This window comes from Nipponia nippon, unplaced genomic scaffold, assembly GCF_047370975.1.
Source record: "Nipponia nippon isolate SJK-2023a ecotype South Korea unplaced genomic scaffold, ASM4737097v1 scaffold_27, whole genome shotgun sequence".
NCBI lineage: Eukaryota > Metazoa > Chordata > Aves > Pelecaniformes > Threskiornithidae > Nipponia > Nipponia nippon.
In genome coordinates, this window is record NW_028262344.1 from 5,816,699 (window position 1) to 5,960,877 (window position 144,179).

General features: G+C 44.5%; 2 protein-coding genes and 3 pseudogenes across 7 annotated transcripts; 2 read left to right on the forward strand and 3 right to left on the reverse strand.

The window, feature by feature from the left end:
* Positions 1 to 1,362: 1,362 nt before the first annotated feature.
* LOC104010611 (zinc finger protein 462) lies at positions 1,363 to 115,476 on the forward strand. Of its 6 annotated transcripts, none has more exons than XM_087762878.1 (13): positions 1,364 to 1,839; positions 30,540 to 30,791; positions 31,283 to 36,747; positions 38,281 to 38,445; positions 39,698 to 39,969; positions 44,982 to 45,100; positions 56,282 to 56,473; positions 69,555 to 69,816; positions 73,053 to 73,189; positions 80,563 to 80,786; positions 84,416 to 84,542; positions 113,974 to 114,088; positions 115,253 to 115,476. In XM_087762878.1, exons 2-13 carry the CDS (start codon positions 30,572 to 30,574, stop codon positions 115,455 to 115,457), a joined length of 7,503 nt encoding a protein of 2,500 aa, XP_087619004.1. In that variant the 5' UTR covers positions 1,364 to 1,839; positions 30,540 to 30,571; the 3' UTR covers positions 115,458 to 115,476. The 6 variants fall into 6 exon arrangements, with proteins under 6 accessions (XP_087619008.1, XP_087619009.1, XP_087619004.1 ...); XM_087762880.1 differs by having other exon boundaries at positions 39,701 to 39,969; XM_087762881.1 differs by having other exon boundaries at positions 39,866 to 39,969.
* On the reverse strand, positions 94,040 to 95,989 carry LOC148055095 (uncharacterized; annotated as a pseudogene).
* Positions 115,477 to 124,727: 9,251 nt separating the features above from the next.
* Positions 124,728 to 125,856, forward strand: LOC148055096 (uncharacterized; annotated as a pseudogene).
* Positions 125,857 to 126,884: 1,028 nt separating this feature from the next.
* On the reverse strand, positions 126,885 to 128,016 carry LOC148055097 (uncharacterized; annotated as a pseudogene).
* Positions 128,017 to 136,606: 8,590 nt separating this feature from the next.
* On the reverse strand, positions 136,607 to 138,932 carry LOC148055098 (zinc finger protein 462-like). The gene is made up of 2 exons (XM_087763024.1): positions 138,670 to 138,932; positions 136,607 to 137,505 (listed from the first exon to the last, which is right to left on the reverse strand). Exons 1-2 carry the CDS (start codon positions 138,777 to 138,779, stop codon positions 137,301 to 137,303), a joined length of 315 nt encoding a protein of 104 aa, XP_087619150.1. The 5' UTR covers positions 138,780 to 138,932; the 3' UTR covers positions 136,607 to 137,300.
* Positions 138,933 to 144,179: the final 5,247 nt, after the last annotated feature.

A 144,179-nucleotide genomic window follows, 5' to 3' on the forward strand; every position in this document is an offset into this window, starting at 1 on the left:
AACCATTCGTTGAAGGGAGAGAGGAAGGACAGAAAGGGAAAGAGGGATAAGAATTTGGTCCTGTTTAGTAATCAACTTGTATGGCTCAAAGAAAAATTTAATGGGAGAGACCTTATTTGTGTGTTTTGTACTCGCTACAATTTGGTGTGTAACTGAGTTGGGATAGTTTTAAGAATAAAGTTCTAATGTACACGATCTCTTCTGTGGCCAATAAAATCTGGGCTCCTTTAAGAAGATTATCTCAGCTTCACCACTCAGATAAAACTTCCTCAGACCAGAGGAGGGATCTTCCCCTTCACTGTGACAGAAGCTTTATGGTTCTACTCTCTTCCATCCATATAAATTGTAGTGCTTTAGGGCTCAAGAAATCCCAGCAATGTTCCGATAGTAGTCATGCCCTTGTGCTCAAATTGTTTTTTGCCTCGCTCCCATACATCGTTTTGGTGAGTATGCATATAACCTCTAATCTCCCCCCACACGCACATGCTTTCCAGTGCTAGATGTAAAACTGGAAAGAATTTGATGGTGCTGTAGGAAGAAGTGTGTGTGTGTGGGAAGATGTGCAGAAGAGGTACCTCGGGACAATGATTATTATTAATGCAAGCAACACTAAATAAAAATTCAGACTAAGGCAGCTTTGTCTTTGCTTTTTTACCTCCATCACAATGACACCATTTCATTACGAACCTTGATTGTTACTTTCCACGGTTTTAAATGATCAGTCACAAAAGTGCAGAAACTTGGGGTTGGACGGTCTGTTTTAAATAGGATTACTTATTTTATTTTGCAGCCAAAACATTTCACAAATCTAGGAAATATTTTTGGTGCTTGGTAGTATTCTTCTACATGCTTGAGACAAAAAAAAATAGAGATGACCCTGTCTTTATTTCTGGGAGAAGACTTCAAAATACATGCTGGAAATGGACAATTTGAGTTTCTTTTCTCTACATCAGATGTAAGTTGGAAGGGGAATTTGAAACTGGCCACATGGTAGATCCGGTTTTATATTTTGCAACCTCCAACACCCATTATGCCTCCACCCCATTTTATAGGGTAAAAAACCTTGCTTAGGGAAGATTAGCTTCTAGATGGATGTGTCTGAGGGATCACCTCAGGGGCAGATCTGCATGCAGAAACCATTTTTTGCCATGGCTGGAAGAGAGCTATGAGCTAGCATAGTGCTCCTCCCGAGCAGCTCCCCCAGCACTGCAGGAGCTGCTGAGCGCCCCTGTGCAGGAAGCTTTTAGAATGCAATGGCTTGGAAGGTGCTCTTCAGATCTTTCCCCCTTCTTCTCCTTCCTGGCCTGTGGGTGACTCAGTGCCCCAAACCTTAACTTTTTGTTACCATCTTCCTCCTTTTAATCTCCTTCATTTTCAACACCTCCCATCTCTACCATCTTCTCTTACGTCTGTTCTGCCTCATAGATCTCTTCCTTGTTTTCTTTCTTTCTTCCCTCCTCTCCCATCTCCTTCCTCCTTTTTATTCTTGCTCTTTCCTTTTCTGTTTTCTTTCTTTTTCCTCCTCTTCCCTTACACGTTGTTGTTAGAAAGGATTCTTGCACCCCCTGGTGCTCTTGCATTTTGTGTGGTAGGAGAGGAGATTGTCGTCTTTCTTTCCCCCTGGTAGATCATTATTCAGAGACACAGAATGTGAGAGAGAGACGGATATCTCAGGTCATCCGCAGCAAAACAGTGAAAGAAGGAGGGGGGGGATCAGGGAAAAGATGGCGATCCTCCATTGCCTGCCAAGGAGCACGAGACTCGCAAAGCAACTTCCACAGCAATAACAAGAAGAGCTAGGCAGAGAGAAGGAGGTGGCAGTGGCGCCGGGACGCTCCTGTAAGTTCTTGCAAGTAAAATCCATCTCTGGTTTGGCATGAGAGAGATTCTCTCATTCGTGTGTGCATGCCGTTTTATCCACCATGTTTCTGTGAAATCCATTCATTCGGCCAGGGGAGGAAAGAGGAAGGGGAAAAAAAAAAAGCAAAGAAAAAAAAAAAGCGGCGTGTTTTGTTTGAGAGAGGTCTCTTGCATGAAGGAGGAGGTGCTGGTAGTGGGAGGAGGAAAGCGGCTAATTAATTTTTGTTGTTACATTAAAGGGGGATATGGAGAGATAAGTGAGATACGAGCAGAGCTTTTGGGGTGGGGGTGTTTGCGCGCGCTCGTGTGTGTGTGTGTGCGTGCGCGCGCTATGTCTGGATGGTGCTGTGTGTGAACTTGGATCAGAGACGGGAGAGCCACAGAGGAGAGAAAAGCTCCGTGCTGGCACGACTCAGGCAATCGGGTGACCTTCTTTCTGTCTTTGTCCCCTTCCCCCCCCTTCTCTTCCCCTCTTGCAAAGCTGGTCCCTCACACAGATATTTATGCTCCCTCCCCCGCTCTCCTGACATTGGGATGTGAGGGCTTCTGGCTCCGTCTTGGATGTGCGTGCGCGTGTGTGTGTGGGGGGGCGGTGGTTTCTTTGAAGGACATTGTTTGGAGGAGGACGACAGCGTTCAGCTGGAGAGCAGAAGCCATTACACATGCTTTTGCTCCCTTTTCGAGAAAGAGAAGGGAAGGGAGGAAAGGAAGAAGCCCACTTCTTGTTCGGTCCCCCGATGTCTCTATCTCTTAAGTCAGACAAGGAAGGAGTTTTCTCCCGCGCCTTTCTCCATCATCCAGAGCAGCTTTCTCTCTGTCTCTCTCCCTCTTTCGATTTCTTTATCTCCCTGTCCTCCATTTGTAAGCTGTTTGCTTTGGTTTCAGTTTAGACTCCACAACACAAAGCTTCTCTCCCATACACGCATGCAGTCTACGGTCTTTTTATGTCTTTTGGATTAAACTCCCCCTCCCCACCACCACCATTGTGGTTTCTATCCTACACACGAATCATCCTGGAGTTTCCTATAGATGTGATCTGTTAAAATTCCCCCCCTGGCCGCCGCCAAGGAGGGGGGGGGGGGGGGGGGGGGGGGGGGCTTTGCATTCGTTTTCTAATGTTTGGAAACAAAGACCTTCAAGTTTGAGTGCTTTCTACTGCTGCTTTTGTGTGACTGCGTGTGTGTGTGTCTGGTGAAGCTGCTTGCTTGTATAAGAGGAAGTGACTAATTTGGCAGAGCTGTGATCTGAGTCAGGTAAGCCATGTCGTGTTCTCTAGCTCCACCAGAAAATGGAGGAGAGCAAGCGGGCTTCCAGTAGACAAAACTGAGATGGGAAGTGCTCCTAACATTATGGACCTCTCAATTTTTTTTTTTTTTTAAGCTTTGCTGGCAATTCCCCCCCCCCCCCCCCCCCCGGATTTCTTCAGTTTTTCAATGTACAAGACTGTGATGGGTATTCTTTCTGATTTCATGCTATCAGGAAATGAGAACTGGAGGAAATTGCCTGGATTGTCCTTCACATAGAGGAAAAACTTTTATTTTGTTTTTAACTTTTATGCTTTCATGTTGAGGTCACTTTTCTATATATTTTTCTTTTGTTAAAGTTAATAGGATTTAAAGGTTTGATCAGTTAGCTAAAGAAATAGCGTGTGTGTGTAATACATGTAATATTTGGAGGCAAGTGCTTGTAGCCCGAGGCTGCTCAGGTTCTTCCAGAGAACATCGTGAAATCTCATTCTTTCTGTGTGGTGACGATGGCCTGAGTTTTGGCATTTTACCTTCTGATGCTCAAAAGCATTCTTTTTGTGTGCTTTAATATGGAACATTTTCCATCAATCACTAGGTTGCATATTTATAATGCTAGGAAGCTTCTCGGTACTATAAAATGCATAATTCCTTGCGGGGAGGGGAATGGCAACTTTCATGGTGTTCTTTTTTGGTGTCTTACAATATGCTTTTTTGAAAAACATAACAAGGGTGTTGCTGTAAACTTTTATGTCATGGCAGTTGAACAGGAAGTGATTTTTTTTTTTTTTAAACCTACCTTTTCATCTGGAATAGTTTAGGGTGGTCTCACACGTGGCCTTACTTTTTTTCCCCACCAACATCAATTTGCACATCGGTTGCATAGTAGATACAGTTCCTCAAAATTTCAAATTAAATGTTTTAGTGTCTGAGCATCTTAAAGTGCAAGTCCATGGGGAAAGTATCAGATGGAATGCTCAGAAGAGCTTGAGAGGAAATGTGAAATATAGATGTATGTATGGTAGAAATGATAGGATGAGAGACCAGCTAATGAATACAAGTAACCATGCTTGCATGCATGCACCAAGAATAGGAAGATGGTAGTTGTTAGTGATGAACTTTGTAATTCCATCTGCTGCAAGGTTAAAATTAATGCTCATTTTATTTTGTCTATCAAGAAATTGTTCTGTATATAATATAACATACTTTGAAAATATATTGCATTATCAGTTATGTATTTCTTAAGTTCTGGTTGCAGATGTGTCACCCAAATTGCTGAGATACTATAGTTATCTCCATATCTTTGAAATAAAGTCCTTTGCAAGGTGGGCCGTGGAACATACAATTTCAAATCTGTTTAATGTTACAGTGTGACTGAGTGAAGAGGGGAAAATTAACTGTTTTTTTTCCTGATGTGATGGTGATGGATGCGATTTGCCAATCTTAGTATGGGCCTAAATCAGCACCCATTGAAGGAAATTAAAAAGTTCCTCACTGAACTGTGTTGGTTTGGGTCAGATTCTAAATGCCCATCCTCTCTGTTATGTATAGAGTATTCTTAGATATTTATTTTGTATTGTGAATAGCCTCATCTTTTGAGAGATCAACTCAGTGCTAGTGCTATAATGTGACATACAGATGCATTGCACTTGAACATGAAGCGTGCTATCCAAGAGAAAATGAGATTTAAGATTAAGATCTTTATGGGAGGGCCTATATATTCCTCGCATCTGGTGACAGACACCCTAGAAAACCAAAGGTTATCACAACAGATATAATGTTTGAGTTGTGGTGAATGTGGTTTCATTTCCATGAGGGTATTCTTCCTTGTTCTCTAAAGAGGTTTCAGTCAGCCTCATAATTTCTGCTAATGATGTTGCTTGCTGTAATTATACCCAGACTGAAATTGAAGTTTACCTTGCTGTCAGAAGACTAGCTAAGAGACTTTTTTTTAATTTTGCAAACCAGTGAGCTAAAGGAACTTTGGAAAGATGGTATTGAAAAATGCTAGTCACCATTAGTTCATGAATTTTGCAATTGAACATTAATTTTTTGGTTCAAACCAATGGTTTGTAATAGCTTTTGATTTGTGGGCATTCAGAAACTTTCTACAGTGCTAGCCCTTTTAGAAAATTTGCATTCATAATTTATAGTATATGAACTTGATTTTCTTGATTACTTTTTTTAGGACCATTAGAAATAGTCCACAGATCACCACTTAAAAACAGTACTTTAAACAATTGATTTCCTTATATGTTATCATTAAACTTGTAATTAATTAAATTGTTGAGAAATGTCAGATTTAAAAGGTCGCACTTAGCATTTATTTCTTCCATCAATTTGAAATTATATTTTGATACGCGGGGGGGAAGTAAAAAATGTTGTGTATGGGTGATTAGGATATGAAGAGTGCGAGTACATAATTGGATGACAGATGGAAAGTAGAGCTACTGAAAGCAGGAGTGTTGGGGGTTGTTTGGGGTTTTTTTGAATTATTATTATAATTCACTAAAGATAGAACCAAATTTAATAGTGTTGTGGCCTTTGATTTAAAGGAAGATTGATTGTTGGAAGCCATGAGTGGATTGTAAGAGAGCTAGCTAAGAAACATTGGATGGGAACTGTAACATCTGACAGATGTCCAAACATATATGTAGAGTACATTTGGCCGTAAGGAATGGACAAGTAGAATTTTTAGGCTTACAAAGGAAATTGGAAGCACTACAATTTTATTATAGTACAAGCTACAGTCTGAGGAAGGTTACTTAAAAGAACCCCAGGTATTTCTTAAAGTTTGGAACTCTCAGGAACAAATATAAATACTCTATTCCTCTGATGGTTTTTGGTTTACAAATAAAACCTGTAGGATTACAATATTATTTGAGATTGTTCTAATTTGCAGTAACACTTTCTCTGCATGTTCTGGCAGATAACTTCTCAAATAAGCAAAGCACTGCTTTGTAGTATGAAACTGTGGGGGAAAAGAACTTAAATCTGTGAAATTGGTGAATAGCTATGTAATATTCATTAGCTAGCTTTGTGCTATTATGAAACAATCACTAACCAAATGTACAGACAAAAATATGGATGTATAATTTAAAAAACCCAACCCACTGAAATATTGGAAAAGAATAATTTGAAATATTGTAGAGGAAGGAGATCCTCTTTTGACAGATCAGGAACAGTCTACAAAGAATGTTAAGTTGTAAAATGTTTTTGTTATGTGTGTTATTTTGTTATAAATGTGTGTTATTTTGTTATATGTATGTTATACATTTGTTATATGTATATATATGTTGTATGTTTGTGTTTTGTTATAAATGTGTGTTATTTTGTTGTTCTAGATGTTGTTTTGTATTTACAGTGCATCATAGTAGGAAGTCATAAACATTTTAATGGGAGATTCTCTCTATTGGACTGAAATAGTTCATTTTGTAAACTTGTTCAGATAAAAACTATTCTGCTAGTGACAGAACTGAATGGTTTGCTTAACACTTTATTGTGGGTTAGCCTTGGCTAAGGGCCAAACACCACACCCACCCAGCTGCTCACTCACTCCCCCTCCTCAGTGGGACAGGGACGGGATGGGGGGGGGGGGGCGAGGATAGGATGAGAAGGCTTGTGGGTCAAGATAAAGACAAGGAGATTGCCCATGACAGCAATTGATAAGAAAAACAGAATCAACTTGGGGAAAATTAAGTTATTGCCAATTAAAATAGATTTGGGTAGTGAGAAACAAAGACAAACATTAAAACAACACTTTTCCTCCTCCCCTTTCCCATGCCTAGCTTCACTCCTTCATTCCAGACTCCTCTACTCCCCATGAGCAGCACAAGGGGGAGTATGGTCAGTATATAACATTTCCTCTCTGCTGTTCCTTTTCTTTCACACTTTTCTCCTGCTCCAGTGTGGGCTCTCCCACAGGATGCAGTTCTTTCACGAAGTATCCATCTGTTCTGGCATGGATCCTCTACGGGCTGCAGTGAATATCTACTCTAGTGCCATGGAGATGACTCCTCCTCCTTCTCACACAGAGGTGCTATAAATTCTTTAATCAAGGAGGTGGAGAAGGTGGCGTGATGCTGCTGGCAGATGCAGTTAACCTTATAAACAGTTGAATGTCAGCATAGTACTTCTCCAAACTTGTTGAAAATAAAATGTTTCAGAAGACCTAGGAGAACAGAAAGAGATAAAATAGCATGGTTTGTATGCCAGTACTGAAAGAAGAAAAGGGGGAGGAAGTGAGATGATTATCATAAGTTGAGCTATGTTGTTAGTAGTAGTGAAAAGGCTTTAATAGAAGTTTCTGAATGAGGGGATTTGATTTATAAGCATAATTCAGTCTTCATTTGTCCTGAGCTTTGGAAGTATTATTCTGCCTGTTAAGCTTGTGTTTGAGAAGCTGAATACATGAGTAAATAAAGAGTCAACTGAGATTATTTTGCGGTTTGTACTGTTTTGTTTTTTTAACTTTAGAAGTGGTAGCAAAGACTCCAAGTCTGCTACTCATATCTTTAGTTTTATGAAGCTATCCCAGATGTCGCAGTACAAACTCAACTCTGAAGGGGTTTGAAAGAGGGGTTTTGAGATGAAGAAAGGAGAATCTTTGTTTCTAGTTTAATCTATTTGAAACACTCAGGCTTATGTGATTTTATTTTTTAGCAAGTATGCTTTATTGTTTGTACAGTAGCTTGTTCAACTTGAGATGGTAGTGTCTTAATTATTGCAGTATCCTTTAAAATATTCTTGCCTAATCACTTATCAAAGAAACTTTTCTTTAAGTACTATTTTGAAAAAATAAAAAAAAATTTCCTCCCACCATGGGAGGTCGTGTTTGCTCTGTATTCATTTTTGAGATGTGATGGTTAACTGAACATCAGTCCAAGATACAGCAATAAAATCCATGCCTTCTGTTTCCCTTTGATTTAGAAACCTCTTCATTTTTGAGTAGTCTTCATGATATAATCATGGACAGTTGGTTTCTAGAAGAAATATATTAAGTGATTGACTGGGGCTAAAAGTTTATTCTGTGAAGAGGAGGGAAAGGTCCTTCAAGGAAGACAAGCAGTTTGGGTCACCATTAGTAGAAATAACAAATAGGCCAAACTATTCAGCAAAAAGAAGACTAGGATAAGGCATGCCATAACTACATGTAGTGGAAACTTGCTGTTAATAGAGTGATTCCATGGGACAGAGAGGCAGGAGAATGATTTTGCAAGAGAAAACAAAGCGGATATTGCAAAGCTTGATAAAGACAGACAGAATTTAATGTGATCCTGAAAATATGAAAGAGAAGATTTTTGTATTGAAAGATACTGAAAATGGAATCTGGTGTTAACTGTTTCCATGGTCTTGTGGACAATAGGGGCTTCATTGCACTGGTTCAATGAACAAAGTCTTTACTGATGATAATAGTTCTTAGGGTTCCAGTAGTTTTGCTTTGGGATGATACCAGTAATCATGGGAAGAAAGCATCATAGGGTAGTAGCACTTGCTGGGAAGTAAATGGGTCATACTGCTGGAATGCAATAAATCACACAATAAATCAGTTGCCATGATTAAAAATGTGTCTTTGGGCCTCCTGTGATAATTAACAACTATGTTTCTTCTGCAAATTGTTCCCTGATCTCTGATTGTTGGCAAAAGAAAGAGGAGGATGGGGGAAGGAAATAGCAAAAAATGTATATTACAGCAGCAAGTACATGTTTTTTCTGTAGCTTATTTATTAAATAAATGAAAATGCTAAAGGAAGGCTGTATGTACTTGTAGATTCAGGTCAAGAGCGACTGCTGTTTGACATGCAGGGTGGTGTATTTACCTTTTAATTACTTCAAAGATGGTTGGTCTGCTGAAGATTTTAATTTAATGTCAAGCTGAGAAAGGAATCATTAATAACAGGCTCACTGCAGTCTGGATGCCATTTCAGTTGTCTGGTGATGAAGCTAAAGAAAAAGCAAGTATTTTTTTTCTGCCTTCTTCCTCTTGTTAATTTAATTCCATATTTTCCAACTCAGATTAGGCAGAAGTTCTAGAGTGACTGGTAAAGTTGATTAACTCACTTGGTGGTTGGCTAACAGTTTCTTCCTTCTTCCAGGAAAACTATGACATAGTCGCAATCACGGAATCATGACTGGAGTGCCACAATGGATGGCTATAAGCTCTTCAGAAGGGATAGGCAAGGAAGGAGAGGTGGTGGGGTAGCCCTGTATGTTAGGGAGTGTTTAGATTGTATAGAGCTCAATGATGGTAATGATAAGGTTGAGTGCTTATGGATAAAGATCAGGGGGAAGGCCAACAAGGCAGATATCATGGTGGGAGTCTGTTATAGACCACCCAACCAAGATGAAGAAGCAGATGAAGCATTCTACAAGTGGCTGGGAGAAGTTTCACGATTGCTAGCCCTTGTTCTCGTGGGAGACCTCAACTTACCAGATATCTGCTGGAAATACAACACAGCAGAGAGGTAACGGTCTAGGAGGTTCCTGGAGTGTGTGGCAGATAACTTCCTGACACAGCTGGTGAGTGAGCCAACTAGGGAAGGCACCCCGCTGGACCTGTTGTTTGCAAACAGAGAAGGCCTGGTGGGCGATGTGGTGGTTGGAGGCCATCTTGGGCACAGCGACCATGAAATTATAGGGTTTTTGATTCTTGGAGAAGTAAGGAGGGGGGTTAGCAGAACTGCTACCTTGGACTTCCAGAGGGCAGACTTTGGCCTGTTTAGGAGTCTGGTTGAGGGAGTCCCTTGGGAGGCAGTCCTGAAGGGCAAAGGAGTCCAGGAAGGCTGGATGTTTTTCAAGAAGGAAGCCTTAAAGGCATAGGAGCAGGCTGTCCCCATATGCCGAAAGACAAGCAGGCGGGGGAGAAGACTGGCCTGGCTGAACGGAGAGGTTTTGCTGGGACTCGGGGGGGGGAAGAGAGTTTATGACCTTTGGAAGAAGGGGCAGGTAACTCAGGAAGACTACAAGGATGTTGTAAGATTATGCAGGGAGAAAATTAAAAAAAGGCAAGGGCCCAGCTAGAACTTAAACTGGCCACTGCCGTTAAAGATAACAAAAAATGTTTTTACAAATATATCGGCGACAAAAGGAGGGCCAGGGAGAATCTCCATCCTTTGTTGGATGTGGGGGGAAACACCACCACAAAGGCTGAGGAAAAGGCTGAGGTACTTAATGCCTTCTTTGCCTCAGTCTTTAATAGTCAGTCTAGTTGTTCTCGGGGTACCCAGCCCCCTGAGCTGAGAGGTGGAGATGGGAAGCAGAATGAAGCCCCAATAATCAAAGAGGTAACAGTTAGTGACCTGCTACTCCACCTGGATGCCCACAAGTCCATGGGGCCAGATGGGATCCACCCGAGGATACTGAGGGAGCTGGCGGAAGAGATCGCCAAGCCACTCTCCATCATTTACCAGCAGTCCTGGTCAACCAGGGAGGTCCCAGATGACTGGAGGTTAGCAAACGTGACACCCATCTACAAGAAGGGTCGGAAGGAGGATCCGGGGAACTACAGGCCTGTCAGCCTGACCTCGGTGCCGGGAAAGGTCATGGAGCAGATCATCTTGAGTGCCATTACGTAGCACGTGCGGGACAACCAGGGGATCAGGCCCAGCCAGCATGGGTTTATGAAGGGAAGGTCCTGCTTGACCAACCTGATCTCCTTCTATGACAAGGTGACCTGCTTAGTGGATGAGGGGAAGGCTGTGGATGTTGTCTACCTGGACTTTAGTAAGGCCTTTGACACTGTCTCCCACAGCATTCTCCTGGAGAAGCTGGCTGCTCATGGCTTGGATGGGTGCACTCTCTGCTGGGTTAAAAACTGGCTGGACGGCCGAGCCCAGAGAGTGGTGGTGAATGGAGTCAAATCCAGTTGGTGGCCGGTCACAAGTGGTGTTCCCCGGGGCTCAGTACTGGGGCCATTTCTGTTTAACATCTTTATCACTGATCTGGATGAGGGGATCGAGTGCACCCTCAGTAAGTTTGCAGACGATGCTAAGTTGGGTGGAAGTGTTGATCTGCCTGAAGGTAGGAAGGCTCTGCAGGGGGTTCTGGACAGGCTGGATCGATGGGCCGAGGCCAACTGTATGAGGTTCAACAAGGCTCAGTGCCGAGTCCTGCACTCGGGTCACAACAACCCCATGCAACGCTACAGGCCTGGGGAGGAGTGGCTGGAGAGCTGCTGGGCAGAAAAGGACCTGAGGGTGTTGGTTGACAGCTGCCTGAACATGAGCCAGCAGTGTGCTCAGGTGGCCAAGAAGGCCAACAGCATCCTGGCCTGTATCGGGAATAGTGTGGCCAGCAGGACCAGGGAAGTGATCGTCCCTTTTTACTTGGCACTGGTGAGGCCGCACCTCGAGTACTGTGTTCAGTTTTGGGCCCCTCACTACAAGAAGGACATGGAGGTGCTGGAGCGTGTCCAGAGAAGGGCAATGAAGCTGGTGAAGGGTCTAGAGCACAAGTCTTATGAGGAGTGGCTGAGGGAGCTGGGGTTGTTTAGCCTGGAGAAGAGGAGGCTGAAGGGAGACCTTATTGCTCTCTACAACTGCCTGAAAGGAGGCTGTAGCGAGGTGGGGGTTGGTCTCTTCTCCCAGGTAGCAAGCAACAGGACAAGACGAAATGGCCTCAAGTTTAGATTGGATATTAGGAAAAATTTCTTCATGGAGAGTGGTTAGGCATTGGAACAGACTGCCCAGGGAAGTGGTGCGATCACAGTCCCTGGAAGTGGTCAAAAATTTGTGTGCTTGAGGACATGGTTTAGAGGTGGACCTGGCAGTTAGGTTAACGGTTGGGCTTGATGATCTCAGAGGTCTTTTCCAACCTTAATGATTCTATGATTCTTTATTTGAACAAAGTGGATGTTCCAGTCCAGGCTAGACTTGTGAGGCTACTTAGAGTGATGATCTTGTGGTCTGTGCTGTAAATCAGATATGAATGTTTCTTTATCATTTCCAAAGATGAGTTATGTTGTGTTTGGCAGATTGCTTCTGTCCAGAACTTGATCCTGGAGATCTGGGAATGGAGAAAACTGTCACTTTTTCACTGTGTCACTTTGGTCATTCTGACTGATTATCAGTTCTCAGATACATTGTTGACTATGGTGTGTATGGAAGAGGAGACTAATTGTATACAATATCTAAGTAGTTTAGTTGGTAATGTGGTAAAGTCTAGGAGGGAAATAACCATAAAGAGTGTCTCATCCTACTGGGATCTATTTTTGTGTGTTGTATGATGAGCATTAGTTGGAAAATAAATAAATGGCAATGTAAATAAATAAGAGATAGTTTGTCTTGCCTAGGTTAATTAGAAGCTTTTATCTCACAGTCTAGTTTTTTCCTTGCTTTTCTACATTTGAGTGGCTTTGGCTATAGGGTATATAACTTCGAGTGCTGATGTGCTCTGAAATCCATTCTTCTATTATATCCAGTTAAAGAACTTGACAAGTGTAAAAATGTTAACAAATGGCTGATAGAAAATTGGGAGTAGCCAGACAGCTCTCAGTCTAGTTAATTAGCTCTCAACTGCTGAATTGTTACTCTCCTCTCATACAGTTGTAAAAGCCAACAGTGCAAGAAAGGGTTTGAGTTCTTGGCCAGGAGTGCATTTCAAAAGTTAAATTAATGTAATTTGAAGTCGGTATGGACCAATTCCTTTTGGTCTATTGACCTTTTATCTTTGGTGGGAGGAGTAGGGAGGCAGTGTGTTGCCTTTCAGGTCATATAGAGGTTAAGTTTCTTTGCCTATGATCAAGCATAGGGTGTAAAACAGCACTGTCCAATAGTACAGTGACCTAAGGAGAGGAGAGTAGGACTTTATCAGACCTTCAAGAAGTAAATGTAATGGAAAGCCAGTATGTGAATCTGCATATCTGACGCCTCTTGACTTGGGGATTGTTGGAATCATGTATTTAACCCCTCAAAAGTGGTAGCTACCTATGTAAGCTATTAGTTTCCTGAGCCTCATTCTGTTAGGTCAAGAAGAAGCTGTTGTTTCTCAAGAGCATGAGGGTTCTGCCATCAGAGTTACTGCTCTCACATAAGACACTTTGGATTCTCTTACTCTAAGGGCATAACCTTATTACTCAGTAGAGCTGCTGAAAGTGTGAGCCAATACATTTGAGTCTCCCAGCTGCATGAATAAACCTGAATTATTTTTAAATGATCAGATTACAGATGTTATAATGTACTACAATGAATTTTCCATTTCACACCCTCTCTGCAAATTTTCTGCATCATTTCCACCCTGGAGGGGGGATACAAGATTTTCTATGTGCTGTGCTTCTAAGGAATCATGTTAAAACTGCTGATGTCATAACCGGAAAAATGTCATTCAAGACAAAGCTTTGAGTCAGAAGTTGCTTGGTGTAGGATGTTGGTCAAACATTGGAAGAGGTTGCCCAGAGAGAGGTTGTGGAGTCTCCATCTTTGGAGATATTCAAAATCTGACTGGACATGGCCCTGAGCAACCTGCTTTAGCTGACCCTGCTTCGAGTAGAGGGTTTGGACTAGATGATCTCCAGAGGTCACTTCCAACCTCAACCATTCTATGATTCTATGACAGGTAGATTGACCAAACCTTGCATGTGGTGTTTTCTTGCAAATGAATATGAAATGCTGGTTGTCCTCCATGATTCTTCAGTGCTTCCAGAAGTTCACCAATATCACTTCAGTGGTTTATGTGAGTATAATTTACTTGCTGGTGTTCTGGTTGTATCTGTGTTTATTTTAAGAATTCATGTCTACTTAGGTTTGCTAATGTACTGTAAGATCAGATGAGCTGCTAAGATCTCAAGGGGGTGAACAATCTATTTTTAATGTGTTTGAAGGAGAGATGATGTTACCATATAGTGAATTTTTTCTGTCTTGTGGCAGTGAAGTCCAGTCATATGATGAGGTAGTAACTTAGATGGGATGTTAACATTTTCTCAGAGTAGGGTGTGTTTTTTAAGATGGATGGAGGTAAAATGCCGCGCTGTCTATTTCTATACTTGCTACCTCAACATGCAGCAGACTAATCCTCTTTACAGGTGAAATAAGCAGCCTGTTTATGGGCTGATGGCAATGCCTGCTGATCTGTTGACATCCAAATTGGAGAGAAATTCATGTCCAAGTGATGTTTCTAATAATGATTAAATTAAAAAAGGATATATTTTTTTCTTGAAATTGCCTAAGGGATGCTAAGAGGTTGATTTGTGACCTCTTTTCATGTCAGAACTTAGCTGTGTGGGTGTTGTGGTTTAGGTCAGGACAGACTAAATGCATGCATTAATTTCTACTCAACAATTGGATCTGTGTGAAGGAGTTTGGATATTTATTGCCTCTGTGAAAGAATGATTAAGAATGCAAAGAACACTTCAGAGCTACAGAAAAGTGGTTATCTCTACTTCCTCTTTCCTTGCTGACAGGAGCGGCAATTGTCAGTAGGTGGAAAGAGCAGGGTGCTGAGCATGTCGGTTATGGCCGCATGAGCTTGGTCCTGAGCATCACTGGAGGGCCTCCACAGTCAGGCATCCCTGAAGGTAGAGATGTACTGCTCCCCTTTAGGTTGAGGTAGATGAGTTTTATGAGATGGACAGCATCTTCCAGATCATCTGATTTTTATTGGTTGGTGGGTCACTCTGAGCTGTTGCTTGTTGATTGGTGTAACAAGTCATTGGGCAAATATTCTTGTATAAGTTTAATTTTCCTATTTCTGCCAATTATGCTTTTTTTTTTCTTTTTCATAACCTATTTAATTGTGCTTAATTACATCTCTAACAACTAGAGAGAAAGATACTGAAGGTCAAACTGTGAGCCTCTGACATTGGCTTAACTACTTGAGTGATGTCAGCTCAGTAGGCCAAAACAGCAGAGGAAACTGGATAGTAGTAGTGCTCTAATGCTTGTTTGAACGTGTTTGAGATCCCAGTTCTGCAGAGATTGGGAGCTTTAGGATGAGGAAACCTTGTTTAACAAATGTGTGCTTGCAACAAACTGAACAGTGAATCCAGCACTGCTTTGGAGACACTGCAGGGTAGTGGTAGCCATGAGGAACAGATTTTTATGATTTTTATTATGATTAGATTTTATATGAATTGGCTTCCTATTTTCTTTGGAAGGCAGTGAAACTGCAACCTCTACAGGACTCTTCTTACATTTCTGGGATTTTGTTTTGTGGGCAAGTGCATATGCTTTATTAAATTCTTACTGCCACTTAGGATCCTAAACAAAGACTTTTTATTAGGTCAGATCTCGGCTACCATTGTATACTCTTGTTACCATAGTACGTTTGGCAGATAATAAAGACAGGGGCCTGAAGCCCTTATCCTGCAAAACCTTATTTCTGTGAATAGTCCCTGTGATTTAATTTTGAGTTTTACTGCAATTAATCATGTGAGTAAACATTCAGAGGATCAAGTTATTAGCTACATGGACTGATTATCTTGAAGCTTTCAGTGAGACATTTGGAAATAATCTTATGTATGAGATGTCCTTGGTTTTTAACAACAACCACTTCATGTAAGTGAGGTGCTAGTTTGTGGTTGTGTGAGGGCATGGTTGTAGTTCATTTGTAAGAGACAATGGGTGCTAATGCACTAGATAATTCTTTCACTTCCAAATCTTTAACTCTCCAAATCTGGAGAAATAAGTGTTCAGTCATGTGGAAGTCCCAAGCTTCAGATGAAGTTTCATTGTAGAGCCTTTTGGATTTAGCGTAGAGATAGTTTGCTCAATAGCTGTAATCATTTAAGAGCATTGCACTGCAGTTGTGAAACAAAGAATAGTATGAAATTCCACAAGTGATGCTGCATAGACTTATAATTATGTAACTACTAAGAAACCATATAAACATGTTGCGGTTGCTTCTGCTTTCTTCTTAGCAGGAATGTCCTATTTAGAATGTCTTTTTTTTTTTTTTTTTTTTTTTTCTATTTGATTAAAGCTAAATTAACCATGGCACCAGTTTTTATGAGACAAATACTGTTATTGGAGTGTCTAAATCTGCAGAGGAAGAGTTCATAAATAAACTTTCCAGGTGTTCTGTGAACTCTTTAAGTCTTAAAAATCCAGTGATTGGTCTTTTGTCAACTTGGTGGGAGATGGTGGTGGCAGGTGGGGTTGTTTTTTCCCCCAAGTTCAGGGACATCTTCCTATACTTGAAGCTTGGGAAGCTCTAGTATACTAGAACTTACTCCGTGACAGGCATGCCAGAGCTGGACTTCCTAACTCCTGCAATTTGTTGCCTATTTGGCAGGATTTTAAAAGAATAATATTATAGTTCCCCTTGAATGAATCCTCATCTTAAATGCTATTCTGTGATAGCTCTGCAAAAGTATGACTGTCTTCATATGCTCCTAAGAGCTGAATGACTGGATTAAGCAACCCACAGGTGTTTTTTCCCTGTAACAATTTGGTGATGGGAAGAGGGAATGTATATAAACCATGTTTTGTCTATGAAGACTGTTCAGACCTGCAGTAACTTCATCCCTATGCTTTCCTACTTCCTCCACTGACCCCATTCAGGAGATTTTTGGTTGAAGCTTTCTAAGTCTAGCACTTGTGCATATGATGCATTTGCAGTTGTTTTTGAAATTTGCAAAGAAATAGCACTGATGAGTTGTGTGGAATTTGAACACCATTTCCCAAGGTAGGACTTTTTCTTGGTTACATAGCTACAAGAATATGGAGTTAATCTATTTCAGCATTAGAAAGTATCAAGGGTATCATCAAGATATATAACTTTTTTTTAATGTATGGTTGGTCTGTTGTGTCTATATAATTTTCCTCGCAGGTTTCATTTTCTAGTAGTTGGTAACTTTGAGGGGTTTTTTTGTTTGGTGGTTTTGGTTTGTTTTTTGGTTTTGGCTTGGGGTTTTTTCAATAGCAGTGTTGGACAATTTTTAGAGGGCACTGGGTTGAACTTTCATCAGAAGTGTTTCTTCATATGTAATGCTTCCAGAATTTGTCTGCACCTTTTCCCCCACACAGAGCCTAACACAAGTGTGGGCTCAACCTATGTCATTCAAATAAGTGGGTATCAACTGCACAGAATATAAGTGGAATATTAGATGTGCTACTTTAGAATATATAATTCTGCCTTTTTGTTTCTCACGTACTACCAACAGGTTATGAGTCTTCAGATTATGTTCAGTAATTCGAAGCTGTTTGAAAACCAACTTTTGTCTTTTGTCTCTGTGAGATAGTAATTTCTGTTGTTTTACTGTATTTTAAATGGTTTATTTGTAGTACATGAGTGGAAACCTGAGTTGCATCATATTGTCTTGTTTCCCTTTGGTATTCCATAAACAATTCCCTCTTCCTGCCTCTCTCCTTCCTTCTGTCTCCTGTGGGCTCCCTTTCTCCCTCCCCCTCCCTCCCTCTTGCTCTCCTGCTCTGTCTGACTTTCCCCCTCTGCCCCCCCCCCCCCCATCCCTCCCTCTGTTTCTGTCAATCCAAATAAAGGCATGACTCTAACAAGGCAGTGGAGATTGAGAACTACTGCTTAGTCTGCTTTCCAGGTATTGATGAACCTCTGGTGGTGGTGAACAGCATTGACAGCAAAGACTTTATGTCCAGCAGCACTGTATCTTCTACTACATGTTTGGAGTTGCAGTAAAATAAGGGACTTTCTCAGGCCAAAGCTTAAGAAGGCTTTTTCTTGACATTTTATATAGTGCCTCCCCTTAGACTTCACTATATTGCTTCTTCATAAATATATATGAAAACAAAATCCTGGTCAAGTTTAGGGTTTTCCTGCCTTTGGACCCTTTGATTTTTCTTGAATTTATCTAAATACCTTGATGTATTTTGGGGGGCATTTTTTTTCCTTCGTTTGAGAAGTTCCCATTGTCAAGTAAGCATATTCATGTGAGCTTTCCAAAAAGTCCTTCTTCCTGGGACTCATTCTTTCAGCCTCTCTTCTTAGGCCTGGAAAGCTGAAAATCTCTTCCTGTATTTACCTTGCTTTAAGACTAAGTGCTCTCTGGGGAACTGTGTTGGATTCTTTACTTTTTCTGCCTTAAAAATATCAAGGTTTTGGGGTTAGTCTCCAGATTACACATTTCCTAAGGTTAAGGAAACTTAATCCAAGGCCTTTCTCTGAAGTTCACTGTCCCCTGATTTTCCATAATGATGTGCCTTTCTCCTTCAGAGAATTTAAATAAAACATATGAGGGCCAGGTTTGAAGTTGGTGAGGGCCTGAGGTGGCTAAGATCATTAATGATTCATTTGTAAATTACAAGAAGCTATTTGTTTAGTTCATAGGGTTAAGTAGAAAGTAAGAACAATATATTCTGAATTGGAGGGTGAGGGTACTTCTCTCTTGATAAACTAGTCTTGATCTTAACCTTCCTTGTGACAAGAAAGGTAATTTTCCTCATATGTAGTTTGATTATTTATACACATTGCCAGGAATAAAGTTTTTGGGAAACTGCCATTAATTTTCTCTTTCCCAACTTTTACCCATATTTTGAGGATGAAACCAATGTAGTCCCGCTATTCTCAAAGTGAAAGTAAGCCTAAGTCAGTAGAAAGCCATTTCTTAATTTTAAATTTATTTTTTCTTACTACTTTGGTTCAAATGCTTGAAATTCTGAAGTATTTATAATGGCAGGAAAAATAAGATGTTATACAATGAATTTGTAAAAAGGGGAAAATAGCCACAATATATTTCTGATGTCTACATGTAGGGACTGTAGCTTTTTTTAAGCTATACAATTGGTTATAATTTTTGTCACCCTAGTTATGGGCCTCATTTGCATGATGAAAGTCTTAGTTGTCTTTTTTCTTTTTTTTTTTTTTTTTCCCCTTCTTTGTGATCCATTTCCTGTTTGGTATTTCTCAGGAGGAAGAAAAAGAAAATGGATCTTGGTGATTAACCCTCAAAGAGCTTATTTAAGGCAAGAAGTAATGAACTGGGACGGAAGAACACCATTAGAGGCTTTAACATCTTGCCACTTTTGATATAACTCAGCTTTAATAATAGATCTCTCCTTAATTTGGATGCTGGAATAGGGGAAAGAGCAGCATCCACAAGTTTAGTATGTGTCATGGTTTAACCCCAGCTGGCAACTAAGCACCACACAGCCGCTCGCTCACTCCCCCCCGGTGGGATGGGGGAGAGAATCAGAAGAGTAAAAATGAGAAAACTCATGGGTTGAGATAAAGACCGTTTAATAGGGAAAGCAAAAGCTGCGCGCACAAGCAAAGCAAAGCAAGGAATTCATTCACTCCTTCCCATTGGCAGGCAGGTGCTCAGCCATTCCCAGGAAAGCAGGGCTCCATCACGCGTAACGGTTACTTGGGAAGACAAATGCCATCACTCCGAACGTCCCCCCTTCCTTCTTCTTCCCCCAGTTTATATACTGAGCATGACGCCATACGGTATGGAATAGCCCTTGGGCCAGTCTGGGTCAGCTGTCCTGGCTGTGCCCCCTCCCACCTTCTTGTGCACCTGGCAGAGCATGGGAAACTGAAAAGTCCTTGACTGGTGTAAACTCTGCTCAGCAAGAACCAAAACATCAGTGTGTTATCAACATTATTCTCATCCTAAATCCCAAACACAGCACCATACCAGCTACTAAGAAGAAAATTAACTCTATCCCAGCTGAAACCAGGACAGTATGCTAACTATTTGAGAGATGAGATGCACGGTTAACAGAGAATTTGTTTGTTTCCTGTATTAAAAAAAAAATGCTTCTTTTATAGACAAGACTTTTTCTTTAAGTGGATGTTCCATTTAGTTTCTGCTAGATACGAATATCTGTGTATTGCATAAATGATGATGGTTGAGCCAATATACTTACCTTATTTTAAATATTTTATATCTAGGCTTGTTAAAAATTACAGAAAATAGTGTTTCTTGAAAGGAGCAACTGGGTGGAGACAGAAGTTGAGGTGGGGGAGAAAGAAGCAAGGTTCTTACAATACATTTCTTTACAATACATTTCTTCCCAATGTATTGTATTTCAGTGTGTGTATATATGAAATTAAAATTTGGTACAAAGTGTTTTGGACAACATGTAAATGTTTGTGTCAAAGTGCTGTTCCTTCCATTCAGGGATGTCATTGTTCAGCAAAGCTGTGACCAGCAGATTTCTATCACTGTCCCAAATGGATAGAGGCCTTGCACTTGCACAGAGGGAGAGGATCTTTTGGGAGTGAGGAGTTTTTTTTGCAATCCTAGTGATAATCACTGGTGTGAGATAACTGTTAAAGGCAATTTGTCAAATACTGCAGAAGTGTATATTCTCATACCTGGGGTAAAGATGCTGGCTGCTGTTCGACCAGTGAGTCAGTGGGCAAATAACAGAATAATAGAATGATTTGGGTTGGAAGGGACCTTTAAAGATCATCTAGTCCAACCACCTTGCCGTAGGCAGGGACATTTTTCACTAGACCAGGTTGCTCAAAGCCCCATCCAACCTTACTTTGAACACTTCTAAGGGTGGGACATCCACAGCTTCTCTGGACAACATGTTCCAGTGTTCCACCACCCCACGCCACTTCCAATCTTCCCCCAAATTTTGCTGTTAGTACTATTTGGAAATTACATTGATTAGGGAATGCAAGTTTTATTTAAGTAACTGAAATGTACAAATAGCATGACCGTAGCACATCTCAGTGCACAAATGTGCAAATCTTTGTCTCCTTTATTTGCTGTGTCTTGACACAGAATCACAGAATGGTTGAGGGTGGAAGGGACCTCTGGAGGTCATCTGGTCCAAACCCCCTGCTCAAGTGGAGCCACCTAGAGCCAGTTGTCCAGGACTCTGTCCAAATGGCTTTTGAATATCTCCAAGGAGGAAACCTCGACAATCTCTCTAGGCAACTCTTTCCAGTGCTTAGTCACCCTCATAGTTAAAAAAGAGTTTCTTTAAGTTCAGATGCAACCTCCTGTGTTTCCATTTGTGCCCATTGTCTCTGGTCCTGTCACTGGGCACCACTGAAAAGAGCCTGGCACCCCCTTCTTTGCACCCCCCCTTCAGGTATTTATATACATTGAAGAGATCCTCCCTGAGCCTTTTCTTCTCTAGGCTGAACAGTCCCAGCTCTCTCAGCCTTTCCTCATAGGAGAGATGCTCCAGTCCCTTAATCATCTTTGTGGCCCTTCACTGGACTGTCTCCAGTAGTTCCATCTCTTTCTTGTACTGGGGAGCCCAGAACTGGACACAGTACTTCATGTGTGGCCTCACCAGTGCTGAGTAGAGGGGAAGGATCACCTCCCTTGACCTGCTGGCAACACTTCTCCTGATGCAGCCCAGGATATCATTAGCCCTCTTTGCAGCAAGGGCACGTTGCTGGCTCACGTGCAACTTGGTGTCCACTAGGACCCTCGGGTCCCTTTCTGCCAAGCTGCTTTCCAGCTGGGTGGCCCCCAGCATGTACTGGTGCCTGGGGTTGTTCCTCCCCAGGTGCAGGACTTGGCACTTCCCCTTGTTGAACTGTATGAGGTTCCTCTCAGCCCATTTGTCCAGCCTGTTGAGGTCCCTCTGGATGGCAGCACAACCCACTGGCGTATCAGCCACTTCTCGCAGTTTTGTATCATCAGCAAACTTGCTGAGGGTACATTCTGCCCCATCATCCAGATCATTAATGAAGATGTTGAACAGGACTGGACCCAGTATTGACCCCTGGGGTACACTGCTAGTGACTGGCCTCCAACTAGACTTTGTGCCATTGATCACCACCCTCTGGGCCTGGCCGTTCAGACAGTTTTCAATCCCACTCACTGTCTGCTCATCCAGCCCATACTTCATCATCTTCTTTATGAGGATCTTATGGAAGACAGTGTCAAAGGCCTTCCTGAAGTCCAGGCAGACAATATCCACTGCTGACTATGCCAGGGAAGAAGAAGGAAGGTGGGGATATTCATCTACCAGGCCAGTCCCTTCATCGTAGAAGGTTATCAAGTTGGTCAAGCATAACTTCCTCCTGGTGAATCCATGCTGGCTACTCCTGATCACCTTCTTGTTCTTAATGTGCCTGGAAATGGTTTCCAGGATTAGCTGATCCATCACTTTCCCAGGGATCAAGGTGAGGCTGACCATCCTGTAGGTCCTTGGATCCTCCTTCTTACCCTTCTTGAAGACAGGAGTGACATTTGCTTTCCTCCAGTCTTCAGGCTCTTCTCCCAATCACCACGATCGATCAAATACTATTGAGAGTGGCCTTGCAATGACATCAGCCAGCCCCCTCAGCACTCATGGGTGCATCCCATCAGGGCCCATGGACTTATGTATGTCCAGTTTGCTTAAGTATTCTCTGACCTGATCCTCTTCCAGGAAGCGTACATCTTTCTCCACATTTTCCCCTTGGTCTCTGGGACCTGGGATTTCCGAAGGTTGGTCTTGCTAGTAAAGCCTGAGGCAAAGGCGACATTCAGTACCTCAGATTTTTCCATGTCCTGTGTCACCAGGTCCCCTGTCTCATTCAGTAAGGGGCCCACATTTTCCCTAGCCTTCCTTTTGTCACCTGTATTCTTAGAGAAGCCCTTCTTGTCTTTGACATCCCTGGCCAGATTCAATTAGATTTGAATTTTAGTTTTCCTAACTTCGTCCCTGGATGCTCGGACAGTGTTTCTGTATTCCTCCCTGGTTACCCATTCTTGCTTCCACCCTCTGTATGCTTCCTTATTGTGTTTGAGTTTGGCCAGGAGCTCCTTGTTCATCTATGCAGGCCTCCTGGCATTTTTGCCTGACTTCCTACTCCTTGGAATGGAGCTCTCTTGAGCTTGAAGGAAGTGATCCTTGAATATTAACCAGCTTTCTTGGACCCCTCTTCCCTCCAGGGACTTATCCCCCAGGACTCTTCCAAGTAGAACCTTGAAGAGGCCTAAGTCTGCTCTCCTCAAGTCCAGGTCTCATGGTCACTGCAGCCAAGGCTGCCTTTGACCTTCACATCCCCAACAAGCCCCTCCTTGTTGGTATGAGGTCCAGCAGAGCACCTCTCCGCGTTGGCTCCTCTGTCACTTGGAGGAGGCAGTTATCATCAGTGCACTCCAGGAACCTCCTGGATTGCTTATGTCCTGCTGTGTTGTTCCTCCAGCAGATATCGGGGTGGTTGAAGTCCCCCATGAGGACCAGGGCCTGTGAAAGTGAGGCTGCTTCTAGGTGTCTGTAGAAGGCCTCATCTACTTGTTCTTCCTGGTCAGGTGACCTGTAGCAGACCACCACTATGAGCTAGCCAGGTCCTTCGATCTGCCATCTCAATGGAGGCAGGGGATGGAGATCCATGTGGCAGCAAAGATGCAAGGGCTATGGATGTGTTAGAAACCATGGAAGTGCCTGAGAATGGTCACATAGGAATTAGGGCTTCTCCCCCCAAAAAGGTGGCAGGATCAATAGCCCAACTGAAGGGCATCTACACCAATGCACACAGCATGGGCAACAAACAGGAGGAGTTGGAAGCCATTGTGCAGCAGGAAAACTATGACATAGTTGCCATCATGGAAACATAGTGGGATGACTTCCACAACTGGAGTGCCACAATCGATGGCTATAAACTCTTCAGAAGGGATAGGCAAGGAAGCAGAGGTGGTGGGGTAGCCCTGTATGTTAGGGAGTGTTTTGATTGTCTGGAGCTTGATGATGGTGACGGTAGGGTTAAGTGTTTAAGTTATAGATCACCCAACCAGGATGAAGAAGCAGATAAAATATTCTATAAGCAGCTGGGAGAAGTCTCACGATCGCTAGCCCTTGTTCTCATGGGGGACTTCAACTTACCAGATGCCTGCTGGAAATGCAATACAGGAGAGAGGAAACAGTGGAGTGTGTGGCAGATAACTTCCTGACACAGCTGGTGAGTGAGCCAACTAGGGAAGGCACCCCGCTGGACCTGTTGTTTGCGAACAGAGAAGGCCTGGTGGGTGATGTGATGGTTGGAGGCTGTCTTGGGCATAGTTATCATGAAACGACAGAGTTTTTGATTCTTGGAGAAGTAAGGAGGGGGGTTAGCAGAACTGCTGCCTTGGACTTCCGGAGGGCAGACTTTGGCCTGTTTAGGAGTCTGGTTGAGAGAGTCCCTTGGGAGGCAGTCCTGAAGGGCAAAGGAGTCCAGGAAGGCTGGATGTTTTTCAAGAAGGAAGCCTTAAAGGCATAGGAGCAGGCTGTCCCCATGTGCCGAAAGACGAGCCGTCGGGGGAGAAGACCGTCCTGGCTGAACAGAGAGCTTTGGCTGGAACTCAGGAGAAAAAAAAAAAGAGAGTTTATGACCTTTGGAAGAATGGGCAGGCAACTCAGGAAGACTACAAAGATGTCGTGAGGTTATGCAGGGAGAAAATTAGAAGGGCCAAAGCCCAACTAGAACTTAATCTGGCTACTGCAGTAAAAGACAATAAAAAAAGTTTCTATAAATTAGCAAGCTGGTTGGTGGCCGGTCACAAGTGGTGTTCCCCGGGGCTCAGTACTGGGGCCAGTTCTGTTTAATATCTTTATGACTGATCTGGACGAGGGGATCAAGTGCACCCTCAGTAAGTTTGCAGAAGACACCAAGTTGGGAGGGAGTGTCGATCTGCTGGAGGGTAGGAAGGCTCTACAGAGGGATCTGGACAGACTGGATCAATGTGCCGAGGCCAACTGTACGAGGTTCAACAAGGCTCAGTGCCGGGTCCTGCACTTGGGTCACAACACCCCCATGCAACGCTACAGGCTTGGGGAGGAGTGGCTGGAGAGCTGCCCTGAGGGAAAAGGACCTGGGGGTGTTGGTCGACAGCCGGCTGAATATGAGCCAGCAGTGTGCCCAGGTGGCCAAAAGGGCCAATGGCATCCTGGCTTACATCAGGAATAGCGTGGCCAGCAGGACCAGGGAGGTGATAGTGCCCCTGTACTCGGCACTGGTGAGGCCGCACCTCGAATGCTGTGTTCAGTTTTGGGCCCCTCACTACAAGAAGGACATGGAGGTGCCGGCGGACCTCCAGCCGACCCGGGCTGGGGAAGGAACAGTCAGCACACACAGTGTGGGTGTTCAGCTTCAATGTTTATTGCACAGTAGTTTACCTTTATACCCCCAGCAGTAGGCGTGTCATGTTATAAGGGGCGGAGACAAGGGAGGATCGACCCTTAACTCTTTCTGTACAGCGCGTGATCTTCCGGTCGCCAGCCCTTATCTTTACTACAAGTACCAAGTGATAGGACAAGAGGAAATGGCGTCAAGTTGCACCAGGGGAGGTTTAGATTGGATATTAGGAAAAACTTCTTCACCGAAAGGGTAGTTAGGCACTGGAACAGGCTGCCCAGGTAAGTGGTTGAGTCCCCATCCCCGGAGGTATTTAAAAGATGGGTAGCTGTGGTGCTTAGGGACATGGTTTAGTGGTGGACTTGGCAGTGTTAGGTTTACGGTTGGACTCGATCTTCAAGGTCTTTTCCAACCTAAATGATCATATGATTCTATAATGTTACCCTTACCTGTCTTTTCTTTAGTCCTAACCCATAAACTCTGAGTTGGCTCCTCATCCGTCCCCAGGCAGAGCTCCATGCACTTCAGCTGCTCTCTCACAGAAAGAGGAACTCTGCCTCCTCATTTTCCCAGCCTGTCCTTCCTAAAGAGCCTCCATTGCAACACTCCAGTCATGGGAACCATCCCACCACGTCTCCATAATCCCAACAAGATCATAGCCCTGTAACTACACACAAATCTCTAACTCATCATGTTTATTCCCCATACTGCATGCATTAGTGTACAGGCACTTCAGAGAGGCATGTTGACTTCCTAGAAAAGGTTTGGGGGACTTCTCTTTAATGGTGCCTTGTAGGCAGTTCCTTGCTTGCATGCAATTGCTGGAGGTAATCCTGTTTAAGCCCCATTTTGTTGATTTTGTGTTCCATTCCTGTCACATCACCCTAGGCCCTTTGCTTGTGGACCTTGTCCGTCACTCCCTCACAGGGCTGCTGGTTACTCTCTCCTTCTCCCGTCATTCTTAGTTTAAAGCCCTCCTTCTGAGGTCAGCCTTTTTCTTGACAAAAATAGCTTTGCCCTGCTTAGTGAGGTAGATCCCATCTGTCTCAAGCAGGCATTGATCTGCAAACAGGGTTCCATGGACATAGAACCCAAAACCGTGTTGCCAACACCAGTTCTGCAGCCAGTTGTTGACATGCATTATCAGGGGCCCCCCATGCCCTTAACTACTGTCCCTAGAGCTCTGTAGTCACTTCTGATACTGATAGTGTAGCTCGAACTAAGTTTCTGTGTTTGTTTCTCCTTTGAGCAGTATCTGAATGTTACAGAAAAATGTGCAAATATTAAAATAGAATTCCTTACAAAATGCTTCATCCTGACTTCAACGTGGTGCTTGGTAAAAATATGAAATTGAAGGCTATTCAGATGTACCTAATATTTGTTGCTCTTAGCTGCTGTACGATTAACCTCTTCTATGATTCTGCGCTGCTTTTGTGAGAGATTGTTGTGACATTAAAGCTAGAACTCATTAGAAAGGTTCTTTTTTTATAATCAGTAGCTATTACTGATCTCTCAAGTCTTTATTTTACTTTGTAGCAGAAGGGTTAGAGATTTTTCTGAAGTTATCCTCGAGGTTGCTGGCTGTTGTCTCGACAGTGTCAGAATATTAAAGAATGTTAACAGTATACACTAGCGATGGTTGGTTTTTACCTCTTATTGTACCAGGCTGAAGCGGTTATGTTTATCCTTTTAAAAACCTCAGTTCCTTTTTTTCCCTTCCCCCTTCTGGTTCTTATTTTGTAAAGTGGCTTAAAGTTTCCCTAAAGACACACAGAAAGGTTTTTGTGTTGTTTCTAAAGGGGCCGAAGTTTAAAAAGAGGAGAGATTCCCCCCCTCTTCTACATAATAGAGCTTTCAGGGAACCTCTTTTAAAGGCGTGGTTGCAGCCTTTGTGTTGAAAGGTGTATCTGCTGCCGGGGTTTGCTGATGCAGACAGGCTGGCTGGTGATTAAAAAAGGTCATTAGACTTTGGAATCTGGCAGGGGGAGTGGGGTGTCTTCTGTGCGAAGAAAGACGACTCCTAAAGGGACGAGGACAGGGCAGTCTGAAGGGTGTCCTCCTTTCTGCTTCCCCATCCTCCTGCTGGGAGGTTACTGTGTTTTGATTAAGTCCGTAGAACTGTGTAAGACTGTGTTGCTGGAATTAATAAACACATTTATCATTCATGAGTTAAAAGAACTTTTGGAGATCTTTGCAAATGATTGTTCAGGAAGAAAAGGTGCTGTTTTGACAGCACATGAAAACAGATACTATTTGGGGGGGGGGAAGGTAAATCATACAAAAGAGGGAGAGTCCTGTTCTTAGATGATGGTGTTTTTATTTTGTTTTGGCTTGGTTTTTTGTATCATCCAAGGGGAAAAAAAAATTGTATAGAGGTAAGTGAGGCCATGTTGTGCACAGGCAAGAAGCTATGAGCCACTGAGTGCAGTTGTCTGAGCTAAAATGGCTGCTCCCAAAGCTCAGAGGAGTGGGGCAGCTTAGGGAGTCTTAAAGCTTCAGTGGTACGGGGGCTCACACCTCTTGAAAGTGAGATAAACACATTCAGCAGAGTTGTGGCTTGTTTTGTCACCGAAGTCGGGAATAAACCTCTTAACACCAACGTAGCATTAAGAAGCAGGCATTCTCTTTATCGCAGCGCTGGATGCACGGGGGATAGTTCCACCTAACATGCATGCCGTATGTTACATCAGTCAAAGCTTATATCCCCGTTACATACATATGCATTGGATTTCCTGGAATTATTATACATATACATTCTATTTCCTGGAACTAATTATCATATTTGCATAGTCTTTACACATGTGGCCTGAGTCTCCCAGGGCTTCCATGGGGGCATCTTCGATGGTCCCTGGTGGTTCCTAGTGGTTATTGAAGAGGTGTCTCAGTGTTCTTTTCATGAACTCTGAGTCTTTTCTTCCAGAAGTGGTTTTGTCTTCTCAGGTTCTTTGTCTTGGTTTCAATGGGTTTATCTGCACTCCCCCAGGATATGCCAGTCACAGTTGGAAAGTCACAGTCCTTGGGTGCGTTCTTGTCTGAGGCCCCTGATAACAATCTGCATTCTTGTCTGAGGCTCCTGATAACAGTTTGGTTGAGATGAGAAGACTAAGCTTGGGGAACAGGTAGTGAAAAATGGATTATCTGCTTTTCTGTGAAGTGCTCTAAATGCAGGAGTCATTTGCTCCATGGAAAAAAAAAAGTTTTCAGGTCTAATGGACTGTGCTAAAGGACACATGGAGTGGGGGTTCACTCACTACCGTAATTTGGTTCCAGAACAGATAGTAACCTCTTCCACAGTGTTTGATCTGGTGCTTGCAAATAAAAGCTCGAGTATCTTAATCATTGCAGCTTTGCTAGCTGAAAAGAAGCTGGTGCACCGTTTCTGCTTTTTTTGGTTATTTTTTTTGTTGTTGTTGGAGGTGGTGGGGGACACATATTGCAGTGAGCACAGTAATGTAGATTAAACATGTGGAGTGTCTCTGTGCTCGCTGTCCAGAAATAGACTTGCCAGAAGTTTATTTTAGCAGGCTATAAGACAAAGCATTGTTTTATGCAGTGTCCTCTCTTTGTGCCCTAGTGTTTTTGGGTTTTATATTGGGCGTAAATGGCTGGGTTTTGGTAGCAAGGGGCTGCAGTGTGGGAGGAGGCCATGAACAGCCAGTTCCAGCCAGTTCTGAAACAAATGGAAAGAACCCATTGTGAGCCAAACTTTCAAAGAATCAGAGGAGCATATGGTGCCTCTGCTCAAACATATTTAAGAAAGGGCAGTTGCCAATAGGGGTAGGAGGCACACTCTTGGAAGGAGGTGCTCCAGGAGTGGTGACACCCTCAAAAGGGATTGTGGCCCATGGTGGAACCCACACTGGAGCAGAGCAGTAAGAAGAAAGGAGCAGTGGAAGAAGATGAGTAAGAAATAAGGAGGGGCAGAAAGAAACCATTATGTGCTGACCCCAACCTCCTGTGCTGCCTGTTACCTTGCTGAAGGAATTGGAACTGATTGGGTGTAACGTGTGGCAAAAACAAGGGGAGTTGAGACTAAGGGGGTGGTGGATGATAAGTGTCTGGCTTATAGTTGACCCTGGGAAAGGGGGAGGAAAGGTGTTTCCCTAATTGTTTGTTTCACTGTTTTCTTTCTTTCTCGATATCCAAATCAGTAATTAAAAGTTCATGTTAGTTGACAATAAACTAAATGAAGTAAAATTCCCTGAGTCGAGACTGTTTTGCCTGCGGCAGGTTTTCATCTTGCTATAGAAGTAGTTTTACGTTCTACAGTAAATACACGGAATTTTCACAGTAAAATGTTTTTGTCTGCTATTGCATCTTGGACCTCTGGAACTCCTAGGTTATCTTGGCCCAGTGCAATGTGTGGGAAACTTAATAAATGAGTTATTACTTTAAAATAATAGTTTGCTTTTGTGCCCAATTGCTGTACAGGGCAGGAGGGTCTCAGCCTTTTGCATTTCTTGTATTTTGTGTGTCCTCTTGTTTATGGCAGTACATAAGCTAAGAGTCTAGTGATAAATTCCTCCCCAGTGTTCTGTGATGCGGGATTAATTGGTCACATACTGAACTCGATCTTACCAAATTTTGTTACTTTGTACATTACAATATACAGAGGTTTGGGATTAATCAATGAAGTCATGAAGTGTTTAGGGAAGATCGCTGTTACTTATGTTTTCATTGTACTTTTGCAGTATTCCTATTCTTCTTACTGCCCATTGCTTCCTCAAACTCCTGTCCCACCAAAGATATGTCCCCAATGACAGACCATAATGGAACTCTGTAAGAGTTATAACAAAGAGTGGAGATGTTCTCGGTGTTTGGTGGAATTAATTCCAATGCACAGCATTCTATTCTGAATATACATATTTAGATCTCACTTTGCAATTATGCTTATGTTTTCCAGTGAAGTCAGGAATTCTAGGATTTTGAAAATAAAGACAAGTGTTTCCATTTTAAGGTTTTTTTTAATCACTGGTAATGAAACTGGCAGGACTTTCTCAGCTTCCAAGAAGGTTAAAGTGGGTCTTATAGAAGCAGAAACCACTGTCATCTGTTTGTAAGTTTCAGTGCATGAATGTTTGGGAGTAATGTGGTGGTTCTTCTAGCATATAGCCGCTAGTCTCTGAATGAGACAAACTTCCTAACAACAGCTCTTTCCTGAGTAATGGAAAAGCCTAGAGGACAAAGTCCATTGAAACAGTAGTCATTTGTCAGAAGGTTGACTGTAGCACTGATAACAGCAACCTGCAAGTTACCTAGATAGGGCTTTCTTTGAATCAAAATTGCCTTGATACCTCTTAAATGTTGAGTTTTAGGCTGCAGTAATTATGGAATTTCTGGAAATCATTAAGTCATGTGATAGGAAGCCTGGTGTTAATATATTTTCAGAATTCACTGAATGACATTTCTGCAAAAACAAAACAAAAAAACTCCCAAAACCAACCAAACAGAGAAAAACAAACCAAAACAAACCCCTGCCTCTTTCCTTCTCCTTTCCTTGTTTTTCTTGCAGAATTTTCTAATGCAAAAGATCATTCCTGAACCATGGAGGTGCTGCAGTGTGATGGCTGTGATTTCCGAGCTCCATCCTATGAAGACCTAAAAGCTCACATTCAGGATGTTCATACTGCTTTTCTGCAGCCAACAGATGTCTCTGAGGAAAACCCTAGCCAGCCAAGGTCTGGCTCCATGAATGCTAGCAACCAGACTGAGACTGAATTTTCTTCTGTAAAGGATGAATTTACAGTTGCAGATGAAATAACAGGTAAACCTCAACCCTAAGCCCCTATCTCACATGTGACTTATTTCAGTGCATTGGTATGTTTCAGTGTGATTTTTAAAAACTGTTATCTTTATCACTATGGTAGTGAAGTGAATGGTGTTTAGTTACAGCCATATTGTTTCTGTAAATGCAAATGCGTGGATTTGTCATCTTGCTATTTTTCACATGCTTCTTCATATTGCTTCTTTTCCTTGCTTTACACCACCATGAGCTCTAGAAGAGTTTTGAACTTTATTAGTGTACCTTTTTATTTCAAGAAGCTTATTTTGGAAATTGTCTATCCCAAATTATGTACCATCTGTTAGTTTTCTGACCATTCTCATATGCACAGGTCTAATCATAAATAAGTGAGGGAATCCTGGTGTGATTAATGTGTTTGGGATGTGTGTGTATTCATATGCATACAGGGTAGATGGGGGGGAAACTGTCTAATTGTACTTATTTACATATTTACTTTTTCATTCTTATTTTAGGGCAAAATACAACAACTCAGATGGGGACTGGAAGTTATTATAGCCAGAGCCAAAGTTTTTATGGTCAACATATGGCTCCAAATCCTAAACCAACCAACAAGTTTTTCCAGTGCAAATTCTGTGTGCGTTACTTTCGATCTAAAAACCTCCTCATAGAGCACACTCGCAAGGTTCATGGAGCACAAGTTGGGGGGAGCTCAGTAGGGTCACACACTGCTGGATCCTTAAATTACAACATCATGATGCACGAGGGGTTTGGTAAAGTTTTCTCTTGCCAGTTCTGCACCTACAAATCACCAAGGCGCGCAAGGATTATTAAGCACCAGAAAATGTATCACAAAAACAATCTGAAGGAGAGTTTAACTCTTACTGCTACCTCTGCTGTATCTGAATTGACATCTGCCTCTGAGCCAGTGCAGGAACCCTGCAAGGAATTGCCCGCAGAGGTGGTAGAACGGAGCATTTTGGAGTCCATGGTCAAGCCTCTAACAAAGTCCAGAGGCAACTTTTGCTGTGAATGGTGCAGTTACCAGACACCTCGAAGGGAGCGCTGGTGTGACCATATGATGAAGAAGCACCGCAGCATGGTAAAAATACTGTCAAGTTTGAGGCAGGAACAAGACAGAACCAGTGGGCCTGATGTGCAAAGTAAGAGTGCCCAGAATGCCTCCCAAAACTCTAATTGTATCTCTATGAATATGACAGAACGTGATATGTTGAATGCTGATGTCTCAAACTTCAGAAGCTCTACAGGCAATTCCCTTATCAGGCCCAACTCTTCTATATCCTCTAAGTTTTCTTCTGTGTCTTATCCTCAAATGAAGTCTAAATTACCTCACAACTCGAGCATAGTTAATTTGTCTGACAGATCCCGCTGTGGAGTTGCTGACATGACAAATTCTTCTGCTGACTTGGAAACAAACAGTATGCTAAATGACTCCAGCTCAGACGAAGAACTAAATGAAGTGGACAACGAGAATGACTTGAACTCAGTGGACCACCAGACTTCAGGAATATCTGCAGAGCAACTGATGGGATCTGATGGCAACAAGCTGTTGGAAACAAAAGGGATTCCCTTTAGAAGATACATGAACAGGTTCCAATGTCCCTTTTGCCCTTTCCTCACAATGCACCGCCGAAGCATCTCCCGTCACATTGAGAATATCCACCTGTCTGGGAAGACAGCTGTATACAAATGCGATGAATGCCCTTTCACCTGTAAGAGTTCGTTAAAGTTTGGAGCTCATAGGCAATGTCATGCAGGTACAACATCAGACTGGGACACTGTGAATTCTCAGAGTGAAAACATTGTCTCCTCTTTGAATGACAACACGGTTTCTTATGAAAGTGGAAATATAAATGGAAGGAAGTCATCTGGGATGACGGAAACAGTGCAGCAGCAACAGCAGCAGTTGCCTCAACCCCATTCACAGCATCCTTATAAGTGCACAATGTGTAACTATTCTACCACTACTTTGAAAGGCCTCAGAGTTCATCAGCAGCACAAGCACTCATTTTGTGACAACTTACCAAAATATGACGGACTGCCATCCAGCATGCCACAAGAGAGCGAGGCAGATACTCTCACCTCTGTCAGCACAGTGAAGAAAAGCCAGACCTCAATTCTTGGTCTCTCGTCTAAAAATAACTTTGTTGCTAAGGTCACTCGGAAGGTGTCAAATGACTCCCCTTTGGATCTCTCACCAGTGAAGAAAAGAACTAGAATTGATGAAATAGCAAGCAACCTGCAGAGCAAAATAAACCAAAACAAACAGCAAGAAGATGCTGTGATTAATGTAGAGGATGATGAGGAAGAGGAGGAAGACAATGAGGTGGAGATAGAAGTGGAATTGGACAGAGAAGAAGAACAAACGGAACCAATGGTGGAGGTTTCTAGTTCTTATGCACTCCAGCAAATGTGGGGGAGAGAGACTAATGATTCTCAGAAGGATGCAAACTTCAGAAACATGCATCATGATTATAATTCCACCAATGGAGCAGAGATCGAGCTTACTTTATCTGAAGATGAGGAAGATTATTTTTCTGCCATTAACATGAAAGACCAACAGAGCCCTAATGCCTCTGTTCTGGGAAGCCAGCCAAATATGTATGGCTCTGATCAGAACAACGAAAATGTGGAGATTAACGATTCTGGCAGGCTTTACTATTGTAAACACTGTGATTTTAGCAACAAATCTGCCAGGAGTGTTAGCACCCACTACCAACGGATGCACCCCTACATAAAATTCAGCTTTAGGTATATCTTGGATCCCAATGATCACAGTGCAGTATACAGATGCCTTGAGTGTTATATTGACTATACGAACTTTGAAGACCTGCAGCAACACTATGGAGAGCATCACCCTGAAGCTATGAATGTATTGAACTTTGATCACTCTGATCTGATCTACCGCTGTCGCTTCTGTTCTTACACTAGCCCAAATGTTAGAAGCCTGATGCCGCATTACCAAAGAATGCATCCAACAGTGAAAATTAACAATGCAATGATATTTTCAAGCTATGTTGTTGAGCAGCAAGAGGGGCTAAACACAGAGTCTCAGACACTGAGAGAGATCTTGAATTCTGCTCCAAAAACTATGGCAACCTCCACCCCTGTGGCTCATGGGACTACTGTGCCAGCAAGTTTTAACAAAAGTGCCACAAAGAGTTTTAGTCCTGAATGTGAAAATCAGAAGGCGCCTTCGGTCAATTCTGTGGTTGTTTATGACTGTGATGTGTGCTCATTTGCAAGCCCTAACATGCATTCAGTTCTGGTGCATTACCAGAAAAAACACCCTGAAGAAAAAGCATCATATTTCAGAATTCAGAAGACCATGCATATAGCTTCTGTTGACAGGGGCTCTGCCTTGGCTCAAATGTCTTTTGAGATGGGGGTGTCTGTCTCCTCAAAACTGTCCAACTTGGCTTCTCAACCTCCACCTCCCCCACCACTGCCCCCAGACCTTGCTCCTGAACTCTACTATTGCAAACACTGTTCATACAACAACCGTTCAGTTGTGGGAGTGCTTGTCCACTACCAGAAAAGGCATCCGGAAATAAAGGTCACTGCCAAGTACATCAGGCAGGCACCCCCTACTGCAGCAATGATGAAGGCTGGTGAGCTGCCACCTGGGATTCAGAAACTGCCAGTGTCAGTGCAGCAGTTGAGCCGGGGCAGTTCTGAAAGCTCTGTGAATCCCCTTGAGAATGAAATGTTCTTTTGCCAGCACTGCGATTATGGAAACCGGACCGTGAAAGGTGTGCTCATTCATTATCAAAAGAAACATCGTGATTTCAAAGCCAACGCAGATGTGATTAGGCAGCATACAGCCACCATTAGAAGCCTTTGTGATCATAACCAGAAGAAATCATCTGGCAGCATGCCTGCTCACACCTCCAGCACTGAACAGGACAAGACAAAGCTGAGAGCCCTCAAATGCAGGCAGTGTAGCTACACATCACCTTACTTCTATGCGTTGAGGAAGCATATTAAGAAAGACCACCCGAATCTGAAGGCCACGGTCACATCCATTCTGAGATGGGCATTTTTGGATGGCTTGATAGAAGCTGGTTATCACTGTGAATGGTGCATTTATTCACATACGGAACCAAGTGGTTTGCTTGTGCATTACCAAAGAAGACATCCTGAACATTATGTTGACTATACATATATGGCAACTAAACTCTGGGCAGGTCCAGATCCTTCCCCTCCTACCCTAGTGATGTCAACAGAGGCAAAGACCTATAAATGCAGAGACTGCATTTTTGAAGCATCTTCCATTTGGGATATTACTAATCACTACCAGGCTTTTCACCCTTGGGCTATGAATGGGGATGAATCTGTATTGTTAGATATCATTAAGGAGAAAGATGCTGCTGAGAAAATTGGCACACAGCTTGATGAAGTTAGGGTCAGGATTAATTCTGAAAACCAGGTAACATCACAGATGGACCAGGATGTGGAGGACCCCAGCCTTTCCCAGGAAAAAACTATTCAGCTGGCTTCTGCAAACCCTGCCATCTCCTCCACTCCATATCAGTGTACAGTTTGCCAGTCTGAGTACAATAACTTGCATGGCCTCCTGACACATTACGGCAAAAAGCATCCTGGCATGAAAGTGAAAGCTGCTGACTTTGCACAGGACATAGACATAAACCCAGGGGCTGTGTACAAGTGCAGACATTGCCCATACATTAATACACGCATTCATGGTGTCCTCACACATTACCAGAAACGGCACCCATCAGTAAAGGTCACTGCTGAAGACTTTGTGCATGATGTGGAACAGTCGAATGACATTGCCCAAAATGACATAGAAGAGACCAGTAGGATTTTCAAACAAGGCTATGGTGCGTACCGGTGCAAACTATGCCCTTATACCCATGGCACACTGGAGAAGCTCAAAATTCACTATGAGAAATACCATAATCAGCCTGAATTTGATGTTTTTGCTCAGTCACCTCCAAAGGTATCTGCCTCAGTGGAGCCAGACACGGTAACTGAAATCAGGACCTCCCCAGAAATTGCTGCTGATGGTGTTGGAGAAGTCTCTATCTCAGCACCTCATTTCTCCAGTTCTCACTTAGTGTCTCACACAGTGTTCCGGTGTCAGCTCTGCAAATACTTCTGTTCTACCCGGAAGGGGATAGCCAGGCATTACCGCATTAAACATAATAATGTTCGGGCACAACCAGAAGGCAAGAACAACCTCTTCAAGTGTGCTTTGTGTTCCTACACCAACCCTATCCGCAAAGGGCTCGCAGCACACTACCAGAAAAGGCATGACATTGATGCTTACTACACTCATTGTTTAGCAGCCTCCAGGACAGTAAGCGACAAACCCAATAAAGTGATCATTCCATCACCTCCCAAAGATGACACTCCTCAGTTAAGTGAGGAGCTGAGGAGGGCTGTGGAAAAGAAGAAATGCTCACTTTGTTCCTTTCAATCTTTTAGCAAAAAAGGTATTGTGTCCCACTACATGAAGCGTCACCCTGGTGTTTTCCCTAAGAAACAACATGCAAGCAAGCTGGGGGGCTACTTCACTGCTGTGTATGCTGATGAACATGAAAAGTCAACTCCAGCTGAGGAAAGGAATGACATTGAAAAGCCTGAGGTGGAGAGCAAGGCTCAGGAAACTGAGTGGCTTCCCTTCAGATGCATAAAATGTTTCAAGCTATCCTTCAGCACAGCAGAGCTGCTGTGCATGCATTACACTGACCACCACAGCAAGGATTTGAAGAGAGACTTTACCATACTGGGAAGTGGCATCCGCTCTCATAATGCTGTCTACCAGTGCAAGCACTGTGATACTAAATTGCATAGCACGGCAGAGCTGACCTCACACTTGAATAGTCACAATGAAGAATTCCAGAAGCGTGCCAAACGTCAGGAGAGGAGGAAACAGCTTTTGAGCAAGCAGAAATATGCAGATGGTGCTTTTACAGATTTCAAACAAGAGAGGGTAAGGATCTGTGTGTCTGGTCTCCTTCTCTGCTTCGTCTCCCCGGGGAGAAAAACAAACCAAAAGCTGTTCTTCTATACCCCAAGAGGCTCCTTATTACTAATACCCACTTGCATGTTCTCTTTGACAGCCAAATGAACACAGATTAATGAGTGACTCAGCATGTCAATGGGGTCTATAAGTCGGTTACATATCCTGCTTTAATTTCCTTCATTCTTCACCTATTCCTAGGCTCCATGGGAAACTCTGTTCCCTCCAACTGTTTCCTTCAGGATTTTCCCTATCTTTCTTCCTTCCTCCCTCCCTTATGGATGGCTATCTGTATCTGACAGTTATTTATTCTTCTATTGCAAGGCTGCTGTTTGCTTTCTCATAGATTCTTTAGCAAATGTCCCATTCTAGTGCTCATCAATATACCTTGAAATAACACACCAATTTCCTTCTCAAGCTTATCTATTTCAGTACATTTTCTGATAAAGAACCTGATGTTTATGTGCATCTATCCAATAACTTCAAGCTTTGGGCAAGTGTTCCTGTGAACAGAAAACCAAATTCTGCTACTCTTTTCTGTACCCTTCTCATCTGGATTAACTCTACTTGCTGTAGAAAAGCATATAATTGGGCGGGGGGGGAACCGTGAAAGAGCATGGTTTGGTCTTGTAAGTTAAGTTGAATGGTCTTATAGGGGACTACTATTATGCAGAAACTCAAGGTTTTTCCTGTGTACATGTCCTGTCCACCCATTTTGAGGGCTTTAATAGAAGTCAGCACAAATTGATGTTGAAGTTTTTCACAATAGCATGTTGTAGTGGGTTGACCTTGGCTGGATGCTAGGAGCCCACCAAGCCACTCTATCATTCCCTCTCCTCAGCAGGACGGGGGGGGAAGAAAATAAGATGGAAAAGAACTCGTAGGTCAAGATAAAGACAGTTTAATAAAGCAAAAGCAAAGACCACGTGCGGAAGCAAAGGAAAACAAGATTTATTCTCTACTTCCCATCAGCAGGTGATGTCCAGCCACTTCCCAGGAAGTAGGGCTTCAGTACGCATAGCAGTTGCTCCGGAAGACAAATGTAATAACGAATGTGTGTGTGTGTGTGTCCCCTTTCTCTTAGCTTTTATTTCTGAGCAGACTTCATATGGTATGGAATATCCCTTTGGTCAATTTGAGTCAGCTGTCCTGGCTATGTCCCCTCCCAAGATCTTACCCACTCTCAGCCTACTGGCCTTTGGGGATGAGGGGGGGAATGTTGGAGAGACAGCCTTGATGCTGTGCCAGCACTTCTCAGCAGTAGCCAAAACACTGGCGTGTTATCAATATCTTTCTAGCTACAAATACAAAGCACAGCACTATGAGGGCTGCTATGGGGAAAATTAACTCCATCTCAGCCAGACCCAATACACATGTGTACACTAAATGCAATTTCCCTTAAGGTGCAAAATCTGGTCTGGGTATATTCCTAAAAGTGAGATATCAGAAGCATGTTTCAGTATTACATTAGTATAACTGATTAATACTCATATGCTTCAATAGGCTTTTGGACACTTAGAAGATGCTTCAAAACTTAAGGAGAGGAAAGTAGTTGGCTACAAATGTAAATTTTGTGTGGAAGTTCATCCAACGCTTCGAGCCATCTGTAATCATCTCCGCAAGCATGTCCAGTATGGGAATGTTTCTTCTGTGTCAGCTACAGTAAAGGTGAGAATTCTGTGAATTGACAGCATTTTTTTGTTTGATATTAAGGCCTAACTGAAAGCCTGTAGAGGGCTCCCATGGAGTCAAATGGGTTTTGGATTGGATATTCTGAACAGTTAAGCATGACATTCTAATCTAATTCTTCAGGTTTCTGCAGCACATTTTGTTTACTTTAAGATGTTTTGACTTTCTTCTGCTCTCCATCTGGGGCACAAAAACTATTTAATTCTCATTTCTTCTTTGCCACAAAGGAGTTGATATCATGGATGATTGAAAGGCTTGATTTATGAGCAGGAGCTTCTCCCTCAGCTGTTCTGGGCTACTTTTCTGCTTTCTTAGATCCTTAAAGTGTGGGGTTTTTTTCTATTTTTTTTTTCCTCCAACCCATATGCAAAAGTGAAATTATAGTGCTGCAAACACATATTCAAATAGCCAGCTGAACCAGGGGTCCAATTCAAGTAGTTAATTGTAAATGTACTGCTGTTTCCTACCTATGCAAGTGAAGACCACCTAGAATGTCTCTGAGGATGGACTGTGCTCCACAGCCAGCTTTACAGGATATCAGCAGGGGGAGTTCAGGTGCAGTAAGGTTGCAGGAACTGGTTAATCAGTTCTCCTCCTTTTCTTGCTGTAGTGAGTACTCAGCAAAATCTCATTCTGCAGTCCTTAGAATGTGACCTAAAGCATGCCTATTTCATGACATCAACTGTGTGCTGTGTAAAGTAGCTGAGTCTTTCAGAGTTTAAACAGTTCTACCTAAGAGCTTTCATTGTCCTTCCACTGACCTTCCTTTAGTTTATCCAATACAGATAGAAGACACAATGGGATGCTTCCCTTCTATCAAATGATTCCTGCTCTTTCCCTGCTTCTCAAGTAAAGCTTATGTGGGGTCAATACCATCTTTTGAGCAAGTAGATACTAAACAGCAGGGAACAAAAACTAAAATCAAAGACCCAAAAAACATGATATAAATTTACTTTTCAGTTTTAATGTTGCTGCAAAATGCGTGCTATGCTAATTAACACTTAGGAAAGGGACCAAGAGATGGTTTGTTTGTTTTTTAATGTGTGTGTGTGTGTGTATATAATTAAAGACTAGACTCTTTATACAGAAAGTCATTAGTGTAGTATGGTAGAGATACCTTTAGAAAGTAAATGCAGTGGGAAACCTAGATATTAAAATTAATACATAGGAGAGACTGAGGGGCAGAAGGGAGAGAGAATTGATGGCTTTGGGGGGGATATGTGTTTTTTAGCAGGAAGCTGAAGATTCTTCAAGCACAACTTTGGAGGGTTTTGAGGGAGCCAAAGACCCTGGCACTGTGGAATTTACAGAAGTTGAATCTGGAGCATCCTTGGAAGATGAAACCAGGCCTGGGGGCTACCACTGCAGCCAGTGTGACCGGGTTTTGATGTCTATGCAGGGTCTGCGATCTCATGAGAGGAGTCACTTGGCTCTGGCCATGTTTACCCGGGAAGACAAGTACAGCTGCCAGTATTGCTCCTTTGTCTCTGCTTTCAGACACAAGTAAGTTATGGTTTGTTTTCAACAGAAGCACAGACTAGCATGACTGTTTTTTATGTTGGTTGACATTGAAGGAGAGCACACTCAATTTGATTTCAAGCCACATTTTTCTCTTTCTCAGGATTTAGGTATTTTCTATGCCCCCAAACTTTTTGCCATTGCCCGTGACTATAAAAAGTCCCATTATTATATCTTCTTGAATTCAAGTTCTCTTTTTGTTGTGTGTAGGGGAAATGCACACCAAGCAAAAGATGTCTACCACTTATGCAGTCCTGTGAAATGCATGAAATTAAAAAAGCCATAAAGAAGAAAAAGTATTTTTCATTAGCCTTCCATGTAACTACCTTATTTTTAAATAGTACTGTGACTCTTATTTGATTGATTTCATTTCTAGTGTTGAACAGTTATCACAAACCAATCTTAAATAGATTTTTTTCCTTATTTGTGTTATGCAATTTCAGTTTATGAACATGGTCTTCACATCAGTGTGGTATACTTGAAATGGGTTGAGGAAATCACCCCTTATCTGATGTGACCCATGAAAAATGCATGGTCATAATAAATAATTAAGTTCCTCATGACTTATTTCTTTGCCTACAGCTAGGAAGCTTTAGAATTCTTTTAATCATATTTATTCATGGCTTGCCACAAAGAAATGAGGTTTATTGGATTTTTTTTTTACTGGCATCCTAGACTGACAAACGCATGTACATGTTTTCTGTAGCTTCTGGGGGGAGAACTGTCCTGTCCCCCCATCCTGTGTCCATCCCCCTTCCCCCCAAAGAAGAGAGATCCAGGTGCTCATTTAACATAGGCGTTGATAGCACTGTTAGTGACACCCTTAAATTAGGTGAAGTTGTCACTATTCTGTAATTAAAAACATGTGGGAAAGAAAGCATGATATAAGAAATGTTTATAAACCCTTGTGTTAGAAAAGCAGCATTTCTGTCAGTATCACAGCATGGTTCCTATGTGGATGAGCAGCAGGGGATAATAGTCCAAGGGCTGGGCAGGCCTTGGCAGTCTCTCATTAACATCCTGGATCTGAGCTCCTGGCAAGCAGCAAACCTCCCTGTTCAGCAGGTCAGGTCAGCATCTCCCCACAGAAGGGAGTGTCCCACTACTATCACTCACCACTTCCCCCTGGTGCTGTTGCATGGTTCAGGTGCAACCAGCTCTGATGCTTCATTGGACAGAGCTCCCAGCCCCTCATCTGCAACCAGATGCCGAACTATAGAACCTATTCTATAATTGCAGCTCTGCTGGTGAAGCAGGAGCTGTCCTCCCAGTGCCAGATATCACAAGCTTCCAGCCTTTGCCATCTTGGTAGTCTTCATTTCCCAACCTGATAAACACAGACACTGGCTGCCTCTCCTTCAGTACAAGTGGGAGTTTGGGCTCTTGTCTCTGCAGGATCTCTGAGAAGATCCTGTTAATCTTTTCCTCATTATCTCTGATGCTGTGCAGTTGTCTGACCTCCTGCAGCTCCTTTAACCTGGTGGTAACACAGCTCCCCAACCAGCGCACACCTCCTGTACGCAAGGAGACAGTTTTCCTCTGCCCCATCCTCAGTGAGAAGCCTCAGACATTCCCTGTAACCCCAGACATAGAACAGAATAGAATAGTTCAGTTGGAAGGGACCTACAACAGTCATCTAATCCAACTGCCTGACCACTTCAGGGTATACCAAAAGTTAAAGAATATTATTAAGGGCATTATCCATATTCCTTTTAAACACTGACAGGCATGGGGCATCGACCACCTCTCTAGGAAGCCTGTTCCAGTGTTTGACCACCCTCTCAGTAAAGAAATGTTTCCTAATGTCAAGTCTGAACCTCCCCTGACGCAGCTTTGAACCATTTCCACGTATCCTGTCACTGGATACCAGGGAGAAGAAATCAGCACCTCCCTCTCCACTTCCCCTCCTCAGGAAGCTGTAGAGAACAATGAGGTTGTCCCTCAGCCTCCTTTTCTCCAAACTAGATAACCCCAAAGTCCTTAGCCGCTCCTCATAGGACATGCTTTCCAGCCCTTTCACCATTTTTGTTGCCCTCCTCTGGACGCATTCAAGGACCTTCACATCCTTTTTAAATTGTGGGGCACAGAACTGCACACAGTACTCAAGGTGAGGCCGCACCAACGCTGAATACAGCAGGATAATCACGTCTCTTGACTGGCTGGTTATGCTGTGTTTGATGCACCCCAGGATGCGGTTCACCCTCTTGGCTGCCAGGGCCACTGCTGACTCCTATTGAGCCTGCTGTCAACCAGCACCCCCAGATCCCTTTCTGCGAGGCTGCTCTCCAGCCACTCCTCTCCCAATCTATACTTGTTTCCGGCATTACTCCATCCCAGGTGCAGAATCCAGCATTTGGACTTGTTAAATTTGATCCCATTAATCATAGCCCAATGCTCCAGTCTGTCTAGATCCCTCTGCAAGGCCTCTTGTCCCTCGAGAGAGTCAACAGCACCTCCCAATTTAGTATCATCAACAAACTTGCTAATGGTGCATTCAACTCCTGCATCCAGAACATTGACAAAAATATTGAACAGAATTGGCCCTAGAATTGAGCCCTGAGGAACACCGCTGGTGACCGGTTGCCAGCCAGATGTAGCCCCATTCACTACAACCCTTTGAGCCCTGCCCTTCAGCCAGTTCTTCACCCAGCACACTGTGTACCTGCTCATCTCACAGTTGAACAACTTGTCCAGAAGTATGCTGTGAGGGACGGTATTAAAAGCCTTACTAAAATCCAGAAAAACTACATCCACCGCCTTCCCTTCATCCACTAGGCAGGTGACCTTATCATTTCTATATAATATCAAATTAGTTAGACAGGACTTTCCCTTTGTGAACCCACATTGACTGTGCCTGATGCATTGTCCTTTAAATGCCTTTCAGTAGTATCCAGTATGATCTTGTCCATAATTTTTCCAGGAACTGATGTTAGACTATCAGGTCTGTAGTTTCCTGGGTCTTCCCTCATGCCCTTCTTGTAAATTGGAATAACATTGGCTAGCTTCCAGTCAGCGGGGACCTCCCCAGACTCCCAAGACCTTTCGTAGATGATCTAGAGGGCTTCTGCCATAACATCGACTAGCTCCTTCAGTACTCTGGGGTGAATCCCATCAGGCCCCATGGAGTTATGAACATTCAACTGATGCAACTGATCACTTACAATTTCAGTGTCCACAAATGGAAAGTCACTGTTTCCGCAGTCGTGGTCCTCCAACTCAGAGGATTGGGCAGCCCAAGGTCTATCAGTATTAGTAAAGACTGAGGCAAAGAAAGCATTGAATGCCTCCTCTTTTTCTTCTTCCCTATTAGTCAGATGACCATCTTCAACAAGTATCAAGCCAATGTTTTCCTTGGACCTCCTCTTGCTATTAATGTACTTAAAAAAGCCTTTCTTGTTGCCTGACACATCACTGTCCAGTTTCAACTCTAGTTGAGCTTTGACCTTTCATGTCTTCTCCCTGCATATGCGAACTGCGACTCTGTAATCTTCCTGCGAAGCCTGACCTCGCTTCCAGAGATCATACCATTTCTTTTTCCTCCAGTTCTACGAGGAGTTCCCTGTTCAGCCAAGCTGGTCTTCTGCTCCGCTTGCTTGACTTTCAACACAATGGGATTGCCTGCTCCTGTGCTTCTAAAAGGTGGTTCTTAAAGACTGACCAGCACTCGTGGACTCCTAAGCCCTCAAAAGCAGATCCCCCAGGGGACTCTGCTAAGTAGCTCCCTGAATAGCTTAAAGTTTGCTTTCCTGAAGTCCAGGGTAGCAACTCTGCTGACCTTTTTTCTCATTGCACTGAAAATTTTAAACTCAACCATTTTGTGATCACTGTGGCCAAGACAGCCACCTACTATCATGACTCCTTCTCTATTCAGAAATAACAAGTCTAGGAGGGCATCTTTCCTAGTTGGCTCACTGAGTACTTGTGACAAGAAGTTATCATCTTCCACAAACTTCAGGAATTTCCCAGACTTACTCGTCACAGCAGTATGATATTCCCAGTTGATGTCTGGGAAGTTGAAATCTTCCATAAGGACCAGGGCTATCGATCCAGAGATTTCTCCTAATTACCTATAGAATAACTCATCAGTGCTTACATCCTGGCTGGGCTATCGATAGTAGACACCCACTACAACATCTCCTTTGTTTTCCATCTCCCTAATTTTCACCCAGAGGCTCTCCACCACATCATCACTAACTGTAAGGGCTGTGCAATCAAACCTCTCCCTTACGTATAGTGCGACACCTCCACCTCACCTGCCCTGCCTATCCCTCCTGAACAGCCTGTAGCCCTCCATCCCAGCACTCCAATCATGGGACTCATTCCACCAAGTCTCACTAATACCAATGATATTGTAGCTCTGGGAGCTGACCAACGCTTCCAGTTCATCTTGTTTGTTTCTCATACTGTGTGTGTCAGTGTACAAGCATTTCAGATGTGCTCCTAAACCCTCAGTGCTCCCTGGAGCAGCGTAAATGTTCCCATTAGCATTGCCACCCTCAGGTGATGCCATGCCAACCATTGGCTTACTTCAGCTCTCCTGATGGTATCCCCTTCCCCCATCGATTCTAGTTTAAAGCCATCTCAATTGGTCCTGCCAGCTTACGAGCAAAGAAATATTTCCCCTATCAGGACAGGTGGATCCCGTTTTTCTTGTTTGTTTTTGTTTTTTCCTCAAATAGCCTTTATCCTATAAGTGACTCTCTTGTTAGTCTGGATTGGGTATAATTTAGTTGATAGTAATTTTGCCCTATTGAGTTTAAGTGGCTTGCATTCTGTGTGATAAAATTGGTCACAGATGTCTTTCTTCTTCAGATTAGATTCTGCCTTGTTCTATAAGCAGACCTGTTGGATATAAAGAACCAGCATGAGAAGAATAGCTGAGCCTGGCCTGCTCTTATTTAAAATTTATTTTTGTACTAGGTTTTTGGCTTGCATCTGAAGGAATAGCTAAAATTATTTACTATTTTGTTTCGTTTTTTTGTCTGTCTTTTGATCAGTCTGGATCGCCATATGCAGACTCATCATGGACACCATAAGCCATTCCGTTGCAAGCTCTGTCCATTCAAGTCCTCTTACAATAGCCGCTTGAAAACCCATATACTCAAAGCTCATGCTGGTAAGTCAGTTCCTTGCTCGCGCTCTCCTTTGTCCACTCTCGATCTCTTTCTCTTGCTGTCAGGCACACATACTTGCTCTTGTGTGCTCCCTCTTGCTCAACCTCACACACAGTCTCTCTCTCTCTCTCTCCCTTGTGGGCAGTCACGCATGCTCTCCGCATTCTCTTGCGTGGTCACAAGTTCTTCTTGTGTGGTTGTGCATTCTCCCTCTCTCATGTGTGGTCACGTGCTCCCTCTCACTCTTGTGTGTCCCCTCTCAACCTTGTGCGTGGTTGCACTCACTCTCCTGCTTTCCCTCTCTCCCTCACATGCAGTCACGCTTGCTCTCCCTCTATCTAGGTTGTGATCTCCCTCTTTCACATGTGGTCGCGTGTGGTCTCTGTCATGTGTCATCCTTCTCTCTTGCTTGCTCACTCTCTCATGATTGTGCTTGCTCTCCTTCTTCATGTGCGGCTGAGCTCTCATGAGCTGCTTCTTGCTTGCTTCCTCTCACTCTCACAGTCATGTACTCCCTGTTGCTCAACCTTGTGTGTGGTCATGCTCACTCTCCCTCGCTAGGTTGTGCATGCTGTTCCTCTCTTGGGTGTGATGGCACGTGCTCTCCCTCACTGGGTCACAAATTCTTTATGTCCATGGCTCCCTCTCTCTCAGATGTGTGCTCTCACAGACCACTGCATGCTCTCCCTCGCACACAGTCATGTTTGCTCTCCCTCTCTGGGTCACGTTTTCCCTGTATCTCATGTGTGGCTGTGTATGCTCCCTTTCTCTCTCTCTGTGACGCATTCTCCCTCTCTGTCGCACTCTCTCAGGGGACACGCTTGTTCTCCCTCTCTGTTGCTCCCTCCTGCACTTCCTTGCTCCTGGTCACCTGCTCTACGTTTCTCTTCAAGTCGGGCTAGGTTTCTCTTGCTTGTGGTTTCTCCCTCTCACGTGCTCCCTCTAGCGGTCATGTGTTTGCTGTTGCTAGCTTTCCCTTCCTCTCTTGGTCAAGGTCTTGCGCTCTCTTTCTTGGTCGTGCACTTTGTTTCTTGCAGTCACATGCTCTCTATCAGTCACACCTTCTTCCTCTCTCTGTCTCTGGCATGGTCATGCACTCTTTCTCTCTTTGGAACACAGTGTCTGAGTCTGTGTTGGTCTTTCTTCCTGTTGCTCTCAGTCTGGGACTCTATCATGTGCACTGGCTCATTCTGTCTTGTGTGCACTGGGTCGTGCTTTCTGGGTCGTGCTTTCTGGGTCGTGCTCTCGTGCTTGCCCACTCTGGGTCACATGCAGTCTTGCTCTTTTTTTGGGTTGTGTGTGCACTCTTGCATGCATGCGCTCTCCCTCTCAGTAAGTTGCATCCTTGCTCCCTCTCTCTCCCCCCCACCCCCCCGCCCTGGGGCACATGTGTGTGCATGTGCTTTTTCTCCCTGGGGTGTGCACACATGCATGCTCTCTCCCTGCACTGTATGCTCCTCTCTCGCTGCATTTGGCACTCCCCGGGTTGTACACTCGTGCTCTCTCTCTGGGTCTTGCATTCTCTCTCTGGATTGTGCTCTCTTGGTAATTCATGCTCTCTCTGGACTGCACATTTGCTCTGTGGGTTGCATGCTCTCACACACTCTCTCTGGGTCTTGTGCTCTCTCTGCCTTGTGTGATCCTCTCTCGATCTGTGTTACACATGCTCTCTCTGGGGTTTACGCTCTCTCTCTCTCGGTACACTCTTTGTTGTGCACTCTCTCTGCATTATGCGCTCCTTTAGACCCTGCTCCCTTTGGGCACGCACTCTGTCTCCTGGGGTTGTGTGTGCACTCTTGCATGATCTCTCTGGGTTATGTGCCTGTTCTGTGGGTCATGTGAGTTCTCTGACATGTGAACATGCACTTGCTTTTGGTTGTGCATGTGCATTCTCGCTCTGGGACACCTGTGCTCTCTCTCTCACCTGGTCACGCAAACACGCTCTTGCATGCTCTCGGTCTAGGCTGAGATCTCTCTCTTGCTCTGGGTTGTGCGTGCCCATGCTTGCTCTCTCTGGGTGGCAGGCGCCTGCTTGGTCTATCTGGATCATGTGCACACTTGCTCATTTTGTCATGCATCCTTTTCTCAGGGTCACACTCTGGTGTTCCCCAGGGCTCAGTACTGGGCCAGATCTGTTTCATATCTTTATCACTGATCTGGACGAGGGGATCGAGTGCACCCTCAGTAAGTTTGCAGACGACACCAAGTTGAGAGGGAGTGTCGATCTGCTGGAGGGTAGGACGGCCCTACAGAGGGATCTGGACAGGCTGGATCGATGGGCTGAGGCCAACTGTACGAGGTTCAACAAGGCTCAGTGCCGGGTCCTGCACTTGGGTCACAACAACCCCAGGCAACGCTACAGGCTTTGGGAGGAGTGGCTGGAGAGCTGCCTGGCGGAAAAGGACCTGAGGGTGCTGGTCGACAGCCGGCTGAATATGAGCCAGAAGTGTGCTCAGGTAGCCAAGAGGGCCAATGGCATTCTGGCTTGCATCAAGAATAGTGAGGCCAGCAGGACCAGGGAGGTGATAGTGCCCCTGTACTCAGCACTGGTGAGGCTGCACCTTGAGTACTGTGTTCAGTTTTGGGCCCCTCACTACAAGAAGGACACGGAGGTGCTGGAGCATGTCCAAAGAAGGACAACGAAGCTATTGAAGGGTCTAGAGCACAAGTCTTATGAGGAGCGCCTGAGGGAACTGGGGTTGTTTAGTCTGAAGAAGAGGAGGCCAGGGGAGACCTTTTCGCTCCTCCTGAAAGGAGGCTATAGCGAGGTGGGTGTTGATCTCTTCTCTCAAGTACCAAGTGATAGGACAAGAGGAAATGGCCTCAAGTTGCGCCAAGGGAGGTTTAGATTGGATATTAGGAAAAATTTCTTCACTGAAAGGGTAGTCAGGCACTGGAACAGGCTGCCCAGGGCAGTGGTTGAGTCCCCATTCCTGGAGGTATTTAAAAGGTGGGTAGCTGTGGTGCTTAGGGACATGGTTTAGTGCTGGACTTGGCAGTGCTAGGTTAATGGTTGGACTTGATGATCTTAAAGGTCTTTTCCAACCTAAACGATTATATGATTCTATGATTCTAGCACCTCTTTGGGCAACCTGTTCCAGTGTTTCACCACCCTCATGGTAAAAAAATTCTTCCTTATATCTAGTCTGAATCTACCCTCTTTTAGTTTAAAACCATTACCCCTTGTCCTATCACAACAAGCCCTACTAAAAAGTTTGTCGCCATCTTTCTTATAAGCTCCCTTTAAGTATTGAAAGGCCACAATAAGGTCTTCCCGGAGCTTTCTCTTCTCCAGGCTGAACAACCCCAACTCTCTCAGCCTTTCCTCATAGGAGAGGTGCTCCAGCCCTCTGATCATTTTTGTGGCCCTCCTCTGGACCTGCTCCAACAGGTCCATGTCTTTCCTGTGCTGAGGACTCCAGAGCTGGACGCAGTACTCCAGGTGGGGTCTCACCAGAGCAGAGTAAAGGGGCAGAATCACCTCCCTCGACCTGCTGGCCACGCTTCTTTTGATGCAGCCCAGGATACGGTTGGCTTTCTGGGCTGCAAGTGCACATTTCTGACTTGTGTCCAGCTTTTCGTCTGTCAGTACCTCCAAGTCCTTCTCGGCAGGGCTGCTCTCAATCTCTTCATCCCCCAGCCTGTACTGATACCAGGGGTTGCTCCGACCCATGTGCAAGACCTCGCACTTGGCCTTGTTGAACTTCATGAGGTTCCCATGGGCCCACTTCTCAAGCTTGTCCAGGTCCCTCTGAATGGCATCGTTTCCCTCAGGTGTGTGAACTGCACCATTCAGCTTGGTGTCATCTGCAACTTGCTGAGGGTGCACACGATCCTGCTGTCTATGTCATTGATGAAGATACTGAACAGTACTGGTCCCAGTATGGACCCCTGAGGGACACCACTTGTCACTGATCTCCATCCGGACATTGAGCCATTGACCACTACCCTCTAGATGCGACCATCCAGCCAATTAGCTATCCACCGAACAGTCCACCCATCAAATCCATATCCTTCCAAATTAGAGAGGAGGATGTTGTGGGGAACTGTGTCAAAGGCCTTACAGAAGTCCAGATAGATGGCATCCGTAGCTCTTCCCTCGTCCACTGATGTAGTTGCTCCATCATAGAAGGCCACTAGGTTGGTCAGGCAGGACTTGCCCTTGGTGAAGCCGTGCTGGCTGTCTCGAATCACCTCCCTGTCCTCCATGTGCCTTAGCATAGCTTCTAGGAGGATCTGTTCCATGATCTTCCTAGGCACAGAGGTGAGGCTGACAGGTCGGTAGTTCCCAGGGTCCTCCTTTCTACCCTTTTTAAAAATGGGTGCAATGTTTCCCTTTTTCCAGTCCCCAGGGACTTCACCTGACTGCCATGACTTTTCAAATATCATGGAGAGTGGCTTGGCAACTACATCAGCCAATTCCCTCAGGACTCTGGGATGCATCTCATCAGGACTTATGCACGTTCAGGTTCCTCAGGTGGTCATGAACCTGATCTTCTCTTACAGTGGGAGGATCTCTGCCCTCCTGATCCCCATCAAATGGCCCATTGACTCAGGAGGTGTGAGGAGAGAGGTTGCCAGTGAAGACTGAGGCAAAGAAGTTGTTGAGTACCTCAGCCTTCTCCTCATCTGTTGTTACCAGTTTGCCAGTCTTGTTCATCAGGGGGGAGTACGCTTTCCTTAACCATCCTTTTCTGGTTGACGTACCTGTAGAAGCCCCTCTTATTATTCTTTGCGTCCCTCGCCAGGTTCAGCTCCAGCCGAGCCTTGGCCTTCCTGATCTCATCCCTACACATCTGGGCAACGTCCCTATACTCTTCCCAGGATACCAGTCCCTTCTTCCACTGCCTGTGCATTTCCTTCTTGCCCTTTAGTTTGACCCACAGGTCATGGCTCAGCCATGCCGGCCTCTTCCCTTCCTTGCCTGAATTCCTGCACCTGGGGATCGAGAGCTCTTGTGCCCTATGGAAAGCGTCCTTAAAGACCTGCCAGCTCTGTTCTGCTCCCTTGTCCCTGAGGGCACTTTCCCAGGGAGTCCTGTTGATTAACTCCTTGAAGAACTGGAAGTTTGCTTTCCTAAAATTCAGGGTCCTGACTATACTCTTCACCTGACCCATATCCCTCAGGACTGTGAACTCTACCAGTGTGTGATCACTGCAGCCAAGGCTGCCTCCAATCCTGACATCACCGATGAGCTCACTTGCATTGGTGACCACCAGGTCCAGTATTACATCCCCTCTGGTAGGGCTATCTATTACCTGGCTTAAGAAGTTGTCCTCGATGCACTCCAGGAGTCTCCTGGATTGCCTACAGCTCGCTGTGCTGCTTTCCCAGCAGATGTCAGGGTAGTTGAAGTTCCCCATCGGGACGAGAGCCTGCAAGCGCGATGCCTCCTGTAGCTGGAGTAAGAAGGCTTCGTCAATAGGCTCCCCTTGATCAGGCAGCCTGTAGTAGACCCCAACCACAAGGTTCCCTTTGTTGCCTCAGTCTCTAATTCTTACCCATAAGCTTTCAACCTGCTCGTGGCTATTCTTCAGAGACAGCTCTTCACGCTCTATCCATTTCTTGACGTAGAGGGCAACACCTCCGCCCCTCCTACCTCGCCTGTCCCTTCTGAACAGCCTGTAGCCTTCGATAGCTGAACTCCAGTCATGGGATTCGTCCCACCAAGTTTCAGTGATGGCAACTAGGTCATAGCTTTCTAGCAGCACGGTAGCTTCCAGCTCCTCCTGTTTGTTGCCCATGCTGTGTGTATTGGTGTAGAGGCACTTCAGCCATGTCACCTTCTTAGAGGAACACGCCTTAATTCCTTTGAGGTATTACACTGGTGTTTCCCTGTTGGCTCCTATTACCTCAGGAGCCCCTGGCTCATCTCTGTAAGACTTCACGTGTGCTGCAGTGTAACCAGCACATCTCAGAGCAACAGGCTGAGGGCCCTCACTAGCACCCTGTCCCTCTAACCTTGGTGTGTCACCCCACAGCTTGTCATGGGCAAGCCTGATATCATAATTATTTATTATTATGCTCGAGCTCTCCCTCGAGAGAGAGTGCACTCGCTCTTTGGGTCATGCGCGCGCTCTCTCTCTGTCTGTGGGTCACACATGTGCGGTTTCTCTATCTCTGGGTTATGCTCTCTTTCTCTGGGTTATGCATTCTATTTGTATTTCTGGTTCAAGTGTGCTCTCTCTCTCCCTTCCTACCTCTCCAAGTTGTGCACTCTCTCTCTCTGGGTCATGTGCTCTCCCTATGGGTCAGTGCCTCTGTGTGTCGTCCATCCCCTCCCCTGGTCATTCTCTCTCTCAGGGCGACACACTCTCTCATTTTCTCTTTCTGGGTCACACCCATACCCACACAGCCCAGTCACCCTCTTTCTGGGTCTCTTTCCGTCTCTGGGTCACCCACCCACCCCCAGTCTCTATTGGGGTAACACTCTCTTTCTTTTTCTGGATCACGTGACCTTTCTATTTTTCTCCTTGGGTCAACTTTTATCTGTATTTGTCTCTTTGTTGCTCCCTTATCCCCCTCTCTCTCAGGGTATATATGTATATCTCTTTCCCCCTGTTGGGTCATCCTATCTTTCTCTGTAATTCTTGGCCAGTCTCTCCCTCTCTCCCTCTCCCTTCCCTCCCCCCTTTTGGCTCTCTTGCTCTCTCCACAGCCCCCCCCCCCCCCGCACTCCTGCTGCCTCTCTTTCCTTTTCTGGGTCGCCCTCTATGGGTTGCTGCCACCTCCTTTGTTGCTGCCACCTCCTTTGGGCTGTCCTCTCGCTCTCTTTCCTCTCTTTCTCTCTCGCTGGGTGCCCCCCCCCCCCGTTCCGGTGGTCCTGCTCTCTCTGTCTTTGGTCCAACTTTCTGTTTCTCTGCCTCTCTCCCCCCCTCCCCCCTGCCGGGATACATGTGCTCTGTCTCTTTCTCTGGGTTATGCATTCTCTCTCTCTGGGTTCACACCCCCTCCCACCCCCCTCCCTGGTCTCTTTTTCTCCTTGGGTCAACCTTTATCTGTATTTCCCTCTTGGTTGCCTCCCCCCCGCTCCGTCCTGGCATATCTCTCTCTCTGGGTTGCCTTCTCTCACACCCACACTCTCTCTTTCTCTCTCTTTCTCTCTCTTTCTCTCTCTTTCTCTCCCTCTCTCTCTCTTTCTCTTTCTCTTTCTCTTTCTCTTTCTCTTTCTCTTTCTCTTTCTCTTTCTCTTTCTCTTTCTCTTTCTCTCTTTCTAGATCCATACCGCCCCCTCCCCCACCACCACCCCTGACCTCATCCTCTCTTACTCACCCCCCCATCTCTCTCTGTCTCTCTGCCACCCATGCTCTCCCTCTCCGTCTCTCTGGGTCATGCTTGCTCATTCTCTCTCTGTGGGTTGCCCTCTCTCTTTGCATTGCTGCCACCTCCTTTGGGTTGCCCTCTCACTCTTTCTGGTTGGGTCAACCTCTCTCGGGTTCTCTGGGTTCACCCCCCCTCGGTCACACCCGCTCTCTCAGTGGGTTATGCACAGTATCTCTCTCTCACTCTGGGCCATGCTGTCTGGGTCAGGCTTTCTCTCTCTGGGTCATGTAATCGCTCTCTCTTTATCTGTGGATTACACTCTCTCTGTCTTTGGGTCGCCCTCTTGCTCGCTCCCTATGGGTCACCCACCCTCTCTGTGGGTAACCCTCTCCCTCCCTCCCCTTCTCTCTCTAGGTGTGTCCTGTCCCGCTGCCCCCCCCCCCCCCCCCCATGGGCCATTCTCTCTCTGTCGGCCACACACACTCTTTCTCTGGGTCACGCCTCCCGCCCCTTGCTGGGTCATGCTGTCTCCCCTCCTCTAGGTCACACTCCCCCCGCCCAACCTGTCTCAGTCTCTGTGGGTGATGCTCTTGGTCACATTCTCTGTCTCTGGGTCACTTTCTCTCTGGGTCACGCTCTATGTCTTTCTGGGTCACACACTTTCTCTGTCTCTTTATCTTGGTTGCACCCTCTCTCTCTGGGTCTCTGTCTCTGGGTCACACTCGCTTTATATCTTTGGGTTGCGCTCTATCTGATTCACGCTTTCTCTCTCTGGGCCATGCTCACGTTCTATCCTGGTCACGCTTTCTCTCTGTCTCTCTTGGTCACACTTTCTCTCTCTGTCCGTGTCATGCTCTCTCGCTCAGGGTCACACAGCCTCTCTCTTTGGGTCACATGCTTTCTCTGCCTCTGGATCACGTGCTCTTTCTTTCTCCCTCTCTGGGTGTCTCTCTCTCTGGCTTGTGCATGCTCTCTTTCTCTGGGTCGTGTGTGGTCTCTCTCTCTGGGTTGGTCACATGCTCTTTTCTCAGTTTCTTTGTCGTGCACACTCTTTCAGAGCATGTGCTCTCTATCTGTGTCACATGTACACTCTGCATTGGGCTCACGCTGTGTCTTGGTCAGATGCTTGCTTGCTCTCTGAGTTCAGAACACTCTCTTTCCCTCTTTGTAGCACTCTCTCTGGATCTCTTTTTCCTGTTTTGTTTCCAGTAAGTTCTTTAGCAATATATCCTATTGAATAATAATCTTGTGGATCTTTTTCACCAGTCTTCCAGTAATATAGTGTTTCTGTGACTTTCATTTGTTAAAAGTTTTTTTTTTTCTCTTTCTCATAGATATTCTGTTATTTTATTTATTCTTAGAGATGTGCAGCATGCCCATACATTTGTTTAAAGTGCCTTGGCAGTTGTAAAAATCCAGGTGTCTTTCACTTTTGGAGAGTGGTCAAACTCCATTTATTATAAAATGTGTTCTTGCATAATAGCTAGAACTGTTAAGGGATGTTAGGAGCAGCTGCCTCCTCCAGCTGTTCCAGCCCAGGACTTCTTCCTGCCTGGCCACTGGGACCAGTGGCTAGTCCAACTTGAAGTTTGCTAGCGAATACACACACACCCCCCATGCACACTCAGTTTGGGGAAGCCTGGCACCAGGCACGTGGGCTGTGACCCACGGTCCCACTCCAGCCACTGGCACAGAGCCCCTCGCTTGCCTCACTCATACCAGTCCCTCCCAGTTGAGACACACACCGTTCCCGACCCAGTGGCTGGATGTTAAAGACCCCCACTTGCGCCAGTATATGACACCACAGGCTGGGGACACCTACACCCCCATTCTGACTCCAGTAGCTGGCACCAGATTCCACTCACACAGGTCTTACCAGTAGCTGGCACTTAGTCCTTGCAGCACACATGCGCACAGGATAGAGTGAAATTACACAGAGAAATAGTTAAGAAAAGATTTAAGAAGAAGATATAAGAAGACAGGACAGACTGTGGTGATGAGGTGCAGGGCTCAGTCAGGCAAGCATACCAACTGGCCCTGTTTTACATGTGACTGGTCCCTTTTATACCCCTTTCTGTCTACCACTCTCTTTGTTCCTCCCTGCTCCCCCTTCCCCCTCTACGTCACCTCATGAGTTTGTATAGATCTATGGATTCCTGCACCCCTCCCAGTCCAGTATCTGGGATCCTTCCTGGTTTGCAGTCTTATCAATTGCAAAGTCCAGGTTGATCTTCCTGGAAGTGGACCCTGTGGTTTCTTGGTAGCCCATCAATTAGTGTGACTGGTGAGGTTTGTTTCTTGTCATTGTCTCCATGTTTGTTCTTTCAGGTCTGTTTCTGTATATTTTTGTTTCTGGTTTCCCCCTTTTTCCCTTGGTTTCCCAATTGACAAGGTCCCTGATCAGATAACCTTGCTGGAATAAACATTCTCACACTCTTAAACATCCTCATCAATTAGTGTGACTGACCAGGTTTGGTTCTCATCACTGACTCCCTTATTTTTCGGCCAGGTTTGTGTCCCTGAATGTTCTTGTTTATGGCTTCCTTCTTTTCTTATTATCCTTTTTTGTGTTGAAGAAAGCCCTTGACCAGATACCCTTAAAGGAACAGATGCTTTCCTTCCACATACCAAATTCACCATTTCAGACTCTGATCTTTTTCAGATACACCAATGTGGGTTTCTAAGAGTCTGTATTTTGTCCCTGTGATTAGCATAGGAGTTTTGTGGGGTGTGTGTGGGGGGTATTTTCATGTAGAATGGTTGCTAATCTCTTTATGTGCTTGTTATGACTGGCTGTGATACTCTTTTTTTCTCTCGTTCTCTTTTTGTTCACTTATTTCTGATGTTTGAAACCATTCTGTTCTAGAACCTTGTTTGTTAAATTTGTTGAGAAATGGAAAACATTTTTCTGCCTCTTTCATAACCAGAGCTCTTATCCTTCTGTTAGCGTTCATGAATATTTCACTCTTGTATTAGTTTTGTCACTTTATGTACCACTTGCATGTGGTTAGTGTAGCCCTTTTACCTGGAAGCGGCACTTCCAGAACAATTACTTGCCACACATAACATCACATCACTTACGTTGGACATTTCACTTTTTCTTTCAGGTGCCTCCATGCTTAATATAGAACAAGTCTTGTCTTGGGAATTTGTTTCCTATTGTATTCTGTCTTTATGACTTGGAATGTATTTGGAACCAAATACTGTTCATTATTTCTCTTCTTTCAATTCTTTTAATATTTTTCCATAATATACTTTCCCATAGCCCTATAAACATGTATTGCCATGTCCACTTCTTGTAGTAAACCAGTCTTGACTTGGTTACTACTTCTATGGAGCTCATTCCTGCCTGGAGGCAGGTTTCATATAAGGAAAATGGGATCCTCCTAGAATTAAGTGCGGGGAAAGGCAGTGGATGGTTTGTTTGCTTTTTTTTTTAATTTTGGGTTGGTTTTTTTTAACAACCTTAGTTATCATTTTATAGTCTCCTCCTGGTTTCTTTAGTAATGATTGTGGATGTGTTGCATGGAAAAACACAGAGGACTTCACCTTTGCTTTCCTCCCAAAGAAATTTGGAAATGCTCTAGTCAAGTGGCTCTATTTTCATCCAAGATTCTGTTTTCTTCTTATACCATGCAACACAGGCATGCTAAGAGTCTGGTCTTTGTTTTCTGGCATCAGTCATTTAACAAAGATCTAGAGTTGTCTGAAAGCAAAACTTTGGTCCCAAAGCAGGTGTCTGTACCTGCAGACTCCAGACTCTTTCAACAGGGAGATGCACATAGTTTGTTCTCTTTGGAATAAGTCTCACACTGAAGGAGGCCATAGAAATTTTACTGCTGAGTTCAGCAGGAAAAGAATGGGGATCTCATTTTGTTTCTTTTGTGAGCTGATGACTTGCCTGTATTTCGCTCACCCAGGTGAACATGCCTACAAATGTTCTTCCTGCACATTTTCTACCATGACAATCAGCCAGCTGAAAGAGCATTCCTTGAGAGTGCATGGGAAAGCACTGACGCTACCAAGACCCCGTGTTGTCAGCCTCTCAGCCTCACTTGGCTACCACACCTCCAAGAACCACACTTCTGCTGAAGAGGTGGAGGACTCTAATGGTAAGAGGTGCCTCAGAGCAAGAATTTAATTGTCTAAAATGCTACTTAATATTTTTATTGAAAAAAAAGGCAGCAATTATGAAAAATCCAAAGTTGCATGAAAAGCAAGAATAAAGGTGGTGTTCTAGTACTTGACCTGCAGTTGAATCTCACCAGTTTATTCTTTACCAGCTTATACTTCCAATGGTTGGCCTTTGGAATGAGTCAAGCTGACCTTACTTTTCAGCAAAGATTTACACCATCATAGAAAATTTTCAGTGGCAGAGCTCCCATTAAAAGTCAGTGGGAAAGAGAGCATCTAATTCCATTTCCACTTCTGAAAAACACCCCTTTATCTTGTTAGCAGAGCAATTTAGTGAAGCCACAAAAGATTAAGCATAAAAAGTAGAGGGAATAGCTAGGCAACTTTCTATTTTATGCTTTTTATGGAAATGGGTGTGTACACAGATCCTGATGTTGCAAATAGGGACAGATGGCTAATTTTTAAATTTTGCCTTGTGTTTAGGCTATGGAGTTTTATTGCTTGTGCAACAAATGATGAGAATACAGGATTGAAACTTGACCAATAGAAACTGGTCATCCAGTTACATGCATGGCAGCAGACTATTAGCATGCAATGTTCTTACTTTAAATGGATGACAGTGAATAGAGATACTGCAAATGCCAGGAGAAGGGGAATATGCTGCACTCCATGTGAATCATCTGTGTTGTGAGGAAAAGCAGCAGTGGACAAAGCAGGCTGTAGGAAAGAATGCCATGCTGTCCTGGAGTTGCTGAGGTTATGCAGGGAGAAAATTAGAAGGGCCAAAGCCCAACTAGAACTTAATCTGGCTATTGCCATGAAAGACAATAAAAAAAGTTTCTATAAATACATTAGCAACAAAAGGAGGGTTAAGGAGACTCTCCATCCTTTATTGGATGTGGGGGGAAACATAGTGACAAAGACTGAGGAAAAGGCTGAGGTACTTAATGCCGCCTTTGCCTCAGTCTTTACTACTCAGTCTAGTTGTTCTTGGGGTACCCAGCCCCCTGAGCTGGAAGACAGGGACGGGGAACAGAATGAAGCCCCCATAATCCAAGGGGAAATGGTTAGCGACCTGCTACACCACTTAGACAAACACACAAGTGTATGGGGCCGGATGGGATCCCCCCAAGGGTACTGAGGGAGCTGGCGGAAGTGCTCACCAAGACACTTTCCATCATCTATCAGCAGTCCTGGCTAACCTGGGAGGTCCCAGTCGACTGGAAGTTAGCAAATGTGATGCCCATCTACAAGAAGCGCCGGAAGGAGGATCTGGGGAACTACAGGCCTGTCAGCCTGACCTTGGTGCCAGGGAAGGTTATGGAGCAGATCATCCTGAGTGCCATCACACGGCACGTATGGGACAACCAGGGGATCGGGCCCAGTCAGCATGGGTTTATGAAAGGGAGATCCTGTTTCACTAACCTGATCTCCTTCTATGACAAGGTGACCCGCTTAGTGGATGAGGGAAAGGCTGTGGATGTTGTCTACCTGGACTTTAGTAAGGCCTTTGACACTTGTCTCCCACAGCATTCTCCTGGAGAAACTGGCTGCTCATGGCTTGGATGGGCATACTCTTTGCTGGGTAAAAAACTGTCTGGCCGGCCGGGCCCAAAGAATTGTGGTGAACGGAGTTAAATCCAGTTGGCAGCCAGTCATGAGTGGTGTTCCCCAGTATTGGGGCCAGTTCTGTTTAATATCTTTATCACTGATCTGGATGAGGGGATCGAGTGCACCCTCAGTAAGTTTGCAGACGACACCAAGTTGAGAGGGAATGTTGATCTGCTGGAGGGTAGGAAGGCTCTGCAGAGGGATCTGGACAGGCTGGATCGTTGGGCTGAGGCCAACTGTACAAGGTTCAACAAGGCTCAGTGCCAGGTCCTGCACTTGGGTCACAACAACCCCAGGCAACACTAGAGGCCTGGGGAGGAGCGGCTGGAGAGCTGCCTGGTGGAAAAGGTCCTGGGGGTGTTGGTCGACAGCAGGCTGAATATGAGCCAGCAGTGTGCCCAGGTGGCCAAGAGGGCCAATGGCATCCTGGCTTGTATCAGGAATAGTGTGGCCAGCAGGACCAGGGAGGTGATAGTGCCCCTGTACTGGGCACTGGTGAGGCCGCACCTCGAATCCTGTGTTCAGTTTTGGGCCCCTCACTACAAGAAGGACATGGAGGTGCTGGAGCGCGTCCAGAGAAGGGCAATGAAGCTGTTGAAGGGTCTAGAGCACAAGTCTTATGAGGAGCGGCTGAGGGAACTGGGGTTGTTTAGCTTTGAGAAGAGGAGGCCAGGGGAGACCTTTTCACTCTCTACAAGTACCTGAAAGGAGGCTGTAGTGAGGTGGGTGTTGGTGTCTTCTCCCAAGTACCAAGTGATAGGACGAGAGGAAACGGCCTCAAGCTGCGCCAGGGGAGGTTTAGATTGTATATTAGGAAAAACTTCTTCACTGAAAGGGTAGTTAGGCACTGGAACAGGCTGCCCAGGGAAGTGGTTGAGTCCCCATCCCTGGAGGTATTTAAAAGTAGATGTGGTGCTTAGGGACATGGTTTAGTGGTGGACTTGGCAGTGTTAGGTTAACGGTTGGACTTGATGATTTTAAGGGTCTTTTCCAACCTAAATGATTCTGTGATTCTATGAAAATATTCTAAAAGCAACCTTGATAGTACTGAACTTACAATGCATATTCAACAAGACTTTTAAATTAATATCTTAAGTGTGAATTTTAGTCAAGGGTGTTAATTTCTTTCTATTGTGATTATTCTCATTTTTCTTTTTTAGAGGGTAAAACCAGTCAGGACATAACAGACTTTTCCATTACAGCTTCTTTGCATCATCCTAGCAATCTCAATTATCCTTAGTATAAATCAGAATTAGGTTCAAATTTTGTTTTTAAATGTTCACCCTTTAGAGCTTGTTTATACAGTATGGTTCCCTAAGCTTGCTCTTCAACGTTATGTTGCATCATTCTGAATCTTTTTCTGTTCTCTGTCCTCGCCTTTCCCCCAGTTGAGTTTAATGCCAGAATGTTATATTTGGCATAAAGTGAACAAATGTGTATAGTCTTGGCAGACTTTGTATGATACTCTACTTTTTCACCTTCCCACTCTCCAAACTCTTGCCACTCATGGCTATATGCTTTCCCACCACTGTATGAGATGGTAATTTTGAGTCCCATTGAATTTCAATAGTGATTATGCTCCTAAATCTCACAGACTACTAATAAATCTCTCTACCCTTAGCATTATCTTATTTATTTTTAACATTATTATTTGTACAATCCTACTTGCTTTTGGACATATTTTGTGGGTTTTGGTATGGTCCTGCATCTTGATTTGTCTTCACAAGCATGTTTTTATCAAAAGAGGAAACCTTTTGTCTCCTGCTTTTTTTCTTGATGTTTCTCTGACATTCTTTGTTGTTATTATCTCTTTATGTGAATCCATGCATACTAAATTAAATAGTATTCCAGGTATTTTCCTTTCAGTCTCTTTAGGACTTCTCACAGATCTGTAATGCCCTGCATTTCTACTTGATATTACATTCCCATTTTTCCCCAAAAAGGTTTTAAATACTTATTGAGATTTTCTGCGCTCACTCCATGTTTGCTCTGAACTCAGGAGTTAAACAGCTCCTTGATGAGTTTCTTTTGTCATATAGATGTTGATCTATCTGACTCTGTAGTTGATGTTCTAGTATGGATTTACCAGGAAAGTGTGATGTTTTCAATTTTATCTGCCTCGCTCCCTGTGGTCATTGAGATATTTCTTTATTAGTTCTTTGCAGATATAATATGCTTACTTTTCAATGCACTCAAACCATCAAGTGTATTGCTTTTCTTAAGTAATATTTTTCCCTTCATCCCCAACTCTGATTTTGCAAGCATTTAAATACTTGTATTAGATTTGTCTAGGTTGGGGAGGGGGGTGTTAAATGCTTTTTTCCCCCCTCTTATTTTTCGACTGCTTCTCTGTTTCTAATACCTGAACATTTACATGTGTTGTTCTGGTTTGTTCTTATTGCTTGTTTTAGGTGGGTTGTTTTTAGTGTTTACCTGTTGTGTCCATGTCCATTGATGGCTCTTAAAGTATCTACAAATAGCTAGAGCATAATTTGACTTCCAAATAAGTTTTATGTAACTGGATGAGAACCTTAATTTTAAATAATTTTTTCTTTCTGAAAGTATCATGGTTTCTTTTCTGTTGGGACTCTTGACACACATTTCATAGTTTCTATGTAGCATATAAAACTTGAATGTTCATTTTGCTTCAGCAGGGGGGTTTCTTTATATATTTTTCCCGTGTATGAACCTGTGGTATCCAGGCATGTATGAAACCAACACATTTTCCGTGTTCCACTCTAGTGGAGACCATGAGTTCCTTTCATATATGTAGGCTCTTTTGAAAGAGATGATGACTTTCAGCAGAGTTGACAGTTTGTGTGAATCATTGTCCCTATACTCTGGATAAATTTTTCAGAATGGCAAAATTGCTTTTTAGGCACTTCTGGAAATATTCATAGAATCATAGAATCATTAAGGTTGGAAAAGACCCTTAAGATCATCAAGTCCAACCGTTAACCTATCACTGCCAAGTCCACCACTAAACCATGTCCTTGAGCACCACATCTATCCGTTCTTTAAATACCTCCAGGGATGGGGACTCAACCACTTCCCTGGGCAGCCTGTTCCAATGCTTGACCACCCTTTCGGTGAAGAAGTTTTTCCTAATATCTAACCTAAACCTCCCCTGGTGCAGCTTGAGGCCATTTCCTCTTGTTCTATCCCTTGTTACTAGGGAGAAGAGACCGACCCCCACCTCGCTACAACCTCCTTTCAGGTAGTTGTACAGAGCAATAAGGTCTCCCCTCAGCCTCCTCTTCTCTAGACTAATTGTCTTTCTCCACCCCTTACTGAGTCACTAAGACTTCCTTTGGCTTTCCAGTAAGCATACCAGTAAACTGCAGTAATTCATTGCTGCAGTTCAAGACTAAATTGACAGTGTGGAGACTAAATGGACTCAGATACTAAAGCACGTTTAGTTGCAGATATAATTAACGTTAACAAGTGATACGACTTCCCTGTTCCATGGGAGGGACAACATAGTCCAGGAGAGAAGCTGGGTGGGTCAGCATAATGGTTTCTAACACGACCTCCCTGTCCCACAGGAGAGACAGCATGATCCTGCATGATCAGTAGGAAGTTGGATGGGTCAGTGTAGCAGATCCAGCTGCACAATATGCAGTCTGGGTGCAGGGCTGGGGGTCCCCACTGTTTGCTCTCAGGTGCTCCTAAGGCCTCTTGTGGGGTCTCTGTCAGGTCTCTCTGAGCAACTGCACACCATGTCAGTTATAGGATTGGGTAGAGAATACCTGATTCCGATTGGCTGAAATTCCAGCAGTTCCTAATAATTGGCTGTTGCTTCACTGGAGCTCACTGTCCATCTGGAAGGGCAATGGTGCACATGTGGACAGTCATTTCTGTTGCTTTCTGTTCAGAGAGCTACTTTCCCTTTTGGGTATGAGAACACTATTGTATTCAGATGCTGAAGTCTTTTAGGTCCACAGTACAGGCAGGAATTTAACATCTTGCTAATCTTGTTACTCTTTCTGTACAGGTAATCTGTAGGTAAGTTTTATAGTTAAAATTTCAGTAATGAGATTTGCAGCCTCCCTGTTGTTATTATGTGTTTTTCTGCTTCAGTTACGGCTAATTTTGCCTCTTGACATGGCTGTGGGTACCCTTTCTTTTATTTCAGACTGTGCCATGGTGTTAGCTTGCTCAGTACATTTTTTAAATGGCCCACTAAGTTCCTCATGTTCATTCTATGTAAAATTCTTTATAAAAACAGATCTCAGTGGTATTTCTTTTCTTTGGCAATCAGGACCAAGTATTCCATTTGTTCCTCCTTATGACAGGTTGTGGTGGGTTAACCTTGGCTGGCTGCCAGGTGCCCATGAAGCTGCTTTCTCACTCCCCCTCAGCAGGGCAGGGGGAGAAAAAATGATGAAAAAGCTCATAGGTTGTGATAAGGACAGGGAGATTCCTCACCAGTTACCGTCATGGGCAAACCAGACTCGATTTGGGGAAGATGGATTTAATTTATTGCCAATTAAAAATAGAGTAGGGTAGTGAGAAACAAAGACAAAACTAAAAACACTTTCCCCCCACCCCCCCCTTCTTCCCAGGCTCAACTTCACTCCTTCATTCCTGACTCTTCTACCTCTTCCTCTGACCCCTGAGTGTTGCAGGGGGACAGGGAATGGGGGTTGCCATCAGTTCATAACACTTTTGTCTCTGCTGCTCCTTCCTCGTCATGATGTTCCCCTGCTCTAGCATGGGGTCCCTCCCACAGGATACAGTCCTTCATGAACTGCTCCAGCATGGGTCCTTTCCACAGGGTACAGTCCTTCAGGAACGGACTGCTCCGGCGTGGGCCCCTCCACAGGCCACAGTTCCTGCCAGAAAACCTGCTCCTGTGTGAGCTCTCCACGGGCTGCATCTTCCTTTAGGGAATATCCACTTGCTGCAGTATGGGACAACCTGCCTCACCATGGTCTTCACCAAGGGCTGCAGGGGAATCTCTTCTCTGGTGCCTGGAGCACCTCCTCCCCCTCCTTCTTCACTGACCTTGGTGTCTGCGTAGTTGTTTCTCTCCCATTTTTCTCACTCCTCTCTCTCACAGCTGCTGCGCAGTGTTTTTTACCATTTCTTAAATATGTTATCATAGAGGCGCTACCACTGTCACTGACTGGCTCAGCTTTGGGCAGCTTTGGGTCCGTTTTGGAGCCGGCTGGAATTGGCTCTGTTGGACATGGAGGCAGCTCCTGGTGTCTTCTCACAGAAGCCACCCCTGCAGCACCCCTATGCTACCAAAATATTGCTACAGAAACCAAATACACCTTGCTAAAAATAAATCCTCTTTATGTTCCCATACCAAATTCATGCTGGCAATTTGGGCCAGGTAGTTGGCCTGGTTATTTTGTTTCTCTTCTTGAGTTGCCTTTGAATTTGGGATATGCGAGTTAACATGACATATTAAAGAAGGACTTTCAGTAGCTGTTGTATTGCTTTCCACTCTTCTGCTGCCCAAATTGGTTTTCCTTGCCACTACAAGTTATCAGAATACCATTTTCACACCACATTAGCCATCATCCATATGTGTGTACACGATGTAGGACTCCAATACTCTCTGACCAGGTTCTTTTAAATATTCCACATGCAGAGGGTGTAATGTTTAATATCAAATTTACTTATTTAAAGACCATTGATGTTACATGGGATTTCTAATTTAGCAGAGTGACACAAAATATCGAATCATAAAAACATAGAATAATTTAGGTTCGAAAAGACCTTTAAGATCATAGAGTCGAACCGTTAACCTAACACTGCCAAGTCCATCACTAAACTATATCCCTAAGTGCCAAATCTACCTGATTTTTAAATACCTCCAGGGATGGGGACTCAATCACTAACCTGGGCAGCCTGTTCCAGTGCTTGACAACCCTTTCAGTGAAGAATTTTTTCCTAATATCTGATCTAAACCTCTCCTGGTGCAACTTGAGGCCGTTTCCTCTCATCCTATCACTTGGTACTTGGGAGAAGAGACCGACCCCCACCTCGTTACAGCCTCCTTTCAGGTACTACCTGTAGGGAGCGATAAGGTCTCCCCTGGCCTCCTCTTCTCCAGACTAAACAACCTCAGTTCCCTCAGGCGCTCCTCATAAGACTTGTGCTCTAGACCCTTCACCAGCTTCATTGCCCTTCTCTGGACACGCTCCAGCACCTTAATGTCTTTCTTGTAGTGAGGGGCCCAAAACTGAACACAGTACTCGAGGTGCGGCCTCACCAGTGCCCAGTACAGGGGCACTATCACCTCCCTGCTCCTGCTGGCCACACTATTCCTGATACAAGCCAGGATGCCATTGGCCCTCTTGGCCACCTGGGCACACTGCTGGCTCATATTCAGCCTGCTGTTGACCAACACCCCCAGGACCTTTTCCGCCAGGCAGCTCTCCAGCCACTCTTCCCCAAGCCTGTAGCGTTGCATGGGGTTGTTGTGACCCAAGTGCAGGACCTGGCACTTAGCCTTGTTGAACCTCATACAGTTGGCCTAACTAATGGAGACATTCACATCCTTTTAATGAACTGGGGAGAAACATTTACACCACTAGTCGATCCACTCAACTGACATAGCTGTTTATCTTAAGCAAAGGCCACCCTCCTGTCCCATTTATATTGAGATAAAGTCAGCTGCTTTGCATTATTCTCTGAGCTTCATGGGCACATCACCTTTGCCCATCTCCTCTGAGCCTTCTTCCATTGTAGAGGTTTATTGGTCAGTCACACACACACTTCGAGTATGTTCCAAGGTGATCCTCAAGGCCATTACCTCTGCAAACTGATTGGAGTGTCCAGTTCCTTTGCAAGTTGCAACTTCTCCTGTGGAGGGGTTCTGGGAAGTGGCTTGTCATCTCCTATTTCCTGCTGTGATGTTACAGGATCTGTCAGTAAATGAACTCCAGCATTTATTTTTTGCGCTTAATTCATCATATGCTGGGGCATCAACTGTCCAAGGAGTTCAGTGTTCCTTCTACTGTTGATTTGCTGGCCACTGACTAACAAGCTGAACTAATCCTGGTCTGGAGCCTGAACCAGTATGTGCCTACTGGGTAAGAGCCAGAACCCATTTTTGCCACATAGCAGTGGTTGCTCTTCCCCCAGTGTGTTTTGAATCCTTGAATATAAAATTCAGGACCAGCAGTCTGGGGCATAACCACAGTGCCTGCTCTATGCCTAATACTTCAGTGGCACTCAGAATGCCTCCATATGCAGCCAGGTCTTCTTATTCCTGAGGGATATAATTATTTTCTACCCCTTTGTAACTTCAGAATCCCAATGGCCACCCTCCCATCTCGAGGGGCTCATTGCCACAAGCTCCATATGAAGCTGTTTTTTCCTGCACTGGTATATAACAAATGTTTTACATCGCTACCTTCCCAGATAAGTCCTAATGCCATCGCATGGGCTATTTCCTGGTTAATCTGCTGAAAAGCTTGCTGCTGTTCCTCTGCCTGTTCAAACTGACTCTTTCCAGGTTACCTGATATAAAGATTTGGTCAATTGGCTATAACCAGGGATGTGCATACATCAAAACTCAGTTTTTTTTGCATGATGAGGGCAGCATGTGCTAGGGCATAATACTGTTGAGGTACCCAGATAGTCCAATAGATTCAGTTATCCCCATTTGCTGCCAGGCCAGTGGTGAGGCCCCTATAATGCAGTAAATTCAATTCAGCTACCCAAACAGTATGTGGCCTGGAGATCAGAGCAGGAGGAGCCAATGGTTTAACTGAGCTCTGACCTTTGCCTTGCACTTGCAATTCCTTGACTCACAGTGCTAGATATCTAATGGGTTTTTTTCATCCCACTCAGTCATATTCTCTCCCTTTTCCTTCAGGACCATCCATAAGTCCTAGTGTGTAGGGCAGGAGCATGGAGAATTCCCATACCTTCCTGATGTTTTTTTTGAGGTCAACCAGACCACTGGACTTTAGATATTACTAACAATGCTCTTCCTAGTACAGTACATATAGGTCACTCGTTGATCAACAGAGCATCCCACCGAGCTGTCAGGTGATACCAGAAAGGCATTAATAACTCTGTCTAACCATCAGAGCTGTTGGGCCATGGCATTAGTGGCCACAGCCTTACTGGGATCCCTCCCCCCTTGCCTGTGAACACATTTGTTGTGGTTTAACCCCAGCCAGCAACTACTAACACAGCCGCTCGCTCACGCCCCCCCCAGTGGGATGGGGGAGAGAATTGGAAGAGTAAAAGTAAGAAAACTCATGGGTTGAGATAAGAACAGTTTAATAGGTAAAGCAAAAGCCGTGCATGTAAGCAAGGCAAAACAAGGAATTCATTCACTCCTTCCCATTGGCAGGCAGGTGTTCAGCCATCCCCAGGAAAGCAGGGCTTCATCCCGCGTAACGGTTACTTGGGAAGACAAAATCGCTGTAACCCCAAACGTGTCCCCCCCCTTCCTTCTTCTTCCTTCAGCTTTATATACTGAGCATGACACCATACGGTATGGAATAGCCCTTGGGCCAGTCTGGGTCAGCTGTCCTGGCTGTGCCCCCTCCCAGCTTCTTGTGCACCTGGCAGAGCATGGGAAGCTGAAAAGTCCTTGACTGGTGTAAGCACTGCTTAGCAACAACTAAAACATCAGTGTGTTATCAACATTATTGTCATACTAAATCCAAAACACAGCACCATACCAGCTACTAGGAAGAAAATTAACTCTATCCTAGCCGAAACCAGGACAACATTCCATCAACCCAAGCAACTGCAATCGATTACCTCCTTCTTCCCAGTCCCTCCACGGGGATATCTTATTTTTGGGCTCAGCAAGATCAGACCATTTCTTAACATATTCTTCCGTCAGCTGATCCCCAAATCCAGTCCCATTACATAGGGCAGTGTTTACAAGTGGCATAGGACCTAAACCCCCAAGAGCTTTGCTCTGCTGAGCCATCAGCTGTATCCCACCTCCTCTGGTTTCCCAGCACCTCCATAGCCACTGCAAGGCAGTTTTCTGAGGGTGTTGGCTCTAAGTTTCCCACACAGCCTTAATCTTGCTCTGAGTAAAGGACCTGTTGAGTGATCATGTTCTGGGGAACAATGTCCCTGTTTGCATAGGTCTACTTAATTACAGTAACTAGGGGCTGCCTGATAGGCTTCTGTTATTAATTCATCATTAGAGTCCCAAATATCATCATCCCAGGTTTCAGGATCCCAGTCCAGTCAATGGCAGTCACACCAGACATTTTGTGCTCACTGACTGTTCCTGTAGTGGCTCAGTGTGTAGTCTTTAATCTGGCTAATTAGCGCCACTAGCTACTAAAGTCTGATTAAGGCTCACCTTTTCACACTGAGCATTTATTACTGCTTCCTTTAGTAAACCATTACTCTGGGAGAGAACGTCAGCTTGATTTGCAACCTCTGTTGCAAATATTTTTGGAGCTCCACTTGAAGCCTACCTACAACATGTTCTGGCATACCTTCACAGAAAGCAGCACAGTTCTCTTCTAGTGTTTTATATGTATCCTCTTCTGTCTGCAAGGCCCAGGCTAATTTTCTTGGAGTCTGTACTGGGAGGTGGTCCAGGTTCCAGGCAACTAGAACATGGGCTTGAAGCAAGCACCATTCCATCTCCTCCCAATCAGCTTCCCATCCCAGTATGATTTTCTTGGGTCCCTCTGGACCCTTCTTTTCCCAACTATTCAGTGTTAGCACTCATCCCCAAACACATAACGGGCCCACTACTCACACCACAGTACAACACCACAAATTCCCAACAGCAGAATCAAGGCTCCTTCTGGAGACTCAAAATCATTCCAATTATTCCAGATCCAGCCCATGACAGTTCCTGGTGTTGCCCACGTTCTCTGCTAATTACTGTTGTGGGCAAAACAGTTTAAAAAGTTGGGGAATTTTGCTTATGTTAATTTATTGCCAACCAGCACAAACCTTCCATCACCGATTTGGGCATTGAGAAAAAAAGAAGACAATTAGACAAACACATAAACACCTATCCTCTTCCCTCCCCAGTGTCATCCTCCCTTATTTTCACAAGTTACACTCAGTCTGTCAAAATTCCTCTAATAAGGAAATGGGTGGTATAGAAGGTTGAGGTAATATGTATAATGGTTTCTGCTCTGTGTGCCTGCTCCAGCATGGGTTGCCCACAGGCTGCATTCCCTTCAGAGGTGTATGCACCACCCCCACACACAAAGTGCGTCTCCAGCCACTGCTGGCTGCCTGTGTATTTCTTAAATATGTTTGAGCAGGAGCACTGTGTACTTCTTTTATTGGATAAAATTTTGGTGTGAAGTGTGTTTTTTTTTTCTTTCCCACAGTTGCTTTCATTTGCCTGGAAGCAGCTGTGAGTGACACAGGGCCTTAAGATTTGAATGGGTAGAACTCATTGTGAGCCATCTGTGGTGAGCAAACCTGCTGTAGAAGTAATGAGAACAAAGAGGATAAATATATTGTGATCCAGTCTCTGCTCATGCGACTCAGACAGAAGAAACAAAAAAACCCCACCTTGAATCATTTTACCAGAAGCTTTCATGTCTGCTGTATACCTGATGATGAAGCTGGGGAGCCTGGAGACATTTTCCTCCCTGTGTTTTGTTTTTGTTTGGTACTTTTTGTTGTTTCTGTTGGTTTGGTTTACATTTCTAAAGCATATATAACTATCTCTATGGCAGTGAGAAAAGAAAGCAATCATTTTACTCTCTTGAAGACAGATGAAGTCCACACACTGAGTGCTGTACAGGCCTGTTTGCCTTTTGTTTCTCTTTACTAATTGGTTAGAATGAATGGTATTAATTTCCAACAAGTATGTGTTTTAGAGAATTCATACATATGCAGCCTCAGGGAATTATACTTTGGAAATGAAGCACCCATCAAAAGAGGAGGTGGCTGGTACACTTTGTATTCTGACTTTTTTTTTTATCATCTTTTGTTTTCATTTTCAAAAAGCTTGAGAAAAGAGCCTTTTGTTATCTTTTCAGGAATGACACACTGAAACTCATCTGTCCTTTGTCTGCTTTCATTTGTACCATTCATGGGCAGTTGTGGATTATATAGGACAAAGTAGCTGAATTCCTAACTTCCACATTCAAATCAATATATTAGGAAACTTCCAAGACTTTCCTCCCTTTTTTTTAATAAAGTATTCTAGTTTTCAGTTTGTGTGCTGAAACATATCTAGTCTGTGTTCTTTTAAATGTCATTAAAATGATGTGACAGCCTGTTGGGTCGTATGAGGGGGAGGGAAATATTGTATCCATTTCCTTTTTCTTTTCTGTCTTTAATAGGTCACTCTCATATATTTATCCCTCTCCAGATCAGATTTAAAAAGCCTAATCTCAGCTGACCACCTTTTACATTGTAGAATACAAATCAGGTTAGATGAAGAAATGGTAATCCTCTTATCTCTTCAGAAGGCTGCCTGCCCTTGACCCACCTGGAATGACAGCTTCTCTCTCTCTTTCTTTATAGACTCTTCATACTCAGAACCTCCTGATGTTCAGCAACAGTTGAACCACTACCAGTCTGCAGCTCTGGCCAGGAACAATAACATCAGCCGAATCCCACTTTCTGGGAGTGCTGCAGGAGTGGAAAAACCAGAAGCTATCCTTAACTGTGAATTTTGTGAATTCTCCTCGGGTTACATACAGAGCATTCGACGTCATTACCGTGACAAGCACGGAGGGAAGAAACTCTTCAAGTGCAAAGATTGTTCCTTTTATACAGGCTTTAAGTAAGTATTGTGCAAAACAAATAAACTGAACTTCTAATGGGACTTTTTTAGCACTTCAAAAGACTTCTGAAATCTTTGTGAGAACTGGCTGTAGCTAAGAGAAACATGGCCAATGGTGACCAGGGAAATGCCATACCAGATCACAGCAGCATTCATGTAATTCTTTTTCTTCATTCCTACAACAGCCTGTACCATCTGCTGAAGAGAAAAGCGTAAGAAACACTTGCAGTAGGTTGTACTCACTACAGTAAATAGTACAAGGAGTGGGTTTTTCCCCCCTCACAATTTGTAATTAGATGCTGGTCCTCACCATCAAGTATGAGGAGTTTTCACTCCAAAAATAAGGCATATTTTTGGAACAATTAGCATGAAGCATGGGGCAGTCAAATGTTCTAGGTAGGTTATAGAATTTCTATTCCCTCTATTGAAGAAAGCTCTCATAATCCCTACCCCCCCACCCCCCCGCAATTTATCTGGCTGAAATATAAAGCATACTCCAAAGTGCCTGATAGCATATAGAAACATTTCAGCAAATCCAATTAAACATTGCAAAATTTAAAGTTTCGGGGGGGTGGGGTGGGGTGTTAGCCATGGTCCCTAAGGAACAAAAGGCTTATGCAGTTGTGTTGTTTCTCAGTTTTCTTCTGATATTTTGAACCCTCAGTTATAGCCCCCTTAGCTGACATTCAAGGTCTCAAAGCTATTATGTCCTTAGGAGATCTGTGAAAATAGATAGTGTGGTTGGGTAAAGGAGAGAGGTTCTGTTGAAAAATTATGCTCAACCTTTCCTATTAGAATCATAGAATCATAGAATATCCCAAGTTGGAAGGGACCCATGAGGATCATTGAGTCCAACTCCTGACTCCACACAGGCCAACCTAAAAGTTAAACCATATATCTAAGAGCATTGTCCAAACGCTTCTTGAACACCGACAGGCTTGGGGCCATGATCACTTCCCTGGGGAGCTTGTTCCAGTGCTTGACCACCTTCTCAGTGAAGAACTTTTTCCTAATATCCAATCTGAACTTCCCCTGACTCAGCTTTAAGCTATTCCCTCATGTCCTATCACCGGACACCAGCGAGAAGAGATCAGCACCTCCCTCTCCGCTCACCCTCATGAGGAAGTTGCAGACAGCAATGAGGTCACCTCTCAGTCTCCTCTTCTCTAAGCTGAACAAACCTAGTATCCTCAGCTTCTCCTCATAAGTCATGCCCTCTAGTCCTTTCACCATCTTTGTTGCCCTCCTTTGGACACATTCTAATATTTTTATATTATTCTTATATTGTGGACCCCAAAACTGCACACAGTACTCGAGGTGAGGCTGCACCAACGCTGAGTATAGTGGGACAATCACTTCTTTCGACTGGTTAGCTATACTGTGCTTAATAAATTCCAGGATACAGTTGGCCCTTTTGGCCGCCAAGGCACATTGTTGACTCATATTGAGCTTACCATCAACCAAAACCCCCAGATCCCTTTCTGCAGGGCTGCACTCCAGCCTCTTGTCCCCCAATCTATACATACACGCAGGATTACACCCTCCCAGGTACAGAATCCGGCATTTGTCCTTGTTAAATTTCACATGGTTGGTGATTGCCCAGCACTCTAATCTATCAAGATCTCTCTGTAAGGTCTCCCTACCCTCGAGGGAATCAACAGATCCTCCTAATTTAGTATTGTTGGCAAACTTACTTAGTGTGCACTCAACTCCCGTGTCCAGGTCATTGATAAAAACACTGAGGAGAACTGACCCTAAAATTGAGCCCTGGGGAACTCCACTAGTGACTGACCACCAGCCAGATGTTACCCCATTTACAACTCTATGAGCCTGACCCTTCAGCCAATTGTTCACCCATTGTATTGTGTACATGTCTATCTATATGCTGGACATTAGACATGAGAGACCTCATACAAGAGCAGCCTCAAGTTATACATCCATAAGGGATCAGGCTTTGTTGCTTCAGCTCCTTGCCAGTTATATGGCATAATTTGCTGTTTAATTCCAGATTACTATTACTATCACTGCTCCAGATTATTATTTGTTTTAAGCATTTGCAACTCTTGACAGGTCCAATGTATCTTTTCACATTTCCTATTGCCCTTTTCTCCTTCCAGGATTAAACAAAATTGCCTTAAATCAAGCTGTAATTACATGTGTTCATAGTTAGTTAAAGAGAGTTGTGTTCTTTATTGTAGTGTCTCAAACTTTCTGGGATTGTCTTTCCTCTTTAAATGTACAACATACACACATGAGCTCTCTTTAAAAAAAAAAAACAACTTCCAGTCACCATAGAGAATTGAACACACGAAAGCATCCACTGAAGTTGATAAAAACTCACCTATTGGCTTCAATGACCATCGGATCAGGCCCAAAGCCAGTTGTGTTAGTAAGTTGTTTTGCATTCAAGCTAACAGACTTGGAGAACTTTCAAAGAGGCTTTAAATTCTGTAATTTAATGCAGCCAGAAGCTTAACCTCTTGCAAGCTTTAGCACTACTCCAGGAAAAAAAATGACCTAATTCCCCCAAGTTTACAAACACCTCTCATTTTAGTACTTGACCTTGTGGCTAGATAGATGCATAGTTAATTTCCTCTGCATGTATGTCTCTTGTATGTTTTAAGTATGCAGCTAATGGTATGAGATTTGTTGTGCAAAAGTACTGTTCATTTGTGGAGTATTCTCAGTCTTGCATTTTCAGGTCCTCATAATTGAGGCTTTCAAACTTATCAACTTGGTGTCAAACTTACTGTAGGTGCAAGTCTATTTCATATCTTGAATCTGAACATTTCAGCTGTTGTGGGGCTAGTCCTACAAAGAGAGAGGTTGTTGAGGATTTTTTTTTTCCCATCAGAAATAAGTTTTTCTTCACCCTTCAAAGTCTGGGACAGTTGAAAGGATTTTACTCAACTTGCTAAAATGTCTCTCTTTGCCAAATAATGAGCACAAAAGTTGGAAATACTTTTGCCATCTTAACTACAGCAATGTGACTATAGAGCAATCATTGCAAAATAATATCTTGTGCAGAATGTGTGTTCAGTTACTTAGGGATATGAGCATGCAAATACCTATGCTCCATGTGAGTAGTCCTGCTGAAATGCCATGTGGCTTTATGAAGAGAAGGCCGAGTGGTATCTGTACCATTTTATACAACACTTCTGTAATAGAGCTGTGACACTTCAGTGTTCCATACACACCTCTTCTGACTGCTTCCATGTCTCCCTCCCATTTCACAGATCTGCTTTTACTATGCACGTGGAAGCTGGGCATTCGGCAGTTCCTGAGGAAGGACCCAAAGACCTTCGTTGTCCTCTTTGCCTATATCACACCAAATACAAATGTAACATGATTGATCATATAGTTCTGCACAGAGGTAAAGATGTCCCTGTATATATCTATATCTGATAAAGAGAATGCTGAACAGAACACCACTCTTTCAGATTGATGCATTAAGATTTTTCTCTGTATGTGAGCTCAGATATGGTGAATAGATCAGGCCTAAGTATATCTTATTTCTTTTCTGTGAAATATAAAGTTTACCAGTGTAGAAGTGGGGCAGATGTAAATTCTTTTTAAGCTTTTCCTCTAGAGAGGTCAACAGTTGTCAAGTACCTATGTCCTGGTTTCGGCTGGGATAGACTTAATTTTCTTCCTAGTAGCTGGTATAGTTTTGGATTTAGGATGAGAATAATGTTGATAACACACTGATGTTTTAGTTGTTGCTGAGCAGTGCTTACACCAGTCAAGGACTTTTCAGCTTCCTATGCTCTGCCAGGTGCGCAAGAAGCTGGGAGGGGGCACAGCCAGGACAGCTGACCCAGACTGGCCAAAGGGCTATTCCATACCGTATGGTGTCATGCTCGGTATATAAACTGGGGGGAGTTGGCGAGGAGGGAGTGATCGCTGCTCGGGGCTGGGCTGAGCATCAGTCGGCGGGTGGTGAGCAATTGCATCCTACATCACTTGTTTTGTATATTCTTTTATCATCATCATCATCATCATCATCATCATCATCATCATCATCATTATTATTATTATTATTATTATTATTATTATTATTATTATTATTATTATTATTATTTTCTCTTCCTCTGCTGTCCTATTAAACTGTCTTTATCTCAACCCATGGGTTTTACTTTTTTTTTTTGATTCTTTCCCCCACCTGGGTGGGGGGAGGGTGTGTGGTGCTTAGCTGCCGACTGGGGTTAAACCACAACATGGTCTTTAGCAAGAGTTAGACTAATTTACAACTAGACCGAGGTTGTTTCCTATGTATGTGTTTCTAAAGGGCTTGCTATCATAAACACTGTGGTAGGATGTATCAATTAACTCTAGAGGCTTAAAAATATCCCTTGACTGCTTGCTTGAAATTTCTCTCTTCATAACATCTTCCTCACCCATTCTTAGGAACAAGACAAAAATTAGAATGTTTATTTTTTTCTTTAAGACTCCCCCCCTTTTTTTTCTTTTAGTCCAGCTAAAAGCAGGATTAGGGATTCCTATTCTATTAACTACAGGCAAGCTCAGAAAAGGCATCTTTTGTGGTACTCTGGGCTGAGATTCCTGCTGTTGTGGGTTATAACCCCAGTGGGCAGCGAAGTCCCATGCAGCCGCTCGCTCACTCCCCCTCCAGTGGGATGGGGGAGAGAATCAGAAGGGTAAAAGTGAGAAAACTCGTGGGTTGAGATACAGACAGTTTAATAGAGAAAGCAAAAGCTGCACGCGCAAGCAAAGCAAAGCAAGGAATTCATTCAGTACTTCCCATCAGCAGGCAGGTGTTCAGCCATCTACAGGAAAGCAGGGCTTCATCGTGCGTAACAGTTACTTGGGAAGATAAATGCCATAACTCTGAATGTCCCCCCTTCCTTCTTCTTCCTCCAGCTTTATATTGCTGAGCATGACGTCATATGGTATGGAATATCCCTTTGGTCAGTTGGGGTCAGCTGTCCCAGCTGTGTCCCCTCCCAGCTTCTTGTGCACCCCCAGCCTACTCGCTGGTGGGGTGGGGTGAGAAGCAGAAAAGGCCTTGACTCTGTGTCAGCACTGCTCAGCAATAACTAAAACATCCCTGTGTTACCAAGACTGTTTTCAGCGCAAATCTAAAACATAGCCCCATACTAGCTACTATGAAGAAAATTAACTCTATCCCAGCCAGACCCACTAGACCTGCCCACAGCTATCACACTTAATGCTTGTAGGTCTGTTGGGTGCCGAAATTCAGACTTGTGTGTTGGGATAGTACTCTGCCTGCTTGCAGGTTGGGCAGAGTTTTTGAGTATTGTATTCCTGGTGAGCAAAAATGTTTCACATGCCATCTTTTTCTTGGAGGAGCTTCTGGTGTTGCAATCACTGTCATAATCCCTTGTAGCAAACCACTTTTCAATGCCGGTTATTTAGAGTCCTTCCTGTACCAAGGCAGTGAAGTAGATGTATATCATTCAAACTTCTTTCTGCTGTAAAGGCTATTTTGAAAGGAGCATTTGAGAAACAGGCTAAGGACTGTTCAAGGACCCAAAAGGCGTATAACGAAGCTGTCTTAGTAAGCGTAAGGGTTCAAGAGGTGCTTTTACTTAGGTGCAAGCTTGTCCTTGAAGGTATCATAGTGATGTATTTTGTCCAGCTTTAGGGCATGCTTCAGGATTACTCCTCTGGAGGAGGGTTTGGAAGGTGGGGGGTGGGGCAGAGAACACAAACCCTGGGGCTCCAAATACTGGCTTAGGAGCATCTTGTGAGATAGTGTTCTTTGGTTTGTGGTTGTGCCCAAGATCAAGTGGAGAAGGTCTGACAGTTCAAATGCAAATAAACAGAGAGAGGGAGATCTTGCTGGGCCTAGTTAGGCAAACTTCCAGCAAAAGTAGACAATGCTAAGAATGTCGAGATGCAACAGTAGAGTAGCACTTCATGGGTTCAAGCACTTGTGCTGGCTTTACAGAGCTGTTTCTGACCAAATGCTAGGAAGCAGGGGTGGTTACCTCCTGAATATGTGACACCGCATCTGTTCTTTTGTATAGCTGTAGCTTCAGTTGCACAAAGCACCCTTGAGCCCTTGTGCTGCTGAAACAAAACTATAGTAGGAAGGGATGTGATTATACACTCACTAGAGTGTTGGGGGAGGTAAAACAGAATAAAGGCTTTAAATGCAAATGAAAATTTTGCCTTTAAAGAGTTTTATAGGCCCCTGAGGGAAGGGCAAGAATTTTTCTCAGGCATGCAGCACCCAGACTGTAAAGGAATTAAGGTCCTTTCTTAAAATTTTTCTTTCTGGTGTATATATCCAGATTAAAACCTATTGTTGTGTCTAATTGTGACAGCTAAAGCAGAGGACTTTGACGGGGTTTAATGTGCAGAGAAAGAAGGTGCTGCTGTGCAGACAGGACTGAGGGATATTGCACAGTCTCAGAGAGCCTTTCTTACTTGTAGCCATTTGGATTGATAAAACAAGGATGGTCTCAAGCTGTGGTCTAAGCACATTTGTTCTCCAGGTAGAGGAAGCAGTACATTGTATAAAGTCAGAAGATTGAAGGTTTTGATCCATTTTCTGTATTATCTTTTCTCCTATGCAAAAATCCCTCCAGCAAAGTGAGAAAACAGTTATAGATCTCTAACTTACATTATAGCTTTCAAAATGGTGGCATCCCAAGTCCCTGATTTGGCAGCATGCAGTTGAAATGAAGACTATTTGCTTCTCAGTGAATAGCTACAGAAGTTGATTCTTACTGAGCTACAACATTATTAAGTGTTATGGCCAGCAGGATGTTGTCAGTTTGCCACTGAGAGCCTTCTGTCATGTGTCACCTACTCTGCTCAATCAGTTCCTCTGAGTGATTTAACTTTGATTCATAGAATCATAGAAAAGTCTACATTGGAAGTGACTTCTGGAGATCATCTGGTCCAACCATCTGTTGGAAGCAGGACCTTAGATTAGGTTATCCAGGGCCCTGTCAAGCCAAGTCTTGAATATTGAATATGTTTTCATGGTGAAGAATTTTCTTATATCCAGATAGAATTGCCCCTGAAGCAACTTGTGCCCATTGCCTCTTGTCCTGTCACCACACATCCTTATGAAGAGAGTACCTCCATCTTCTCTATAATTACCTTTTAGGGATTGGTTTGCCTTCATTGTTACCAGGAACACTGCTGTCTCATATTCAGCTTGCTGCCTACCAGGATCCCCAAGTACTTTACAGCAGAGTTCCACTCCAGCCAGTTAGACCCAAGCCTGTACTGCTGCTTGGGATTATTCTGTTCCAGGTGCAGGACTTGACATTTATCTTTGTTAAACCTCAATCAATTCTTGTTGGCCTAGTCTTCCAGCCAGTCGAGGTCTCTGTAAGGTTGCTCTTCCTTCTGGTGTATCTACCTCTCCCCCCAGTTTGGTGTCATCCACAAGCTTGGTGAGGGTGTATTCAATACTGTCATACAGATAATTTATAAAGATATTGAATAGTACCAGACCCAGAATCAACTTCTGAAGAACTCCACTTGTGACTAGCTGCCAGTCTGACTTTTTTACCTCAAAAGGTGGCGGTTAATGGCTCAGTTTAGCCAGTTTTCTACCCATCTTGTGGTCCATCTTTCCAGTCCAAATCTTGCCAGCTTGTCAACAAGGGTGTTGTTGGAGACCATGTCAAAGACCATGCTAAAAATCAAGGTAGATGATGTCCACAGTTCTCCTCTCATCCACTGAACAAGTTGTTTCATCATAGAAGGCAGTCAGGTTGGTCAAGCACAATTCATCCTTTGTGGGCTGAAGCAGGGAGTGAGTATGGCAATTACAAAGTCAGTAGCTACTTTACAGGCAAACAATGAGAAGAGATTTGGCTCTTGGCCTTTATAACAGGCAAATCTTGTGAGGTCTTGAGAGTTCCATAATGGAAACTGAACTCCTGCTCCATGCCCAGCAGAGCTGTTGGCCTTTCATTTAGTCCAGGCAGTGCAATTAGTTTTTATTATCCTTTCCAGCAAATTTTCCCATAATGAAATACCTTTATATTTTTCCAGCACTGAATGCGACCCACCAAGATCAATAGTAGGGCTCCTTGTTTATAATCCTCAAGGCATTTTTTTTTTTTTTTAGTAATTATTTTACTTTTTTTTCTTGGTATAAATAATTGTTTTGTCCTTCCATTTCATAGAATTGTCATCTGTTTCTCTGGAATAGTAAGCTTTCATATATAAGGGCTTTAGAGTGCTAATGCTTTTTTTTTTTCCATGTTGTGAGCAAAACATATGTCTGCTTTGACTTTACATACTATAAATATTTAGTGCATTAATTGCTTTTCTATTTAATCTCAGATCTGTATTACAAATAGCCCAAATGTTTCAGTCTAAAGCAGTGATTAAATTTCCTGCTGGGGGGGGGGGGGGGGGCAGAGGTCCCCTCAGTCCTTTTGCTAAACTGTTCCACAGCATGTCATCTTTTTACAGTGCATACATGGTAGCCTTTGTGGGCACTGCTGAACTTTAATGAAATCTGTGTACAGAAGCCAAAGCTAAGTTTCACAATTTCTGGATTGGACTCACCATTTGTTGCAATTTTGCCAGTTGCTCAGATACAATAAGTGTATAAATGAGTAGCCAAATATAGAGAATGGGGGGGGTGATGAGAGGCAGCTGTTAAAGTGGTCAGAGATTATTAGAGCATCACCTTGCTAAATATGATGTTTTAAATTCAAATCACTTTGCAATTTTTAAGTTAATTGTTTGGATAAAGCTCACTGACATGAATACATGCACATTTAAGTTTTAAGTCATTACTGTCATGGAGCAGCAAGGGCCAGCTGCTCCCCAAGGTCCAGGAAGTAGAGGAGGATAACATGGATAGTAGGGGTGGAGCCTTGCTGGCCAGGGCCCAGCCCCACAGTACCTGAGCAAGGCAATCATGGCAGACCCAGAGATGATGGCCAGGTTCCACCAAGAGTCTAGATCATCAGGCAAATTTGCAGCAATGATACAGATCCAAGATCAAGCCAGGAAGTTAAACCACAGGTCAGAACCAGATCCAGTGATTGCCAAGCAGGTCCACAGTGATAAGGCAAGTCCAAGATCGGGCTGGGAAGGCAGTCTATGTTGTGTTGCCTGTGATTTGGCAGGTGTGTGGGGAAAAATCTAATTTTCAAATGCTTTAAATAGCGTTTCTCTTTTAAAAACTTTTTGTTGGAACTTTTTTCACTTTTAAAAGCAAGTTACCTTATTTCAGTGAATTCAATTGCACAGAGCTGTAAATACTTTTTAAAATATGTTTGTTATGTGTTCAAAATCACAGCTTTAACTCCTGTTATCTCTTAGAGCATGTGCACCCCTGTCCCTTTTCCCACTTGACCCTGAATGGACATAACTTAGCATTTTTTTGCAACAACTTCTTTAGCTGGAGAGGATCCACAAGTTTTCAGGGTCTCATTCAGATATAATTTTGGGGGAAACTTCCACTTTTTAAAGTGCACAAAGAGAAAGTTCTGAGGTAGGAAAACTTCCATGTTCAAAAAAAGGGGAGGACAGGGAGGAGAACAAACTGAGGAGGGTGGAATATTTAGATGGACTGTGGAAAATTAGGCTCATGAGCAGTGGGGGTTATGCATTGGCCAAAGACAAATGGATGAATTCTGTAGCTCTTGCCTCCCTATAGAAATTGTAAGAGATGTGTCAATGCACACAAGTCCCCTACCCTTCATGTTCACCCTCTAAGAATCAGGCCTGGGATTATTTTTGTTTGTTTGTTTGTTTGTTTGTTTTAAGATATCATTAATGATGATCTTCATGAGGAAGATCAAACTCTTCCTTTAATCTGCAGTCCATAAGGAATAATAGTACTACATTTCAGTGTTCTACTTCAAAAGGACAGTTGAGTAACAAAAGCTGTAGTGAAGTTCTTCTGGTGACCCTCTGCCAAAAGGTCAAATTTGGGATTTCCCCTGCATGCACAGCTCAGAGAACAACAGTGGATGAATGTTTCATACATCAGGATTCTGGCTCTATAGAAAGACTGAAATTAATTGTGCTGCCCTATTAAAAGTGTGTATTTTGCATGAGAGGAAGGAAATAGAGAGTTTAATAACTCAGTGAGAGCATTTTCAATACATGCTTGTAGCATAATCAGAATTGTGGGAAGCATGAAATTAAGTATGTGTAGATTTTGAATCTTAACTATTAAAAAGCTGAGGGTGTACTGAAAGTTTCTGCCCCTGGCTGATCTCTGCACAACCACTTTCAGGAGAAGATACTGTTGCACACCACCTCTCGCTCCCCCAGTGAGTAGCATTAAATGTGATGGTGAGAATACCAGCTCTGATCATCAGAAGCTGGGAGGGTGATGTATTGGGAATCACCCTACATGCTCCCTGTTTATTACAGTTCTAGTGCCTTTACTGGCTTCTGTCATGTATTGAACCAGAATGGAGCTTGGTCTGACTGATTTATGTCTGCTTTTATATTCCTAGGCTCTGCTACTCTGTCTCACAAATCAACACTCTTATCTGTCCCAAATCTCTTCTTCCCATCCTGCTCACCTAATGAGTGGTTGCATTTGCAAGGACACTTGCATTTGTAGTCATGTAGAATTAACCCTGTCTGTATAGAAAAGGAATTTTCTTGTATTTCTTTGTTGATCCAGTTTTAGCTTGGTAGATGGATTGCATACACAAATAGCAGATCCTGTTTCTTGCATGGGTGGTATGTTACAAGCTGTTGACACATTGCCTGATGGTTTTTATTTCTTAAAACTTAATAAACATTCCCCTCTCCCCACAGAAGAGCGGGTTGTTCCCATTGAAGTTTGCCGTTCCAAACTGTCAAAATACTTGCAGGGAGTTGTTTTCCGCTGTGATAAGTGTACCTTTACCTGCTCCAGTGATGAGAGTTTGCAGCAACACATAGAGAAGCACAATGAACTTAAACCTTACAAATGTCAACTCTGCTACTATGAGACCAAACACACAGAGGAGCTGGACACTCATCTTCGAGATGAGCACAAGGTAACATCCAAAGGGATTTAATTTGTAACAATCTACTTCTTTCAAATGCTATATCTAGTTTATTTGCATGTCCACTCTGAATAGCCAACCTGTTTTGTTTTTTTTTTTTTCCAAAATTTGGAGAAGACTCCTGTGCTGGACTTCAATTTCTCTCAAGTTCTGTAATTTTTTCAGAAAAAGCATTTGTGTATATTGTGAGGGTTTTTTTAAGTTATGAAGCAACATTAAGGCTGTGTGATTCAGACACTCTAAGACATAGGAGCTTCCAAAGCATAAGATTGCTCTGGCAACTTGAGCAAAGTGACATGCCATGCATACTTTAATAACACAAGGCAGTACATTCCAGTTTACATTTAACAAGGGAAAGATGATAGAAGCTTGTTATACTTACTGCTTAAGTTAAGGCTGCTTTGGTGTTTGTGTGGAACCTTCTGAGTGCAGACTTGATCCATACTTGGAGAAGTCACTAGAAAGCTTTCCACAGACTTCCGTCTGCTTTGGATTTCTGTAGTTCTCAGCTGTGTTGCTGTGAGATTAGCAAACTTCTAGAACTGAGGCATGTTTACAGAGTATTTTTTTTGTCAGTTTGTGGAGAGGGAATTGAATCATTGAATCCAACTATCAGGAGCTGAGCTGCCTGATTCTCACTAAAAACTTGTTCACACTTTGTTGACTGAACAACATTTTGGCCCCCCAAAAAATAATTGACAAAATGAGTGTCAAAAGTACCAGCAAAACTGACTGCATTTTAAAAATGAACACTGTGAACTTATGTTGGCTTAGTATACTTGTCTCCCTTTATTGCTCCTTATTGCTACTTGAGAATCTTTCTACAGTTTAATTGGTATCTGAAATGTTGCACATCTCCCAGTGACCACAGCAAAGGTCCTAGGAGATCCAAGCAGCACTGTTCCCCACCCCTCTGAGTGAGTGCATCAGGCTGGGAAGATTTTCCCTCTACTTGGGTCTCCCTTCTCTCCAATAAAAACCTGAAGTGATTTCTCCCAGTAGTAAGGATTATTTTCCCCCTATCTTTCTTTAATCATTTCTAAATATTATCTGGCTAATTTGTGCCCACTCTCTGGGCTCAGGTGCACGATTGTCTTACTGCATCTTAAAGAGTTTCTGTGCATGAGCTGAGTCACAGTAAGTGCCATGCATGTGGCTTTCTTTACTTAAATCTAATAATGGGTAACTTGTTAAGTCAGAACATGTCAACACAGCTGTCAGTTCTAGGAACATGATACTAACACACTGCTGTATTTAGGGTAGCTTGCTATTTGCTGATATGCCACTGTGTGGTGGGTTGATCTTGGCTGGCAGGGAGAGGCCCACCCAGTCACTCTCTCACTCCCCCTCCTCAAACAGGACAGGGGGAGTGTTGTGGGTTAACCCCAGTGGGCAGCTCAGCCCCACACAGCCACTCACTCACTTCCCCTCCAGTGAGCTAGAGGAGAGAATTGGAAAGGTAAAAGTGAGAAAACTCGTGGGTTGAGATAAAGACAGTTTTAATAGGGAAAGCAAAAGCTGTGTGCGCAAGCAAAGCAAAGCAAGGAATTCATTCACTCCTTCCCATCGGCAGGCAGGTGTTCAGCCATCTCCAGGAAAGCAGGGCTCCATCACGCGTAACGGTTACTTGGGAAGACAAACACCATAACTCTGAACATCCTCCCTTCCTTCTTCTTCCTCCAGCTTTATATTGCTGAGCACGACGTCATATGGTATGGAATATCCCTTTGGTCAGTTGGGGTCAGCTGGCCCGGCTGTGTCCCCTCCTTGTGTCCCCTTCTTGTGCACCCCCAGCCTACTCGCTGGTGGGGTGGTGTGAGAAGTAGAAAAGGCCTTGATGCTGTGTAATCATTGCTCAGCAATAATTAAAACATCTCTGTGTTACCAACACTGTTTTCATCACAAATCCAAAACATAGCCCCATACTAGCTACTATGAAGAAAATTAACTCTATCCCAGCCAGACCCAGTACAGGGAGAAAATGTAATGAAAAAGCTCATGGATCAAGATAAAGACAGGGAGATCACTTACCAATTGCTGTCAGGGGCAAAACAAACTTGACTTGGGGAAAATTAAGTTAATTTATTGACAATTAAAATAGAGTTGGATGGTGAGAAACAAAGACAAAGATACCTTAAACACCTTCCCCCCCACCCCAGCCTATTTTTCCCAAGCTCAACTTTACTCCTTCCTTCCCAATTCCTCTACCTTCTCCCCCCACCCCAAGTGGCGCAGGGGATATGGGGAATGGGGATTGCAGTCATTGCATAACAGTTCCTCTCTGTCGCTCCTTCCTCCTCACACTTTTCCTCAGCTCCATCGTAGGGTCCCTCCCACAGGGCACGCAGTCCTTCACAAACTGTTCCAGCATGGGTCCTCTCCACAGGTTGCAGTTCCTGTCAGGAGAGCCTGCTTCTGCATGGGCTCTCCATGGGCAGCAGTTCATTCAGGGAATATCCACCTGCTCTGGTGTGGTCCTTTCCATAGGCTGCAGGGGAATCTCTGCTCTGGTGCCTGAAGCACCTACTTCCCCTCCTTCTTCTCTGGCCTTGGTGTCTGCAGCGTTGTTTCTCACATTTTTTTTTCCTCACTCCTCACACTGCCATGCGGTGTTTTACCCTTTCTTAAATATGTTATCATAGAAGCACCACTGGCTTCGCTGATTGGCTCAGCTTTAGCCAGCCGTGGGTCCATCGTGGAGCTGGCTAGAATTGGCTCTGTCTGGCACAGGGCAGCTCCTGATCTCTTCTCACAATATGTACTGTCTTAAGTTATATGTTTGTATTGGGTGGACACGGCAAGGTTTTTGTAGGGGGGGGGGGGGGGGGGGTGCAGGGGTGGCCTCTGTGGAAGGAGTTCAGGAGCTGCCCTGTGCCGGACAGAGATGGTTCCAGCCAGCTCAGTAATGGACCCACCACTGGCCAAAACTGAGCCCATGAGTGAAGCTGGTGGCACCTCTGTGAAAACATATTTTAAAAAGGGCAGAAAATGATGGAGAGAGTAGGTGGGAATGCAGAGAGAACGAGGAAATGAGAGGAGGAGGGAATTGGGGGGAAACAACAGAGGAGTAGGAGGTGCTCCATGGTGGAGTGGATACTCTCAAAGAGACTCGAGTCTATGGAGAACCCACACGAGGGCAGCTATTCCCCTGTTCCATGCCCCCCACCCCCAAATGTCCATAAGAACAGTTGATGACTTGGGCTCTGTCTGTCAAAGTGGTCACTCAAGTCCCATCTTTTCACACATGAAGCTGAATAAAGCATTCACAAAGGATTTTTCTGCAGTGATGGTGTGCAATAGCAATGCTTGATCCTATCAGTTTTACACTCCCATGAAAGGAGGGTGCTTAGCATTGCTTGGATTTTTTACTTTCAATACCTCAAAATGAGGGAAGCTTCTCAAATAAAAGGATCATTTTGAGAAGCAAAATGGAGAAATTTAGTATAAAAAAGGAAAGAAGAATCGTTAATAGTGAATGTAATTGTGTTTGAAGGGAAATGAGTATTAACTTGACTAGGTGCCCGATAAATTTCCCATTTCAGACTATAGCTTTGTTGGTGGGTTGTTTTTTTCAATAGTTGATGATGGTTTTTATTGTTGACAAAACCATTTCTTTTAAGGTGAGTCGTAATTTTGAGCTGGTTGGACGGGTTAACTTGGATCAGCTGGAACAAATGAAGGGAAAACCAGAGAGCTCCAGCAGCGATGAGGAAGAAAAAGAGTTAAGCCACAAGACTGAAGAGAGAGGTCAGTATAGTTGCTTTTTCTTTTATGCTGGATACTGTAATGGACCCTGCCAGTTCCATCAAGCAAGATCAACTGTTGACTCTACAGCAGATTCCTTAAGTCGTGGAAGCTTGTCAGTATGGGCAAAATGGAGCTTTTGTCAAGACACCTCCTGGAGGAATTTTGTGTTTCTAATGCTTATAACAAGATTTCTGTTAAAGAAAACCAAATCATGTTTCAAAAAAAAATGTTACGAGAAAATACTGGTAACATCTGTGACTGTGCAGATAACATCTATGAGGGCTTAGAAAAATACATAAGTGGAGTATTTTAGTGGGCTGTCAGATTATTCTGTGTTGGTAACCCATGTTCAGCTTTGCTGCTCCACATTATACCAGTGAGGGCTACAGTTCAGTGGCCAAGCTTATTTTGCAGTTATTGTCTGCTCACTGTCTGCCCAGTGCTTACAAAGCATTCCTTCCCTCCTCTTTGTGAGAGTTGACCCTTTTGCCATCACTTTGGTCAGCAACTCTGAAGCCAGGGTAGTTCCACTCCTTACCTCCAAATCACCGATCCAACTGTGTACTTTACATTTGTGCCTAAATTTGCATCTATGAATAATCCCACTGAGTTCAGTAAGTCTTATTCATGTGTTTATTGTTCAGATGGTTAACTGAGTAGGGATAAAGAAAGGCAGTTCTTGGTGAACTGGACTGTGAGGGGGGGTTGTGAGTTTTTGTGTTCGTTTGGGGTTTTTTTGCCTTTAATATTAAAATCATTTTAGTGCAAATATCTGGTCCTGACTGGAATACTCCATGTATTCTCACAATCTGCTCTATAGTGCATGACTTTTAGAATTGTTTAGGTTGGAAAAGACCCTTAAGATCATCAAGTCCAACCATTAACCTAGCACTGCCAAGTCCACCACTAAATCATGTCCCTAAGTGCCACATCTGTGCATCTTTTAAATACCTCCAGGGATGGGGACTCAACCACTTCCCTGGGCAGCCTGTGTCAGTGCCTGACTACCCTTTCAGCGAAGAAATTTTTCCTAATATCCAATCTAAACCTCCCCTGGCGCAGCTTGAGGCCATTTCCTCTTGTCCTATGTCATGGTTTAACCCCAGCCAGCAACTAAGCACCATGCAGCCACTCGCTCACTCCCCCTTCCCTGGTGGGATGAGAGAGAGAATCGGAAGAGTAAAAGTGAGAAAACTAATGGGTTGAGATAAGAACAGTTTAATAATTGAAATAAACCAAAGTAAAGTAGTAGTAGTAGTAATAATAATTATAATAATATACAAAGCAAGTGATGCATGATGCAATTGCTCACCACCTGCCGACCGATGCTCAGCCCGTCCCCGAGCAGCTGTCCCCACCTCCCGACCAACACCCCCCAGCTTATATAATGAGCATGACACCATACGGTATGGAATAGCCCTTTGGCCAGCCTGGGTCAGCTGTCCTGGCTGTGCCCCCTCCCAGCTTCTTGTGCACCTGGCAGAGCATGGGAAGCTGGAAAGTCCTTGACCAGTGTAAGCACTGCTTAGCAACAACTAAAACATCAGTGTGTTATCAACATTATTCTCATCCTAAATCCAAAACACAGCCCTACACCAGCTACTAGGAAGAAAATTAACTCTATCCCAGCTGAAACCAGGACATCCTATCACTTGTTACTTGGGAAAAGAGACCGACCCCCACCTCTCTACAACCTCCTTTCAGGTAGTTGTAGAGACCGATAAGGTCTCCCCTGAGCATCCTTTTCTCCAGGATAAACAACCCCAGCTCCCTCAGCCGCTTCTTGTATGACTTGTGCTCTAGACCCTTCACCAGCTTCCTTGCCCTCCTTTGGACACACTCCAGCACCTCCATGTCTTTCTTGTAGTGAGGGCCCAAAACTGAACACAGTACTCGAGGTGCGGCCTCACCAGTGCCAAGTACAGGGGCACTATCACTTCCCTAGTCCTGCTGGCCACATTATTCCTGATGCAAGCCAGGATGCCATTGGCCCTCTTGGCCACCTGGGCACACTGCTGGCTCATATTCAGCCGGCTGTCGACCAGCACCCTCAGGTCCTTTTCTGCCGGTCAGCTTTCCAGCCACTCTTCCCCAAGCCTGTAGCGTTGCATGGGGTTGTTGTGACCCAAGTGCAGGACCTGGCACTGAGGCTTGTTGAACCTCGTACAGTTGGCCTCAGCCCATCGATCCAGCCTGTCCAGGTCCCTCTGCAGAGCCTTCCTACCTTCAGGCAGATCAACACTCCCTCCCAACTTGGTGTCGTCTGCAAACTTACTGAGGGTGCACTCGATCCCCTCATTCAGATCAGTGATAAAGATATTAAACAGAACTGGCCCCAGTACTGAGCCCTGGGGAGCACCACTTGTGACTGGCCGCCAACTGGATTTAACTCCATTCACCACCACTCTTTGGGCCCAGCTGGCCAGCCAGCCAGCCAGTTTTTACCCAGCAAAGGGTGCACTTATCCAAACCATGAGCAGCCAGTTTCTCCAGGAGGATGCTGTGGGAGACAGTGTCAAAGGCCTTACTAAAGTCCAGGTAGACAACATCCACAGCCTATCCCTCATCCACTAAGCAGGTCACCTTGTCATAGAAGATCAGGTCAGTCAAGCAGGACCTGCCTTTCATAAACCCATGCTGACTGGGCCTGATCGCCTGGTTGTCCTGTACGTGCTGCGTGATGGCACTCAGGATGATCTGCTCCATAACCTTCCCCAGTACAGAGGTCAGACTGACAGTCCTGTAGTTCCCTGGACCCTCCTTCTGGCCCTTCTTGTAGATGGGCATCACATTTGGTAACCTCCAGTCAACTGGGACCTCCCAGGTTAGCCAGGACTGCTGATAGATGATGGAAAGTGTCTTGGTGAGCACTTCTGCCAGCTCCCTCAGTACCCTTGGGTGGATCCCATCCAGCCCCATAGACTTGTGTGTGTGTCTAAGTGGTGTAGCAGGTCGCTGACCATTTTTTAATTATCTTTTACTGCACTAGCCAGATTAAGTTCTAGTTGGGCTTTGGCTCTTCTAATTTTCTCCCTGCATACCCTCACGACATCCTTGTAGTCCTCCTGAGTTGCCTGCCCCTTCTTCCAAAGGTCATAAACTCTGTTTTCCCCTGAGTTTCAGCAAAGCTCTCTGTTCAGCCAGGACGGTCTTGTCCCCCGATGGCTCGTCTTTCGGCACATGGGGACAGCCTGCTCCTGCGCCTTTAAGATTTCCTTCTTGAAGAATGTCCAGCCTTCCTGGACTCCTTTGCCCAAGGGACTCTGTCAACCAGGCTCCTAAACAGGCCAAAGTCTGCCCTCCGGAAGTCCAAGGTAGCAGTTCTGCTAACCCCCCTCCTTACTTCTCCAAGAATCAAAAACCCTATCATTTCATGATAACTATGCCCAAGACGGCCTCCAACCATCACATCACCCACCAGGCCTTCTCTGTTCGCAAACAGCAGGTCCAGCTGGGCACCTTCCCTAGTTGGCTCACTCACCAGCTGTGTCAGGAAGTTATCATCTTCCACACACTCCAGGAACCTCCTAGACTGTTTCCTCTCTCCTGTATTGCATTTCCAGCAGGCATCTGGTAAGTTGAAGTCCCCCATGAGAACAAGGGCTAGCGATCGTGAGACTTCTCCCAGCTGCTTACAGAATATTTCATCTGCCTCTTCATCTTGGCTGGGTGGTCTATAACAGACTCCCACCATGATATCTGCCTTGTTGGCCTTCCCCCTGATTCTTACCCATAAGCACTCAACCCTGTCATCACCATCATTAATCTCTAGACAATCAAAACAGTCCCTAACGTACAGGGCTACCCCACCGCCTCTCCTTCCTTGCCTATCCCTTCTGAAGAGTTTATAGCCATCCATTGCAGCACTCCAGTTGTGCGAGTCATCCCACCATGTTTCCATGATGGCAACTATGTAGCAGCAACTATATGTGCAGCAGTTTTCCTGCTGCACAATGGCTTCCAGCTCCTCCTGTTTGTTGCCCATGCTGCGTGGGCAACGAAGGAAGGAAGGGATGTGCTGGTTGTTAGCTGCAATATGTAAAATTGAGAACAAATGGGCTGAAAGGTTAGAGGAAGAAAACAGAAAGTTGAAAAATGAATTGTCAGCAAAAAAAATATTAGAATTAAGTATAGCCAAATTACAAGTTAACAGTGAATCTGGAAAAAGGGCATTTCTCAAAAAATAATTAGTGGCACAAGTTACAGAGCAGGCAAGGAAACACCGTGCAAAACTGTTACAAGGTAACAATGTAGATCCCATAACGTTTTGCACAGCTATGTATGATAGTGATTGGGACGGAGACATTTGAGACAGCCCAGATTAATCCAATGGGGAAGTAACCAATTCCATATTGATGGGACCCCTGATTAAACAAGAAATCTCTACTGATGATCCACAAGGGGACAATCCGCAGACACGAGATTAAAGTTCAAGATTTTAACGTGGATGATCTGCAGAAAATTCAAGCAACATATCAAAAACGACCCATGGAATCAATAGTTGAATGGGTATGCTGACTTTGGCATAATAGGGTGGGAGGAGTATCCCTATCCGCAAGAGAGGCAGACGATTTAGATTTAGGTCCTGGAATTTTCCTCACCCTCCAAGGGGATGTTGCCCAAACCTTATGGACTTTAGCTATTAAATGGGCGAGAGGGGTCCATTATCAACATTGGGATGAGGAACCTATGATTCTTTGGCAATGCCCAAATGAATTGCAGGAAACATTGTTACAAACAGCTATAGCAATCTTACTGCATAAGGATTAAGCCCAAGGTGACGAGCCTAGTCCTTGGGACAGTCCTGCTACGTCCCCTGATTTGAGGTCTGTTGGGAAAAGAGCCATGGGGTCAGGAAAATTATTTTTTATGCAACTACGCCAGGGTTTACCTGCAGGAACCCCTTTTTTGCAAGTGCTCCGGCAGACCATCGCACAAATGCAAGAACTAAGCCCTGACCCTCCCATACGAAGGGAAGGGTGGCAGATCTTAACCACCTTGATCCGACCCAGAATTTGAACAAATATCCCACAAAGTCAATGGGCTAATTTAAACAAACAAAATAATACTGCTAAGGAATCTCCTAATCAAACTGAAAACGAGCGAGCCAAGCGAAACAAGCGGTGGCATATCAGTCTAAATTGGGAGTACAACTGTGACTTTCTCCACAGCCTGCCCACTGAGAAACTAAAATTTCTAGCTGAAAGAGGGGAAAAGGAGGAAAGGCTACCTACATCTTCACCTAGTGCCCCTCCTGTGGAAGGAAACCCTTTTAAACCACAACAAAATCCTGACTTATCTTCTATCAAAAGGCAGTATCAGGGAAACTAGATAGAGGGCCCAGACTGGCAGAGGTACAAATGGCCCTACCTTCCGCTACTCAAGGACCACTATGGACTTTGGGCCATAGTGAATAATAAACTAAAAGCTAATTTCCTCATAGATGCTGGGGCACAATTATCCATGATTAAGGCAGAATCATGCCTTGGAGCCGTCCCTTTAAAACATCAGAAAACAGTCATAACTGAAGTAAACGGAACAGTAGTTCCTTATTCAACTGTTAAAGCAAAATTGGAACTTCCTTTCTGTGCCCCACAAAAATATCAAATGTTATTGGGAAGCCTAAATATATTAGGTATTGATATTCTGAAAGGCAAAAGTTGGGTACAGGACAATACTAAATGGGCTATAGAGATAACTGATGAAGAAATAGTGCCAGGACCAGCAGTAATAAATCTTTTACAAGCCACCCTGACTTTACCCTCTTCTGCCACCACACACGCCAAACAATACCCCATATCCTCTGAAGCACGTAAAACTGTAAGCACTTTAATTCAAGACCTCCTTAAACACGGTATTATAGAAGACATGCACTCCTCTAATTCTCCGGTGTGGCCTGTTAAGAAACCTACTGGCAAGTGGTGACTCACCATAGATTATCAACGCTTGAATAGCCACACTGGACCATTAACTGCCGCAGTGTCTTCAATCTTAGATATAGTCCAAGAACTGGAAAATCATGCTTTTCCCTGTATGACCACCGTAGATATCAAAGATATGTTCTTTATGGTGCCCCTCCAACCTGAGGGCGAGAAACATTTTGCCTTCCCTTGGAAGAGTTTGCAGTATACTTTTACCCAGCTTCTTCAGGGATTTAGGCACTCACCCACTATAGCTCATTCTGCCTTAGCCAAAGAATTATGAAATTGCCCATTACCTCTCAATATAACTTTATTGCAATATACTGATGCTATTTTAATATGAGGCCCCACTGAAGAAAAAGTTTATGAAGCTGCTACACAAATTTGGGAACACTTAACCTGAATAGGACTAGAAATATCACCAAAAAAATGCCAGGGCCCTAGCCAGGAAGTTACCTTTCTAGGAACCCGATGGATAGGGGGAAGAAAATCAATCCCAACTTTGACCCTTGACACCCTGCTAAATATGTCTCCCCACACAGATAAAATCATTCATTCCATTAGCACTTATTAAAGAATGTTTTAGCCATTTTATACCTATGTTTTCATAGAATCCTAGAATGGTTTGGGTCAAAAAGGGACCTTTAAAGATCATCTAGTCCAACCCCCCTGCCATGGGCAGGGACATCTTTCACTAGATCAGGTTGCTCAAAGCCCCCTCCAACCTGACCTTGAACACTTCCAGGGATGGGGCATCCACAACTTCTCTGGGCAACCTGTTCCAGTAGCCCACAGCCTTCATCATAAAAAATTTCTTCCTTATATCCAATCTAAATCTACCTTCTCTCAGTTTAAAACTATTGCCCCTTGTCCTGTCACTACAGGCCCTGGTAAAAAGTCTTTCTCCATCTTTCTTATAAGCCCCCTTTAAGTTTTGAAAGGCCACAATAAGGTCTCCCCAGAGACTTCTCTTCTCCACACTGAATAGCCCCAGCTCTCTCAGCCTTTCTTCATAGGGGAGGTGTTCCACTCTTCTGACCATTTTCGTGGCCCTCCTCTGGGCTGCTCCAACAGATCCATGTCTGTCTTTTACTGGGGACCCCAGAGCTGGATGTAGTACTCCAGGTGGGGTCTCACGAGAGCGGACTAGAGAGGGAGAATCATAGAATCATAGAATACCAGGTTGGAAGGGACCTCAAGGATCATCTGGTCCAACCTTTCTAGCACAATCTAGACCAGATGGCCCAGCACCATGTCCAGCTGAGTCTTAAACGTGTTCAGTGTAGCGGAGTCAACCACTTCCCTGGGGAGATTATTCCAATGATTGACTGTTCTCATTGGGAAAAATTTACCTCTCGTGTCCAACCGGAATCTCCCTGGGAGTAACTTGTACCCATTACCCCTTGTCCTCACCATGTGACTCCTTGTAAAAAGGGAGTCTCCATCTTCTTTGTAGCTCCCCTTTAAGTACTGGTACATGGTGATGAGATCACCTCTAAGCCTCCTTTTCTCAAGGCTGAACAAGCCCAGCTCTCTCAGCCTATCCTCATACAGCAGGCTTCCCAGACCCTTGATCATCTTGGTGGCCCTTCTCTGGACCCCCTCCAGCCTGTCCACATCTTTTTTGTATAGCGGGGACCAGAACTGTACACAGTGTTCCAGGTGTGGCCTGACAAGCGCCGAGTAGAGAGGGATAATGACTTCTTTATCTCTGCTGGCGATGCCCTTTTTGATGCAACCCAGCATCCTATTGGCCCTCTTGGCCGCAGCAGCACACTGTTCACTCATGTTGAGCTTCCTGTCCACCAGGACCCCCGGGTCCCTTTCCACGGAGCTGCTCTCTAGCCAGGTGGATCCCAGTCTGAGCTGCACTCCTGGATTATGTTTTCCCAGGTGCAAGACCTTACACTTGTCCTTGTTAAACTTCATAAGGTTCCTGTTAGCCCACTCTTCCAGCCTATCCAGATCTTCCTGCAGGGTGGCTCTCCCTTCCAGAGTGTCTACTTGCCCACTCAGTTTGGTGTCATCTGCGAACTTCATCAGGCTACACTTGATCCCGTTATCCAGATCACTTATGAAGATATTGAATAGCATTGGGCCCAGTATTGATCCCTGGGGGACCCCACTTGTGATGGGATCACCTCCCTCGACCTGCTGGCCACACTTCTTTTGATGCAGCCCAGGATACAATTGGCTTTCTGGACTGCAAGCCAACATTGCTAGCTCACGTCCAGTTTTTCATCCACCAGTATCCCCAAGTCCTTCTCGGCAGGGCTGCTCTCAATCCATTCATCCCCCAGTCTGTATTGATACCGGGGATTGCCCCAACCCAGGTGCAGGACCTTGCACTTGGCCTTGTTGATCTTCATGAGATTTGCATGGGCCCACTCCTCAAGCCTGTCCAGGTCCCTCTGGATGACATCCCTTCCCTCTAGTGAATCAAGTGCACCACTCAGCTTGGTGTCATGTGCAACTTGCTGAGGGTGCTCTCAATCCCACTGTCTATGTCATTGATGAAGACATTAAATAGTACTGGTCCCAGTACAGACCCTCGAGGGACACCACTCGATACTGTTTTCCACTTGGACATTGAGCCGTTGACTGTAACTCTTTGGACACGGCCATCCAGCCAGATCCTTGTCCATCTAACAGCCCATCTGTCAAACCCATATCTCTCCAATTTAGTGTCCAGAATGTTGTGGAGGACTGTATCAAAGACCTTACAGAAGTCCAGGTAGATGACATCCGTAGCTCTTCCCTTGTCAACTAATGCAGTCCCTTCATCATAGAAGGCCACTAGATGAGTCAGGCACAATTTGCCCTTGGTGAAGCCATGTTGGCTGTCTCTAATCACCTCCCTGTCTTCTATATGTTTCAACATGTCTTCCAGGAAGATTGTTCCATGATCTTACTGGGCACGGAGGTGAGGCTGACTGGTCAGTAGTTCCTTTTCTGACCAACGTCCCTGTAGAAGCCCTTCTTATTATTCTTCACATCCCTCGCCAAATTCAGCTCCAACTGTGCCTTAGCTTTCCTGATCCCATCCCTACACATCCAGGCAGCATCCCTGTATTCTTCCTAGGATACATGTCCTGCTTCCATTGCCTGTGCATTTCCTTCTTACACTTTAGTTTGACCTTACTCAGCCATGCTGGTCTCCTGCCTTCCTTGCCTGATTTCCTGCACATGGGAATCGAGAGCTCTTGCAGTTTAAGAAAAAAGTCCTTAAAGAGCTGCCAGCTCTGTTCAGCTTCTTTGTCCCTGAGTGCAGTTTCCCGGGGGGCCCATCCACTAATTCCTTAAAGAACTGAAAGTTTGCTCTCCTAAAATTCAGTGTCCTGACTCTATTCTTCACCTGGCCCATAGCCCTTGTGAAAGACAAAATGCTAACTGCAGTACAACTTGCTTAGAAGAATGAACACTACCTGAGAGTATGAGCTTTTACCTCGGGGTCGATATGACCCGAAGTTATCTTCCACACACTCCAGGAACCTCCTAGACTGTTTCCTCTCTCCTGTATTGCATTTCCAGCAGGCATCTGGTAAGTTGAAGTCCCCCATGAGAACAAGGGCTAGCGATCGTGAGACTTCTCCCAGCTGCTTACAGAATATTTCGTCTGCCTCTTCATCTTGGCTGGGTGGTCTATAACAGACTCCCACCATGATATCTGCCTTGTTGGCCTTCCCCCTGATTCTTACCCATAAGCACTCAACCCTATCGTCACCATCATTAATCAAAACAGTCCCTAACGTACAGGGCTACCCCACCTTGCCTATCCCTTCTGAAGAGTTTATAGCCATCCATTGCAGCACTCCAGTTGTGTGAGTCATCCCACAATTGTTATCCCAAATACGGGGTCATTAGCCTGGTGTGCAGATGCCAATTAACACACAGAGCAGAGGTATTTTATTTCACGTCTGCGCAGAGATGGATGCTAGGTGGTAAATCCACAAAGCTAGCACACCTTCCTACAAAACTACAGAATATTTATCCTACTACATGATTAGTATAATCCCACCTAATTTTTCACTTATTGGTTAGTGATTAACATTTCATACACTATTGGTCTACTCTATTTAAATTAGCATTGCTTACTATGCTCCTGGGGTGGGTGGAGGGGGCAAATCTTTTCGGTCCTGAATTGAGTTGGTCATTGCGATCTCCCCTCACCGCATTTACCTTTCACCCAGTTTCTGCAGTTTTATCAGACTTCATGTTTTCTGGCCACCATCCAGTCTGTGGCGCCAAGATGGTCCCTTTTATCAGTCTGTTAGCTCTTCTTCAAGGGTATAGCCGTTAATTTTCCATGGTTCTTAAATTAAACAAATACTTTCATATCTTTTAGCTCCCCCCCAGATTCCTTTCCCAAAGCACAGGTGGTTCGTAGTTTTGCTCAGTGGAAAATTCCACTTTCTGCAGAGTATCATTTCCTCCCTTTGAGACTATGAGACCCTTTCATGAGTCTCACGTCTCACTCTTTCTTTTCATCCACAGTACATAATTTCCCGTGACTTGTCTTACTGTCATACTCTTAATGCATCCAAGAAAAATACAAGCAATTATGACTACAATTATGACAATGATTAAATTTTGCAGTAAGCTCTGTAACCATCCAGTAAAGGAGAATCCAAGTCCATGTAATATTTTGTTTAACCATCCCACTTCCATTGAGGCCCTCAGGTCACGACTTGACTTTGCCACTTGTTTTATTTTGTCCAATTGATCCTCTAGATTTTCAGTAATGTTTGGGATGTGAACACAGCAGTCTCTATTATTTAAATCTAAATATCCGCAAACCCCATGTTCATGTAGCAACATTAAGTCTAAAGTTAATCTGGTTTGTAAAGCCATTTTAGATGTAGCTTGTAATTGGGTATTCAAATCTTGTAGCCCTCTTCTTGTTGCATTAGCTAATATTTCTATTTGTCCTGTTAAGTTATATAGCCACATGCGATTTTGAAATGATGTAATTTGAGGACTAAAAATTGCCTCTAATATCCATCCTACTGTCGTTCCTGTAGAGGGGTGTCTCCATGGGTCTGTTTCATCTCGCTTCAATTTTCCCCATAATTGGAACCCTAACCATCTTTTTCTCCATAGGGGGCACAAGGTTAACATACCTAAAGCATGTTGACGCACTTTTCCTTTTAAAGGTAATTGATTAGTCAAAGTTCCATCACTACTAACCTAAACAGTATGACCCATGGAAGGCATTGTCGTTTTGTTACAGTTAACAGAACTATTCTGAATCGTGGTACCGGTCCAAGTATCATTTATATGAGTGGTATAATTTCTAAAAAGGCACCCTAATCATAAAGCTCTGGCAATTGGACCCAATCATTGGACTTCGTAATCAATCATGGAACAATTAAAAACTCATGTACAGTTCCATCTAGGATATTGGGGTTCTCTACTATTTGTGTTCTTTGACCTCTCCTCTCCAGTCCATTCAATAGACCAGGACACACCTTGAGTATAATGCCACTCGCCTTCCTCGGGGTCAATCCATACTTGAGGTAAATCCATTCCCCATGGGAATCTATTACATCTCTCTCCTGGTCTTGGGTAGTTTCCCTTTTTTGGAAGGTGTCCTGGTTTCAGCTGGGATAGAGTTAATTTTCTTCTTGGTAGCCGGTATGGGGCTGTGTTTTGGGTTTAGGGTGAGAACAATGTCGACGATACACTGATGTTTTGTTCTTGCTAAGTAGTTGCTAAGTGGCGCTCACACTGGTCAAGGACTTTTCAGCTGCCCATGCTCTGCCGGGTGCACAAGAAGCTGGGAGGGGGCACAGCCAGGACAGCTGACCCGGGCTGGCCAAGGGGCTATTCCATACCGTATGGCGTCATGCCCAGTATATAAACTGGGGGAGTTAGCCGGGGGAGGGACAACGATCGCTGCTTGGGGGACGGGCTGGGCATCGGTCAGCGGGTGGTGAGCCATTGTAGAGTATATCACTTGCTTTGTATTACTATTGTACTATTATTACTTGTTGCTGTTGTTGTTGTTGTTGTTGTTGTTGTTGTTGTTGTTGTTATTATTACTACTGTTCTATTTTTATTTTACTTTAGTTATTAAACTGTTCTTATCTCAACCCACGAGCTTTCCCCTTTTGCTCTTCCGATCCTCTCCCCCGTCCCACCGGTGGGGGAGTGAGCAAGCGGCTGTGTGGTGCTTAGTTGCTGGCTGGGGTTAAACCACGACAGTCCTTTTTGGCGCCCAACGTGGGGCTCAAAGGGTTCGAGATAATAACAGATTAACTAGAGTGTATTAAGGAATTTCATTCTGTTAACAGTTATCAGTTGTAATATTGATTCATCCGTTCTCGGTACTAGTCTACCTGATCTGCACCATGCTCTTGTTTTTGCTGTGCTTTGCCGTAATGAGTGATGTGTTGCCTGGAAGATTGGTTATTAAAACACTGGCCTTGAGCGCTATCTGGTATTTGGGTTCTGTAGTGAAGCCATTACTGTACTTCGGGTACCACCTCCTGGAGACATTTAGCAATTATACCTCTTCCTCTGAGAGTTTTTTTATGGAGGAAATACAGGGTGGCACCTTTGTTACTTTCTTCTGTGATGTTTTCTCCTTCATTGCAACAACTTTTCATTATCTTGAGCATCCTTGGGTAGTTAAGATATATCCATTGATAGTTCTTGGGAATTTTGTTTCAGTTTTATCTAAGGTTAATAAGCAGCTTAAGAATATCATCCAGAGATCTGCCCCAAGGCTGGATAGCTATGAGTGGCAGGGTGTGTGGGAGAGTATGGGCGAATACCTAGGACAATGGGCACCTCCAGTGTTTCGGAACTTCACCCCCGAACAAGTGCAGAATCCTGAAAAACTAGTAAAGTATTTGGAAAATCTATGTTGTCACCCTGGCAACTCCAGAGAGACACAGATCACTGCAACGTCCTGGGGCCTGGCCCATGCCTACCGAGCCCTATTCAACACTATTCAGTACCCTCAAGGGAAAGAGAAGGTCTCTGGATCGGACAACAAAATGACGGCCCCTGTGGCTGCGCCGGCCCCTGCCACAGGCACTGTGGCTGCGCCAGCCCCTGCGCTGGCCCCCGTGGCTGCACCAGCCCCCCCGATAGGCACTGCGGCTGGACCAGAGAGCTAATCCGTGCCAGTATCACTTGCCCCTATACAGAAGAAAAAATACACAAGGAAATCAGCTCATTTAGTAAGGGCCGATGATGAGCCAGGGCCATCAAGAGAACAGGAGGAGGAAGAGGCGGAACCCATAAATGAGATGGTAACCACCCGATCCCTGTCCCTGAGTGAGCTGCGAGATATGCGAAAAGATTTCGGTCGTCGTCCAGGTGAGCACATAATCACCTGGCTGCTCCGATGCTGGGATAACGGGGCCAGTAGCCTGGAATTAGAGGGTAAGGAAGCCAAGCAGCTGGGATCCCTTTCTAGGGAAGGGGGCATTGACAAAGCGATTGGAAAAGGGGCACAAGCCCTCAGCCTCTGGAGGCGACTCCTGTCAGGTGTGAAGGAAAGGTATCCCTTCAAGGAAGATGTTATATGTCACCCAGGCAAGTGGACCACCATGGAGAGAGGTATCCAGTACCTGAGGGAATTAGCTGTGCTGGAGGTGATTCATAATGACCTGAACAACAAGCAGTTATCCAAAGATCCAGACGAAGTCCAATGCACACGACCCATGTGGCGGAAGTTTGTACGGAGCGCACCATCATCGCACGCAAACTCATTGGCAATAATGACCTGGAAAGATGAAGAGGGACCAACAGTGGACGAAATGGCTGGCCAACTCCGACAATACGAAGAAAGTCTCTCTTCCTCCCTACAGGCCTGCGTATCGGCTGTGGAGAAACTGTCCCAGAAGGTCCAGCAACTCAAAGAGGATATATCCTACTCCTTACCTGTACGGACCAGTATCTCAGCCATCAGGAGTAAGCATCCCTCTGTTCAAGAGAGAAGATATAGTGGATACACACCACGGGGCACCCTGTGGTTTTTTCTGCGTGACCACGGAGAGGACATGAGGAAGTGGGATGGAAAATCTACCTCGACCCTAGAGGCACGGGTACGTGAGTTGCAAGGAGAAACAACTACAAAAGGTGGCTCTCCCAGGAGAGTTGCGGCTCCAGTTTCCAGCGAGCAGTTCCCCAGACAGGGTAGAAGGGCTGATTCTGTTTCCGATCCTAATAAAGGGATTTTTGACTCGCATTTACAAGAAGTGAGTAACGAGTGCTATGACCAAGACTAGAGGGGCCCTGCCTCCAGCCAGGTGGAGGAGAGGGACAACCGGGTGTACTGGACTGTGTGGATTCGATGGCCTGGCACATCAGCCCCACAGGAGTATACGGCTTTAGTAGACACCGGTGCACAGTGTACCCTCATGCCATCAAGCTATGAAGGGGCAGAACCCATCTGTATTTCTGGAGTGACAGGGGGATCCCAACAGCTGACTGTATTGGAGGCCAAAGTGAGCCTAACCGGGAATGAGTGGCAGAAGCACCCCATTGTGACTGGCCCAGAGGCTCCGTGCATCCTTGGCATAGACTACCTCAGGAGAGGGTATTTCAAGGACCCAAAAGGGTACCGGTGGGCTTTTGGCATAACCGCATTGGAGACAGAGGAAATTAAACAGCTGTCTACGCTGCCCCGTCTTTCGGAGGACCCGTCTATTGTGGGGTTGCTGAGGGTCAAAGAACAACAGGTGCCAATTGCTACCACAACAGTGCACCGGCGGCAATATCGCACCAACAGAGACGCCCTGATTCCCATCCATAAGTTGATTCGGCAGCTGGAGAGCCAAGGAGTGATCAGCAAGACTCGCTCACCTTTTAACAGTCCCATATGGCCAGTGCGGAAGTCTAATGGAGAGTGGAGACTAACAGTAGACTATCGGGGCCTGAACAAAGTCACGCCACCGCTGAGCGCTGCCGTGCCAGACATGCTAGAACTTCAATACGAATTGGAGTCAAAGGCAGCCAAGTGGTGTGCCACCATTGACATCGCTAATGCATTTTTCTCAATCCCTTTGGCAGCAGAGTGCAGGCCACAGTTTGCTTTCACTTGGAGGGGGGTCCAGTACACCTGGGATCGACTGCCCCAGGGGTGGAAACACAGCCCCACTATTTGCCATGGACTGATCCAGACTGCACTGGAACAGGGTGGGGCTCCGGAACACCTGCAGTACATTGATGACATCATCGTGTGGGGCAACACAGCAGCAGAAGTTTTTGAGAAAGGGAAGAAAATAGTCCAGATCCTTCTGGAAGCTGGCTTTGCCATAAAACAAAGTAAGGTCAAGGGACCTGCACAGGAGATCCAGTTCTTAGGAATAAAATGGCAAGATGGGTGTCGTCAGATCCCAATGGATGTAATCAACAAAATCACAGCCATGTCCCCGCCAACCAGCAAAAAGGAAACACAAGCTTTCTTGGGCGTTGTGGGTTTTTGGAGAATGCATATTCCAAATTACAGTCTGATCGTAAGCCCTCTCTATCAAGTGACCCGCAAGAAGAACGATTTCAAATGGGGCCCTGAGCAACGACAAGCCTTTGAACAAATTAAACGGGAGATAGTCCATGCAGTAGCCCTTGGGCCAGTCCGGGCAGGGCAAGATGTAAAAAATGTGCTCTACACTGCAGCCGGGGAGAATGGCCCTACCTGGAGCCTCTGGCAGAAAGCACCGGGGGAGACTCGAGGTCGACCCCTGGGGTTTTGGAGTCGGGGATACAGAGGATCTGAGGCCCGCTATACTCCAACTGAAAGAGAGATACTGGCAGCATATGAAGGGGTTCGAGCTGCTTCAGAAGTGGTTGGTACTGAAGCACAGCTCCTCCTGGCACCCCGACTGCCAGTGCTGGGCTGGATGTTCAAAGGCAGAGTCCCTTCTACCCATCATGCAACTGATGCTACGTGGAGTAAGTGGGTTGCACTCATTACACAACGGGCTCAAATAGGAAACCCCAGTCGCCCAGGAATCTTGGAAGTGATCGTGGACTGGCCAGAAGGCAAAGATTTCGGAATATCGCCAGAGGAGGAGGTGACGCGTGCTGAGGAGGCCCCACCATATAATAAACTACCAGAAAATGAAAAGCAATATGCCCTGTTCACTGATGGGTCCTGTCGTCTTGTGGGGAAGCATCGGAGGTGGAAAGCTGCTGTATGGAGTCCTGTACGACAGGTGGCAGAAACTGCTGAAGGAGAAGGTGAATCAAGTCAGTTTGCAGAGGTGAAAGCCATCCAGCTGGCTTTAGATATTGCTGAACGAGAAAAGTGGCCAGTGCTCTATCTCTATACTGACTCATGGATGGATGGTGGCAAATGCTCTATGGGGGTGGTTGCAGCAATGGAAGCAGAGCAACTGGCAGCGCAGAGGCAAACCCATCTGGGCTGCCGCATTGTGGCAAGATATTGCCGCCTGGGTAGAGAACCTGGTTGTAAAAGTACGCCACGTAGATGCTCACGTACCCAAGAGTCGGGCCACTGAAGAACATCAAAACAATCAGCAGGTGGATCAGGCTGCTAAGATTGAAGTGGCTCAGGTCGATCTGGACTGGCACCATAAGGGTGAATTATTTCTAGCTTGGTGGGCCCATGACACCTCAGGCCATCAAGGAAGAGATGCAACATATAGATGGGCTCGCGATCGAGGGGTGGACTTAACCATGGACACTATTGCACAGGTTATCCATGAATGCGAAACATGCGCTGCAATCAAGCAAGCCAAGCGGTTCAAGCCTTTCTGGTATGGAGGACGATGGCTGAAATACAAATACGGGGAGGCCTGGCAGATTGATTACATCACACTCCCACAAACCCGCCAAGGCAAGCGCCATGTGCTTACAATGGTGGAAGCAACCACCGGATGGCTGGAAACATATCCTGTGCCCCATGCCACCGCCCGGAACACTATCCTGGGCCTTGAAAAGCAAGTCCTATGGCGACATGGCACCCCAGAAAGAATTGAGTCAGATAACGGAACTCATTTCCAAAACAGCCTCATAGACACCTGGGCCAAAGAGCATGGCATTGAGTGGGTACAGCACATCCCCTATCATGCACCAGCCTCCGGGAAAATGAAACGATACAATGGACTGTTAAAGAGTACACTGAGGGCAATGGGCGGTGGGACAGTCAAACATTGGGATACACATTCAGCAAAGGCCACCTGGTTAGTCAACACCAGGGGATCTGCCAATCGAGCTGGCCCTGCCCAATCAAAACTTTTACGTACTGTGGAAGGGGATAAAGTCCCTGTAGTGCACCTAAAAAATATGCTGGGGAAGACAGTCTGGGTTACTCCCGCCTCAGGCAAAGGTAAACGCATTCGTGGGATTGCTTTTGCTCAAGGACCTGGGTGCACTTGGTGGGTGATGCAGGAGGATGGGGAAGTCCGATGTGTACCTCAAGGAGATTTGATTTTGGGTGAAAATAGCCAATGAACTGGATTATATAATGTTTGTTGCTATATAATACTGTATGTCATTACTTCTGCGATTGCTATATGACACATCAACAGTATACAGCAAGAATCACCCAAACTAATGAAGAATGAGCTCTGAGGAAACCAAGCAAAGTGCAGAGATGATCAAACTAGAACTGGCTTCAGCATGCTACAATCCAACACCATGCACTACCTCTCCTGCCCAGAAAAGACCGTTATGACAGATGAATCCCAAAGTCATAAACTAAATGAACTCAACAAATGTTCTAGAGGAGAGAGCATATAGACTAAGGGAATGATACTCGTGTATTGTATCAAAGGAAAGGAAGGGGGTGGCCGTTAATGAGGATATGTTGGATAATGTGGGACCTGGGCATGACGTAAATGTTATGGAATAAGGGGTGGATACTGTCCTGGTTTCAGCTGGGATAGAGTTAATTTTCTTCTGGGTAGCCGGTATGGGGCTGTGTTTTGGGTTTAGGGTGAGAACAATGTCGACGATACACTGATGTTTTGTTCTTGCTAAGTAGTTGCTAAGTGGCGCTCACACTGGTCAAGGACTTTTCAGCTGCCCATGCTCTGCCGGGTGCACAAGAAGCTGGGAGGGGGCACAGCCAGGACAGCTGACCCGGGCTGGCCAAGGGGCTATTCCATACCGTATGGCGTCATGCCCAGTATATAAACTGGGGGAGTTAGCCGGGGGAGGGACAACGATCGCTGCTTGGGGGACGGGCTGGGCATCGGTCAGCGGGTGGTGAGCCATTGTAGAGTATATCACTTGCTTTGTATTACTATTGTACTATTATTACTTGTTGCTGTTGTTGTTGTTGTTGTTGTTGTTATTATTACTACTGTTCTATTTTTATTTTACTTTAGTTATTAAACTGTTCTTATCTCAACCCACGAGCTTTCCCCTTTTGCTCTTCCGATCTTCTCCCCCGTCCCACCGGTGGGGGAGTGAGCAAGCGGCTGCGTGGTGCTTAGTTGCTGGCTGGGGTTAAACCACGACAGAAGGTCTGAAACTTTTAGACAAGTAATATTTTGTCCTCGACCTATTGCCAGAGCATCATGACCAAGATGTCTCGAGCTGTTGCCAGTTATGGTTTCAAATGTTCGGTTGAAATCTATAGTTAGGACTCCCCATTCTAGGGCGTTTGCAGCTGATTTTGGTAGTGGAAGACATGCAGTCAGACTGCTGATATTGTGGGTTCTCCCGAATGACTGGATAAGTTGTAAGACTAAATTTCCTTTACAGACAGCGAACACTGAATATACAACTATAACATTTACAACTTTCATCTTAGTAAAGTTAGATTAACAATGCTAAAGGGGGGGGGGGTATAACTATGGGCACTCAATTTCTACATAGGTCAGTCTTGTTTTCCAGGCGCAATTTAACTTCTCCAGTTGGTGTGAAAGTCTGTTTATCTTGATCAGGCCTTGGTGCTCTTTTTACTCGTGTATAATGAATCCAGGAATTAATTCCCTCTATCTTGACCACAGTATAAGTTTTCAATAGCACAGTATAAGGTCCTTTCCACTTCTCTTTCAATGGTTCGTCTTTCCAGGTTCGTACATAGACCATGTCTTCTGGCTGGAACTGGTGAACCAGTGCGTCCAAGGGAAGAGAAGTCTTTTGATTTAGGCACCTGTGTAGTGAAGACAAAGTCTGCAAAAGAGAAATCAAATATTCTTTAATTGTGGCCTGTCCTCTTATATGCATTTGGTCTCCCTTGATGCTTAGAAGGTTTGTGGGGTATGCTTTGCTGTATACTATCTCAAAGGGGCTTACTCCTTCCTTAACCCTAGGGGTTATTCAAATTCGTAAAAGAGATAAAGGTAAGGCTTCTGTCCACTTAAGGTGTGCTTCCTGACAAAGTTTAGAAACTTGTCTCTTAAGAGTCTGATTCATTCTTTCTACTTTCCCACTAGATTGGGGCCTCCAGGGGGTGTGTAGTTCCCACTTAATCTGCAAAAACCTGGAAAATTCCTGCACTACTTCTGCAATAAAATGAGGCCCATTGTCAGAGGAGATACCCTCTGGGATACCAAATCTAGGTATAATTTCTTTTAACAAAATCCTAATTACTTCTTTAGCTTTGTTGGTACGACAAGGGAAAGCTTCTGGCCAACCAGAGAAGGTGTCTACTAATACCAATAAATATTTATATAGGCTACATCTAGGTAATTCTGAAAAATCTATCTGCCAGTATTCCCCAGGAGTTATTCCTTGTTTTACAAGTCCTCCCATAATCTTCTTTCCGATTTTTGGATTATTAGCACAACAAGCAGTACATTTCTTCACTACGATATCTACTATATTCTTCATTTTGGGCCCCAAAATGTTTCTTTTAGCAGTTAATGCCAGCGCATCTGCTCCTGTATGCGTCTCGTGGTGTATCCTTTTAAGCAGAATTTCCATCATTTTCTCAGGAACCAATAATTGTTTCAGTGGCGTTACCCACCAACCTTGATCATTTTTGGAGCAATCCAAGGTTTTCTTTCTCAGTGTATTTTGGTGGTGATAGTTCTAAACGAGATCCTGGAATCAAGGCTCCTTCTAAAGTTGGCTCCTTCAGGGCTGCCTCTTTAGCTAACCGATCCGCTTTTCGATTACCTCTTACAACTCCGCTATTTCCTTTTTGGTGAGCCTTACAGTGTATTATTGCAACCTCTTTTGGTTGAAGAACTGCTTGTAAAAGTTTCATAATTTCTGCCCCATATTTTATTGGAGTCCCTTGTGAGTTTTACTTGTTGCCTTTCATGTACATATAATTGAAAGGGTTTCCTTAAATTCAGGAGCCCCAAGGCAGGGGCTCCATCAATTTTCTCTTAATTTCATCAAAGCTTCTACAGCATTCTGTTGTCCATTCTAAAATCCCCTCAGTTCCTTTGGTGGCAGCATATAATGGCTTGGCAATTAGTCTGAAATTAGGGATCCATAGCCGACATCACCTGGCCACTCTAAAAATCCCCTTAATTGTTTCTTTGAAGTAGACCCTCCCCTAGGAGGGGTCCATAGCCCTCAGGCATGTTCCAACCTGTCTGTGCCACTGCCCCACCCTGCCCTCTTGAAGGTCCTCACCACTGCCACCCCAGATATATCAAGGCTTGTTCTGCAGCCTTGCAAAGTGGGAGGCCCCAAACCTGCCTTTTACTTTTGCTGAATTATGTTCTATTCACATATAAACTTTAATCATTCATGCTATTAGCTCTTATTAAAGAATGTTTTATCCATTTTATACATATGCTTTTACAGATATATATATTTAATTTCTATATCTTTATAAATGTGTATATATATAGACACATATATAAATATATCTATAAAATAGTGCATCTATGCATAAATAAAATATACATTATATTTATATCAGGTATATTTATTTATATTAGGTATATTATATTATAGTTTGGGTTGGAAGGGACCTTTGAAGATCATCTACTCCCCTGCCATGGGCAGAGACATCTTTCACTAGATCAGGTTGCTCAAAGCCCTGTCTAACCTGACTTTGAACACTTCCAATGATGGGGCATCCATAACTTCTCTGGGCAACCTGTTCCAGTGTCTCGCCACCCTCATCATAAAAAAATTTCTTCCTTATGTCCAATCTAAATCTACCTTCTTTCAGTATAAAGTATTAATTATTGTCAGGCTAAGCCTGGAAGCAGGGGTTTGCTGGGACCATGTTTTTTTCACAGTGGTATTCTGCCAGTGTAAGGTACTGCTCAGTACTGCATCCTAACCTGCAGTGTTCACTGGTGATAGAAGTATATTGTGGTTATTATAGAACATAGCAGGAGTAGTAACACTGTTGCTTTCCTCATTTAATCTAAAAAATTATCATTTATTTAAAAAAAAAAAAGAAGCATTGGAATTTCCTACCATTTGCTTCCAATGTGCTTTTTCCCCTTCCAGGGGTCTTGTCTATTTTGATGTTTCACTTCTTAATTTAGACTTCTGGAAGGTTTTGGAAATGCAGAATATTAACCTTTCCTTTATTGTAATGAAGTATAGTCTTTGCAGTGAAGTAGGAATGCAGACTTTTTTTTTTTCTCTACCAATGCTCTGAAAGACAAGATGGATCTTTTAGGATGCTTAGCATAGAACTAACAAGGGAATTTATTCTTTTATATTTTTAGCTATGCGCATAGCAGTGCCCCAGCCAATGCATGGAGGACCCCGATACAGAGGAAAGCACTATCATACATAGCTATGCAAAACGTTATGGGATCTAAATTGTTACCTTGTAACCTTGTTAACAAACTAGAAAGCTTGTCTGATTGGTAAACATTCCTTCAATGCTGTCCTTGCTCATATTTCCCAGGACCTCACTAAAATATCAGGAGCAGAAGAAAAAAAAATTTAAAAAAAAAATCTTTCTCAGTAGAAAATAAAGACTGGTGTTTTAAATCCCCGAAGGACTCTAACACATACGTTCACAGTCTCCCTCGGTTATGCTGTCCAGATTCAAGAAACTGTAACCTGACTTTAACTGTTCTCCCTTATTATGTTTTTGAGATGGAGGAAAGTAATCAATCTTCAGAACAGCAGTAGGAAAAGTTAAGGCCTTTCATAGTTTCATGGCCCAGATGTAATATAATAGACTGTTTCAAATACACCCCCAAAAGTCACACTCACCAAATCTCTTAAAGGAAGACAGCAGTGACATCCAGACTTTGCTGTAAGAGACAAGTATCCATATTCCTCAGGGGGAGTCGTAAGGAACTTTCCAACCTTGAAAACACACTGAAGGCCCTTCTTCCCATCTCAGTACGACTGTATTTGCCTAAGGACATGTGCTGAGGCATGGCATGTAAGTTGGTTTGCAGACTCCTTTGCATAATAGCCAAATGTAACAGTTGATCTTTGGGCATCTCCCCACCCATTCCTCCCTTCCCCCCCAAAAAAAACCTGTAATGAAAGCAAACACAGGGATATGACAGATTATTCTAATAAGAGAAGAATTCTGTCTAACACAAACATTGTTGGATGCAATTATCAGATGTATTTACTCAACTAGATGCTTCTGTCCATCCTGTTTGACCCAGGAACCCAGAAATCCAAGGTAACTGTTGTTTTTAAACCTGTACCTGAATATCTCCGTATGTCCAAACACCCTTCCAGTTTCAGGTCTAGATCAGACTTCAAACCGAAAGAAACTTTTATCTACAGATGGCCAAGGGTTTCCGGAATACAAATCGTTCCAGAAATTCCCTCTGTTTGGGAGTTAAAATCTAGTGTTATGAAATCAGGATCAGCTGGGGAAGCTTTGATAGATTCTGGTCCCCTTCAGTCCAATCCAATCTCTGCCATTACCCCAGCAACTTCCCCTGGTTCTTTCTCTCGATCCTTCAAAAGACGTGGACATTCTCTCTTCCAGTGACCTTCCTGTTTACAGTAGGCACACTGATTCGTTCTTAGGGGGTTTCACAGCGGCCTCCACTACCTTACCTCTACCTCTAAATCCTCCTTGTACACTTCCTCTTCCTTCTGTCAGAGTGGCCAGCAGAGAAGCCTGCAATTTCGCTCATCCTCGCTTCTCTTTTTCCTCTACCTCTTCTCTATTATTATATACTTTGTATGCAATTGACATTAATTGAGAAATTGTCATTCTGTCTGCACCCTCCACTTTCTGCAACTTCCTCCTAATATCCGATGCCGATTGACCAATAAACAACATATTAAACAATTTCATATTGCTAGCATCATCTGGATCCAAGTCTGTCCATTTTTGAGCCACTTCACAGAGTCTTTCATAAAAAGCAGACAGAGTTTCTTTGTTTCCTTGTCTTATCTCATACAACTTAGACAAATTTTTGGGCTTTTCTACCCCATTTTGGATTCCATATAGAATTAGTTTTTGATACTCTTTCACACTCTCAAATCCTTTGCTTGTATTAGTGTCCCACCCTGGATCTTCCCTCGGGAGATATGTGTCAGCATTGAGTGCTCCTCTTGCTGTTGGGCCAGTCCTTCTTGAGCCTTTTCTAGGACTGCCCTCCTTTCTTTAACAAATATTCCGAAAGGGCTTGTATATCTCCCCAACTAGGACTGTGAGTCATCATTATGGTCTTAACAGTACTATACATCCCCTCAGGATTATTCTGGTAAGACCTGACTGCCTGTTTACAATTTAATAAATCAGAAGTAGTAAATGGTACATGTACATGCACCGGCATTCCTTCAGGTTCTACAGCCTACCTAAGAGGAGCTTGGATTATAGGTCTCCATCCCCTAGTTCAAACCCTCTTTTTCTTTTTTTTCCTTCTTTTCAGTTAAAGAGTATATTCCATTCTGGTGTTTCGAATCCACCAGAACACATTTCTTTCTAACATCCCAGTCATTTCTTAAAGCAAAGAACAAATCAACATATGGTACCTCATCCCATTTCTCCGACAAAACAACATTAATTGTTATATAGCATTGTATTTCAAAGACCCATTTTCAGGCCATATTTCACCATCATCCAATTGGTATTGTGGCCACCATTGATTACAATACTGTTTTAATTTATTCCTGGTCATGGGGTCCGCTCCAAATTTACTCCAATTATTTAGGATGCATCCTAAGGGAGAACAAGGAGGAGCCTCATTGGAAGCAGTGGAACCCATTTCGGTACCGAAAAACCTAAATCAATGTTTCATACACACAAAATTCCAAATAAAAAATTAGGGATTTTCTCCCTGTGTTACAAATACAATGTGTAGAAACAAACCAACGCTGCTGCTGTGTGTCTTTTCCAATGTGTCTTATGCAGAGCACAAAAAACCAACTCCAAGTGCCTCCTTAAGAGGTTCGCCCTTCCCCCCTTTTTCCTTTTAAAATACCTCTTTCAAATAGTGTGCACCATTGAGTCGCTTACTGACCGACTGCAGGAGAGGAGCCAATGGAGTCCCCGATCAACAGGTCGGTGCGTGCTGGAGTTCAGTCAGACCACTTCTCCCCGTTGGGTACGGCAAGATGATCCAGGCAAGATGGTCAGTGCAGTCCCATCTGGGTCGCCAAAAACTCTTATCCCAAAAGCGGGGTCGTTAGCCCGGTGTGCAGACACCAATTAACACACAGAGCAGAGGTATTTTATTTCATGCCTGCACAGAGATGGGTGCTAGGTGGTAAATCCACAAAGCTAGCACACCTTCGTACAAAACTACAGCATATTTATCCACTTTCTGCAGGATATCACCATGTTTCCATGATGGCAACTATGTCATAGTTTTTCTGCTGCACAATGGCTTCCAACTCCTCCTGTTTGTTGCCCATGCTGTGTGCATTGGTGTAGATGCCCTTCAGTTGGGCTATTGATCCTGCCACCTTTTTGGGGGGAGAAGCCCTAATTCCTACGTGACCATTCTCAGGCGCTTCCGTGGTTTCTAACACATCCATAGCCCTTGCATCTTTGCTGCCACTTCATCAATCAAATGCAATATGATGTTTGCAATTCTTGTTCAACAGTAAAAGGAGCTTGATTTGAACTAATAACTGCAGTGAGCCTTGTCATGCCTAATCATCAGGTTCCAGGGGTCATCCAACCTCCTGATGCTGAGTGCAGGCTGCCAAGTTTCTATGTACTTATAACTAAAAGCATGCTGCCATGTTTACCTTTTTCCTTCTGAAATTTCGGTTTTCAATTGAAAACTCATTTCAAGTTCATTCAAGAGTTGTTCACAAAAGAAAACATGTCTCCCCAGGTATTTTCAAACCTGTAGAAGTTAAGATTGCTAGATTCACAAGCAGTTTACAGAACATGAAGGGGCCATTAACACTTCACTTTGAGTGTGACTGATGATATTTTTATTTAATGAGGAAGAGAGTGAGTTAGATAGGAAACAACTTTTATTGAAAAACATCCTTCATGAGATCTTTGTTAGCAGCCCTAAAAGAAATCAGGGGAGGAGCTGGAGGGATGTTGGTTCCACACATGTTCCAAAGTTGGACATTATTAACTCTGCACCCTCATGTGGAAGTTTGTTCAAGTGTCTTTTCAGTGGGGGATGTGACCCTAAGAGCTTCAGTGCTAAAGAATGAGTCTAATGCTTTGACTAAAGGACCAGCTTCCCCTAACTTGGCAGCTGTAGCAGACAATGTTTTGTGTAGACTGGCAGCTAGGAAGGGATGAAAAGTCTTGCTGTCTTTGTGAGGATTACATCAGCACTACACACAAGCACAGGTGCTGAAATGACCCTGGAAACCGTGGTATCCAGACAGAGAAAAAGAAGGTACTGAGCCTCATAAATCCCTATAAACTCTACCATGGGAGAAAAAAAAAATTAAGATCATCATTTAAATTGGCTTCAGGATACTTGAGAGTTTTTATACTTATTATGAAAATGTAAGAATACCACCTTCTAGGTTGGAGATTTAAAATTGCAGGGAGAAACAGACATAACTGTGCTTTGTGTGAGCAGTAATTAAGCTAGGTATAATGTTTTAGCAATTTTGTTTATATTTGATTTTTTTACCTGCAGTCTTCTTTAATATCTGTGACTGGCTGAAAAATCTGTAATTGACTGTTCAAATGAGTGATCTAAAAATCATGCTTATTTCCCAAATTGTATTTCACTGCTGTTCTTTCCCAGCTTCCCTTTAGAAGTGACGGTTGTTAATTTTTCTCCTTTTCAGGTAATATCAGTTTTAATTTTTAATTTTTTTTTACTAGAGTGGATAAAAATATGGAAAGTCCTTATGCCATCTACCTTTATAAAAGTCCAAGTTCTATTGACTTTATCTTTTGCGAAATGGTATCTTGCACCTTATAGTGGTGGTCTTCAAGTGTCCAACTGACACAGGTGCTGAAGACATGGCTATGTGGCTTGGGTGCAGTGTCACATGTTAACATCATCTTCTAGTTGATATTCAGAAGCTGCTTCCAATTAAAAAAAAAATCATCCTATTAAGATAGGACTATTCCTGTACTCGTAAATATTGCCTGTACCAGTAGCTAATGTTGTCACAGCTTTCAAACTGCACCAAACTGTAATGTCTTATACCACTTGGATGCTTTTGCTGATTTTAGTCTTCATGGTGTTACCAGGAGGTGGGATTTGCCTAAAGTGTATCTTCAGTCTCTGAGTATCTGGGAAGAAATCCTCGCTCAACCCTCTGAAGTCCATGACTTCAGCAGAGACAGGATTTCTTCCTGTGAGTCAAGCTGTGGCCTAGATTGACAGCTTAAGACTGATGTATGCTATGCTTAGGTACGTCATTGCAAGGAATGGGCTGTTGGGACACTGGACTTGGAGAAGGAGGAGTCGAGCATGCCATCTTAGCAGAGCTGAACTGCTGTGTCAGTTGGGAACGTGTTGTGGGTTAACCCCAGTGGGCAGCTAAACCCCACACAGCTGCTCGCTTGCTCCTTCTGCAGTAGGATGGGGGAGAGAATCAGAAGGGTAAAAGTGAGAAAACTCGTGGGTTGAGATAAAGACAGTCTAATAGGGAAAGCAAAAGCTGCGCGCACAAGCAAAGCAAAGCAAGGAATTCATTCACTACTTCCCATCGGCAGGCAGGTGTTCAGCCATCTCCAGGAAAGCAGGGCTCCATCACACATAATGGTTACTTGGGAAGACAAAACACTATAACTCCGAATGTCCCCCCCTTCCTTCTTCTTCCCAAAGCTTTTATTGCTGAGCATGAGGTCATATGGTATGGAATATCCCCTTGGCCAGTCTGGGTCAGCTGTCCTGGCTGTGCCCCCTCCCAACTTCTTGTGCAGCCTATTTGCTGGCAGGGCGGCGTGAGAAGCAGAAAAGGCCTAGAATTACTGTGTAAGCACTGCTCAGCAATAACTAAAACATCCCTGTGTTATCAACACTGTTTTGGTCACAAATCCAAAACACAGCACCATACAGGCTGCTATGAAGAAAACTTTATTCCAGCCAAAACCAGTACAGAAAGGAAAGGAATGGTTGGTTGCTGGTAAAGGACAAAAGAAAATATTTGGACCTAGAAGGAAGAAGATGTGCGTGGAAAAGGATTAAGTTATTCATCTGAGATACTCTAGGGAAAGAGTAGCTGTTCTTCCTAGAAGTTGCATCCCAGAGAGATTGCCTGTCTCTACTGACTTTTATATCTTACTTTTAAAAGACACCTGAATCTTTTTCTCTGTTTTTTTTCTTCAGTAGATAAAAATAAGTGTGCATGTGTGTTTGTGTGTGTAATGCTGGAAAATCAAATGCAAGTCAGGTGTCTATGCAATATGTTACCCCTCTTTTGTAGACCCCAGGTAAGTGCATGGCCTGATTACTCTTTCTGGGAGGCAGTCTGAATTCACAGTCCAAGAAACCAAACTAATCAGGGACTCATGGGGAAGTAGGTGGGAACATATAATGTATTCAGAAGGGACAGCAGAATTATTAGGGTAGTGCTTGTTAATGGGAATTCTAAGTATAAAGTCTCCCTAGTCATTTGAGCAAAATAGGCTCTATTATGTCTGCACAGTCCTAGAATAAATTTCCTATTGTCTACTGTAATCTGGATTTCTTCTTGTACAGAAGAGCAGCTGTCACCTCCAAAACTTCTACCCTCCATAGGTGTTGGATTAATCATGGTACAGGGGCAGTGTGTTTCAGTGGTATTTATAAATTTGGCCCATGTATATGGTATTAACTGTAGGAGTCAGATCCACATGTAAATGGAGCCCATGCCACTGACTTTCTGTTGCTCATATCAGGAGGGGACCTTGCTTTGCTGTTGTTTAACCACATAGTAAATCACTGATGCTAAGAAATATGAAATAAGTTTTTTTCTTCTAGATGGAAGGGATTTAAAAAAAAAAAGTGTAAAGAAACATTCCACCTAGAACTTTATTAAAGGGCAACCAGTAGGAAACATGTAGCAAAAATACCTTTACAAAATTTAACATATGGAGAAGAAAAGTGAGCATATGGGCGGTTCTGAGTTTATAGGTGATCTCTAATGGAGTAAATTTGAGAGTGAAGAAACCAAGTGAGCAGATAAAAGAACTGAAATATAAGCAAAATCCCTTTTCTTTCATTATGTAATTTGGAAGGAGTCAGAAAAACATTCTGTTGATTTCTTACTTAAGATAATTCCTGCTAAGAAATTAATGCTCTGAATATATGCTGTCTCATTTCCAGAGAAAAGAATGAAGTGAGATGGTCCATGAAATTATTTTTAAAGGCTTATGTGGTGATTTTAATTTATTAGAAAATGTTTCATCTTTTGTTAAAGCTGTCTCTTTTCACATGGGGATTGGCTTTCAGAAATGTTGTCCCCTCAGCTGCCAGTGACTTTGGATGTAAAGCTAGGTGCTTGACACTTCTGCAAATGAGGCCCTAAATGTTTTGTATAAATTATTAGGATCAGATGAAACACCTGTGCAGTTAAGATACCATCCTTTCAGTGATGTTCTCTTATTCCTGAGACTTCATGTTGAGGGGATGACAATTTCTTATGAGTATCAGATGCCAAGTATACCAAGTCTCCATTTCCTAAGATTTGCACCACTGATTTGAAAATTACATATTGACTCAAGTGCTCTCTTTTGGTTTTGCTTTCAAGCTATTTCCACACTAAACTCTCAGTGTTGGTTCTGATGTAAAACCCCACAATCTCTTCACTTGTTCAAATACAGGGAGCAATAAAACATCTCTGCAAATAGATATAACAGACTTCTTGAGATCGAGGATGGGATTTTTCAGATGCAATGTATGTTGTGAATTTTCAGGATGGCTCTGTAGCTTCTTGAAATCCTGGTCACTTCAGAGACCCTCAGTTCACTTTTAGGTATTAATACAAAACCTTGGCTGTTCATGTAGGTGTCTAAGTGGGAAGCACTCCATTATTTTGAAAGTCCCATTTCCCCCCCCCCCCCCCCATTTCCATATTGTAGTTAATTGACCTTTTCTCATAGTGGTGGTTATAGAATTTTCACACCTTGCATTTTTAGGATAGGGAGGACAATTTCAGAAATACCTGCTTTTTTACAGGAAAATCTTTTGCTTCTTCGGGATATTTTTTCCTCCCTGAAGGGCAGCAGGGAAGATCAGAGTACAATCATAAAGGTCCCTTCTTGCCCTGATGCTCATGAATGTGCAGATAATTTTGTTCTCTCCTAGAGTCCATGATGTATCGTGACAGTGGAGCTCCAGAGAAGCGCTTTCCATGTGAGTTCTGTGGCCGATCATTTACAGAGGGCTCTGAGTGGGAACGACATGTGCTGAGGCATGGCATGTAAGTTGGTTTGCAGACTCTTTTGCATAATAGCCAAATGTAACAGTTGATCTTTGGGCATCTCCCCACCCATTCCTCCCTTCCCCCCCAAAAAAAACCTGTAATGAAAGCAAACACAGGGATATGACAGATTATTCTAATAAGAGAAGAATTCTGTCTAACACAAACATTGTTGGATGCAATTATCAGATGTATTTACTCAACTAGATGCTTCTGTCCATCCTGTTTGACCCAGGAACCCAGAAATCCAAGGTAACTGTTGTTTTTAAACCTGTACCTGAATATCTCCGTATGTCCAAACACCCTTCCAGTTTCAGGTCTAGATCAGACTTCAAACCGAAAGAAACTTTTATCTACAGATGGCCAAGGGTTTCCGGAATACAAATCGTTCCAGAAATTCCCTCTGTTTGGGAGTTAAAATCTAGTGTTATGAAATCCAAATGTAGCACATAAATGTTCTTTACTATGATCCTAAAGCTTAAACTTCATTTCAAGATGAATACCAGTTTGTTGGTCCAAAATTAACATTACTTGAGTCTATTGTTGATGTTTGCTTGCTGGTAGAGCAGCATGGAAATGGCAGCAAATTATATGGAATCTGGGTTTCTTTTGGCTTTTTCTCTTCCTTATTATTTCTCTTTAGCATGCTTGCAACTAAACTTGGAGCTCCAGTGCAAAGAATTATGTACAGAGAAGTGTTAAGGGCTTCAGGTGAAGGAAAATCTCAATAAGCGTGCTCTCTCCCCAAAAAGCACACGGTGAAGTTAATAGCAAAGATCTTTTCCTTGCATGCTCATAAATATCAGCCCATGCTGTGAAATAATAGGCATCTCTGGAACATTCATTTTCTTTCTCTTGACAAAGATCTGTTCAATAGAACAGATGTCTTTGCTAGCTAGAGTTTCTTCAAAGAGAAGATCTCAGCCAGGATTACTGGCATGTGGAAGAATTTGAATGTAATATTGTAGCTAGGCTGTGGAGGGATAAAGGGTAAGAGAAAGCATTATTTCTTGTCTGTTTAAATAAAAGTACTTGAAATGTTGCAAGCTTTAATAAGATTTATTGGTTTGTTAACTGTTTGGGAGAAGTACGCTCCCTATTTCCTTGTATCCAAAGCATGTTTGGATTGTAAAGGTTTACATTTTCTACTGCTTGGATTTTCAGGGCTCTGAATGAAAGCAAGCAAGGGACCAGAGAGGACAGCAAACTGAAGGAGAACACAGAAAAGACTGTTAATACACTGACAGTAGAAGAAAAGGAAAGCACTGAAGAAATGGTGGTGGACTTGTCCCACAACAGCGAAACTACAGTCAGTGTTGTAGCTGCTGACAAACCTCTCCAAGAGACCTCAGAGGCCAAAAATGAATAAAAATTTGGTGTGATTTTAATCAACTTACTTGAACAGTGGTGAATGGGAAGGGATGGGCAGGTGGGGTGGGCAGAAGGAAGAAACAAAGCTGCTTTTAGGAATGAATGATCTATTTTCAAAGCACTGGTACCTATGTGAGTGTGTGTATATTAAAGTTATTTAAATGATGGAATAAGTGGTTCCATTATATCACTGCATCTTTTCTTCTGGATCTTGACAATGGGAAGTTACATTCATATTGGACTAATGCAACAACTCCCTGTGTCTCTACATTACACAATGTGCTTTGCAGTAGAGACTTGTACTGTTTGCAAACAGAAGCATAATGAGCATGGCTGTGGGTGGTGTAACTTTTCAACACACAAATTTTGGTGCGTTTTTCTAATTTCAATACATTATGATTTTCCAGACTGAATGCAGCTGCTTTAGAAAAGAAAACAAAAACAAGACAGAAACTGCTTTGCTTAAAACAGCCACCTGTTTCCTAATACCTCAAAATTAACAAAGGGACATCTCTGCATTTGTTAGTACTGCCTGGTGTCATTATGATTAAAGTAGAGATACTGCTGGGCAAGGTGGTGAAAGGAGGAAGAAACAAAGTTTTAAAGAAAGGAAAACAAATTGTGCTTAAAATCCCATTGTGGATTTTATTTCTTAAAATACTGTGATTTTTTTTTAATTATTTTAGTAAATAAAAAAAAAAATAAAAAGAGAGAGAGAGTCTTTAATTTCTAGATAATGGTTTGTGAATTGCCATCCTTTATTCCAGGTAAGCTGTTTGTTAGTATTCAACTATAATTTTAGTATTTGATAGATTTCATGTGACTGATTGTGTGGTTTTGTTTGCCATATGTTTATTTCCTATCAGCTCGAACTGTTGCAAAAATGATACAATTAACTTTCTCATGCAAAATGAGTGGTGGTGTTTTTTTCCAAAGGGGAAGGGGACAGGGAAAAGAGTTCCTGTGAATATAAAACTTGTTATTTCTGTGTTTAGCATTTTAAAAAATTAAGTTTTTTTTTTAACTAAAGAAACAAACTAACAGCACAGCTGTGCAGCTTATGGGCCAAACAAATCAGTCCTCATAATTATTCTGTCATTTTTAAAATGAGCATCTATTCGTCTCACACCAGTACTTTCTGTCAAGATTGGTGTTATCATCTCTTCCCCCTCCCACCCCCGCCCCAGTCTGTGGGGTGGGTGGGTGTGGTTTTTTTGTTTTGGTATAGTGGGAGAGAATTATGAGAGTTCTTGCATCTTTTTGCAAGCAGAAGTGAAATAGTTACATACTACATTGAGTCTGGAGAGCTACTTGATCCAAGATGGGAGTTGCTAATTTTTCCCCCTACTCCTTAGCTTTTAGCACGAGGGGAGCAGTATAGAATGAATAGGAATCTACATACTTTGTGGCTGATCCTGCACTTTTTCTTTGGTGGAAATCCTACTCAACTCAACAGCAATTTTGCCTGAATAAGGAATACAGGATCTGGTACCCATGGTATGTTTTGATTTTGAACAAAGAATTTCTTTCCAAAAGGTAGGAAATACTTGACTAAAATCTAGTTTTAGAAATGCATGTGTCTTTGTCTTGGGGTTTTTTTTTGTTTGTTTGGGGGGGGGGGTGGTAAAGAAGCTGCTGAGGAAATGTTACCCTAGACAGCTTCAAATAAAATTTATGGCAAAAATTGCATTTGTTGAATTAGTGCTATTTGAGAAGCATGGTGTTTTGCTTTTAAAGATTTGTCAGTTGTGGGTTTGCAGGATTTTTTTGGTTTTGTTGGGGGGGGTTGCTTTTTTTGGAGGAGGGAGGGAGCATCATGTAGAAAACACACTGGAGGGAAAAGTATAAATTTTGTGCCTGTATTTGTTTTTTAATTGGCCTCATTTCAAATGTCTTTAAAAAGCTTCATACCTGGATTGAGTGTTTGTAATAGTTAACAAAAATGAAAAAAATGAAACAATTGTGACGATTTTATCACTACTTTATTTTTCAAATAACATGTAAATATTGTAATCCATTGGATTTTGTTTTGCTAACCTGTTAATAAAAATATGGGACCATTATCCTTTTAAAAAGCCTAGAAAGTCTTTTTTCCTTTTCCTAAAAATGTATACCTGATATATTGTGGACACACATTTTAGATGCATTGTTATATCGACTGTAATGATATAGAACTGAAAATAACATTTTTTTTTCATTGTTTAATTTATACACAGGAATTTTTCAGAGTTTGGCAGAAGGAAATAAATAGCAAAATGCTAACCCGTTAGCTTCAGCACTTGGTATTTCCTGACTTTTAAATTACTGATTTCTGATGGGGAACAGAAGGGGAATGCTCAAGTGTTCTGCTGACAGGTTTGTTCTTTTTTAAAAAAAAGAAAATTAATAAAACCCCATATGCACACAGACACGCTACTGAGAAAAAAAGGTTACAACGCCGTACAGTTCTCTTTGCCAACTTCTCCAAAGAAAAAGGTACAAATCATGCTATCCTCCTCTACCTGCCACACAGGCTTACTCCAACCAAACGAGAAAGGGCAGTACTGAGAGGGGTTATGGAGAACCGGACACACACACTGCCCCCTCCCCCCCTTCACTTCTTGCCCCTGCCCGCCAACCCCTAACAAGAAAGGGGTAGGGTGTTCGCCCGCCCCCCCCCCCCCCCATACCCTCTTTCCAAGAAAGGAAGGTGCAGCGCCTGCAGCAGGAGTGAACCGATGCAAGTTAAAAGAACAGAGCGCGAAAGAGCTCCCCCACCCTTCCCCACCCTGGGGCCCGCACCGTCTCTTCAGGGTCTATGTCGATCTTGAAAGTCTGTTGCTGCAGCGTTTGCAGCGTGATCTGCATGGCGGTAGCGAGGCACCCTTCGCGCTCACTGCTCCCGCACGTCCCAGGAGTGAGAGAAAGAAAAGAATAGAGGAGCGCCCGTCGCCGCCACCTCCGCCGCCGCTCGCTCCTGGGCCCGGAGTCGCATTCACCGCCCCGGAAAGGAAGGAGGAGGGGAAGAGGGAGAAAGGACGCGCGCACAGGTTCCGCGTACGAAGACGAGGGGGAAGGAACAGCAGGCAATAGACACTGTTCGGGGACTATAGGGAAGGGGAAAGGGAATAAGAAGGAAGGACGCGTGCGCAAGCAGCAAAGGAAGATGATGGATGACAGTATGGAAAGAAGGGTATAAGAGGAGCATGCACATAGGTACAAACATACGCAAGCAAACACATACCTTCTCTGAAGCTAAGGTTAGAAGCCACTTTATGTCTTGTCCATTTTTGCTGTTCTCACAGAATCATTCAGGTTGGAAGACACCTCAGGAGGACTCTAGTCCAACCTCCTGCTCAAAGCAGGGGCAGCTGAGGTCAGAACAGGTTGCTCAGGGACTTTATCCAGTCTGGTCTTGAAAACATCCAAGGATAGATGTTGTCCGAAAAGCGTATTCTTTGCCCAGTATGCAATAATCCAATAATCACACACTCAGAAGAGACATTGATTATTTATTTCAGGTTTGCACAAAGCTGGGTGCTTGGTGGTTTCCCACAAATCAAGCACCCCGTCATACAAAACTACAGCATATTTATCAGGTTACATGATTAGTATAAACCTGCCTAAATTTACACTTATTGGTTAGTGATTAACATTTCACACACTATTGGTTAACTGTATTTAAATGAGTCTTGCTTGCTATGTAAATCAGCACACATGCTCCTTTCGGGGGGGGGGGGGGCAAGTCTTTTCAGTCCTGAACTGAGTCGGTGGTTGCAATCTCCCCTCGCCGCATTTAACTTTCACCCAGTTTCTGCAGTTTTATCAGCTCTGGCCACTGTCCAGTCTTTGGCGCCAAGATGTTCCCTTCTATCAGCTTGTTAGCTCTTCTTCAAGGTTAGAGCCGTTAATTTTCCACGGTTCGTTACTTACACAAACACTTCCATATCTTTTAGCTCCCTCCCAAATTCCTTTCCCAAGGCACAGGTGGTTAGTAGTTTTGCTAATTGGAAAATTGCTGTTTCTGCAAGACATCATAGAGACTGCACAACCTCTCTGGGCCCCTGTTCCACTGCTTGATAGTCCTCATGGTGAAAAACTTTCCTTATATTCAGTCAGACCCCCTTCCCCCCCGTGTCAACTTATGCCCATTGTCTCTCAGCCTCCTGCTGTGCACTGCTGTGAAGAGCATGGTTCCATCTTCTTGACAACCTCCTCATAGGTATTGGGGGGCTGCTATTAGTTCTCCCTGAAGCCGCCTTTTCTTCAGGCTCAACAAGCCTGGTTCCCTTAGCATCGACTCATAGGGCAAGTGCTCCACCTCCCTGACCAGCTTGGGAACTTCCGCTGAACTTGCTCCAATTTAGCAACATCTTCCTTGTAATGGGAGGGGGGGCAAAACTGGATGCAGTCTAACAAGTGCTGAGTAGAGGGGGATAATCACTACGCTCCTCTTGATACAGACCAGGATACTGTTAGCCTTCGTCACTGCCAGGGCATACTGCTGACCCATGTTTAGCTTACTGTCTTCCAGGTCCTCTTCAGCAGAGCTGCTCCCCAGCCAGTCACTCAGTCCCCAGCCTGTATCATTGCAAGGGGCTCTTCCTTCCCAGGTGCAGGACTTGGCAGTTGTCCTTGTTAAATTTCATGAGGTTCCTGTTAGTCCATTCCTCCAGTCTGTCTAGGTCCCTCTGAATGGCAGCCCTACCCTTGAGCATATCGGCTGCAACCCCTGAGTTTGGTGTCAGCCACAAATTTGATGAGGTGCATTCCGTCACCTCCACCAGATCACCGATAGAGGCATTACACAGGCCAGGTCCTAGGATAGACCCCTGCAGTACTCCACCTATAACTGGCCTCCAGGTAGAGTATGACCCATTAAACTACCCTTTGAGCCTGATCATCCACTCAATTTTTTCATCCATTTAGTAGTCCATGCATCTAGACCATAACAACCCAATATGGATACAAGGATGCTATGGGAGACACTATCAAAAGCCTTCCTAAAGTCAAGGTATACAACATCCAGTGCTCTCTCCTCGTGCACAGATCTATACTTTCCACAATAAAATGACATTGGGTTGGTCAAGTATGGATGACTATTGTGATTCACCTTCTCCTTCATGTGCCCAGGAATAGCTTCCCAGAGGACTTGCTCCATGATTTTCCCAGGGCCCAAAGTGAAGCTGTCTGGCCTATAGTTCCCCAGATCCCCCTTCCTGCCCTTTATGAAGATGGGTGCAACATTTGCCTTTCTCCAGGCACCAGGGACCTCCCCTGATCTCCACAACCTTTCAAAGGTGATAGGGAGTGGCCTTGTAATAATATCAGCCAATTTTCTTAGCACCCTGAGATGCATCTCATCTCATCCCATGGGCTTGTATGGATTGTGTTCTCTCAAGAGACCCCTGAATTGATCTTTCACCACTATTGGTAGTTCCTCTCCTCCTTGAACCCTGTCTCTAAGCACAGGGGCCTGGGAGAACTTGTGGATGAAGACCAAGGCAAAGAAGGCATTGAGTACTTGTCGTGGTTTATTTAACCCCAGCCAGCAACTAAGCACCACACAGCCACTCGCTCACTCCCCCCCGGTGGGATGGGGGAGAGAATCAGAAGAGTAAAAGTGAGAAAACTCGTGGGTTGAGATAAAGACAGTTTAATAGGGAAAGCAAAAGCTGCGCGCACAAGCAAAGCAAAGCAAGGAATTCATTCACTACTTCCCATCGGCAGGCAGGTGCTCAGCCATCCCCAGGAAAGCAGGGCTCCATCACACGTAACGGTTACTTGGGAAGACAAACCCCATCACGCCCAATGTCCCCCCCTTCCTCCTTCTTCCCCCAGCTTATATACTGGGCATGACGTCATAGGGTATGGAATAGCCCTTTGGCCAGTCTGGGTCAGCTGTCCTGGCTGTGCCCCCTCCCAGCTTCTTGTGCACCGGGCAGAGCATGGGAAGCTGAAAAGTCCTTGACTGGTGTAAGCACTACTTAGCAACTACTTAGCAACCACTTAGCACTACTTAGCACTGCTTAGCAAGAACCAAAACATCAGTGTGTTATCAACATTATTCTCATCCTAAATCCAAAACACAGCACTATACCAGCTACTAAGAAGAAAATTAACTCTGTCCCAGCTGAAACCAGGACAGTACTTCAGCATTATCTATGATCAAACAAGCCAAGCGGTTCAAGCCTCTCTGGTATGGAGGACGATGGCTGAAATATAAATACGGGGAGGCCTGGCAGATTGATTATATCACACTCCCACAAACCCGCCAAGGCAAGCGCCATGTGCTTACGATAGCGGAAGCAACCACCGGATGGCTGGAAACATATCCTGTGCCCCATGCCACCGCCCGGAACACTATCCTGGGCCTTGAAAAGCAAGTCCTATGGCGACATGGCACCCCAGAAAGAACTGAGTCAGACAATGGGACTCATTTCCAAAACAGCCTCATAGACACCTGGGCCAAAGAGCATGGCATTGAGTGGGTACAGCACATCCCCTATCATGCACCAGCCTCCGGGAAAATCAAACGATACAATGGACTGTTAAAGACTACACTGAGGGCAATGGGCGGTGGGACAGTCAAACACTGGGATACACATTCAGCAAAGGCCACCTGGTTAGTCAACACTAGGGGATCTGCCAATCGAGCTGGCCCTCCCCAGTCAAAATTTTTACGTACTGTAGAGGAGGATAAAGTCCCTGTAGTGCACCTAAAAAATATTTTGGGGAAGACAGTCTGGGTTACTCCTGCCTCGGGCAAAGCTGAAGTATGCTCTCTTGAAGTCCAAGGTTTGTACATGTCCCCAAAGGCCACCTCTACCTGTCTTTTAAATGCCTCCAGGGATGGGGACTCAACCACTTACCTGGGCAGCCTGTTCCAATGCTTGACTACCCTTTCGGTGAAGAAGTTTTTCATAATATCCAATCTAAACCTGCCCTGGCGCAACTTGAGGCCATTTCCTCTTGTCCTATCGCTTGCTACTTGGGAGAAGAGACCGACCCCCCACCTCGCTACAGCCTCCTTTCAGGTAGAGACCGATAAGGTCTCCCCTCGGCCTCCTTTTCTCCAGGCTAAACAACCCCAGTTCCCTCAGCCGCTTCTTGTATGACTCGTTCTCTAGACCCTTCACCAGCTTTGTTGCCCTTCTTTGGACACGCTCCAGCACCTCCATGTCCTTCTTGTAGTGAGGGGCCCAAAAACGAACACAGGATTCGAGGTGCGGCCTCACCAGTGCCAAGTACAGGGGCACTGTCACCTCCCTGGTCCTGCTGGCCACACTATTCCTGATGCAAGCCAGGATGCCATTGGCCTTCTTGGCCACCTGGGCACACTGCTGGCTCATATTCAGCCGGCTGTCGACCAACACCCCCAGGTCCTTTTCCGCCGGGCAGCTCTCCAGCCACTCCTCCCCCAGCCTGTAGTGTTGCATGGGGTTGTTGTGACCCAAGTGCAGGACCCGGCACTGAGCCTTGTTGAACCTCGTACAATTGACCTCGGCCCATCGATCCAGCCTGTCCAGGTCCCTCTGCAGAGCCTTCCTACCCTCCAGCAGATCGACACTCCCTCCCAACTTGGTGTCGTCTGCAAACTTACTGAGGGTGCACTCCATCCCCTCATCCAGATCAGTGATAAAGATGTTAAACAGAACTGGCCCCAGTACTGAGCCCTGGGGAGCACCACTTGTGACTGGCCGCCGACTGGATTTAACTCCATTCACCACAATTCTTTGGGCCCGGCCATCCAGCCAGTTTTTTCCCCAGCAAAGGGTGCGCTTATCCAAGCCGTGAGCAGCCAGTTTCTCCAGGAGAAAGCTGTGGGAGACAGTGTCAAAGGCCTTACTAAAGTCCAGGTAGACAACATCCACAGCCTTCCCCTCATCCACTAAGCGGGTCACCTTGTCATAGAAGGAGATCAGGTTGGTCAAGCAGGACCTGCCTTTCATAAACCCATGCTGACTGGGCCCGATCCCCTGGTTGTCCTGTACGTGCCACGTGATGGCACTCAGGACGATCTGCTCCATAACCTTCTCCGGCACCGAGGTCAGGCTGACGGGCCTGTAGTTCCTCATCCTTTGTCACTACGTTTCCCCCCGCATCCAATAAAGGATGGAGAGCCTCCTTAGCCCTCCTTTTGTTGCTAATGTATTTATAGATTTATTTTTTTTTTATTGTCTTTCACGGCAATAGCCAGATTAAGTTCTAGTTGGACTGTGGCCCTTCTAATTTTCTCCCTTTGTGTGCAGGCACTGGAAGTTGCTCCCCTATCACCCTGTTTTATTCTTCCTGAGGGCTCCCTTGCTCACATCACTCTGCCCCATATACTTTCCATCCCATCTTCCTCACTTAAGTACAGCCTGTGATCTCCAACCCCCGACATACCTAATTTAAAGCCCTCCTCACTAGGTTAGCAAGCCTGTGTCTAAACCCAGTTACTGGAGGGAATCCATGGGGGGGGGGGGGGAGAGAGAGAGAGGCGGTCTGAGTACCAACAACTGGAGTGAGGTGACAAGCCTTGGGGGCTCGTACGTCCAGATGCCAGCAACTTGGGAGACCAAGGGATCTAGGGGCCAGCTACTGGAAAGATCCATATTATATATATGTATATATTTTACACTTATGGGCTTTCATCATGATCAACTAGAGAGGGGAACAGGATCAGACTGTTTGTGCTCTTTGTATTTGTGTGGGTGCTGTGTTTTCTGTCTGTGTTGATCTGTTTGGCCGGCCATGTACCCACATACACACACACAGACACATATATATACATGTATATAGTGTGTATGTGTGCCTATTGGGAATACATGCTCAGCTTCACTACTGGCTAGACCTGGGAAGATGGAGCTGCAGCAGCCTTGCCTCTATCGGGCTACTGGATTTGGCAATTCCTAACATAGACCCTGACCTGTGGACTGACTTTCCTGGCCTGACCTTGGACCTGCCTTGTCACTATGGCTTTGCCTGGCCTTCACTGGACTGTGACTGACCCTAGTCACTGTCACCAGACCGGCTCTGCTCTCCTTGTTTGTGTACTATGGGACTGGGCCCTGTCAGTGAGGTCACTGTCCCCCTGTCATCCTCGCCTCCTGGCTCACCTGCTGTTGTGGAACAGCCGGCCCTTGCTGCTCCCAGATAACAAGATCCCGATTGAGCACAAGAAGGATGCTTCTGGATTTGGGCTTCTATTATTACCCTATTATTATTATTATTCTATTATTTGCGCAGGTAGGGTGCTGGAGCTCTGCCAGCTCAAAAGGTAAGAGTTCAGCCGGTGGTCATCACCCTCTCAGAAGGAGCTCAGCTATGGTCTCCACTCGGCAGAAGGCCATGTCCTCTACAACCACCAGAATGGATGTGGCAACCCAAACTGCGCTCCCAACAAACCATGCAGCCGTCCAGGTCTCAGGCTGCAGGGAGTGCCAGAGCCTTTCACTGGTAACAGTTGGCAGGAGTGAGAACAGCTGTGTGAGGTGTGACCAGGTGGATGATCTGCTCAGCTTGGTGGCAGAGCTACGAGAGGAAGCAGAAAGGTTAAGGAGCATCAAGGAGGCTGAGAAAGAGATAGACTGGTGGACCCATGCTCTGCCCTCCCTGAGACAGAAACAGGAACAGCCACCAGAAAAAAACCAAGATCAAGGGGATCCTGTATCCTTCCCCCACCAGGCTGAAGGCAGTAGCCTAAAGGAAAGGAGTGAATGGAGGCAAGTCCGCGCTCGGGGCGGCAGGCGAACCCCTTCCTTTCCCAGCTTGCCTTCCCAGGCGCCTCTCTACAACAGGTATGAGGCTCTGGATGTGGAAAGCCAGTCCATGGATGATGTGGATGACAGTCCATCTGCACCAGAGGTGCCACCAAGGTCAGAAAGGCCTACCCCCTGTATCACGACCACCTCCACGAGGAAGGAAAGAAGGGTTATAGCTGTAGGTGACTCCCTTCTGAAGGGGACAGAGGGTCCAATATGCCGGGCAACCCCTCCTCAAAGGGAAGTCTGCTGCCTCCCTGGAGCCCGGGTTAAGGACATCACCAGGAAACTTCCCAGCCTGGTACGGCCCTCGGACTACTACCCGTTATTGACCTTCCATGTAGGTGGAGAGGAAGCTGCAACCCGTAGTCCAAAAGCCATCAAGAGAGACTTCAGGGCCTTGGGACGGTTGGTGAGGGAATCGGGAGCACAGGTTATTTTTTCCTCCCTCCTTCCAGTTGCGGGCAGGAACATTGAAAGGAACAAACAGATCCAGTCCATTAATACATGGCTCTGTGGCTGGTGTCAACGTCACAGTTTTGGGTTTTTCAACAATGGGCTGGCCTACACGGCACCAGGCTTGCTGGCATCCGACGGGATTCACCTTTCTCAAAGGGGGAAGAGGGTCTTGCTCAGGGGCTTGCGGGGCTCATTGACAGGGCTTTAAACTAGATTTGAAGGGGGAGGGGGTTGATATCAGGTTTGCCTGTGATAAGGGGTGGGATGGCACGCCATGGTTAGAGTGACGGGGTACTAGCGGGGGATGGGATGCTAGCAGGGGCCCTCAGCCTGTTGATCTGAGGCGTGCTGGAGACACCGCAGCACAGTCAAAGTCTTACGGGGATGAGCAGGGGGCTCTTGAGGTAATAGGAGCCAACAGGGAAATATCGGTGAAATTCCTCAAGGGAACCAAGGGGTGTTCCTCCAAGAAGGTGACATGGACGACAGCCCAGCTGAAGTGCCTCTACACCAATGCACGCAGCATGGGCAACAAACAGGAGGAGCTGGAAGCCACCGTGCTGCTAGAAAGTTATGACCTAGCTGCCATCACTGAAACTTGGTGGGACGAATCCCATGACTGGAGTTCAGCTATCGAAGGTTACAGGCTGTTCAGAAGGGACAGGCGAGGTAGGAGGGGAGGAGGCGTTGCCCTCTACATCAAGAAATGGATAGAATGTGAAGAAGTGTCCCTGAAGAATAGCCACGAGCAGGTTGAAAGTTTACTACGGCTACTTTCAAAAAAAAGCACCCTCAATGTTATGAAATGGCATAGCCTTCGATAGCTGAACTCCAGTCATGGGATTCGTCCCACCAAGTTTCAATGATGGCAGCTAGGTCATAACTTTCTAGCAGCACGGTGGCTTCCAGCTCCTCCTGTTTGTTGCCCATGCTGCGTGCATTGGTGTAGAGGCACTTCAGCTGGGCTGTCGTCCATGTCACCTTCTTGGAGGAACACCCCTTGGTTCCCTTGAGGAATTTCACCGATATTTCCCTGTTGGCTCCTATTACCTCAAGAGCCCCCTGCTCATCCCCGTAAGACTTTGACTGTGCTGCGGTGTCTCCAGCACGCCTCAGATCAACAGGCTGAGGGCCCCTGCTAGCATCCCATCCCCCGCTAGTACCCCGTCACTCTAACCATGGCGTGCCATCCCACCCCTTATCACAGGCAAACCTGATATCAACCCCCTCCCCCTTCAAATCTAGTTTAAAGCCCTGTCAATGAGCCCCGCAAGCCCCTGAGCAAGACCCTCTTCCCCCTTTGAGAAAGGTGAATCCCGTCGGATGCCAGCAAGCCTGGTGCCGTGTAGGCCAGCCCATTGTTGAAAAACCCAAAACTGTGACGTTGACACCAGCCACAGAGCCATGTATTAATGGACTGGATCTGTTTGTTCCTTTCAATGTTCCTGCCCGCAACTGGAAGGAGGGAGGAAAAAATAACCTGTGCTCCCGATTCCCTCACCAACCGTCCCAAGGCCCTGAAGTCTCTCTTGATGGCTTTTGGACTACGGGTTGCAGCTTCCTCTCCACCTACATGGAAGGTCAATAACGGGTAGTAGTCCGAGGGCCGTACCAGGCTGGGAAGTTTCCTGGTGATGTCCTTAACCCGGGCTCCAGGGAGGCAGCAGACTTCCCTTTGAGGAGGGGTTGCCCGGCATATTGGACCCTCTGTCCCCTTCAGAAGGGAGTCACCTACAGCTATAACCCTTCTTTCCTTCCTCGTGGAGGTGGTCGTGATACAGGGGGTAGGCCTTTCTGACCTTGGTGGCACCTCTGGTGCAGATGGACTGTCATCCACATCATCCATGGACTGGCTTTCCACATCCAGAGCCTCATACCTGTTGTAGAGAGGCGCCTGGGAAGGCAAGCTGGGAAAGGAAGGGGTTCGCCTGCCGCCCCGAGCGCGGACTTGCCTCCATTCACTCCTTTCCTTTAGGCTACTGCCTTCAGCCTGGTGGGGGAAGGATACAGGATCCCCTTGATCTTGGTTTTTTTCTGGTGGCTGTTCCTGTTTCTGTCTCAGGGAGGGCAGAGCATGGGTCCACCAGTCTATCTCTTTCTCAGCCTCCTTGATGCTCCTTAACCTTTCTGCTTCCTCTCGTAGCTCTGCCACCAAGCTGAGCAGATCATCCACCTGGTCACACCTCACACAGCTGTTCTCACTCCTGCCAACTGTTACCAGTGAAAGGCTCTGGCACTCCCTGCAGCCTGAGACCTGGACGGCTGCATGGTTTGTTGGGAGCGCAGTTTGGGTTGCCACATCCATTCTGGTGGTTGTAGAGGACATGGCCTTCTGCCGAGTGGAGACCATAGCTGAGCTCCTTCTGAGAGGGTGATGACCACCGGCTGAACTCTTACCTTTTGAGCTGGCAGAGCTCCAGCACCCTACCTGCGCAAATAATAGAATAATAATAATAATAGGGTAATAATAGAAGCCCAAATCCAGAAGCATCCTTCTTGTGCTCAATCGGGATCTTGTTATCTGGGAGCAGCAAGGGCCGGCTGTTCCACAACAGCAGGTGAGCCAGGAGGCGAGGATGACAGGGGGACAGTGACCTCACTGACAGGGCCCAGTCCCATAGTACACAAACAAGGAGAGCAGAGCCGGTCTGGTGACAGTGACTAGGGTCAGTCACAGTCCAGTGAAGGCCAGGCAAAGCCATAGTGACAAGGCAGGTCCAAGGTCAGGCCAGGAAAGTCAGTCCACAGGTCAGGGTCTATGTTAGGAATTGCCAAATCCAGTAGCCCGATAGAGGCAAGGCTGCTGCAGCTCCATCTTCCCAGGTCTAGCCAGTAGTGAAGCTGAGCATGTATTCCCAATAGGCACACATACACACTATATACATGTATATATATGTGTCTGTGTGTGTGTATGTGGGTACATGGCCGGCCAAACAGATCAACACAGACAGAAAACACAGCACCCACACAAATACAAAGAGCACAAACAGTCTGATCCTGTTCCCCTCTCTAGTTGATCATGATGAAAGCCCATAAGTGTAAAATATATACATATATATAATATGGATCTTTCCAGTAGCTGGCCCCTAGATCCCTTGGTCTCCCAAGTTGCTGGCATCTGGACGTACGAGCCCCCAAGGCTTGTCACCTCACTCCAGTTGTTGGTACTCAGACCGCCTCTCTCTCTCTCTCTCCCCCCCCCCCCCCCATGGATTCCCTCCAGTAACTGGGTTTAGACACAGGCTTGCTAACCTAGTGAGGAGGGCTTTAAATTAGGTATGTCGGGGGTTGGAGATCACAGCCTGTACTTAAGTGAGGAAGATGGGATGGAAAGTATATGGGGCAGAGTGATGTGAGCAAGGGAGCCCTCAGGAAGAATAAAACAGGGTGATAGGGGAGCAACTTCCAGTGCCTGCACACAAAGGGAGAAAATTAGAAGGGCCACAGTCCAACTAGAACTTAATCTGGCTATTGCCGTGAAAGACAATAAAAAAAAAATAAATCTATAAATACATTAGCAACAAAAGGAGGGCTAAGGAGGCTCTCCATCCTTTATTGGATGCGGGGGGAAACGTAGTGACAAAGGATGAGGAACTACAGGCCCGTCAGCCTGACCTCGGTGCCGGAGAAGGTTATGGAGCAGATCGTCCTGAGTGCCATCACGTGGCACGTACAGGACAACCAGGGGATCGGGCCCAGTCAGCATGGGTTTATGAAAGGCAGGTCCTGCTTGACCAACCTGATCTCCTTCTATGACAAGGTGACCCGCTTAGTGGATGAGGGGAAGGCTGTGGATGTTGTCTACCTGGACTTTAGTAAGGCCTTTGACACTGTCTCCCACAGCTTTCTCCTGGAGAAACTGGCTGCTCACGGCTTGGATAAGCGCACCCTTTGCTGGGTAAAAAAACTGGCTGGATGGCCGGGCCCAAAGAATTGTGGTGAATGGAGTTAAATCCAGTCGGCGGCCAGTCACAAGTGGTGCTCCCCAGGGCTCAGTACTGGGGCCAGTTCTGTTTAACATCTTTATCACTGATCTGGATGAGGGGATGGAGTGCACCCTCAGTAAGTTTGCAGACGACACCAAGTTGGGAGGGAGTGTCGATCTGCTGGAGGGTAGGAAGGCTCTGCAGAGGGACCTGGACAGGCTGGATCGATGGGCCGAGGTCAATTGTACGAGGTTCAACAAGGCTCAGTGCCGGGTCCTGCACTTGGGTCACAACAACCCCATGCAACACTACAGGCTGGGGGAGGAGTGGCTGGAGAGCTGCCCGGCGGAAAAGGACCTGGGGGTGTTGGTCGACAGCCGGCTGAATATGAGCCAGCAGTGTGCCCAGGTGGCCAAGAAGGCCAATGGCATCCTGGCTTGCATCAGGAATAGTGTGGCCAGCAGGACCAGGGAGGTGGTGACAGTGCCCCTGTACTTGGCACTGGTGAGGCCGCACCTCGAATCCTGTGTTCGTTTTTGGGCCCCTCACTACAAGAAGGACATGGAGGTGCTGGAGCGTGTCCAAAGAAGGGCAACAAAGCTGGTGAAGGGTCTAGAGAACGAGTCATACAAGAAGCGGCTGAGGGAACTGGGGTTGTTTAGCCTGGAGAAAAGGAGGCCGAGGGGAGACCTTATCGGTCTCTACCTGAAAGGAGGCTGTAGCGAGGTGGGGGGTCGGTCTCTTCTCCCAAGTAGCAAGCGATAGGACAAGAGGAAATGGCCTCAAGTTGCGCCAGGGCAGGTTTAGATTGGATATTATGAAAAACTTCTTCACCGAAAGGGTAGTCAAGCATTGGAACAGGCTGCCCAGGTAAGTGGTTGAGTCCCCATCCCTGGAGGCATTTAAAAGACAGGTAGAGGTGGCCTTTAGGGACATGTACAAACCTTGGACTTCAAGAGAGCATACTTCAGCTTTGCCCGAGGCAGGAGTAACCCAGACTGTCTTCCCCAACATATTTTTTAGGTGCACTACAGGGACTTTATCCTCCTCTACAGTACGTAAAAATTTTGACTGGGGAGGGCCAGCTCGATTGGCAGATCCCCTAGTGTTGACTAACCAGGTGGCCTTTGCTGAATGTGTATCCCAGTGTTTGACTGTCCCACCGCCCATTGCCCTCAGTGTAGTCTTTAACAGTCCATTGTATCGTTTGATTTTCCCGGAGGCTGGTGCATGATAGGGGATGTGCTGTACCCACTCAATGCCATGCTCTTTGGCCCAGGTGTCTATGAGGCTGTTTCGGAAATGAGTCCCATTGTCTGACTCAGTTCTTTCTGGGGTGCCATGTCGCCATAGGACTTGCTTTTCAAGGCCCAGGATAGTGTTCCGGGCGGTGGCATGGGGCACAGGATATGTTTCCAGCCATCCGGTGGTTGCTTCCGCTATCGTAAGCACATGGCGCTTGCCTTGGCGGGTTTGTGGGAGTGTGATATAATCAATCTGCCAGGCCTCCCCGTATTTATATTTCAGCCATCGTCCTCCATACCAGAGAGGCTTGAACCGCTTGGCTTGTTTGATCATAGATAATGCTGAAGTACTGTCCTGGTTTCAGCTGGGACAGAGTTAATTTTCTTCTTAGTAGCTGGTATAGTGCTGTGTTTTGGATTTAGGATGAGAATAATGTTGATAACACACTGATGTTTTGGTTCTTGCTAAGCAGTGCTAAGTAGTGCTAAGTGGTTGCTAAGTAGTTGCTAAGTAGTGCTTACACCAGTCAAGGACTTTTCAGCTTCCCATGCTCTGCCCGGTGCACAAGAAGCTGGGAGGGGGCACAGCCAGGACAGCTGACCCAGACTGGCCAAAGGGCTATTCCATACCCTATGACGTCATGCCCAGTATATAAGCTGGGGGAAGAAGGAGGAAGGGGGGGACATTGGGCGTGATGGGGTTTGTCTTCCCAAGTAACCGTTACGTGTGATGGAGCCCTGCTTTCCTGGGGATGGCTGAGCACCTGCCTGCCGATGGGAAGTAGTGAATGAATTCCTTGCTTTGCTTTGCTTGTGCGCGCAGCTTTTGCTTTCCCTATTAAACTGTCTTTATCTCAACCCACGAGTTTTCTCACTTTTACTCTTCTGATTCTCTCCCCCATCCCACCGGGGGGGAGTGAGCGAGTGGCTGTGTGGTGCTTAGTTGCTGGCTGGGGTTAAATAAACCACGACAAGTACTCAATGCCTTCTTTGCCTTGGTCTTCATCCACAAGTTCTCCCAGGCCCCTGTGCTTAGAGACAGGGTTCAAGGAGGAGAGGAACTACCAATAGTGGTGAAAGATCAATTCAGGGGTCTCTTGAGAGAACACAATCCATACAAGCCCATGGGATGAGATGAGATGCATCTCAGGGTGCTAAGAAAATTGGCTGATATTATTACAAGGCCACTCCCTATCACCTTTGAAAGGTTGTGGAGATCAGGGGAGGTCCCTGGTGCCTGGAGAAAGGCAAATGTTGCACCCATCTTCATAAAGGGCAGGAAGGGGGATCTGGGGAACTATAGGCCAGACAGCTTCACTTTGGGCCCTGGGAAAATCATGGAGCAAGTCCTCTGGGAAGCTATTCCTGGGCACATGAAGGAGAAGGTGAATCACAATAGTCATCCATACTTGACCAACCCAATGTCATTTTATTGTGGAAAGTATAGATCTGTGCACGAGGAGAGAGCACTGGATGTTGTATACCTTGACTTTAGGAAGGCTTTTGATAGTGTCTCCCATAGCATCCTTGTATCCATATTGGGTTGTTATGGTCTAGATGCATGGACTACTAAATGGATGAAAAAATTGAGTGGATGATCAGGCTCAAAGGGTAGTTTAATGGGTCATACTCTACCTGGAGGCCAGTTATAGGTGGAGTACTGCAGGGGTCTATCCTAGGACCTGGCCTGTGTAATGCCTCTATCGGTGATCTGGTGGAGGTGACGGAATGCACCTCATCAAATTTGTGGCTGACACCAAACTCAGGGGTTGCAGCCGATATGCTCAAGGGTAGGGCTGCCATTCAGAGGGACCTAGACAGACTGGAGGAATGGACTAACAGGAACCTCATGAAATTTAACAAGGACAACTGCCAAGTCCTGCACCTGGGAAGGAAGAGCCCCTTGCAATGATACAGGCTGGGGACTGAGTGACTGGCTGGGGAGCAGCTCTGCTGAAGAGGACCTGGAAGACAGTAAGCTAAACATGGGTCAGCAGTATGCCCTGGCAGTGACGAAGGCTAACAGTATCCTGGTCTGTATCAAGAGGAGCGTAGTGATTATCCCCCTCTACTCAGCACTTGTTAGACTGCATCCAGTTTTGCCCCCCCCCCCCTCCCATTACAAGGAAGATGTTGCTAAATTGGAGCAAGTTCAGCGGAAGTTCCCAAGCTGGTCAGGGAGGTGGAGCACTTGCCCTATGAGTCGATGCTAAGGGAACCAGGCTTGTTGAGCCTGAAGAAAAGGCGGCTTCAGGGAGAACTAATAGCAGCCCCCCAATACCTATGAGGAGGTTGTCAAGAAGATGGAACCATGCTCTTCACAGCAGTGCACAGCAGGAGGCTGAGAGACAATGGGCATAAGTTGACACGGGGGGGAAGGGGGTCTGACTGAATATAAGGAAAGTTTTTCACCATGAGGACTATCAAGCAGTGGAACAGGGGCCCAGAGAGGTTGTGCAGTCTCTATGATGTCTTGCAGAAACAGCAATTTTCCAATTAGCAAAACTACTAACCACCTGTGCCTTGGGAAAGGAATTTGGGAGGGAGCTAAAAGATATGGAAGTGTTTGTGTAAGTAACGAACCGTGGAAAATTAACGGCTCTAACCTTGAAGAAGAGCTAACAAGCTGATAGAAGGGAACATCTTGGCGCCAAAGACTGGACAGTGGCCAGAGCTGATAAAACTGCAGAAACTGGGTGAAAGTTAAATGCGGCGAGGGGAGATTGCAACCACCGACTCAGTTCAGGACTGAAAAGACTTGCCCCCCCCCCCCCCCCCCCCGAAAGGAGCATGTGTGCTGATTTACATAGCAAGCAAGACTCATTTAAATACAGTTAACCAATAGTGTGTGAAATGTTAATCACTAACCAATAAGTGTAAATTTAGGCAGGTTTATACTAATCATGTAACCTGATAAATATGCTGTAGTTTTGTATGACGGGGTGCTTGATTTGTGGGAAACCACCAAGCACCCAGCTTTGTGCAAACCTGAAATAAATAATCAATGTCTCTTCTGAGTGTGTGATTATTGGATTATTGCATACTGGGCAAAGAATACGCTTTTCGGACAACATCTATCCTTGGATGTTTTCAAGACCAGACTGGATAAAGTCCCTGAGCAACCTGTTCTGACCTCAGCTGCCCCTGCTTTGAGCAGGAGGTTGGACTAGAGTCCTCCTGAGGTGTCTTCCAACCTGAATGATTCTGTGAGAACAGCAAAAATGGACAAGACATAAAGTGGCTTCTAACCTTAGCTTCAGAGAAGGTATGTGTTTGCTTGCGTATGTTTGTACCTATGTGCATGCTCCTCTTATACCCTTCTTTCCATACTGTCATCCATCATCTTCCTTTGCTGCTTGCGCACGCGTCCTTCCTTCTTATTCCCTTTCCCCTTCCCTATAGTCCCCGAACAGTGTCTATTGCCTGCTGTTCCTTCCCCCTCGTCTTCGTACGCGGAACCTGTGCGCGCGTCCTTTCTCCCTCTTCCCCTCCTCCTTCCTTTCCGGGGCGGTGAATGCGACTCCGGGCCCAGGAGCGAGCGGCGGCGGAGGTGGCGGCGACGGGCGCTCCTCTATTCTTTTTCTTTCTCTCACTCCTGGGACGTGCGGGAGCAGTGAGCGCGAAGGGTGCCTCGCTACCGCCATGCAGATCACGCTGCAAACGCTGCAGCAACAGACTTTCAAGATCGACATAGACCCTGAAGAGACGGTGCGGGCCCCAGGGTGGGGAAGGGTGGGGGAGCTCTTTCGCGCTCTGTTCTTTTAACTTGCATCGGTTCACTCCTGCTGCAGGCGCTGCACCTTCCTTTCTTGGAAAGAGGGTATGGGGGGGGGGGGGGGGCGGGCGAACACCCTACCCCTTTCTTGTTAGGGGTTGGCGGGCAGGGGCAAGAAGTGAAGGGGGGGAGGGGGCAGTGTGTGTGTCCGGTTCTCCATAACCCCTCTCAGTACTGCCCTTTCTCGTTTGGTTGGAGTAAGCCTGTGTGGCAGGTAGAGGAGGATAGCATGATTTGTACCTTTTTCTTTGGAGAAGTTGGCAAAGAGAACTGTACGGCGTTGTAACCTTTTTTTCTCAGTAGCGTGTCTGTGTGCATATGGGGTTTTATTAATTTTCTTTTTTTTAAAAAAGAACAAACCTGTCAGCAGAACACTTGAGCATTCCCCTTCTGTTCCCCATCAGAAATCAGTAATTTAAAAGTCAGGAAATACCAAGTGCTGAAGCTAACGGGTTAGCATTTTGCTATTTATTTCCTTCTGCCAAACTCTGAAAAATTCCTGTGTATAAATTAAACAATGAAAAAAAAATGTTATTTTCAGTTCTATATCATTACAGTCGATATAACAATGCATCTAAAATGTGTGTCCACAATATATCAGGTATACATTTTTAGGAAAAGGAAAAAAGACTTTCTAGGCTTTTTAAAAGGATAATGGTCCCATATTTTTATTAACAGGTTAGCAAAACAAAATCCAATGGATTACAATATTTACATGTTATTTGAAAAATAAAGTAGTGATAAAATCGTCACAATTGTTTCATTTTTTTCATTTTTGTTAACTATTACAAACACTCAATCCAGGTATGAAGCTTTTTAAAGACATTTGAAATGAGGCCAATTAAAAAACAAATACAGGCACAAAATTTATACTTTTCCCTCCAGTGTGTTTTCTACATGATGCTCCCTCCCTCCTCCAAAAAAAGCAACCCCCCCCAACAAAACCAAAAAAATCCTGCAAACCCACAACTGACAAATCTTTAAAAGCAAAACACCATGCTTCTCAAATAGCACTAATTCAACAAATGCAATTTTTGCCATAAATTTTATTTGAAGCTGTCTAGGGTAACATTTCCTCAGCAGCTTCTTTACCACCCCCCCCCAAACAAACAAAAAAAAACCCCAAGACAAAGACACATGCATTTCTAAAACTAGATTTTAGTCAAGTATTTCCTACCTTTTGGAAAGAAATTCTTTGTTCAAAATCAAAACATACCATGGGTACCAGATCCTGTATTCCTTATTCAGGCAAAATTGCTGTTGAGTTGAGTAGGATTTCCACCAAAGAAAAAGTGCAGGATCAGCCACAAAGTATGTAGATTCCTATTCATTCTATACTGCTCCCCTCGTGCTAAAAGCTAAGGAGTAGGGGGAAAAATTAGCAACTCCCATCTTGGATCAAGTAGCTCTCCAGACTCAATGTAGTATGTAACTATTTCACTTCTGCTTGCAAAAAGATGCAAGAACTCTCATAATTCTCTCCCACTATACCAAAACAAAAAAACCACACCCACCCACCCCACAGACTGGGGCGGGGGTGGGAGGGGAAGAGATGATAACACCAATCTTGACAGAAAGTACTGGTGTGAGACGAATAGATGCTCATTTTAAAAATGACAGAATAATTATGAGGACTGATTTGTTTGGCCCATAAGCTGCACAGCTGTGCTGTTAGTTTGTTTCTTTAGTTAAAAAAAAAACTTAATTTTTTAAAATGCTAAACACAGAAATAACAAGTTTTATATTCACAGGAACTCTTTTCCCTGTCCCCTTCCCCTTTGGAAAAAAACACCACCACTCATTTTGCATGAGAAAGTTAATTGTATCATTTTTGCAACAGTTCGAGCTGATAGGAAATAAACATATGGCAAACAAAACCACACAATCAGTCACATGAAATCTATCAAATACTAAAATTATAGTTGAATACTAACAAACAGCTTACCTGGAATAAAGGATGGCAATTCACAAACCATTATCTAGAAATTAAAGACTCTCTCTCTCTTTTTATTTTTTTTTATTTACTAAAATAATTAAAAAAAAATCACAGTATTTTAAGAAATAAAATCCACAATGGGATTTTAAGCACAATTTGTTTTCCTTTCTTTAAAACTTTGTTTCTTCCTCCTTTCACCACCTTGCCCAGCAGTATCTCTACTTTAATCATAATGACACCAGGCAGTACTAACAAATGCAGAGATGTCCCTTTGTTAATTTTGAGGTATTAGGAAACAGGTGGCTGTTTTAAGCAAAGCAGTTTCTGTCTTGTTTTTGTTTTCTTTTCTAAAGCAGCTGCATTCAGTCTGGAAAATCATAATGTATTGAAATTAGAAAAACGCACCAAAATTTGTGTGTTGAAAAGTTACACCACCCACAGCCATGCTCATTATGCTTCTGTTTGCAAACAGTACAAGTCTCTACTGCAAAGCACATTGTGTAATGTAGAGACACAGGGAGTTGTTGCATTAGTCCAATATGAATGTAACTTCCCATTGTCAAGATCCAGAAGAAAAGATGCAGTGATATAATGGAACCACTTATTCCATCATTTAAATAACTTTAATATACACACACTCACATAGGTACCAGTGCTTTGAAAATAGATCATTCATTCCTAAAAGCAGCTTTGTTTCTTCCTTCTGCCCACCCCACCTGCCCATCCCTTCCCATTCACCACTGTTCAAGTAAGTTGATTAAAATCACACCAAATTTTTATTCATTTTTGGCCTCTGAGGTCTCTTGGAGAGGTTTGTCAGCAGCTACAACACTGACTGTAGTTTCGCTGTTGTGGGACAAGTCCACCACCATTTCTTCAGTGCTTTCCTTTTCTTCTACTGTCAGTGTATTAACAGTCTTTTCTGTGTTCTCCTTCAGTTTGCTGTCCTCTCTGGTCCCTTGCTTGCTTTCATTCAGAGCCCTGAAAATCCAAGCAGTAGAAAATGTAAACCTTTACAATCCAAACATGCTTTGGATACAAGGAAATAGGGAGCGTACTTCTCCCAAACAGTTAACAAACCAATAAATCTTATTAAAGCTTGCAACATTTCAAGTACTTTTATTTAAACAGACAAGAAATAATGCTTTCTCTTACCCTTTATCCCTCCACAGCCTAGCTACAATATTACATTCAAATTCTTCCACATGCCAGTAATCCTGGCTGAGATCTTCTCTTTGAAGAAACTCTAGCTAGCAAAGACATCTGTTCTATTGAACAGATCTTTGTCAAGAGAAAGAAAATGAATGTTCCAGAGATGCCTATTATTTCACAGCATGGGCTGATATTTATGAGCATGCAAGGAAAAGATCTTTGCTATTAACTTCACCGTGTGCTTTTTGGGGAGAGAGCACGCTTATTGAGATTTTCCTTCACCTGAAGCCCTTAACACTTCTCTGTACATAATTCTTTGCACTGGAGCTCCAAGTTTAGTTGCAAGCATGCTAAAGAGAAATAATAAGGAAGAGAAAAAGCCAAAAGAAACCCAGATTCCATATAATTTGCTGCCATTTCCATGCTGCTCTACCAGCAAGCAAACATCAACAATAGACTCAAGTAATGTTAATTTTGGACCAACAAACTGGTATTCATCTTGAAATGAAGTTTAAGCTTTAGGATCATAGTAAAGAACATTTATGTGCTACATTTGGATTTCATAACACTAGATTTTAACTCCCAAACAGAGGGAATTTCTGGAACGATTTGTATTCCGGAAACCCTTGGCCATCTGTAGATAAAAGTTTCTTTCGGTTTGAAGTCTGATCTAGACCTGAAACTGGAAGGGTGTTTGGACATACGGAGATATTCAGGTACAGGTTTAAAAACAACAGTTACCTTGGATTTCTGGGTTCCTGGGTCAAACAGGATGGACAGAAGCATCTAGTTGAGTAAATACATCTGATAATTGCATCCAACAATGTTTGTGTTAGACAGAATTCTTCTCTTATTAGAATAATCTGTCATATCCCTGTGTTTGCTTTCATTACAGGTTTTTTTTGGGGGGGAAGGGAGGAATGGGTGGGGAGATGCCCAAAGATCAACTGTTACATTTGGCTATTATGCAAAAGAGTCTGCAAACCAACTTACATGCCATGCCTCAGCACATGTCGTTCCCACTCAGAGCCCTCTGTAAATGATCGGCCACAGAACTCACATGGAAAGCGCTTCTCTGGAGCTCCACTGTCACGATACATCATGGACTCTAGGAGAGAACAAAATTATCTGCACATTCATGAGCATCAGGGCAAGAAGGGACCTTTATGATTGTACTCTGATCTTCCCTGCTGCCCTTCAGGGAGGAAAAAATATCCCGAAGAAGCAAAAGATTTTCCTGTAAAAAAGCAGGTATTTCTGAAATTGTCCTCCCTATCCTAAAAATGCAAGGTGTGAAAATTCTATAACCACCACTATGAGAAAAGGTCAATTAACTACAATATGGAAATGGGGGGGGGGAAATGGGACTTTCAAAATAATGGAGTGCTTCCCACTTAGACACCTACATGAACAGCCAAGGTTTTGTATTAATACCTAAAAGTGAACTGAGGGTCTCTGAAGTGACCAGGATTTCAAGAAGCTACAGAGCCATCCTGAAAATTCACAACATACATTGCATCTGAAAAATCCCATCCTCGATCTCAAGAAGTCTGTTATATCTATTTGCAGAGATGTTTTATTGCTCCCTGTATTTGAACAAGTGAAGAGATTGTGGGGTTTTACATCAGAACCAACACTGAGAGTTTAGTGTGGAAATAGCTTGAAAGCAAAACCAAAAGAGAGCACTTGAGTCAATATGTAATTTTCAAATCAGTGGTGCAAATCTTAGGAAATGGAGACTTGGTATACTTGGCATCTGATACTCATAAGAAATTGTCATCCCCTCAACATGAAGTCTCAGGAATAAGAGAACATCACTGAAAGGATGGTATCTTAACTGCACAGGTGTTTCATCTGATCCTAATAATTTATACAAAACATTTAGGGCCTCATTTGCAGAAGTGTCAAGCACCTAGCTTTACATCCAAAGTCACTGGCAGCTGAGGGGACAACATTTCTGAAAGCCAATCCCCATGTGAAAAGAGACAGCTTTAACAAAAGATGAAACATTTTCTAATAAATTAAAATCACCACATAAGCCTTTAAAAATAATTTCATGGACCATCTCACTTCATTCTTTTCTCTGGAAATGAGACAGCATATATTCAGAGCATTAATTTCTTAGCAGGAATTATCTTAAGTAAGAAATCAACAGAATGTTTTTCTGACTCCTTCCAAATTACATAATGAAAGAAAAGGGATTTTGCTTATATTTCAGTTCTTTTATCTGCTCACTTGGTTTCTTCACTCTCAAATTTACTCCATTAGAGATCACCTATAAACTCAGAACCGCCCATATGCTCACTTTTCTTCTCCATATGTTAAATTTTGTAAAGGTATTTTTGCTACATGTTTCCTACTGGTTGCCCTTTAATAAAGTTCTAGGTGGAATGTTTCTTTACACTTTTTTTTTAAATCCCTTCCATCTAGAAGAAAAAAACTTATTTCATATTTCTTAGCATCAGTGATTTACTATGTGGTTAAACAACAGCAAAGCAAGGTCCCCTCCTGATATGAGCAACAGAAAGTCAGTGGCATGGGCTCCATTTACATGTGGATCTGACTCCTACAGTTAATACCATATACATGGGCCAAATTTATAAATACCACTGAAACACACTGCCCCTGTACCATGATTAATCCAACACCTATGGAGGGTAGAAGTTTTGGAGGTGACAGCTGCTCTTCTGTACAAGAAGAAATCCAGATTACAGTAGACAATAGGAAATTTATTCTAGGACTGTGCAGACATAATAGAGCCTATTTTGCTCAAATGACTAGGGAGACTTTATACTTAGAATTCCCATTAACAAGCACTACCCTAATAATTCTGCTGTCCCTTCTGAATACATTATATGTTCCCACCTACTTCCCCATGAGTCCCTGATTAGTTTGGTTTCTTGGACTGTGAATTCAGACTGCCTCCCAGAAAGAGTAATCAGGCCATGCACTTACCTGGGGTCTACAAAAGAGGGGTAACATATTGCATAGACACCTGACTTGCATTTGATTTTCCAGCATTACACACACAAACACACATGCACACTTATTTTTATCTACTGAAGAAAAAAAACAGAGAAAAAGATTCAGGTGTCTTTTAAAAGTAAGATATAAAAGTCAGTAGAGACAGGCAATCTCTCTGGGATGCAACTTCTAGGAAGAACAGCTACTCTTTCCCTAGAGTATCTCAGATGAATAACTTAATCCTTTTCCACGCACATCTTCTTCCTTCTAGGTCCAAATATTTTCTTTTGTCCTTTACCAGCAACCAACCATTCCTTTCCTTTCTGTACTGGTTTTGGCTGGAATAAAGTTTTCTTCATAGCAGCCTGTATGGTGCTGTGTTTTGGATTTGTGACCAAAACAGTGTTGATAACACAGGGATGTTTTAGTTATTGCTGAGCAGTGCTTACACAGTAATTCTAGGCCTTTTCTGCTTCTCACGCCGCCCTGCCAGCAAATAGGCTGCACAAGAAGTTGGGAGGGGGCACAGCCAGGACAGCTGACCCAGACTGGCCAAGGGGATATTCCATACCATATGACCTCATGCTCAGCAATAAAAGCTTTGGGAAGAAGAAGGAAGGGGGGACATTCGGAGTTATAGTGTTTTGTCTTCCCAAGTAACCATTATGTGTGATGGAGCCCTGCTTTCCTGGAGATGGCTGAACACCTGCCTGCCGATGGGAAGTAGTGAATGAATTCCTTGCTTTGCTTTGCTTGTGCGCGCAGCTTTTGCTTTCCCTATTAGACTGTCTTTATCTCAACCCACGAGTTTTCTCACTTTTACCCTTCTGATTCTCTCCCCCATCCTACTGCAGAAGGAGCAAGCGAGCAGCTGTGTGGGGTTTAGCTGCCCACTGGGGTTAACCCACAACACGTTCCCAACTGACACAGCAGTTCAGCTCTGCTAAGATGGCATGCTCGACTCCTCCTTCTCCAAGTCCAGTGTCCCAACAGCCCATTCCTTGCAATGACGTACCTAAGCATAGCATACATCAGTCTTAAGCTGTCAATCTAGGCCACAGCTTGACTCACAGGAAGAAATCCTGTCTCTGCTGAAGTCATGGACTTCAGAGGGTTGAGCGAGGATTTCTTCCCAGATACTCAGAGACTGAAGATACACTTTAGGCAAATCCCACCTCCTGGTAACACCATGAAGACTAAAATCAGCAAAAGCATCCAAGTGGTATAAGACATTACAGTTTGGTGCAGTTTGAAAGCTGTGACAACATTAGCTACTGGTACAGGCAATATTTACGAGTACAGGAATAGTCCTATCTTAATAGGATGATTTTTTTTTTAATTGGAAGCAGCTTCTGAATATCAACTAGAAGATGATGTTAACATGTGACACTGCACCCAAGCCACATAGCCATGTCTTCAGCACCTGTGTCAGTTGGACACTTGAAGACCACCACTATAAGGTGCAAGATACCATTTCGCAAAAGATAAAGTCAATAGAACTTGGACTTTTATAAAGGTAGATGGCATAAGGACTTTCCATATTTTTATCCACTCTAGTAAAAAAAAAATTAAAAATTAAAACTGATATTACCTGAAAAGGAGAAAAATTAACAACCGTCACTTCTAAAGGGAAGCTGGGAAAGAACAGCAGTGAAATACAATTTGGGAAATAAGCATGATTTTTAGATCACTCATTTGAACAGTCAATTACAGATTTTTCAGCCAGTCACAGATATTAAAGAAGACTGCAGGTAAAAAAATCAAATATAAACAAAATTGCTAAAACATTATACCTAGCTTAATTACTGCTCACACAAAGCACAGTTATGTCTGTTTCTCCCTGCAATTTTAAATCTCCAACCTAGAAGGTGGTATTCTTACATTTTCATAATAAGTATAAAAACTCTCAAGTATCCTGAAGCCAATTTAAATGATGATCTTAATTTTTTTTTTCTCCCATGGTAGAGTTTATAGGGATTTATGAGGCTCAGTACCTTCTTTTTCTCTGTCTGGATACCACGGTTTCCAGGGTCATTTCAGCACCTGTGCTTGTGTGTAGTGCTGATGTAATCCTCACAAAGACAGCAAGACTTTTCATCCCTTCCTAGCTGCCAGTCTACACAAAACATTGTCTGCTACAGCTGCCAAGTTAGGGGAAGCTGGTCCTTTAGTCAAAGCATTAGACTCATTCTTTAGCACTGAAGCTCTTAGGGTCACATCCCCCACTGAAAAGACACTTGAACAAACTTCCACATGAGGGTGCAGAGTTAATAATGTCCAACTTTGGAACATGTGTGGAACCAACATCCCTCCAGCTCCTCCCCTGATTTCTTTTAGGGCTGCTAACAAAGATCTCATGAAGGATGTTTTTCAATAAAAGTTGTTTCCTATCTAACTCACTCTCTTCCTCATTAAATAAAAATATCATCAGTCACACTCAAAGTGAAGTGTTAATGGCCCCTTCATGTTCTGTAAACTGCTTGTGAATCTAGCAATCTTAACTTCTACAGGTTTGAAAATACCTGGGGAGACATGTTTTCTTTTGTGAACAACTCTTGAATGAACTTGAAATGAGTTTTCAATTGAAAACCGAAATTTCAGAAGGAAAAAGGTAAACATGGCAGCATGCTTTTAGTTATAAGTACATAGAAACTTGGCAGCCTGCACTCAGCATCAGGAGGTTGGATGACCCCTGGAACCTGATGATTAGGCATGACAAGGCTCACTGCAGTTATTAGTTCAAATCAAGCTCCTTTTACTGTTGAACAAGAATTGCAAACATCATATTGCATTTGATTGATGAAGTGGCAGCAAAGATGCAAGGGCTATGGATGTGTTAGAAACCACGGAAGCGCCTGAGAATGGTCACGTAGGAATTAGGGCTTCTCCCCCCAAAAAGGTGGCAGGATCAATAGCCCAACTGAAGGGCATCTACACCAATGCACACAGCATGGGCAACAAACAGGAGGAGTTGGAAGCCATTGTGCAGCAGAAAAACTATGACATAGTTGCCATCATGGAAACATGGTGATATCCTGCAGAAAGTGGATAAATATGCTGTAGTTTTGTACGAAGGTGTGCTAGCTTTGTGGATTTACCACCTAGCACCCATCTCTGTGCAGGCATGAAATAAAATACCTCTGCTCTGTGTGTTAATTGGTGTCTGCACACCGGGCTAACGACCCCGCTTTTGGGATAAGAGTTTTTGGCGACCCAGATGGGACTGCACTGACCATCTTGCCTGGATCATCTTGCCGTACCCAACGGGGAGAAGTGGTCTGACTGAACTCCAGCACGCACCGACCTGTTGATCGGGGACTCCATTGGCTCCTCTCCTGCAGTCGGTCAGTAAGCGACTCAATGGTGCACACTATTTGAAAGAGGTATTTTAAAAGGAAAAAGGGGGGAAGGGCGAACCTCTTAAGGAGGCACTTGGAGTTGGTTTTTGTGCTCTGCATAAGACACATTGGAAAAGACACACAGCAGCAGCGTTGGTTTGTTTCTACACATTGTATTTGTAACACAGGGAGAAAATCCCT

Bases quoted from the DNA above. Each gene is read 5' to 3' on its own strand.
- LOC104010611 (XM_087762878.1), top strand. From the start codon at position 30,572: ATGGAGGTGCTGCAGTGTGATGGCTGTGATTTCCGAGCTCCATCCTAT. The intron at 39,970-44,981 runs GTAAGTTATGGT...TCTTTTGATCAG, and splicing joins GTCTCTGCTTTCAGACACAA to TCTGGATCGCCATATGCAGA. The intron at 69,817-73,052 runs GTAAGTATTGTG...CCCATTTCACAG, and splicing joins TCCTTTTATACAGGCTTTAA to ATCTGCTTTTACTATGCACG.
- LOC148055098 (XM_087763024.1), bottom strand. From the start codon at position 138,779: ATGATGTATCGTGACAGTGGAGCTCCAGAGAAGCGCTTTCCATGTGAG. The intron at 137,506-138,669 runs GTAAGTTGGTTT...TTGGATTTTCAG, and splicing joins CATGTGCTGAGGCATGGCAT to GGCTCTGAATGAAAGCAAGC.